Source organism: Varroa destructor, unplaced genomic scaffold (genome assembly GCF_002443255.2).
Source record: "Varroa destructor unplaced genomic scaffold, Vdes_3.0 BEIS01000006.1, whole genome shotgun sequence".
In the NCBI taxonomy this organism is placed as follows: domain Eukaryota; kingdom Metazoa; phylum Arthropoda; class Arachnida; order Mesostigmata; family Varroidae; genus Varroa; species Varroa destructor.
The window spans coordinates 18,674,038-18,806,391 of NW_019211459.1; the positions used below are offsets into that span (position 1 = coordinate 18,674,038).

The 132,354-nt window shown below is 40.3% G+C and overlaps 5 protein-coding genes and 4 long non-coding RNA genes across 49 annotated transcripts; 5 read left to right on the plus strand and 4 right to left on the minus strand.

Moving 5' to 3' along the window:
• Positions 1–8,461: 8,461 nt before the first annotated feature.
• LOC147754947 (uncharacterized) lies at positions 8,462–54,688 on the plus strand. 17 transcript variants are annotated; one of them, XR_015329823.1, is made up of 3 exons: positions 8,462–9,810; positions 45,053–45,382; positions 53,632–54,688. XR_015329823.1 is itself a non-coding variant. In XM_086992353.1 (2 exons), exon 2 carries the CDS (start codon positions 13,616–13,618, stop codon positions 14,036–14,038), a length of 423 nt encoding a protein of 140 aa, XP_086848479.1. In that variant the 5' UTR covers positions 8,462–9,267; positions 13,577–13,615; the 3' UTR covers positions 14,039–14,664. The 17 variants fall into 17 exon arrangements, 2 of the variants coding, with proteins under 2 accessions (XP_086848479.1, XP_086848480.1); XR_015329824.1 differs by having other exon boundaries at positions 8,462–9,487; XR_015329827.1 differs by having other exon boundaries at positions 8,462–9,267.
• LOC147754948 (uncharacterized) lies at positions 49,400–53,100 on the minus strand. Its single transcript, XR_015329838.1, has 2 exons — positions 51,236–53,100; positions 49,400–49,614 (listed from the first exon to the last, which is right to left on the minus strand). It is a non-coding gene; the product is annotated as an uncharacterized LOC147754948 (long non-coding RNA).
• A 13,206-nt stretch (positions 54,689–67,894) lies between the features above and the next one.
• Positions 67,895–69,479, minus strand: LOC147754949 (uncharacterized). The gene is made up of 2 exons (XR_015330596.1): positions 69,234–69,479; positions 67,895–68,475 (listed from the first exon to the last, which is right to left on the minus strand). It is a non-coding gene; the product is annotated as an uncharacterized LOC147754949 (long non-coding RNA).
• A 91-nt stretch (positions 69,480–69,570) lies between these two features.
• On the plus strand, positions 69,571–74,228 carry Fibp (acidic fibroblast growth factor intracellular-binding protein). 3 transcript variants are annotated; one of them, XM_086993567.1, is made up of 8 exons: positions 69,571–69,772; positions 70,497–70,832; positions 70,983–71,258; positions 71,485–71,666; positions 72,093–72,297; positions 72,803–73,065; positions 73,387–73,484; positions 73,657–74,228. In XM_086993567.1, the coding sequence occupies exons 2-8, from the start codon at positions 70,616–70,618 to the stop codon at positions 73,754–73,756; spliced, it is 1,341 nt and encodes a 446-aa protein (XP_086849693.1). In that variant the 5' UTR covers positions 69,571–69,772; positions 70,497–70,615; the 3' UTR covers positions 73,757–74,228. The 3 variants fall into 3 exon arrangements, with proteins under 3 accessions (XP_086849693.1, XP_022668224.1, XP_086849694.1); XM_086993568.1 differs by having other exon boundaries at positions 69,574–69,772; positions 70,497–70,705; XM_022812489.2 differs by lacking the exon at positions 70,497–70,832 and having other exon boundaries at positions 69,573–69,772.
• Positions 74,229–75,624: 1,396 nt separating this feature from the next.
• Positions 75,625–79,969, plus strand: LOC147754950 (uncharacterized). Its single transcript, XR_015330597.1, has 2 exons — positions 75,625–76,104; positions 76,550–79,969. It is a non-coding gene; the product is annotated as an uncharacterized LOC147754950 (long non-coding RNA).
• Positions 79,653–96,362, minus strand: mys (position-specific antigen beta subunit myospheroid). 6 transcript variants are annotated; one of them, XM_086993564.1, is made up of 17 exons: positions 96,134–96,362; positions 88,603–89,092; positions 87,874–87,975; positions 87,517–87,662; positions 86,974–87,232; positions 86,592–86,791; positions 86,051–86,413; positions 85,631–85,744; positions 85,427–85,519; positions 85,146–85,220; positions 84,807–84,927; positions 84,459–84,553; positions 84,199–84,297; positions 83,463–83,637; positions 82,964–83,082; positions 82,539–82,723; positions 79,653–82,379 (listed from the first exon to the last, which is right to left on the minus strand). In XM_086993564.1, exons 3-17 carry the CDS (start codon positions 87,938–87,940, stop codon positions 82,091–82,093), a joined length of 2,400 nt encoding a protein of 799 aa, XP_086849690.1. In that variant the 5' UTR covers positions 87,941–87,975; positions 88,603–89,092; positions 96,134–96,362; the 3' UTR covers positions 79,653–82,090. The 6 variants fall into 6 exon arrangements, with proteins under 6 accessions (XP_086849690.1, XP_086849688.1, XP_022665540.1 ...); XM_086993562.1 differs by having other exon boundaries at positions 95,808–96,362; XM_022809805.2 differs by having other exon boundaries at positions 95,620–96,362.
• Positions 96,363–96,766: 404 nt separating this feature from the next.
• LOC111252261 (uncharacterized) lies at positions 96,767–102,480 on the plus strand. Of its 4 annotated transcripts, none has more exons than XR_015330592.1 (5): positions 96,767–96,781; positions 96,940–97,031; positions 100,741–100,899; positions 101,889–102,018; positions 102,266–102,480. It is a non-coding gene; the product is annotated as an uncharacterized LOC111252261 (long non-coding RNA). The 4 variants fall into 4 exon arrangements; XR_015330594.1 differs by having other exon boundaries at positions 96,948–97,031; XR_002674141.1 differs by lacking the exon at positions 96,940–97,031.
• Positions 101,757–108,865, minus strand: LOC111252259 (phosphatidate cytidylyltransferase, mitochondrial). 12 transcript variants are annotated; one of them, XM_086993571.1, is made up of 10 exons: positions 108,761–108,840; positions 108,080–108,131; positions 107,532–107,732; positions 106,495–106,612; positions 105,977–106,035; positions 105,662–105,844; positions 104,866–104,976; positions 104,028–104,150; positions 103,541–103,636; positions 101,757–103,450 (listed from the first exon to the last, which is right to left on the minus strand). In XM_086993571.1, exons 1-10 carry the CDS (start codon positions 108,823–108,825, stop codon positions 103,286–103,288), a joined length of 1,173 nt encoding a protein of 390 aa, XP_086849697.1. In that variant the 5' UTR covers positions 108,826–108,840; the 3' UTR covers positions 101,757–103,285. The 12 variants fall into 12 exon arrangements, with proteins under 12 accessions (XP_086849697.1, XP_086849696.1, XP_086849695.1 ...); XM_086993570.1 differs by having other exon boundaries at positions 105,677–105,844; positions 105,977–106,107; XM_086993569.1 differs by having other exon boundaries at positions 105,977–106,107.
• A 38-nt stretch (positions 108,866–108,903) lies between these two features.
• LOC111252490 (putative ATP-dependent RNA helicase DDX5) lies at positions 108,904–120,371 on the plus strand. Of its 4 annotated transcripts, none has more exons than XM_086993566.1 (8): positions 108,905–109,078; positions 110,270–110,428; positions 110,683–111,297; positions 111,481–111,691; positions 111,970–112,156; positions 116,859–117,037; positions 117,243–117,517; positions 120,347–120,371. In XM_086993566.1, exons 1-7 carry the CDS (start codon positions 109,056–109,058, stop codon positions 117,390–117,392), a joined length of 1,524 nt encoding a protein of 507 aa, XP_086849692.1. In that variant the 5' UTR covers positions 108,905–109,055; the 3' UTR covers positions 117,393–117,517; positions 120,347–120,371. The 4 variants fall into 4 exon arrangements, with proteins under 4 accessions (XP_022666223.1, XP_086849692.1, XP_022666221.1 ...); XM_022810486.2 differs by lacking the exon at positions 120,347–120,371 and adding an exon at positions 117,754–119,572; XM_022810487.2 differs by lacking the exon at positions 120,347–120,371 and adding an exon at positions 118,310–119,572.
• The last annotated feature ends 11,983 nt before the right edge of the window (positions 120,372–132,354 follow it).

Here is a 132,354-nt window from a genome sequence, read left to right on the forward strand (position 1 = left end):
GCTAGACTAAATGCAGCATTCAAGTTGATGCTGCAAGCTTACAGCGTTACAATATAACTATCAAGTTTTGCCCGCCAGCAGGACTGGCCGATTTCCATCGACCCAGAACTTTCACACGAAAATTTGCAAGCACTTAATAACGTGCAGGAAACATTTTTATTACGAAAGTAGTAAATTTATTTAAGCTTTGGGAGACATTTCGGTGCATATCCCTGATGCTAAACTTGAACTGTATTAAGTATTCCAGCTGAGAGTGGCAGGATAGAAATAGGACGTGGTACTTTGGCATGTTACAAACAGCATGAATCACGTCCTATTGCTAAATTCGTCTACTGCTTGGCACATATATATGGCGCGTGTGCAAGATGAATCAACTAGATTTTTTACCTTTTTCTCGAATCTGCTGAAAACCCTATCATAAAATGAAGATTTCGATTCGAAGCTGTCTGTTTCACAGCTCGGGAAAAGTCGAAACGCACTGCCGGTGCGCCATGCTCCACCTACTTTGATCCTCGGTTCCCTAATGGGACGTTCTTTCCGTCTCTTTCCATCGCGTACTCGGATCCGTGTTTGCGGGCACGCGGGACTCGCCTCCTTGCGACGCGTACAGCAGTAACTTGAACGGCATCGCAGTCGCCGTCATCGACGGTGCCAACGGCGACTGCAACAGCAGTCTCAAGAACCCACAAATGCCAAATTCACCACAGCAACAGTGACAAAACGCGGCACCAGGAACGCTGATCTGTTGTTACATTACTTTGTCGTTACTCGGAGCTCGGAACGACCGGCACTTCCGCGTCTGCCTTCGCCTGCTCTCAAGCGGTGCTCACTGCGTTGCCATATTTTTTGTCGTCTTCATTTTTCTAGAGCCAACCATATCAACGTTGTCGTCTTCGGTTACTCTTTCATTTCCGAAGCATCATCCTCGTCACTTATCGCCCCATTGTGGCTCATCATGGGTCAATTCAGCAAATGGCGTCAGTCTTTCCCGTTCCGTTCTGGAATGACCGAGTGCTCTTCGGCCTTTGATGAGGAAATCACCGTTGCGTCATCATCGCAGTATCTGTTGACTATTTAAAACGATTGTTCATTTCTATTTTCCACCAGTTGTCAACAGCGGTGTTGCGGTTAGCCGATGAATAGACAACGTGTATGGCTAGCGGTCAGCCAACTGGGACTTTACGTTTCGGTGCTGGCATCGGTAATCTTCCTCGTACTCCTCAATCTCCCCGTCGGCAGCAGCTGCACGTTTTGCTTGATCTTCTCGACTGAAGTCACGCCACTCCCAGTTGCCGATGTGGCACCAGCAAACGCTGCTGCTGCTGCTGCGGCGGTAGGGATCGTAGCGGCGACTGATTGTTACCGCGGTCAACAATCTGCTCTTGTCGGCGTTGTTGTGGTAGCAACAATTTTGAGTGGCAGGGCACTTTAGGTGGCATTTTCAGTTTAGCTTTTGGATTTTGCTTCGTTCCTAACTGTGAACTCGCTCGCCCGCTCATGAGCGCGCGAGCTCAATAAATGTGCCTTATTGTATCGGGCTTAGGAGTTTCTCTTGGCTTTTCAGAGAAAAATATAAAGCCGTTTCACTTCGCTTGACAACCCAATATCTCGCGGCATGATGTATGATTTGTCCATTGGCAAGTAAACATATACACACAAATAGAAAAAGTGCGGTCTTTAAAGGATGTTGACTCGGATCAGAGTTTTTGTGCTTTGAGATTTTGCTGGGGGGATGCGTCCCCACCGACTGATTTGAGGACGAACCTGCCGTTGATGGTTTTAGCGGTTAAGTCACACTAAGCCGAAATGGCCATCAATTCGTGGCCGATGTTTGAAAGGAACTTTTAGATGCGTCGCCTGTCGCTAATGTTCATTCTCATTTTTACTTATGATACAATGATGCTAACGCTAATCCTTACAATTGTTGAGTATAATTTTTCGGCAAGCCATGTCCTATGAAGTAACTTACTTGAACGAGTGGCATGACGACCCGTTAAGCTGTTGAATTACCAGAACGCACGTAAAGAATTAGCATGAATTTAATGTCGGTCCTATTTAAAGCGGCTCTTTGTCACCGTTTGAGCACTACTTGGACTATTTGCCCCGACAGAGAAAACCTCTACTGATGTTAGCAGAACTATAAATTAAGTTAGAACATATTAGATCTTACCAGCTGATGAAAAAGGCCTAACGACGGTGCCGGGCGTAAAATTCGAAACTTAAATAATAGAAATAAGAGGCGTATACTATGGGCAATGCGGTATATTGATTATACACAACTAAACGTCTTCCGCAGGAGGAGGTCGTCTAAGTTCAGATAGGAAAGTTTTGAACACTATAAGATACGAAAACATCCTGGATTAATTCTGTCCGTTAATCGGACCTTCCACTCGTGCGCTCTAGCACACGAGGAATGCCGCTGCGAGGAAATCCTTGCTTTGATATGAGCAATATTATTGCACGTACGTACTGTCTAACGAGAAATTCGAAAAGTTTTAACGTTAGAAACGTGATCTAAATGTTCGAAATTGAACGTACTGCCGTTAAGCATTGGCTCATGCGACAGGCCCCTTCGCGCAGAAAATGAAATCTGTTTCGGACCCAGATTGAATTGGCAGGCCCGTTGCCTCTGGGACAACAATTTGGAATAAACATACATTACTCTATCAACTATCCAAATGCTATTAACATTTAAGGAAAGTCTGTTCAGACGACAGCTGTTGGAAGTATTTTTTCCTATAATTTCAGTCATCCGATAAAAACATAAGAGTTATTATTTTTTATTTTTATTATTCTGTCCCCATGTATTCGGTTGAATCCCTTACCTCGTTCGCGGGGCATTCTGATATTTCTTTGACTTTGCAAATTGTCCTTTGTACAAACTTTAATTTGTTCGCTCATAATTATAGCAGGCTATTGCCTGCATGGTGATTTCGGCTGCCCGGACCTTCGCAACTGGGACTGACCTATGACCCTGTATTCTCTAACAATATAATATGCTGCCTTATACTTCTGTTTCCGCTGTCAGTACCGATCGCTTGGCTCGTGGTATACCGAACTGACCCCTTCTTGTTTCCATGCTTTGCGATTAGTTTTCATGTTATAGATAGTAACGGTTATTCAACGGCTACGCTAACCCGCTGTACAAATTTGACGTTGTTCTTATTGATCAAGGTTACGTCCGGGGTGAGCGTACGGACACAGTTGAGTCGCCTTGATTTACGCAGGGCAAAATCACGACCTAAAATACTTAAAGGAAAAAAAGAACGCATTCAAAAAGCGTTTATCCAAGATGGCCCCACCAAAAGCTATGCAGTTCAGCAGGACCAGATCTTTCACTGAAAAACAACGATGTTAAATGTTCGATAACTACATTTGCTTTTTACGTAGTTTAAATACTGATTCGAATAAGCGCATAAAGCGTAACGTTGTATAATTTCACAGTAAAAATGGATCGTTTGATGAAGGTGGAAAACTTCACACTGCGCCAGACCGTTGCAACTTTTTTTTTTTTTCGCTCAAGCATGACGCGTAAAATGCCAAATCGGTACCATGGTAATAGTAGTTTGTATTCAGTCTATCTATGAACACACACAAATGGACCTTTGCAAGACTGATCCCTCGCACGATGACTTCCTGCTTCTCTGAGGACTTTCTTTCTCCATTTCATAGTCGCATATGAATGGCACAAGCCGATATTTGTCTGCTAGTAAACTTATACGCCGATGAGGCTTGTAGTGCTTTTCAATCAGCGTGCAAGCCAACGGATTATACGCGTCTACCGCCATCTTGGAACCAGCGCTCCGAAGGCGCGTCAGCATTGCACGTACGTTTCATAATGATTAGCTGGTCGCTTGCTTTTTTCGATCGTTCTTTATCTCTCGTTTGGGGTTCCATCCCCGAAATTCTACCTACGATCATACTGCATGTGAGCGGTACGGCCCCATACGATGCGAAGCCGTACGTACTACTTTCAATAGTGAACCCAACTCCTACGGTGACCCTGTCACAAGCCTCGGTGGCAACAGGACTGCGGGTCATCCTGTTTTCGTCAGGTGGTTGCGGTCGAATCGATGTTAACCTAGTGCAAGTTCCCCCTGTTGCTGCCGTTATTGTCGGCCCCACTGCCACTGCTATTTCCATTTACCTTCATGTTGAACTGCGGACCCCGATCATGTTCCACTAACGTTACTCGCGTCTTGGACTTGAACAAACTAGCAAGTCATCGTGTGTCGTACCGCGCTTGATGCTGCATAGAAGTACAGCGGCGCCGTCAGGTAATAGCAACGACAACAACAACAACAACATAGGTAGAACCAGCACTACCACCGTCAACAACACCAACAGACTGGCGACTGTTAGCGTTGTAAAAGACGACAACGAAAGCTACTCGACAAAACGAAGTTACCGAAGAGTGGCAGGAGAGGTTGGAGCAGCGCAGTTAAAAAAAAATCAAAAAGGTGCGAGATGACGAGCGATGAGACAAAAAAGAAATAGAAGATGAACAAGCAGGACGACGGAAAATCAAAGCAGAAAAATTCTGCCAATTGATGATGACGGACTTTGACGATAGTGACCGGTCACCGGTCAGAATGAGTGAGCGGGTAAGCAGTACTGCCCTCCGAGCGGAAATCAGAGCAGTCGCAGTAGCCGAACCGTTCGATTCGATCGTCGTCTGATCCGACGCGCTGACGACCAACCTATCGAAGAAAGCGAAGAGCAGAAACGAAATCATTACGTCGTCGTAGTCGCTAGCAGCCGTCGCTGGCCGAGATGCCAACTAAATTCACGAATCCAACAGTCGATTTTGCGCGTCGCGTTTTGTTGTGTTGTTCGAATTAATCGAAATTCAAGTCCAACAGTCATATACAGATAGATACGCACAGAGGAACAGGCACACCTGGTCATGTACACATTCTTCATCCGCATGCACACGGTACAGGAAACGCTTACGCCTTTCCCATCGTCCGTGGTACAAAATCAAATCGGAGATAAATCGCGTACGTCTCTACTGACGTAGTCGCTGCTTTACGCCGTGATTATCGTGATGATGATGACGACGACGAGGCCAATGATTATAGATCGTGCATTTCTGAGCAGTTTGGGGACAATGGTAACTTGTCAAAGCAGAGAAAACTTAAAAACAATTTTTTTTTTTTTTTGCTGAACTAAGCCCAAAAAAGGTAGGGTTTGAACGGAAATGCGTTCAAATCGAGATTTCGTCGTTCGCGTTTAACGCAAGTCGTGTCACTGGTTTTTGCAGCAGCGACCGCAGATGTCGATGATTGTAGCTGTTCGGACTTTTCCCTCTTTATTTACTACAAGAATATGGTGCATCGAAAAAAACTTGAGATCAAAGCTATTAACGATCATACACACGACATATACTATTTAAATTGTTTGCTATTAGGTATATACAGACACCGCCGAATTCTACCTATTCTATTGCGGAAGTTGCTGTGGCGTTTTTAAGGCTCATATTTATTGTTATTTTCAGGCTTGTAGGTGTCAATACAGTTTGGCAAAAGTCCCTTACTTGCTAATTTCTAGGCGTCTTTTCTTTCAACTAGGTCATCTGGAAAATATATTTGGTGAACCCTAGTTCCGTGTTCGGGCTTTTCTAAAAATTCCTCCGGAGGGGCCTCCAGCGTTCTCCTGCAAGGATTTCGGTAGCAACAAGTTGAATAATAGAATTTACTGTTAAACGGTTATCGTTAGACTTGCTGTTTGTCTTCTTCTACTGCACAAGTTATGTGGGCGACCTTTCTACTTAGGTCGTGTCTGTAGGATCATGTCAGGTACCCGCTGCTGTTGCGTCCTTGCTGATAGACCGTGCTCCTTTGCAGGGAACTTTATCTCATATGGCTGAAAAACTTACTTGTATGAGACCCGGTTTTTTCATCTCTGATTTCTCTTGCAGAGTAGAGCACAATCATCAGTTAGTGTGACTTGAACTTATAATACTAATAGGATTTGCAAATCTTTTCTGTCAGCAGTGGAGCTGAGGCAGCGAAAAGCACGTTGCTATCCAGCACCGTCCCCGGATTCATTGACGGCAATATCCGCAGGCATTTTCCACCTATGAAGAGGAGGATTATCTTGCGGCAGCCGAATTTCCTTTAGGTAGAGACTTTGAAAATAAGTCTCTCCTACATGATTATACTTATCTCGTTACAAGGTCGGCAGCTGTACGCCTATAGAGTTCGTCTTCAATAAACACGTGAAGTTCTTCACTGCTATTTCCAGCTCCACCTTTAAGACCTGACGAATCTACGAAATGAAGTTCGTGCAACTAATTGTTCCCCCTATATTATTGAGCCAATGTAGTTTCACGGAATGAGGTTCGCGGTCGGTAAAAGAAACTCCCGGTATTTATAGAAGCTATGAGCAGTCTGTTTTCGGCAAAACTCCGTACTGCGCATTGCTGAAGCCAACAGCAAACATGGCAAAGCGTCCATCTTAACGTATGCGGAGGCTCCGTAGGATGCACGAAAGTCATGGGGTCGACAAACCCGTCCGTAAAGAGGAGGTGTCTTTGTCGAGGATGCCAGCGATCCACTAGCTTTAATTTTACTTGAGGACTTTCAGAGATTTAAAACACTGGATGAGCATATAGCTGGAGGTCGTTCAATGCAAGATGTGTTTTTTACGCTTGGCAAAATTTAGCCGTACTTTGGGGATTCGTATTTTTGTTTCTTAAGCCTTGTAAGGTGCACCTTACAAGGGACTACTTGATAGAATCGCTTACAAATCTATTACGAATTGCTTGTAAACGCTATATTAAAAAAGTACGAATTATTCAAAAAAGAAAAATAATAATTTCTATATAATATTAGCAGAATCCTTGAATCGGGTACAAAACAGGAAGTTTTACAGAAAACAGGCTTTTTTTATCGCGATGTCTGCTATAGTAGAAACACAAAGAGTTTGTACTCGCCGAACACGCCTGATCCGATCCACTCTCGCTGCAATTCATGAATAAAACGTGAAATCTGAAAGCTGACTTTCGTATAGATGATCGAAATAGGAATAATTTCGAAAAAAAAAACGAAAGATAGTTTTCTACACGTGACTGACCCCTGTTCAAGTGTACAAATAGGGCTCAAGTGAGCCTTCAATTATAGCCAAGAAAAATAGAGGTCAACTGGTGAATATGAGATCGCAGCTATCATAAAAGCTGTTCGAAGTAATATTTTTACAGTATTATGTATAATCTAAGCCAGTGTACGTGGCCGTGCGACTCGTAGCAAAACAACTATTGCGTATCTGCATAAAAGCAGAATTGTCACTCACTCTACCTTAAACGAAAAGGCTATTACACGCACGAATGAGTAGCTATTTTTCGACTATGAACCAGGCGGAGCAAACCTGTCGGCGAATTGGGAAGAAGAAGAAACCGGGAAGTATTTGGGAGCAAAATTGTACTTGTCGACTATCGCTGCTGCCTTAATAACCGGTGCGGAACGGCGCTGCGGCGTTTGTTGTTGGGGGAGGACCTGGAGAGGGAAAGGGGCTCTTTCTTGGCGCGTGCCAGCGCTTCCGTATGGCTTTGTTGGTTGGTGGTGACAGCAATAGAGTCGCGAGGGAGGCATGCCGCCAAATATCCAGAGAAAGGGCGTTAAAGTGGGACGGGGAAATCAAGGAACCGCCCCTTACTCGAATGTAGCCACAGACCGGGCGAGAACCTTTGTAGCGTGGCCCCGCTCTGTAGGCGGCTGAGCGACTCTGTTATTGCCTAGCATTTTTAGCTAAGTTAGTGCAATTCGAACACTGATCTAGGTTGTTCTGGGTATCGCTAATTTCAATAGGTTATCTGTGGCAGTGGCCCAACTGTGAGCGTAGATCGAGCCATTATTAGGTCCATTCGCCATTTTCCTGAACTGCTTGATATTGTCCTTTGCAGGTCCCACTAGTTATTGCGTTGGTAAAGCTGAGTGAATAAGGCATGGAGGTAAGGCGACACATTGGACGTTGTATTTGCATGCGTACAGCTAATGCAGAAGTAAGTTCCGAAGATAGAATTTCGTTGACAGAAGGTCCTGATCGTGCACAGTAAACAGAGCCGCGATTGCATAAGATCGATCGAGTGGCTAACCGATATCCGACTGTACAAGTAGAACGTCAACGATTAATAAAAAAAATTCTAATACCTGGGGCGACCCCGCGTTGTTTGATTTGTGTTTCTTAGGCTTGACGTGCCTCCATCACACAAAAGACAACGATGACCCTCAATCATACTAATCTGTGGACAAGTTTCCAAAATGACTATTCGGAATCGCTTCAAAGACTGCCAGGAAGGGTTTTGCTGATACCATCTGGGCTGTGCAAAGAGATCTATTGCAGGATTACGATATCAGCAGCTCCTACTGTTATTCTTTCAGCGTCCTCTCCTGTAATCTTTTATAGCACTCTATCCTTTAGACAGCCAGCGCAACCAGCCAGTATAGAGAATAGATGACCAAGGGTGAATTTTCACTTTGAAACGATGACACAGCATATATCCTGATGTGCTAATTGAGCTTCGTTGTTATAACTGCAGTACGTCTATTGACATGCACTACTGTTGTTTCACAGCTGAAATCTCGATAAGGTAAAGCATTTAGAGCGGTTACCCTACCCAGTCTACGTATGACCTAAAATGAGGCTTACTTCTGAGCAGCGTATCGAGTTGACCCACCTGGGACGGCAATCCCATAGCTCGCATTGACAACTGTCGAGTTTTTCTGGGGCTCAGCCGTCCTCCCTAGCACAATTGCACTCTCATTATGCTCAAGTGCTGGCGTCGTTGCCAATGTAAAGTGACAATCCTGGCTTTCGATCGTCATTATTGAAATGCCTCCAAGCGGAAAAAAGCGGGCGGCAGAACGAAGAAAAACGAATGGCCAAGACCACGATGGCGACAACGGTAGCGCAAAGGCACAGAAGTGAAGAGGTTAAAAGAGAAGATAAAAAGAAACAAGAAGACAAGTACAAGTGACAAATATGTCCCCAGGGTTGCTCGGTCAAAAACAGCCAACCGAGACGACATCTACTCCCGCCGCCGCCTCCGCCTCCGCCGCCGCCGCCGCCGCCGTCGCCGCCCCCGCAAGAGAAACTTGCCGGAGCTATCGAAAAAAAAGACAAACTGGCTGGTTCGTCGGCCATTGGCCTTCGTTCGTGCATTGGCAGCGTGTCTTGATGATTGCCATAATGATAATATTGAAACGACTAACGGCGATGGATAATTCTAGACGTTAGAACAACTGCAAATATATTGTTGCGGTGCCTGTAAGTTCAGTTCTGTTTTGGCCATATTTCGTCGACAACTTATCTGTCATATTGTTGCAATGAGAATTCTAAGTTTACAACAAGGATGTCGTTCCTATTGCTGATAATGAAATGCTGAAAGTGTTTCTGAAGGAAGTTTGTAACGTTTTTGTCAACGTCATTTGTCAATAACTTAATAATCTTGAAGTGAAAGGGAGATCCTCAAAAGCTTCACTCGGTAGTGAGTATTATGCTTTCGTATAACCAAAAAAAGGACAGGGTAACAAATATGTACGAATATATAAGCAGAATAGGGCCTGCCTACTTCGCGTGAGTTCATTGTAATGCCGTACATAGACTGCTAAGCTTTTAGTTCACTTGTTAAAGTTCGGTATTGTCGCACGGAGAAAAGTGCAAAGGAAATGTTGAGAAGGGTGGCTCTTTAACGCAGTGACTTGAACCTCAGTTTTCGCGAGACGAAAAAATCGCAACGGATGCCTATTTTCCTTGTGCGGCCTGAATTATGCATGTTGAAAAAATAATCCTTGCAAAAAGTCGTTTGTTGTAAGTACGAGTTTCACGTTTTACTACAGGTAAAGCTACAGGTAAGCAGAGGTTGTCGCTATTGAGCATTCTAAGCTACCATAGCTAGTGGATATTTTGGACTATGTTCGACGAGTCACTAGCTGACAAACGGACTATGAATAAGGTCAGAACAAGAGTCCTGATGCTAATGAGCTTCATTCTTGCCAAATCGTCGTAAGAAACTCAAAGAGGTTCTACAGTAATTGTATTATTAAAAAAAAATAGTGGTAGAAGTAGACGTGAGAATAAGTCACAGATTTAGCTGTTACAATAGCTAATGATCCAGTAAAGTCGATCTTGTCCAGCGACCCAAGCCCGCTGAAGCGTCGCAGCGAAGACGTCATGGCTTCAGCCGAAGAACCTAATTATAGACGAGACGGGGACGGGGACGGGGGGGGGGGATAGGTTTGTAGTGAAGTCATCAAATGCAGTGGACCGTACCGAGGTGGTGACGAAGGAGGACGCTCTCGATAACGGTGCATGCAGTCGTAAACACAACAGCGGTAGCCGAAGGAAGGCACAATGTTCTCGCCGCCATCGCATCGTTTGATAGACCAGTGCGTGGACAACGACAATGACGCCGACACGCGACCCTGAATGTGAAAGATCCCTGCGAAAAGGTCGGGAATAGATGGCGGCGAAATATTTAAGGGACTGTCGGCATTTTTGTCGGAACGGAAGTCTACAATGTATAGCTGGCGGTACGATATTTGGTAAGCCATCAAGATAGGCAAATATATACAGATGGCACCTCATAATGTGCCCTGCGTTAACATGTCGAGTGGAAGGATCCGGAAGCCGCAGCAACGACTAGAAACCATTAGCCATGTTTGTATATTCCTCGCCGAATTTTGTTCTGTATTTAAACGAATGGCGTGTAGAAAATGTCAGTATTTATTACAGAAGATCTCGGCATGGCCGACACTGGGCATGCATCGGCATAATGGTACTGGGATATTTAGCACATACGTATATATATATATATATGCTATATTGTATAAGATCCGATTGCTGGTAAACGACATCTAAACTTCACCGTAAAATACATCCGAGTTCGTCACGTCAACGTAATCGTGAGCATTTCTTTTGGCGGCTAACGGAATACTTGTGCTGTTAGCAAAGCGACGGCTCAAAAATATTAGTAATAGATAATTCTACAATTATAAATAGAGGGGGTGGCTGCTTGTCTTTGACATGAAAGTCATTTGGGGGTAACTCTGAGCAGTTAAAGGGCGTACTTTTGTGATTGATGAATGAAACTAGCCGTCCGGAGATAAAGTCCAAAGATGACTCAAGAAATTGCATGATTATATACAGTATTGTTACAAAACTTATCGGGATATGTTGCCAGTTATCAAGGTTTCTTGCGAATAATAATTGATGGCGTATTGCTAAAGGCAAGATATATTGGGTGGGTGCGACGACAAACACTTAATTAGTACAAATACGATTATAGCTTTGGAAAAGAAACCTAAACGTCTGCGCCACAGTTTCGACCTTACGAGACCTTCTACGAGAGTATATGCGTCACCGGGACATAACGGGATACAAGTTAAATCTAAGGTAATTAGAATTGATCAAAATGGTCAAAAACCTGTCACGATATCACTGAACTTCGTGCTTGTCTGGTTCTCAGCTGCTATCGAATAGCGTTTCCCATCTATTTGTTTTCAAGATCATCACTTCCCCGCCTATTACCTATTTACTATTATGTGAAGCTGTTTCGGCTCTTGTCAGAGATAACGTAATTACCTACGTATTTTAATGATTCATTGACAGTCTGTTAGCACGGCACCAATTCAGCTTCAAGTTAGGCCTTTTTTTTTTTGAGTCTAGTCTTCCTTCGCCCATCTCCCAGAGCCCAACACAGTCATAGGGCCAGATCATTTTTAACAAGTTATAATAAATTCACTAAAGTGTTTACCTCGGTGGTATGACTTGGACGGTGATAGCCATATTGCTTAATGTGGGCGGCAAATACAGTGGCAGACGTATATTTGAACGTTTACTTTTTAAGGAGACAGCATGTGGTAGAGATACGCAAGAATGGGGACATCGTTGACGCCATTTTATGGAGAAAAAAAATATTTCTGATCTGGAGATCTGTGGTTTTTGACGTAAGTCTGTGACATAAGCCTACACTTATCAGGAATAAACGTTCATGAAATCCATCCACTTGCTATGATTTTGTTCTAGTGCAGTGCTTCGGCACTATTCAAGCCCATTGTTTCGATCGTTTCCCACATCGACTGTGAAGATCGAAGAGAGCCGACAATGGCCACGAAAGCCAATCAGTATCATCTAAATAAAAAGCAACGAACTATGCTAGGTGAAACAGATCAGTGTATCGCTTCGCTCAGCAGCTTATAGATACTTTCCTATACTATCAGGCCCGTATCAAATGGCATTTTGTTAGCTCACTACGAGAAACAGCCGAGAATGTCGATCTTCTTGACACGATATCTTCAAAACATCGATGGCCAACGTAACTAGCATAGGGCCATGTTCGTAACCGCAATATGTTAGTTATGTTAATAATAATAGTTAAGAGGTTTTGTCTTGCCTGTAATAATCGCAGTACTTATCGTCGTAGTAATTATATGAGAAGCAAAAACAATCCCGTTTCAATAATCGAACTAATTAGCTCATCATTGAGACGCCTGCGGTTCTTCGAACGGAAAAGAAGATCCTGTCGTTTGCCTTTGGAAACAAAAACAAACATCTTAGTAACGGAGTTGTAGCAGATCACTCAACAAAGAGGGCAGGATCAGCTAAGGAAAGCATAGTGGCCTGTAACGATGTCAATGAACACGCTAAAATTAACTATATAAACTATGACCTTTGTACTGGCGGCGTGCACCAAGAGCAATGATTATAATAGACAACGTTCTAGATAATCGTCTGCCAAAACTCTGACCCAATCATTGCGTTCTAAAGAAAAACAACGATTAACAAACACTGCGCCATGTGTTATCGCAACTCTGAGGCTCAACTGACGAGGACTAGCATAGAAATGTCCTTATCCTGTAAGCTTTGGGCAAATAATATTCTTATGACAAAAAGGTCCTAGGAGTAACCTAACTGTACTGGTGATCACACACGACATCAATAAAGACGACGTTATTTCGCCTTTTGTCGTCAGGAGATAAATAAATGATAACTTTAAACGTTTCTAATTGATAAAAAGCTATATTGAATCGCGATCGCGTGTCAAACGAATGTCTATAGTAAATCATAACTTGGCTAAGGTAAGTTATAATTGAACTGCATTGTTAACACTAGTTCGTTTAAGCCGGTCCTAGCTTGTTTGTCTATTAAGCATAGGTCATACCTGGTCGTCTTAATTTAAAGCTCAATCCACGTGGTAGTTTTGTCGATAACGTAGGAAACACGTAGAAATCTAGCTTCGAATACGCATCGTTTCGTACTGAGATCTAACCGTCTATTGAAGTGCCATGCCGGAAGTTGTTCTCTCATTTGGTCGATCTAGCAGACACCCTCGTCTGCGAGGAGAACGACGCGTCGCACAGAGAAAAGTTTGCTAATACGGTTTTTCCGGTTTATGCTAGTAAACAGATAGTAGTAGTAAACTTGACCAGTTAGTTATTTCTATTCATAACGCGCGCCGCTAGTGCAGAGTCCACGTGGCCTCGCAGATGTTTCTCAGCTACACAACGTGCGAGAACCATAAAAAAGAACTTACTTTGAAACTCTACTATGTAAGAGTGACGTGTTTGCTTTGTAGAGGACTCATATACTCGACGAAATACCTAAACATTCAGCCATGGATCCTCAGAATGGTCGTTTACGTGTTGCTGTTGTGGAAAAACATTTAGAGGACCTCAAAGCCGCCGGTAACTTCCGTATCAGGCCGGTGCCATACTTCAAGCCGAAGATAAGGACGAAACGTCATAATCCGTACGAAGACGGGATCAGGAAGTACGAACTAAATGGACGAGGAGTTTACCGACGTGACCTGGATGAGTGGTACTATCCCGAGAGCGGTCCCGCACTTAAGGAGCAACCCGAAAAAACACCGCAAATTAAACCCGTTCGTAATGGATTAATCAGCGTTTCCTCACCGGACAAGACCGCCGAAAATATTAACAATAGTAACGGCAGGATAGTGACAATCCCGGACCGTGATCTGTCCTCAGACCTGATTAGTAATCGTGACATCCCACTTGGATTTGTCGATCCGAAATGACAGATGTGAATAGGTCATTCGGACGAAGTCATGGAACTTACACCGAAGCCACCTGAGACATCGATGCCGTGACGGGAACATTTGCAAACGTTCTCGGCGTTCGTCGATGAGTAGAAAAACGTAAACATCACGCTCGCATGTAATGTCGCCGACATAAAAAAATTTACGCTTAAGCTAAATTTTTGCAGCAGATTCCAGTGATACGTACAGCAGCATTGCGAGACAAACGACCATGATTTAAATGGATCGATCACAGGCCTGAGGCGGGTTCGTCGAGTCTAGCAATCGGCGAGCCTCATTCATGCTTCAGTTCTGCGTAGCTGATACTTCCGCGCTGCCAGAAGTAGAGAATGCCAATGATTTCCTGCATTATAATAGTGCTTTTATCTACAGTTCTCAAATCTACAGTTTGAAAAGTTCTCATCAAATTAAGGCAATCATTTTTTTATCATGATCATAAACACCCGGCACCTCACCTAATTAATTCGTCGTTTAATATTTCTCTGTAGAGTCTTTAGATGATAATCAAATTGCGACAAAGTTTAATAACGGTAGAAACATGAGGAAAGTTACGTCAGCCTTCACTGATATAGAAAGCCAATAAAAAGGAGAGACATCGTGCGTAACGCTTGAGTACTCATTAAATCTTGCACAGGTATTGTGTAGCTTTCTTTCGAGTAACTATCGATTGATTGAGAGACAATGTTTGAACTTTGCTCGTGTCTGAGCGAGCTTAGTGATATGAATTTAGAAGTCATGATAATGAAAAACGTTTCCTTTATAGGTCGTCTAGAAGGCAATGGCGGTCTTTGTCAACCGCTTCTGTTCTTTATTTTGTTATTGGCTCTAGCCAGGTGTCACGTGTTCTTGAAAAACTCCTTCTTTGCCCTTCAAATGTTTGCTTAGGTTCAGGATCGGAGTGTATCGGGTGGTAAAAGCAGTGTTTCAGATATCGTCTATGTTTCACGTTTTTTCGAATACCAAAGACTGACGATACACCCTAAGATATGTGTTTCGTGTATGGTATGAACTTTGAAGTAATTATCTCGTCCATCAACTCCGACTCTGTTTCCCCTTGAGCAAGCAGTCGCAGCTGTACTGTCGTTGTCGTACATGTTGACCTGTTTCCGAAGCCCGTTACCCTCTGTGAAAACCTAATCATCAGTGCTCCAAATGCTATTTTTTACCATTGCAGATGCCCGTCTTTGGAAGTCGAAGCACGACTAAAATTTTGTGATCGGAACGAAGGCTGGAACGGAAGAGAAAAAGATCCTTCAGAAATACATGAAGTTATGTGTATATTACCTTACAAACGAAAAGTAAAAACAGCAAAGTTATAGGCAAAAACCAGCCACTAGCATCACCTTTCAAATAGCTTAATGCACGATTTACCGTCTAAAAAAGCCAGGAAGTTATAGGCGACTGGTAGTCGAAGGTTGCCGCCTATTTTCAGCACTGCGATCGAATCACTGCCATCCAAAAACAAGTTACTGACAAAAAATGTCGCAGCCTAAAGTGTTAACGTATACCCGGCTATTGAAGACGACAATGTTGAAAGTCAAAGAAAAAATCATGCGTAGTATTCTATTGGCCTTTATTCCGTCAGGCCCAATGGCCGTTGAGTCGCCTAGGTAGTCTGGTGATGTCCACGTTTCGTCTGTTGAGACTGGGATTGTAAATGGAGTACTCAGCCGTACTTACATAAAACATAATGGCATTGCCGTAGCAGCCAAATTTTTGTCAGAGCAAGGTAAAAAATAGCGAGTTTGTTCCCAGAGCCTGATCCAGCGTTCACCAAACACTTAACCAAACGGACTGATAGCCTCGTTCGTCAACAAGCGCCATAACAGCACCAACGCAAGCAATAGCAACGAGGGAGCCTCAGATATAATAGCATTTTTTATTCAGCACTCGCTAGTGACTGGCCAACGGTTGCTCCGAACAGGTCTGAGCCAAGGACAGTCTAAAGTTAGCCTGTTGTTTTTTAGGACCGATTTTCGGAATGAAGGTTGCAAATATTTAAATTCCCCAGCGACGAGAGAAACGCCAAACGAATGAGTACCAGCGAACTCGCCAACGCGGAAGCTGCTGTAATGTTAGCTGATGCGCGCCCAGTTTTAGCTAGAGCGTAGTAGATTCGATAGACCAAAGAGTGTCAGAATGGTATTGGATGGGACTGGGGAAGTGATGATGTCGGGGAAGAAGGTAGGGTGTATTGGATGGAAACGAAGAGCTTTATTATGGGTTGTAGAGCGCCCAGACTCTATTGGGCCTGCACTGCGAGTCGTCGAAATTGTAGTGTAGACGTCGCTCAACAGTACGCGCGAGAGTGGTAGCGTTGGACGCCCGAAACGGGATAGGATAAGTTCTACCACGAGAGGCTTCAGCGAGCCTCGGACTTCGCGGTCGAATCGCAAAGAACGATTGGCGCTTGCATTTTTTATAGAACTGTAGCCAAATAGCGAAAGAGAAAGGGGACTCAGTCGCTGTTTCAATTTTTTTAGTAATAGCACCAAATACCACCACAGGAGTAAGGCGACGAGCACGGTGGCGACACGAACTAAATACGGAGAGTCTGTGCGCAGCGCGCGGAGTTACCAGTGGTTAATGTAGTCGATATTTCGAGCATAGGCAATGTTAGCATAGTTCTATAAAAGGGGTTCGCTTCGAGTGGATATACAAGAACCATGGTACATGGAACGCATAAGGCTGCTGGCTACTTAGAACGCAAAAGATGTATAGCAGCTTGTAACAAACGTCACAATCATATCAACGATGCAAACCAGGTACGCTAGGAACAGGTGTTGAAGTTTACCTTCATTACGTTGTCGTACTAAATTCTACAAACTCCGGAGATTATAGGAAAGACGTTTACGGTGTAAGGCGTCAAAAATCAATTACGTTAACGCTGCGATTTGATATCCGGCATCATATTTTACCAAAATTATACCGATGCGCGTCGACAAATAAAACAATACTGAATTCCTTTTTCGGCTTCATCCGATGCAGAATGATCAGATCAAGGCGTGAAGGATGTGCTGAGTGATATCGGAAACACTGCGGTGCGAAGCGTCGATTTTGATCGGTTAGTATCGAAAATATAAGGGTACATAACACGTATGGGTCCACATATGGATAATTCATAGACTAGTCGTTGTAACACAGACGTGTAATGACAACAATCAAGAGCAACAAATGCACAATAATAGGAAATACGAGCAGCATTTTAAACTGGCGAAGGCTGGACGGTCGCCGTCGACCTCACCGCTATTGTTGGCTAGCGTTGTTTCTAGCGTGCCGGTTGTAAATTCATTCGATTGCTTCAACAGATGGAGCGATGGGCCATATCATTGCCATCACTATTGGTCCTGCGGTTGTGCCGATTTTTATTGTCATTATTATTGCATGATTTTTCAGAGCGTCTCTTTTGGCGATACTTTTATTTTATCATGAATTTATACCGACCAATCTAAAATGCCTTTCTAACTTTGTTGGATCTGTTGCGGGTGCTACATTTGCCAAAGCTGCCGCCAGAAACTTGGGCCGTCTTGGTCGCTGGTCCTGACGTTGTCAATTGGACGGACGACAAAACCGTAACGATATTCAGTACAACTGTTTCAGCTCTTTCAAGCCGCACTATAACAAGAGTTAATTCATCGATTTGTTGCTCGCGGCCGTTTGAATCGTCGCCGCAAAAAAGGCAAGAAAAAACCACTGAACGAGAGAGAGGGAGAGGGAGGGAGATCGTTTACTTCGTCGATCTGTGCCTCTCGGTGTGCGTCTGAATGTGTCCCGTCGATGTAACTCATTCCAGCAGCTTTATTTCGGATCTAAGTCCGCTATGTTTGGGTTCTATTGCGTACTAGCGGATTTGTACCAACGCGTAAGGCAACTCATCCGACGACCCTACAGTATACACACGCGCTTGTATATATACATGTAACGGGGGTTTATTTATTGACCAATTTTGGGAGAAAGGCACAGATAATGATAGCAATAATGTCGTGAATAACTTCTTCCTGTTCTTTTTATTATTATTTTTGTTATTATTATTCTACAGGCATAGCTGTAGATGTGACTAGGAAATCATATAGATTAGTCATGATAAATGAAAGGTCTTGTAGTAACCACGTTCTGGGTCCAAGGAGTTGCATTATTATCGATTTAGTCTCGTTACAGTTATTTTCTGGGGTGGGGGGGTGGGGGGTAGAGGGGAGGAGGGTAATGAGGGTAGCGACATCGGTTGTTAATACGAACAGCGGTTAAATTGAGCAGTTTATTAGCATCATTTGTTATTCGTCGGGGGGAAGTCGAAAAATTAGTCAATATGACGTGTATTCTTAAAGATGCATAATTTAAACATTCTACCTGAAGCTTTACTAGATGGGTGGGACGTTAGAACGACGATCATGGAGTTTCGGGTCTGTTCTCATTTGCGACTCAGGTATTTTTGGAAATTATTTGAGGTTTTCGAGAGGTTCCTGGCTGTATAAAACACTAACTCTAGACAGGCGCAGTCTAGTCATAAAATCTTTTATAGTCTCTATCCAACTCCAGGACGAACTCTGCAAACATAAATTTGATGCGTGCCAATGCGTGCTTCCCATCTGTGACCACAATGATGGCATAACACTTCCAAGTGAAGAGCAACTGATTTTAATCACTGTTTAAATTTCGATTATGCGACTGCGCTGTATACTTTTTCTCTAATTTTTTTAATGTAAATGTTCAGGTAGTTTTCTGTCCGAAGCGTCTCAGCGAAAAGTGTACTCCAAATAATAGGAAAATGGACGCAACTATAAACGACCGACCATATCACGACGGCATCAATTCAAATTAGCCACAAAATAAAAGACGAAAAAGCTGTTGCAGCGGGTAGTAAATCCCACCAACGCTGTCTTTAGATATAAACAAAGATGTTTGTCTTAAACGACTCTTATGTTATTTTTCTCATCGTAGATTTTTGGCCAAATCTTACGCTTTCAGACTTCTTAAATCGATTATGTTGGAAGCATATTTGAATCAAAAGTTATAGAACACTGATTCGTGGAAATAAATTTCGGTCCTTGAATGGTCAAGGTGCCTGCGAGCTCATCGATAGGATGAAATCATTTCTGTGTATATAATACAAACTTGATCAGGATATTCACAGTAGGCCTGCCTGCATGCCTGACTGATTGAAGCGAATTCTCGTTTGATATGTTTTTTTCGCAGTTGCACACAAAGCATTTACCTCTTCATTTTTACGAGCAGCTCATATTTTATATATTTCAATGGTCATTTTCTCCTATATGAATCTCTCCTCTTTTCTTCCTTCCCAGTTTTCTCGAGGATTCTCTCTATCGTATCTTTTGATTCCTCTATTTTTCTCCGGCCTGATCAGCTAATTGGAGCTCGATTGTGCTTGCTATCTTGCCTTGTTATTGTTGTGCCTGTTGCTGTCGTTGCTGTTACCGCCGATCTAGCGTTGGCAGACCCACCACCTCGTGGCGGAAGGCGAACGGCGGCCGCCGCTCGCCGTCAATACACGGCGTAATACTTCTCGCGTCTTCTCCCTCACTTGATAACGGATGACTTGTATTCTGTGCTAGTACTGTATGGCAGGCGGCAATCAGTAGTGGACGTAATAGTAATGGTCTTACTACCGCGACGACAGCCGGCGATAGTCGCCCCAGCGGCGGCGGCGGCGGCGGCGGCGGCGGCGGCGGCGGCGGCGGCGGCGGCGGCGGCGGCAGAGGCCTGGATACACCCCGGTCGTTCGTTAGCGTTGTAACGGGCCGCCATGAGAGACAATTACCAACAAAAGGCACAGGCGTATAGCTGAAACGCTGAAAAGGACCAACAAAAAAATATGGTCAGAAGGGGCAAATTCTACGAAGCTAGATGATAGAGTGAAATGTAGGAGAAAGACGGACGAACGTACGAGATGAACATCGCCAGCAGCATATCTTGTACCAAAAATTTCCCTGAACGCGAGGGGAAACCGTTTCTGTATTATATCATCGTCGTCATTGTTGCTACTGCTCTCAATGTTATTTTTGTATATTGCCATTATCGTAATGATCTTTTCTGGATCTTTTTTTGTCTTCGTTAACGCCAAATCCAAACAATGGTCTATGCTATGACGGCCGCTGCCCGTTACTATCATCGGCGAGGTAACAGCTGTATTCTCGGCTGTTTATGACGCTCATGCGGCTCGTTATCAATGGAGATGAGCATGGATAGGGACGTAGTAGGGCGGAGGGTATCATTATCAAAATGAATTAATTTTTTTCTATACATTTGTGCGCTATATCGGAGAGGACGCAATCCCATGTCCAACGCTCCTAGCGATGCACTTCGGCGTCGTTGTGTTTATTATCATGTACTACCATATTTGGAACAATTTCAGATAATCTGCATAGGAATGAACAGTGAATTATTGTGGAGCGTAGATCGATGGTCCATACGTGCGGAGAGCAAAGTCAGCTTTTGTCAATGAGACAATAAATGTACGATAAAAGAAACATTTGTCGAACACTCTGTACTGGAAATGAGGATCGAGGGAGATACTTCGTAACAAACGTATAACATCGAGTAGAACGTGCTCGAATTTACTGATCGCATCTATTCGATGGTCTACTTACGTCGCTACCGAAAGAACGTACCGCCATGTTTTCGGTATGAAACTGCAGTGACGAATAGGCTGTTACAAGATGTACGACATGGATATGTGGTCGGTTTTTTACGACGAGCACGCTCATAAAACCTGTTGCCATAGGACCACAATAAACATCGCGGCGTTTATCTTTTTTTTTTCTTTTGTCGTATTTTAGTATAAACTAGCTGAAGAACAGATCTTGCTTCATCGCGAAAGTAATCATCCGTTAACATTGAAAGATATAGGTAAGTACATACGTAACCGATGAGCTACGTGATCAAATCTTAATGAAGCTGCTTAAGTTTCGCCGGATTATACCCAACGGGAAATTAGACCGACTTTGTCTCAGTTGCAGCTCAGAGAGACTTTTGCCTTCATAGCATTATTATCATCCTTTTCAGTAAACAAATCACCGACTCCTAATATAATTCCGAATCCGAAGTTTACCTGTAGAAAAAGGTGGGACTTCATGTAACGTGTTTAAGAAGCGAAAAAATGCGTTACGGAATATTTGGGCCAACCACTCGCAAGATTTTAAACATATACAGACATTTTAATTGATAACACCAAACAGTATCTATTAAGCGAGATATGTAATTGCAGGTTACACTATTAGCGAAGTTTCTCAAGCAGCCCTTTACCCCATTGGTGATTCGCACCCGGAGACTCACCCATATCCTGTGTAGGAGCTGTGCACAAATAAACAAATCTTTACGAAACGATGCGTTCGTTCGTTCACTGTCGCTAGAGACGACTCTGTGAGGCTCATCAAAAAAAGTACAAAAATCGACAGAATTTCTTTAAATCACAAGCCTTGCGTAAATCTATGCGCAGGCCTCATTCTATTGCCTAGCTTTATAGGCAATAGAATGAGGCCTTTCTATTGCCTAGGTTTTGAAGCTGTTTTTGCGATTCTATAATAATTCACGAAGTGGAGTAATCTATAATAATTATCATCATTTCCTCCTCGAGAGGAACGATATTGTTTGGTGGCTAATAATGATCTCCGATTTAGTTCCCTTTGTGGGTGTTCGTGTAGCCTATGACCCCGTGTGTGTATTTGTGTGTGCGATCGTTTGTCTTTGGGTACGAACGTATCTGTAGGCGGTGTATTTTATCTGCATTGTTCTCCTTTCATGAAACATGCCCTATCTATATGCGTGTGTCCTGCGATTAGTAATGGCATTATTTAATATATAGCTGCTCGTTGAACGGCGACCGTTGCGCTGTATTGTTTAAATCTTACGATAATTAGCGCCATTGACGTGATCGTTATCGCCATTATACTAATGTCTTAATCGCGTGGTATTTTTGTTAAATGTTCCACCGATCATTGTGATGTCGCTTGAAGAAGTAACAGCAGTATTTCGAATAGCAAATTATAGTTACGAATCCTGTTACCGCCCGGTGCATCTGATGACGGCCAGTTTCTGCAATCGTTATGTTGCCTTTGCCGGTAACAATATCTGCCATTGTGTCCTATAAACACGTTGGCTATGACCGCAACTATGTCAAATACGCAAAGCGTCATCATTAAATTGTTGTTTTCCACGCTTTTTCCACGGATCATTTTATCGTCATGCGTTGTAGACACTGATTGATTTCCGGAAAGTCTGCGATCATTCATGCAAACAGGCTTTGATCACTCGGAAAATGTCGTTGCCTGGTAGATCCATTATAAAATTAATGCGTTAACTACGTCCAAGAGTATTCCACTGTCAGTTAATTCCGCTGACATTGCAGAGTATTCCGCGCGGCTCCTTTTTAACTCTTCCATAAGTATCACTTGGATCAATCTAAATTCTCAGATATTCGTTGTTCTATGGGTGTACTTCAACAAAAAAATCTCTGTCGGTAAAGCGTATTGGCAAAGCTTTACTCAGTTTTGTAAGAAATGTAGGTAATCTGTTATTTTTGAAAGGTTAGGGGAAACCGTTGCCGTAGATTAGGTGTGGACTGGCGGAAAGGGCAATTTCGCGTCCTAGCAGAAGCAAAGGTAGCCATTGATGGACGCTGTACGCTTTGCTCTAAGCCGACGCTTATGAGGAAGACCATTTCGTCTGATGATTACAGCGGGACGTCAAGTTCTCACCCTAAACAATATAAGGTTGTATTTTTACACGACAATCTATAAAACGTACCTATACATGCGAAATATCACAATTTCAAATAACAAAGTAAATATTTACTTACATTAAGCTATCTATCAGCCGGCTGGCCTGCAATTTTCCCCGTGGCGGCTTACAGGCGCACTATCGCAAAATATATAGGTACAATTAGGGATTAGCTATGTAGCGTTTTACTCTATATACGATATGATGATAGCTATAGATTAAAATAACGTGAGGATTTGTTCTACACAATTCGCTTTAGTCTGTATTGATTGATCATCGCTAATGTTGAGAAGAATTAAGGGCCGATGTCGAACATTTGGTTTTTCCTTACGCTTTGATGAAGGTATTTTTGTACATTGGGTTTTCTCGCCATTGAAATTTATAATCGAGGCTTCTGTAAATAGTGATATTCCCGGCGGCAGCTCTGCCAGTCTGTTCTAAGCACTGATAAGGAGCGCGAACGCGAGCACGGAGCTTATCCTCTATGAGAAATTCTTATAAAATCACCTTTACCTGGCATCGTCTCACGATCAGAGGTAATTCCTGTATGTTTTCAGTTTCTGAACAATGTTTTGCTACATTCGTATAACTAGATTGATCTTAGTGTCTTTACAGTCACTAAGTAAATGTTTTATGTTTGAGTTAAGCATTGGTTCGTGTTTTTCAGCATAAAACAAATCGTGATTATGTTTGATTGAAAACCTCACGTATGCCTACGGGAGTTCTTCACAGATAATAGCAAACCTATATAGATCTTGGGTATTATTACGTGAGTGGTAATTTTATAGGATTTAGCTTGATGACGTCGCTTTGACGAAAGTGAATTTTACAATCTAAATAGACAGAGTTTACCGCGAAATATCCAGCGGAGACCGTCGTTATTAGAACCGAAAAAAGAAAATAGTAGAAGCGAACTCGTCGTTGTTTCTTTGATGCTCAGTTGCAGTCACCGCAATTCTAATGTAAACTCTGCAAATGTTAGCTAAAAAAAATCTGACGCCTTTGTCTTAGCTTTATGCGAGATCATGAAAACTAGAAATGTACCTCGGGGACGATATTTCATTAAAATTAATCCTTGCAGCCTTTAGGTAGAGCGTAGGTCCTTAGAAAAGTGAAGAACAATTCGATCTACTTCACGCCGCAAATCAAAAGCATTGTTGTACAGTATTTACGGCTCCTTTGATCCTCACCTAAAAGAAGCACTTCAGCAGCATCAAATGAAGTCACACATATTACATTTGAGACCCTTGTTCACATTCTGTTTTCGATAAAAGTGATTTTATCCCTTTGCGGATGCACTCTGATCTTTTATTGGAGGACAATAACAACAACGGTCGCAACAATCACCCGCAGTGTGCGTTAACTTATCGTCCCCGCGTGCCGCCGGCTTGAAGATGAAGCGTTTTGGCATTTTCAACTTTTCCCTCGCGGCTCCGCGTTTTATCGCCAGTGCCGACAGAAATACTGGCTCAGCCGCTACCGTGACCGTTATTTCGGGTACTGACATTGTTGTTGATTATTACAACTATAACATGAATATAAGTTGAAAACGAAGAAGAACCATCGGGCGTGATGATGCTAATGCTGGAGATCTTCTCTCGAGACTTTAGTTCTGTGTTACGAATCGAGCGGCTGCCGTACGGCCACGGCCTAACTATCACGCCTTAGCCTATCGTTCGTTCGTTTTGTTGTGACTTTTGTAGGAATAAAGAATAAAAACAAAACCGAATGGGATGATAAAGAATCGAAGGAGAGGTAGATGGAAACGCAACGGGTCAGGTAGAAGGTTAAAGTGGAAAAAAAGAGAAGGATGCCAACAATAACGATGACGACGACGGCGACGACAACGACAACGACAACGACAACGACAATGACAATGAATAAAGAAACGTGTATAGAAGACAAAGAGATTTCTGCGGATGGAAACTGAAAAAAGCAAACCGACGAACGGGACGAAAGGCAAGGAAAAGAGAAACCCTGGGAAATTTCACTTGGCTTCTTACCCTCGCTTTCTTCTGATTCCTTTTCATCTTCGCTCAACCCCACCAACATCGCTGGTGTGGTAGAACACCACAAAGAGGCTGAAAAACGGTTAAGGAAGTATTTACACTTTCTGAGCTGTCCCTCATTGAGATGGCAGCTCCTTTTTAACGGGCATTACACAGTACATCTATAGGCGTCCACCCAACACAGACAAACGGTCCACAATAGTACGCGGCAGACAACAGTTTGGCCGCTATCTCACGTGTAAGGCTATTGCTTAACTTGGTGCCCAGGCTAATAAATATGCCCAGCTAACCACGAGTGGGTTATCTACCTGTTCTGTGCTGCCACTGAAATCAACAGAAATTTTAGCATCGTCACTAAGATCAGTAGCAGTAGCAACGATAAATCTTAACTTGGCTTAATTTGGTATCTTTGTTAGTCTGAATTTTACTTCAACCTGTTGAATTTGCTGTCATATCTATGATTGACGACTGCCCATCTGTAGCGGTTTTCCTCGCGGCCATTTTCCGCTTTAAACTGAGCGCGGTGCACCGATGTGATCCGTGCATAAATGCGTCATGGTAATGAACATGGACGGAATGATGGGGCCACCACAGCCACTAAAACAAACTGATTCGCCAGGTTGGACACGGAAGCATCGAGCCGAATCTCTTTGAAGCTGTGCTGGAGAAAACCTTTTTGTCGTTAGTTGTTGTTTTGTCGTTCTGTCCCCTTCAGCCTGCCATCGATATTCGAGTTTTCCGCTTCTGGACGATACATGCGCATCCGCACGGCTCGAGAACAGCGAAAGGCCAATTCACCCGACAGTCCTTCATGCCCTTGCTGTCGTTTTAAAGAATTCTGAGCTGTGCGCGTGTGTATGTGACATTACAAACCTGTTTGTTGGTGTCTAAGCTTAATAATGTTCATTCCTTGTCGAGGTATTTCCTTATTAAATGAATAGACAAAGGACTGTAGTGACAAACAAAAGACTACAGCTTACGATTTTGTTGTCGAGGTAGGTTATTGTTTTCACTTAAGAACATCAAATATACCTACATATGTTGCCAAATGTAAAAGTGAATCTTCTTTCCTATATTGGTGTTCTGAATTAGGTACGGGGATATGGTCAAGCTTAGTCAACTCGACAGCAATGATAGCCACGATCGGGTAATAACAATCATTGTAAAACTGTGGTTTTTACATGGTATAACAAACAGATAAATCAGCACTAAATAAGGTTGAACCAGGAGAACGACGACCAGGACAACGCCAATTCAGTGCCAACTTAATAACGTATAATATGTTTTTTTTTTTCACAAAATAGCGTAGCAGTTCCCATTGCAGTGCCGGTAACAACAGGCAGTGCTCTGTTCTCAGTCTGAGAATCCTAATCTGAACGGTGCCGAACCCGTTGTCGAAGACACCAGAAGGTCAATGGATCTATCAAATCAAGCTCGTTGAAATCTTGCTTAGCTGTCTCTGGTACGTGCAAGGCAATCTTCGTCGGCGTCTGCCTCTCGTCATAGGTGCTCCGAAAGAGGTGGCGCTCTAGGTCTCGAAGACACGACCACCACGCCCTCTACTGCCTTTTACCGCTGTAGTCACAGCATTTTGTTGACATGAGGAAGAAAAATGATCATATTCGGTTCCTGCTTTGTGAAAGCTCGTTGATGTCTCACTATTCGTCCCACTGTGTATGTTGTATGTGTCAGTATATCTGACCCTCTGATCCGCTACAATGATTTTTCAATCTTTAGGTACAGCGTCATGTTCTGCCTGGATTCGCCAACGCCCATTCGACTTGTTCTTGTTTGAAAGGCGAGTTCTTCGAGAGTAAGTCGTAGAACACCGATGAAGTCATGTCGAACACGCAACTCGAGGTCAGATTGTCGTGTAGGCTGTGGCACTGCATAACGGTACATCTGTGTGTACCATTGAAGGCGTTAAGGGACCAAGCTTGTTACATCGGAGGAGTTTCTCCAGTAGCTACGCTGCTAACGGGATGTTTGAGCCCTTACTGATAGCTTTAGTGATCCGCTTTCTAACAGATAGCCTCATCAATATCGTGAAGGCCGATTTTCGTTTGGTGTTCGGCCCTCGTCGTTCACGTCTGTCCCAGTTTCGATTCGTATTCAGTCAATTTTCTAACGATTCCGTGTCCCGTTCTCGATAGAGTCTGTGAAGGTGAAGAGGAACTTCCTGCGCTAAGATTCCTCTACGCTTCCCATTTCTATGTCGAAAATTGCCGTTCGATTATTTCAGTAACGACGCTACCGAAGTATGAATTCTGCACTTCTGCTTTATGCACAGTTTGTACGCGGAGTAGATGCAAGCCCAAACAATAGCTTCTAAGGCCTGACCTGGATAACTTCGGCTGAGATTTTGAACGTAGAGCGCTATTAAGTGTTGGCACGTTTGAGCAAGGTGGGATACCGGTATAGTAGTCGATAAAGGGAGCTGCCTGGTCGATAATGACAAATGTTTTATTTGGATACAGGACCGACGAAAACGAAGAAGTGATTGAACCAGCTGGAATTGAAGTTGAAAAGTCATTGAAATGGTAGCCATGTTGATCTAATGATCTGAGACAAACACACTCTATCAGCTACGTGCCATCTTTTGATCCTAGGAGCTACACCGCCGAACGACATAAACAACATGCACAATGAAATGTCACGATTCTGACTATATTTAGTAAGATCACATAACTTAATTAAAAAGTATGCGCACAAATGCAATTTTCATCTGTTCTGTTTGTCAATCCTATATCTATTTTGCGATCTAACAAAATCTATGAATGCTTCAAAAACGGCTTGCCATATCCGCCAATTTCGTGTTTATTCTTATAGCTATTTATTAGTATTATTAATCTTTTTTTGTAGAACTGAAAACATGAAATATGTTTTCTCTCAGTTCGCTTTGCTCGATAGGTAGCTAGTTGCTGGCCATCGAATAGGCTATGGCTAGCGTCGATCGGGTACGCCATTTCGTATTTGATTGGTCACGTTTCATCAAAAATACACGAAAACGTATTATTTATATATAATTCTATGTGTATTAAATTTATTTTCGTTCATTTGGCATGGATCGTTATAAGGGCGGCTGTTATCGCTGAAACGTTTCATTCCTATTTAGTTTGGGATGAATGTGTGCGCCCTTCGTGTCTCACCTATCAAATGCCGTTTTTAGGACAAAAACATTTTGCGTGGATTTTCTACTTTAAGTTTTTTTTTTTCTCTCAGATTGGGGATCTTGCCGATCTCGTCCCGTAGTTTCCCAGTCTCAACATTGCCACCCTGCGCGAACTGGGTCGGGCACACCTTCGCTGCTTCTACGCCGATGTTCCTAAGAGATTTCGCTTTCGGGCTACTGTCGCCGCTAGTGGTGTACTCAGTGATCGCATCGTCAGCACGAGATGATGGGGAAGTAAGACGACTGCGTCAGGGATCTCGTGGGTATTCGGAGGCCGCTGTCAGCGAACCCGGCCAGCCGACCTGGCGGGCAGCCGATCGGGTGACCGGAGACAAGCAATAGAAGGTTGCGCAATGCTGCATGGGCCATTTTTAACCCCTTACTCTCGCTAGTGACAGTATCGCCATCGAATAAAAAGAAAAAGGGGTTGTCGTATGGTCGGAATATATCTCTCGCTGTCTCGGAACCTAGGCATCTGTGGTAGGTAGGCAAGTGCGCCTGCTCGTTCGATGTGTCGGTTAGAATGATGCTGGACTTCCTCAGTTCGAAGGTCGAAGAACAGCGAGCTCGAGTGCACGCTGCTACGAGAGCTGACTGGAGAACGGCTAGGGGGCACCACCCCACACAGCTTCGTTTGTTGTTCATACCGAGCCTGTATGTCGCTATTGGCGATGGCACCGCGGCGAGACGACGAGATCAAGAGCACGGAGAGTAGTAACAATATAACTGCCGGTCGACGGGATGTTACATACTCTTATGTAACACTTCCTTCGGAACCTACTTTGTAGTTTGTATGCCTTACACGTTGCGCACGTTATGTTTAAGCAATAAACAACTTATTGAAATTTTTAGAATCTCGATTGACTTTTTAAAAAAAAATTATTATTAACTTCTTACAGCCATCATTTTCGGGTCCACATATTCAAGCTACTCGTAAATGAGCTCGAATTATAAACCTCTACCATGTTTTTCTAATTCCATTTCTACATTTTAGCTACATTTTTTCTTTTTATTTTATCCTATAGTTTTGGAAATTAAGTGTGCAATGAAATGTCTGATATCTGACAAATTTTATGAAAATTTTGTCAAAGGTAAAGGAAAAGCCCCAGCCGCTCCGCTATGATTCTATATATCATATAGTGCGTCGATGAACACACGTCGCATAAAGAACCTCAGTTCATGGGAAAAAAACGCCAGTTGTATCACATAGCAAGTAATGAGTTCATGCTGTTTTTGAATTTGCGTAGGTCAGTCAATGAGCTTTAAAGGTATATGCGCTCAAGCGAGGTACTGCGGCGAACACAAATAGAAGAAACAAAATACAGTGGTTCCCAGCTTGGCTTGCCAGCAGCTAGCTAGCTAGCTAGCTGTTCGACGGATCCGACAGAAGTTTAACCCTATCGATAGTTAAACTAGTGACACGACCTTAGAGGCCTCTGTGATTCTCGATCCGAGCTCCAATAATTTGGCTAAATCGGTGGCCTCAGTTTAAAACGCTGTACCATCCTTTGGGCAGGCCCATCTTTCAAACGCGATGGCTGCGCATTAAACTAAGACCAGAATTGCTCAATGCGGAAAGGTACAATCACCACATTGACATCCGCGCAAGTGGAGGCTCATTTCTTGTTTCCATCCTTTGAGTGCACTATATGATTATACGATGTATATTCGGTTTTCAGTTCCTCGACCTCATCAAGATCGCAATTGCTGCTTCACGCCGTTGTTCACTGGTGCGATCGAACCTTGGCTTCGATCAGTTTGGCCTTGGCCGCTGTTTTGGCGCTTAGCTGTCCTGTTTCGCCTTCTGCCTGTGGCCTCTGCGCCTTCGAGAGGAGAGAACTTGCTGGAGAATTCTCCTGATTGTTAGTTCCCAAAATCGAACAGGTTGTTTCGTCAAATACCTCTTTCGCTTATTGTTGCTTCTGCCACTGCCGCGACTGTTGCCGGACGCGGCTGCCACAGCTACAAAGAAAAACGCGATTATCCACCTTGCACAAAAAATACAATAAGTGGGCAGGTAGCCAGACAGAGGGTGATCAGTGGTGTCCTTGAATATTCCTTTGGACCCTGTGATTGCGGCCAACAAGTGATGCTTGCCGTAAAAGGTTCAAATAGGTAGAGAAATGAATCTTCGAAAAGGTTGCCCGGATCAAGGTGGTCACTGTTTATTACTACAACATAACGCAAGAAAATACACACATATTGCCGCCAGTTAATGCAGGTGTACAAAATAATAGTTGGCTTTATGATTCAGTTTCACACAGTCGACTGAACCTAAGGACAAAATAGAACGGTACGTTATACTCCACGCCACAGTTTCAATTTGATATCGAATCCCAGACTCATTCTGAGAGCAAACCAGTATCGTTAATTATCTACTAGACTTAATAACCCCCAAGCCTCAAAAGAAATATCTTCCACGTCTGTAAAATAACAAGTTACGCAAACTAAGCTCACCGTTAGGTTATAAGAAATAGAGTTTTATGATTAATGCTGTGGGATTTTTTTTTTAGTTTCTCTGCTTACGGTAATCGAACTTGTTTGTTTCATCGTCTTTCATTATTGACGGCAGCTTCACAAACGTTCCATGACTAAATAACTTCTTATACTTAAATTTCACTATTGACATTATGGTCTGTGTGTTTGTTTCGTTAAAAGAACAAGAAGTTTTACTTGAAATTGAAGTGTGACGAATCTTATTTATATTCTCGATAGCCATGTCTAAAATCGAGCAACCTTGAATCTTTGTTTTGGACCATTCAAAAACAGGCCCGTTTCCGCCATGCAGATCTCGGCAGTTATGAACTTGGTTCGAAATGAAAGCCAACGGTTATGGAGATCCGGTGGAGTTCAGGTCGGTCTTCGGGCCATCCAGAGGTCAATCTGGCCATTTACAAGGTATTTGGTGGCGTGTCTCAAATTCTTCACATTCCTGCAATAAACCAAGGGCGAAGTAACCTGAGTTCAGCCCCGCTGTCCCTCGAGGCCCGATGATATACTGGTTGCGTCAGATTGGAAACGCATTGGCTATAATTTCATCAATAAATATGGGTTCGACCCCAAGCTATTTTCGTTGCAACGAAAACAGTCTGAGCCTATATTTCTGTGCGATATGCCTGCATTTGTCCAAGTCTAAACTGTACCTGGGCTTTCGAAGTTTTTGCAAATAACGTACAGCCACACCGTGACTCATGGTCTGACCTAGATGAATTCCAAGGTCTAGTCAATCATATGTAGTCTTGCATACGAATCTGCAAAGTACAAAATAACAAACATGAACGAATCTTAAAGAGCGGGGAAAAGGAATTGCTGAATCTAAGTGGATTATCGTATCGGTATACCACGATTAGCCAAGTGCAATCACATCGTTTCTTCAAACTTTCACATCAAATTTAACCGCCAGGTACAACTCTATTGCAAGGAAGTAATAGCACAAAATCGAAGGACACGCATAGAGGTCGCGTGGCCAGAGCTGAGCATTGCTTGTCCCACGGCTTCCGCAGTCCCGTACTAAAAGTCTCCGTATCCCGTCAAAAGTTCTCCAGCCGGGGGTCAGTCAAAAATAAAATAATTTGCTGTGAATATTTCTCTAATGCTATGTATTCTTTCCATACCCCGTTGTTTTGGATTTTTGGGGGCCACTTGTATGTTTTAAGCAAAAGCAAGGAAGGCAAGGAAGTTTGACTTTATGTTTCGCAAGCAAAAACAAGTTTCTGGAGTTGGCGTTAAATATAAAATGGACCTACCAACTGTCAAAAAAACCAACCAAAACAAGCCCAATTTACTCCTTATGGCAAATCTTTGCTGATCAACGTTTTTTCTCTTTTCGGAGACCACATCAACAGTAATCGTAACACAATCTGATGCTAAAGTAAATACTAACAAAGTGTCGTAAGTAATGCGTTTTACTGATTCATCCAGACTCTTCCAACGCAAAAATATGCCTGTATCGTTTGGCCTCAGTCTTGCTAATCACTATATCTAACAATGGTCCGTATTAAGAGAATGTTAGAGTTGTTATCCTATATTTTTAGATACACAATCTATGTACTCCGCGCTACATCGCGATAGATACTTTTCCTTTTCTATTGTCTTACATGTAGTGCTGGCTGTGTATTACATGTTTTTGTTTGTCAACCAGGTTCCCAGAATCAAGGAAAATTTCTAGTTGTTGTTTGGACTGCTAGGACCTGATCACTCCCTTACGCACTTTCACCCTTAATGAGTTGACTCTCACCACCGCCATATCCGATTCTGTTACGGATCATTGACTTCTTTCTTCATTATTTCTGTTGTCTTTCGTTCTTATTTTGCTTTTTCTTTTCAACCACTCGTTTTCTGTTGGCCGAAATGCTTTCTCTACCACTTTCGTTCCCAACTACTCACCAAACGCCATTTTCAACCTCTCTGAATCGTATTTTGCTTCGCTGCGCGGCCTTTGCCTAGGAGTGGCGCTTCCATGCCGTGGCCACTCGTAACAAAGCCTGCTCGCTGACAACTATCCCGATTTAGGATTTTCTCAGGTAATAAAAATTATGTAAGACAGGCAATAGTCCCGAACCAGCCCTTCTGTTCCCTTCATTTTTTTGGGGTTTCTCTGCCTAGCATTTTTCGCTAATGCCACGAAACGGCAGTGGGACGCAGTGCGACTAGCTGGAGAAATCGACGCGTTGGCAATTCAGCCCTTCATTTCTCAAGGCTGTTGATCTGCTGCTTGAAGCATCGAGCTGCTAGTGCAACGAGTAAGACCCAGACCGCTAGCTAACGTCCTTTAAGGTTGTTCTGTGAGCCTGCGAATAACCGGAGCTTCTGAAGACGCGACTGGTTCACCTTCGTTGAACCTGCGGGCTAAAGGCTTGGCTCGTCGAGGAGCATTCGCAGTCACAGGAATACTCACCACGAGAGATAGTCTCCTCAGATCGTTTCCTCGATTCTTTACCTGCTTGTTTTTATCTGGTGCCAAAACACTGGCTTTACCTGAGTTTGAACTTTGCGGCTTAGAGTGACTAGTACAGGGTCTAGGTTCGAGCATATTTCGAGAAAGCTTGAAGAAGACTGACAGAGTGTAACAATAAAGCTGAAGACACGGCAAAATAATGTTAAAAAAAATAGAAAGATACTGTTTAGATACAAATGCGACTGGCATTGCTAAGGCATAGCAAGTGATGCAAATAAAATCCACATCGAGAAATGTAACAAATGTTCATTATTATTGTATATGATAGGTATCTTATTGACCCATGAGAAGGGCAGTTTCTCATTTTCAAACAAATGCATGCTATGGTAAACAGCCGAATACCTTAGACATCGTAAAACAAAAAACTTAGATTTATGTCTATTTTTACTTTTCTAAAGTTCGAATACAAGATCGTTTTCTGAGTTGTTGTGTTTTCAGAAAGCGCATCACCAGCAAGCGTTCTTTGGGCTTTTCGCATCATTTCCTGCAGCCCAACGACGAAAAACATTTTTTTGTCTACCTAATGAAACCGTTGGGGCTCGTTTAACAACATCTCGCCAGGCGGAGTCACGATATAGCACATTTGATAACCTATTAATTAGTGAGACGTTAGTTAGCCACGAGAGCCATGACTAAAGCCTTGTACAAACCATGTCTTGCACAGACTTACCATCCGGCAAGTTTGAGTTGGCTTTAATTAGCAAACAAAAAATACTACAAATGCTGCAAGTACGATTGGTACAGGCATCTGTGTCCAGATGTCGCTGCTACACATGACTCCCGCTTGTGTTGTTGTCTCAGGCTGCAACAAGGTTTTCCTGCAGGCTGGCTACCTGGAGACATAGTTACTGCGCTATTTTTTCTTCGCGACATTTTATCAGGGACGCAACGTAGGCATAACGCGCAGTCGATACTGGCGAAAGACAAAAACAGTTACTGAAGTGAAATAGAGTGCACACTCTTCCTCCTCCAGTCCACAGATGTATTTTTCAAGCTGGCATTCGAGCAGTAATTGTCTCCGTTGAAAGAACTAGATAGCAAATTGAGGGACAGCTTTGAAATGAGTGGCAGTTTTCATGTTTGTTGTGCACAAAGTACATTTGCTTGCCTTATCTCCCTAGGTCTGTCTTTATGCCAGAAGTGTTCTATTTTCTATACGGCCAATAACGACAGCATCGGCCCATTTGTAGATCATTAATGTGCCAAATTGTGACCGCTGGGTCCGCTAAAGGCTGTTGCAGTGACGCTTATTTTACACAGCGTATTTTCTATAGTAGATTGCTGGGTTATCGACGAATGCCGGCTCAACGGTGCTACCAGATGCTGTCGAGAAAAGACAAATTCTTGTCGTTTGCACTGTAGAAAGGATAGAACAGGATCTGTGAAGTCCAACTAAGCTTCCTGCCGCATCGGTCGCGCGTGGCAGTGAGCTATTTCATGGTAATAACCTCATATAAATTAATTGGTACCATTCGATGCTGCAAGCAAACAGCAGCGATAAATCAAACCCTTTATCGACCCCAGTGCGGTGACATTTCGGTGAGACCTTATACCACGGATCCACTATATATGTCATGTTGTTCGATCTGGAATCGACTGGAAAACAGCAATAATAATAAAAAAAAATTAGGGGAGAACAAAAAAAAAAGACCATTAATTAAAATACCTGAAATAGCTTATTTTAGTGCTCCGACAATTTCCTTAAGTTATTCACCTATGAAATTATTTAATAAGTATACATTATAGTTCTATGCCATTCTACGGGAATGAACGTACCGTCTTTCCTTAGCCCAAACGGTATCTGCAAACGTAAGTGTACTTAATTTATATGCTGCTTCCTGCATCTGTATAGATTGGAAAATTTCGCAGTATGACAGATTCCCACCAGTGCTTTAGTACTGTTCACGTGAATGTCCTATGAAATGAACCTATTTGCAACATCCTAGGCCAGTTTTCTCACTTGACTGCTAGATAGAACTCAGTTTCTGCACGAACAAATACCCAGTTACGTACTCACCGCCCAGTCTCTTCTAAGGAGCGTTTGGATCATCTCATGGAGCGGTTGACAACGACGACCATGGTACTAATATCGCGCTGATACCCTCCCTTTTTGTTTCTTACACACAAAAATAGCATAAACACATAGACACGCACTGCCACCAACTAAACAGACACATTAATAGCACACATCGCGCGTTGATAGGATCGCAACATGGCTTCGAAGCAGTAGCGCTTGCGATCACATTCGCAATGTTATATGGGCCTCCACGCGTTGGTTGTCTTTGATATTTTTTAACTGGCTAACCCCCTACTCCTAGCCTTTTTCAACGAAGGCACCCTGATATTTGCCCGACTTCGGCCTAGCGATTGTTGATCGCTTCAGGCAACATCGTACACAGACGCCGCTGCCCGTGATCGCCTTGCGAGCATCATGTCCTGCCAGTCCTTCCGTCAACAGCTGTTCATAAGTGCTCCACCCTCAATAGCGTCAGAAGCAAAATACAGTAACAAGCATTGTCCATGTAAAAATATTGTAGCATAATGCCTTCTAGTAGAATAGGGACCCTTTTTCACTATACATCCATGTATATGTACACACACAATAGTCATGCAATTTTAACATTGACGAAGCATTCTATGTATGTATGTATGTATGTATGTATGTATGTAGCCAGCGAGTTATTAGTATATAATTGACGCCCTTTTTACGCAGAATTTTTCACCTTGGATTTCATTCAAGGACGTAATTTTATTTAACTAAATGATGACACACAAATTTTCATTTCTACTGACATGATGTTGACAGAGATGCCGATTGGATTTTTCTCAAGTTAATTTTTAGTGTTTCAGCTGTCTTTCACTCCGTTCAAGTTAGTTTGATAGCTAACTGAAGTGGTTTCAGCGTACTTTAGAATAAGAAAGTCATTCAGCCACAGTGGGAACAAAACCCACCACCACTTTTCGAAAGTTAAGCAATAAACTTTTTTAAGAACAGCCGCTTGATATTACGGTAAAATACCTTTTGACTTATGGGGAACTTGCATAAAAGCAGGTAATAATAGCCCACTAGAACAGTTAAGTTATTTTGGCAAGACAGCAGATCAATGGCCATCTGCTACACGGACACGTAAATCCACGCACAGAGTCGAGTTGGCAACGCTTTCAACAACTGGAAGATGACTGAAGAAAAGAAGACAAACATTATTATATATTAGAATATTGTAATAGAACAACGTAACCACTCTATAAAATAGCTAGTTTTATATCATTCCGTAAAAAAGTGTGTGTGCTTTTTGAACTCAAACTGGGTCTATTTGATCGAGCCAGCTTATGAAAGACGCTTTGATCTGGTGCATGTAGAATATTGCTCCATGTCAACAGAAGATTAAAAGATAACGCGCGCGAAAAGAAGGGCATTCTGTGAAAGGATTAGCCTTATGGCTAATGCTGCAATCATGAGGCATGCTGATTATAAAGCCTACGATATACTGCTATGATACATGCGTAAGAGTCATTCACACTCGAGTATAGAATCGCGTTGGGCATGCGCGGACAGAAGCCCGCTTGTCATATAAATTGTTCAGGACATTTAAACACGTCGTCGACAGTGATGGTACCTCTATCATCGCGAAGGGAACGGCAGGCATCACGACTATAACAGTCCGACATGACAAGTAAACGGCCAACATAATGAATTTGTGCGTTGTCGGGGTCATCTTTACTGGGTGTTCTCGAGTCTTTTGCTGTCGTCTCATTGCTCATCGTTTAAGTGTCATGAGGCCGCGGTGGTCGGCTCAGGTTCGCCTGAAGACGAATGGAAAATCAGTTGAAATGAAGAAGGGCAACAATTATGGCGAGGACTTGACATGTGGAAGCGAAGATAGTATAGCATGTACGCGTTACTGGAACCGATCATACGATTGTGGCTGTACCCTTATACACATAGATTCTTTGTTAAGAACAGCTTATAAGCCTGAGCTCTTCCTCCTTGTTGGGCTTTGTTGGGCCCAACAAGGTGGCCCTTGTTGGGCTAGTTTAAGTCAATTATCATAGTTTAAATAATTATAGTATACTCATCAAATGATATCGATGCATGACTTGTACCAGATAAAAACACACCTATTCACTTACATATATTTGACCCATAAAAAACACACATACGTCTGACTACACAGGCGCATAAGCTCTTGAGAACATAAACAAAATACTTATTATTACGTCACATACTTTTCCACAATCCACCGAAATAACCTTTCGTGTATCTATTAGCGAGAAGCTTACCCCAGTCCTCTTAGGCCAACCGCGCTTAGATCTGGCATTGGCAAAAGGCAACGATTTAAGAGTTATACAAAACATTACGTTCACAATGGCACAAGTGATTCTTTCAAACGTTCGTGTCCTAGCGCCGCTTAGAAGGGAGTCGGCAAAAAGTTCTGAAAGTCGAAAACAGTCGTTCAGGATCGAAGCGCATTTACGTTGATGTAATCGACAGATTCTCTATCCCCCCCCCCCCCCCCCCCCCCCCCCTGTTTTCCACCCCACCCTGCCACACTTCTATTTCTCTTGCTGTCTCTCTTTCGAGAAAGAAAAGGAGGAGACGAGAGAGACCGGCCAAAGTGGGCTAGTCAACAATTTCAAACCCGAAGCGCTGCTAATGGCACGGCATTCTTGAGAATTGTCACAATGAATTTCTTATTCCAGCGTAAACGAAAGCATAGCGTGACATTTCGCGGTAGATGTACAATGCTATAGCTGATTCGCGCATCCTTTAATTAGAATTGTTGATACTGGTGCTGTTTCGTCGTCGTGCCGCCGCCGCTGCTGCCAGCAGTCGAGGACAGGGGAAGAAGTAGCAGTTGTGATAAAATGACCTTCCTGCTACGCAACTTTTTACCGCCATTGATGCCACTGTTGTTATCGTTGTTGCTGTTGTTTTCTGATCGTCGGGATGCTCAGCAGGCACAATGCGGGCGTTGTTGTTCTTTTCGCCGGCTATTTTTTGTCTGAACGTTTAGAAGTTGTTTTAAGATGGCTCGTCGCTGTCGGCGACGCTGACGGCTGAGCGGACTACAACGATTAAGAAGGACGTCGAAAAAGGCCACTATGTGCATATTCGATAACGAAAACAGGCGTGTGCTCCATAGAATTACGCGCAGGATTCTCGTCTCACTTTACCGCGAGCCAGCTAACTGGTTCGAGAGCAGGACCCAGATTGGCACACTGTAGCCGCGCGCGGCTCGTGCGTTTGGAACCCGACAGGACGCTGGCATCCGTCTGTGATGGCCATGCGCGTCCGACCGCTGCCGATGGACTACTACGATCACGCTGTGCTACTAAGATTGATAAAAGAACCGGTAACCGGATAGGTAATGGCTATACTATTGCCGCTTACAGATTTTCGTTGCGTGTCTGTGAAATACGATGGTATAATTATATTTATTTCGAATCAAGCCAACATCCGAATGAGAAGAAAGAATGTCGTGGACGCTCTCAAAGTTGCTCCGATAGCTTCTAGTTGTAGCTCGTTCCTTGGTTCGCTTGTCGAGCATTGTTAGCTAGTCCCGAGGACCAACGGAGATTATCGCTACATTCCTCCGTTTAAAAACATCGCCACAAGAAACGAACGCGTTTATTTGGTTCTGCATCTACAGCTTCAGGCAGTATTGTACAATGCTATAATGGACTCGCGCATAGAACTGTTTGCGACCCAGCAACTTACGCGCGTATTAATAACTTGAAAGATGGCTTTGTTTGGCTGGCTCAGTATTCTAATGAACAATGAACAGAAAGAGAAAATTGGCTTGTAATCGAAATGAACGAAAGTTAAAGCAAGTGATCTAGTTTGATTTTGACGTCAACGAAATCGAAAGCTCACAGATAACGCTAGAGCTTAGCGGTAAGGCTGGAGGACGGTCTTTTGAACAGCCGTCAATAACACCATCTAGTCGTGCACATGCCGCACGTAACGAGCAGAGCGCGGGCTGTTTTCGTGTTTAGTCAACGAAAACCTTGTCATATAAATTTTGTTCACCAACTCTGTTATAAAATTGATCCTCTCGTTTCTAAGGCTCGATTAATTTCAAGGACACTCTACATGCATAAAGATCAAAACAGCAGTTAATTCATGCTATAAAGGGCTCCCTTCGAAGAGCGGTATTGACGAAAAGTCTCGTTTATAATGTCCACCAAGCCATGTTTGCATTAATAGGATCATAAAATCCGCCAACATTTTTCTCTCTATTATACGGGATACATCCTATCGAAACGCAGCCCGCAAAATTATCATATCTTTGTAATAATAAGAGTCAGAAAAATTCCAGTAAAGAGCATTAGTTACGGTAACGAATGCTATTACAGATTCGTCAGAAATTCATTATCTTCCGAGAAATTGAGCACATGCGACTTTAATAAATTTCTCTAATCAGAAAAAGTGTATTTCTTGGTAACATGTTACACGTAAAAACGTCCGTAATTGACGTACGTTTGCTACAAGACATGCGACACGTTATTTATCGTACCCTTATTCTGTTGAAACTAGATGGAACGAACTATATATCCATCGAACAATTATTCAAATAAATCTTGGAGAAGGCCCTGTACTATATTTACATTTTTTATTTATAGGCGGGCTTTTCCACTGCTATGAAGCATATTTTTCCACACCTTGCCAAAAGTACTCACCTCATGTTAACGGTCTTTTTATTATTATTTTTTTTTTAGTATTGAGAAACCTATTAAACTCAAACGGATGACAATAAGGAGACAATTTTAAGTACCTTAACTTTTAGGAATTATGTTTTATAAATCTAAATATGTATTTGAATCATGAGACTGGTCTGCAGTAGATGAATCCTTTTCATCAAACCGAGCGTAATTCCCACCTAACGCTGCCTATTGCATATACATATTTAGGCCAAAAATATATTAGTATCTCTCGCGCAAAGTTCTCATCTAGCTCGCTAAGCTCTATGCTATAAAGCTGTTACCTGTATCTGTTCCGTGAAAACGATTTATTTTGATTGAGTGTACCTAGGTAATAACTAGCAAGACAAGATAACACATATTGTCGAACTATTGAATCCCTTAACGTCCGAAATATGGTGCAACTCTCAGTTTGCCTTGAGAGCTCGACCTTTATGACGAGGGCGGCCTCAACCCTGGGGAGTTTTCGCCTCTGTATGGCACCCAGCTCTGGTTATGCCTACAGTACGACACCGCTAGTTGAGTCCGACTCTTCACAACTTCCCACATCTTCCTAATGACGACAATGAGCTTTACAGCTCAATGCATTGTCAATTAAACCTTTCAGTCGTCAGTGACGGCGAAACAGTGCCTCAATTTCGCCCTTTGCCTGCTACTACCGCTGCCGCCGCTGTGTCACAGATTCATTCCACCATATGTACACACATTCGCATATCGTAGCCTATGCAATGCATGCGTACCAGCGATCTCGTTGGCTGATCGGTTGGTCGGTCGGTTGCCAATAATCTCGACCAATACCCTGCTGCTCGCCGGTGGTGAACAGCACCCGAAAAGGGAATTAATTTTTTTATAAGAAAAAATTTCTCGCCTTGCATCCGCTTTTGGACTTACCCCCTCTCCTTTGCTTTTTCTTTCATGTTCCTCACTGACTTTCCCTGTTTTTTGCGTTGCGCTGGTTGAGACTTAGCTACCCCCTATAAAAAGTGCCATACATACGCAATGGGAAGGGTTAATGCAAATGAACATGATGATACTCTGGGGGTCGCCACAGTCATTGCCTTGCTCAAATAATACAGCCACGCCTCGAACTCGTCGCTCGTCTGTTCGCCCCAAAATCCATCATTTCGCGCTTTAGATCTTCGGATTTTTTCGGCAGAAATTCTCGATTAATCATTTTTGCGATCGACCGATCAGTCGACTGACTGCCGCCGCTTCTATCGTCACGATGACTTTGCTAGTAGTCTGCGGGCAGTATAATCGTTTGGACCGAGTACAGTATCGTGATATAAAAGTGCTACGAACGAAGAGCTAACAAAAAAAAAATAATAGTAGAGAACTGAGCCTAACAGCCTTTGGGACAGGGTGAGGAGACTAATAGAAGCGAGCGAAGAGCATCAAGAGCAAAGAGTACATGGAAAGTCTTAAAGATCCGCTGGAACAGCACAACAAAGTAGAATCAATTTTATTGTAACCACGTTGATTAGTATCTCTCCGTATACGAAACAGCCGAAATAGTCCTGATAAACATCAAGAATAAACGCTTGTGTCCTATGAAAATTTTTTGTTTTTCTTTTTCAAACACCATGTCAGTCGTTACTACATTACTGATGAAAAAAAGCTCTCATGGACAGTTTACACGCCGAGGAAAACTAACGCCCAAAACAACAGTCTTTGCAACAAAACGTGATCATAATCTGGGTAAAATTAACTCTTTTGTGCTTTTTTTTTTGAGGCAAAACATCTGTAGTTTTGTCCATAGCAGTATTATCATGTTCTTTTAAACGTCACGAAATCGCGAGCACGCATTAGGCGAAATGCCTTTTGAAGAGTTGACATAAATAGAGTGTAACCCCGCAAAGATCTCCGATAAAAGTCAAATAGACTTTGATTAATGGTACGTACATACCTTTAAAGTTCAAATAAGTACCATAAGCAAATATCTTACCAAATCTCTTCGATAAGATAATTCCGTAATTGAAGCTCGTTTAGCTTCTTACAATCTGATCGATTTCCGGGAAGCGGCACAAATTTTTATGCGTTGTCAGCTAACAATAAGAAAAATGGAAAATGATAAACAAAACATAAACATTACCTTGAACAATTGACCTTACGTGTTTCTACGATTAAGTTTCTATAATGTTCGTATGTAAACTGATTGGTAACTAATACCGAATCGATGTCAATGATTATTCGTGAACATATCGGTCTATTTCAATCGAACCGAACGGCACGAGGAACGCCGATTGCTTGCCAGGCCTATTAGAGCCCCATGACAATCTGACGCACGGCAAAGGAACAAAGTTGAACGTCTGTGACGTTATCGCCGTTATATCGTCGTCATAGAAGAACCGGAACCAATCAGCCAACCTCATTAGCTACGTGCGGTAGTGACCGTTAAAAGTGTGGAAAGTAATCTGTAATTGATAATAATCTTTGCAAGCGTACGTGTTTCTTCCAAAAATGTCAAATTGTATGAAATTATAATCAAGCTAGCCTTGGTGATTATTATTCCGGGTACTTATATTAGTTGATTTAAAAATAACTAGCGAAACTAGTCTTCAATACGATCCTCGCAACGTCATATTCCTGCCGGCACCAGATAGCATCATTGATCCGCTTTCGTGGGCCATTTGTGCCGATCAGATAAACGGCATTTATATTTGAAAAAAAAAAAAAAAAAAAAAAAAACACGTTTGCGCCCAATAGATCGGAAGTAGTTAAGCATGAAGGTATTGCAGCTAATGCTGACGCGAAGCAGGTGTGGTTCATCACTTGCGATTCGTACGCAATAGCTTCCGTTACGCATATGTTCATCAGAAGACTTCGAGTGAATATTTCTATCATTGAATAGCTATTTCTTTCCATACTAAAAAACAAAAACTAACTAAACTTACCTAAACAACTTGTAACCCGTTCTCGTATGGAAATGCTCCAGGTGTTAACTTCTACTTCGTGAATAGATACCAGTTCGTGTATAGAAATGTAAGGCCTTATTTTTTTTTTTTTGCTTTTTATCATTACTATAACATTATACACTTGTGATAAATTAAAGATAGTATCAACAATTACTTTTAGGCTTTGAGTAGGCATACCTAACGCATTGCAATAGAAGGATGGGCTCGGTCTTTAAATCTGAGGGTAAAGACCAGTGTCCTGACGGACCTAATTATTTATCGTTATTATTTAATTCTTAATTAATAAGTTGTATTTTGTTCCATGGCTTTTTTAAAGCTTTTAAAAACCTTCTTAAAAATAAAGACTTTAAGCGCCGTTATTATAATTTTCCCCCTGTTGCCGCAAAATGCGAAACAGCAGTTTGGAGCACCCACCCCTTTCCCAGGCCAAAAGCGACTGTTCAGGACTTAGCAGAGAACTCGTCAATCAATTTGGTGGTAACCCCTGCAGAGCTATGCCAGTCCGTGACCTCAGTTGATTGAGCGCTTCTGTAGCCCTAGAAATCAGAGCCCTACCGTAATAAGAAATCTCACTCCTTGCCATGGCTCAACTGGAGAAAAGGACCAGTGAAGCAAAATACTATTCCATTTCATATACATTTCTTGTCGACAAGCCCCTCGTTTAGGTACTAGGATGTTTAGTGATCGGTTTTCTGATGAGCTCTATTTATTCTCTCAGGATACTAATAGCAGTGTACTTCAGAATTATCCGATCTACTAGCTTTTAAGATGGTATCTATTCTTGACGTTTTTACCGCTGACTATGTCACCTGTTGACATGTCAGAAAACCATATCATCAGTTTATTGCTAACCATAACAATTCAGCTCTAAGTAGAAACTGATTTGGGTAGATGTTAGAAAAGTCTGATAAAATGATTGAAGACACCACTTTTTATTCTTGAATTACGGCTGTCTTTCGTGAAGCCGGGAAAGCCTCACACATACGTCGATCGAACTTCATTGCCGTATCGGTAGTATTGTTCCTGTCCTATGTAAGCGCATTCAAACTTAATTTGGCTCCTGTGTCTGTAAATCCATTGCCGTCAGTAAATACGTCATATTTACGCGATTTTCTAACATGTTTCAATTATAGATAACAAACTCGATTGTTGTGTATTTAGAGATAAAAGTAATATAAGACAATTATTACTTTATCATTTTATCACATCATTGTTAAAAAAAATTAGTGGCAAAGACTCGACAAATAACCATATACTGACTCGTTTCTATATCCAGCATCGTTTTGCGAAAAACCGCCTTTATAAAGTTTGAAATCACAGATTAAACGGAACCTATCCAATTTTGGCCAACTTAACCAAAGTTCATCGTAGTATTATGCGGCCCAATTTCCTATCAACGTAGTTTAGCCATTGAAATCAATGGGATTTATTACAAAAAGCAGACGAGTTTTGTCTCGTCGACCCATTGCTGACTCACTCTTATCATATATAAAATCCCAAGTACTAATTAGTATCTCTCGTTGAAAATGTACAATTATTATCACGATCATTTTCTTTCACCCCCCTACGTTAGATACCTTGCATATTCAAGGGGAGCTATATGCTATTAAGCAAACATGAATGAACACAGAATGGAGAAAATAACGTACAGAACGTAAATATATATATGACTTTTGCTGTACTCTGATATTGTCACGCCTAGGCCACCGGAAATGCAGGACATCATCGTGTGGTCAATTCTCTTACATACGAAATCGTAATTCGCTCTAAAGTTCTAACTTTAGGTACGTTCTATTCGAGGTCATCCTTAAAGCGCACAATTACCCTAAGGTGATTCTTTTCTGAAGTGCTATTACGTAGGAGTTTCTAGAACAGCGTAGGCAGTGTGTAGGTGCTACGTGTTGCTCAGACTGCAGAATCGTTCCGTTGAAAAAAGCCAGCAGGAAAATTATGTTTGTTATTGTTTTTGATTACTAGCAGGGGTGTTACGTCACATCGTTAGTATGCACGTAATTCCACGGTCCTTTCCTGAGTTTTTTTTTTTTGTCAATCAGGCGATGTTAATGATCCGCATGACAATGGCGGCTCGAATTCGATTGTGGGTAACGTATCGGTGACTCCTGTATTAAAGCTATGTTTCTTAGAAAAAGAAATCTAAATCGATCACATCTACAGTAAATCGATATGGTGCGCGAAACTGATATACCAAACTATTGCCGAATTCTGTCGACCATGCAGGAAGTCCGTATCTGCTTAAATGTCTACAGTGGTTATTCAACGGACTTGATATAATTGTAAACTCCACCAGAGCCTGTCTATATAATTTATTTCATTAGCAAACTTTGCCCTTAAGGATCATTTCGTGGAAATTTTGACCGTACCTGTCAATGTTATAATTCCCCAGAGACATTAGAAGGCGTTAACTTATTTTTGGTTCATCCCAACTAAGAACCAGCCCACTTTGTTCTCTTTTTTCAACCCCATGTTATGCATTATCGATTTCAGGCCATCTCGACTGGCAGAAACCCGAAGGCAAGCTACAAAGGCACCATTTCACAGCAAAAAGATGCAATCATGCCTAATAAAAAAAACACCATCTCAAAAGAGACGTTTTTCGAAGAAAAAATATGAAACTAAAAAGGGCTCCACGAGGAAGCCGCAACCTGACAACTCATAGCGACTCGTAGGAGCATCGTAGTGCCGTAGAGGTCCGTTTGCCTTGACATCGACAAAATCAGTAGCGGATTATTAAAGGACGATCAGGATCAGAGATAACCAACTGAACGATGGCAGATGCGAGAGACAGAGCTAACACAGGCGACGATGGATAGAAAGGTCGGAGCCTCCCGCCGAAATCTTGTCAGAGCACTCCAGCTTTATTCAATCGATTTTGCTTCAGTCTCACTTATATATATATTATCTTTCTAATCTGTCAGGTAGCTAGTAGAAGCCACTCTGCTTTAAGAGTTGAAACGGGAACGCCCTGTCCTTACTACATTTTTCAAACGGAGTTATCGTCAGGTAACTTGAATTGGCAAATTAGAGATGACATTATTGAAAAATAGACTCTATGTTTCGAGTTTTACGGCCGGTATCGCGGTGGGGCATTCCATCACACGGGTGGCTACGTTTGCCTGGTTTCGAGCTTAGATCACAACGGCTCCCAAAGATTAGCATGCAGATACGTTACCCAGAATGCTACCACAACGAAGTAACTAAATAGCCCAAAGTATTGATACTTTCGAAAATTTGTATTTATTTTTTGTGTTTTAGAAAAAAAAAATTAGGCAGCCGTTGTGTTTAATTTCTCTCATGGTTTTTTGGTATTTGTCTTCACAGTCTCTAAATCTATTTTGACAGAAGTACTGGTTTGCTGGTATAATACTGTTTTTTTTTCTTCTTTCTAAATAACGCTCTAAAATTAACATTTGATAAATAAGGCAGACTTAAATTTCCCTGTGCAGGGAATCAAGGTGGAAAACTTATTGTCTCAGTGGGCCGTGTTTTCTTGATAAAAGTGGCACATCAATGTTTTAAACCATTTTGATAGGTAAATTTTCCGAAACTCTTAATGTAGTAACAGTTATAATGCTCAGAAGAATTTTTGAGGTTGTGCTACTAATAGCCCAAATCATTGGAGATGAAGTCAGAAAAAAAGCTGATCATTTGCACATCATTAGTAAAAAAAAGCACTTCGACAATGGTCTCGTAAACTATGATTCAGATAAGAGCTGCTTTTTTTTTACAGTAGTTTAAGAAAAAAAATCACCTGTTGTCCGTGAGCCACAAAATTTGTTATAATTTTCTGCTTTGAGGTATTGTATAAAGGAAATCGGCACCTCTGAATACGAATAATTTTATTGACTAAATTAGATCCCTATGCTTTTCAACGTATTACACTGGTTAACGCACAAGTGACTTCAAGGGATTCGGAAGGTTTCCTTCCCGAAGGATAAATATTCTGTACATCGTGCCAACCCCATACCGTTCAATTATACTTAGCGTATTGGCTTTTTCCCCATATTACAGGAAACGATCTTCATCTGGTCTACATTTTAGTCTTATTTTATCGAAAATCGTATAATATTAGTCTCAGATTCTTTTTATAGCCATTAACAAGATTATCGTTTGACGCTGCGTCTACGATGCCTAGACAATCTGGATGAAAAAAAGTAATAGAATAATAGAAATACATAAAAAAAAAAAAAAATATATATATATATATATATATATGTATGAAATATGATGAAATAGAAGATCAACTTGCGTATTGGTTAACAATGGTTTCTCGGGAAGAAGTTCGTCGCGTAGAATCATCGGTTGATAATCACAGTATATAAGCTGACCTTGTCGATGTATCAGTTGATGACTAGTTTCCCTTACATAATATGATTTTGATTATTTGATCCTCAGCCTTTAATGTGAGCACTATAGCGGTGTCCATCTTGTTCTTATGGAAATAGTAACTTATTTCGTAGCAGCATTTAACGTGGACTTTTCCTCGCTTTTATGTAGCGTCTATTATAGATAGCTATTGTGGTTATCCTCATCTGAGTGCGCTTCGTGCCAGATTAGATGGAAAAACATTAACCGAGACAGTGTAGGAACTGGACACGGGGCAATATGTTATGTAATAAAATAAAGCAATTTCAACAATAAAAACAAGTTCTGAAAATGGTATGACACGTTCTGACCATTGCCAACGACTGGCATTGCAACAAGCAAATCGAAAAACGTGACTCAAATAGTATTCTCGTTCTGTAACAGTTCCGGCTTGACGAGATCGTATCTGAACGTATTTCTACTTTTTTCGCACCCTTACTTAGAAATGTTTTTTTTATTTTCGCTTGTCTATGGGGCTTGCGATAGCCCTGAAGCTGAAGTGTCTCCTCGATCTTCGCCATATTTGAGAACAACGATCGAATGAAGAAATGATGTTACGCATTATGCTTCACCGCTAGTCCACGGAGTTATTGGACTCAATTATGGTCAGTTGGAAAAAAAAAAGCAAAAAAAAATGCGGAACCCTGGAGGAACAGCTCCACTTTGACATACGGACGTTTTCGTTTCCATCGCATAATTCGATGCTGAGCTTCGAAGATGTGCATTGGCAAAAAACATTGGCAAAGCCTATAAATAATTTGTTTTTTGTTTACTACTAATTTTTAATGAGGTACTCTTCGTATCACTTACGCGCTGATTGCACGTCAGTTCACCGTGCGGTTCTCATCGTTACGTTTTAATGTTTTTCTCAATCTATTCTATTTTTGTTTCACTAGCTGCCTGTATTGAACGTGTGATGTCGCGTAAGGTTTTCCCATCGTTAATATACATCGACCCATCTCAACCCAAAGCGAACTAAAGGGTTAATTTTATTTGCTGACATGATGTATCTTCGCAATGCTAGTATAGCTTTACCACTTTTTTTTTTTTTTTTTTTATCTTATAGTCGGATTAACGACTAACGTTTGTAGTTAAAGAGTTCCAAGCCCCAGCGTCAAGGTTGATGGGACCCATTCCTAGTTCGAGCAAGTCTGGTCTGCTTGTCAAGACCGACGCTCTATCCGCTTGTTGGCCACGCGCCCCGAACTTGTCAAAAATCGAAGAAAACGGATGAAGTTGAGGCGTCGTCTTTCTTCTCTGCATCAACTTAATGCATAATCTTACGATTGCTTTTTCATTCTCGATTGATTCTTTGTTATTTTTTTAGAGTATGTTGTTGTTGTTGCTGCTACTGTTCTAGAACACCGTACGTACGACTGTTGAAGCCCTAAACACGTGCCACTTCTAGTTATGGCGGCCACTATTGCCGCTGCTGCTGCTACTACTAACAATAACACAATAGCAATGGGCCTTCAAAGGAAAACTTTGATTAGAGCGTGGTCAACATTTCTAAACATACGAGGTCTGTCGATAGAACGGCGTCACTACAACATCTAGAGGCGTTCCTGGCGGTCAACAGAGCAGAAGCAACTCTTCGTAAAGCGTTATGTTTGCTGGACGAATCTAACCCTAAAATAAGTACATTATATGAAATACATATTGTTTCTAGTCGTCGAGTTTAAGTAACTCTTTGTGAACTCACTTGTACCAATATCCGACAGCCTTATAACCACATCGATCACTTCCCTTGTATATCTGATTCGCGACCCAGAATAGTTGAAAACAATTGCTATAGTGTTCATCGATAAGAAGCTGCTTTGTTTTTTAAACTGGCCCTTGTGTTTACCCATTTCTCTTAGCAGATCGACTCCAATTGGTGTGATCATACACGTGGAGTATTTTTTTCGATATGATACATTTTCCTGTCGTGTTCCCTTTCGCTAGGACGCATCTTTCTGTCGCCGCCAGCCTGTCTGGAGCCTTTCAAGGTTTCCTAGTAAGGCTAAAAAAAAACTCCGAAGGAGATTTAATAGAAAGTGGTCAGAATGTTTATTGTACTTACGTCATTATATGCTGGGCGGTGTTCAAGAAATGCGGCAGAAAAAGCGGCTAGTGCCGTGCTAGGCTATTCATTTGTCAGTCTCTTGAGAATGACCGAATATAGAAGGCTTCCGAATTTTGCAAGTTTTTATCAGGTTCATTTATCGGATCTAGAAAACTTCAGAGTGGAGCTGGGCATGCTTATACTCTTACATTTGGGCAGATCTGCATTTCTGTAGATACTGAAAAAGCGGGGCAGAGGGTTGGAACAACTTCCGCGCAGGTTTTGCCGTCCAGTATAACAGCTTAGACTGGAACGGTGTGAAGCAGCCTTTGAAATGTCTTTGCTATTAATTTTTTTTCAGTTCCTTTGTTGGTATAATCCGAATAATCGTTTTACGGGAGTTGATTTAAAAGAAAACACCAAGGTTTATTAACGGATATTTATTAATACATTGTTTCCAAATATAAAGCTTTCCGTAAAAATAGGACAAGAGCTTGAGTTGCGATTAATTCATCAGTCGAGAATCTTTCCCGTCGCCACGGTTTGCCTGCCATCACCCGAGGGCCATCTTCGTGACGATCCTCACCTCCTTGATGGCCTTGGAAATCGGCACATAAGCGTAACTCTGTAAGATGATGTGCTGAACCGTATAGAAGTAGCGTTAGCCCCGAACGAACTCAACTTAGCCTTTTTTCTATTTAGCTAGCTACATTTCTCCCTACAGCTGACTTTCTCCTCCCATATCTGTGATGCCTTCGTATCTGTAACTTCACCCTCTAGCATCATCACTACCGCTATCAGTATAGCCTAAATCTTCTGAATTTCATTCTTTTTTCTACCTCATCATTCTCAGCCTTCGCCTCTGTGATCTTCGTCATCCTTTCTTCTTCACCTTATTTCGTTCTACCTATCTATTGATTGCTGCTGGTGATTCCTGTGTTGATCCTGCTGATGCCATCGAGACCGCTCATCCATCAAATCACCTCCTTCGCTCACAATCATCGTCGTGGTTGCCTTCAATCGATATCCGTTAGGAGGCCACACCGTTGCCGATGTGGCTATACCAGTTCATCGAACTAGCACTGGCCGAGCCAGCGGCGGCTTTAGCGGAACCACAACTGAAGTACTGCTGTTGCCGTAGTACTGATAGCAGTAGCAAAAAATAACAACGCTATACACTGTCTCGTAAATGGGACTGATGTTTCTGACTATAGCTGCTATTACTACAGCCATTAAACGGAAGATTGTTCGCTGCAAACATATTTGTACATTCGCGGGCTGTAGAGCTTCATCTCGTTAGGGCGGTCGAGAGAGTCAGGAGCAGCAAGACAATGCTTTATTCTAGTTTAACTACTCGTGATCAGAAACACGGCGTAGGGTAAGATAGCTTACAGTAACAACGGCAGCGGTGTCAGGAGTTGGAAAGGCGGCGGCGCGTTTTCAATGCTGTGTCCTCTACAATCCGGCTATAGCCGATACAGAAGCAACAGGATAACCTCCCCCTAAGCCCCTTGCTTCATATTTTAGCCTTTGGAAATATTGCCTGCTTCTAGATTCAAACAGAGCCAAAAAGGCAAATGCAACAGTAGCGTTTATAGAAATAGCACAGTATGTACAGACACGTTCGTCGATCAGTTGCTTATAGATGCTTAATCCTAATACGCACCGTGATCTTCTTCCTATCTGTGTTTTTCTTGTCGCCATTGTTGTAATAGTGACGGCGCATGTTGACAACTGTGCGATCTGTGCTAGCTCCTCATTATTTGAAAAAAAGAAAGGATGCAACGAGAGACCGTACCTTGCCAACAGTATGAAGTAACTATGTAACGCACCTAATCGCGCGAAAATGCTGTTAAAGGTACTACCTAAGAGAGAAAGGACAGGAAAGGGAGCGTGCGAAACCGAAATCGAGTGGACCCGATCAGGCTGAGAAAGTTACTCGTTGGCTATCATATCTGGCACAAATAATGTGATAATTAATTACTTCCGCTTAAGTTATTGATGACCAAAGAAGACAGCAAGCAAAAGCTAAATGAGCGGGTAAACTTGATCAGCTCGGACGTTGATCGAAATCTAATTTAACGAATAATCTAGGTTGGCAAATGGACGGCTCGGTGCTTCTTAGCCGAACGTAAACTAAAAGATTCTATTGTCTGTTCGGGTCCGAGGGAAGAAAAACGACTAAATACACAGGAATGCATATTACATTAGGGAAATATATTAACAGTGAAATCAGGGTTAGGTACCCTGCCGATTCTAACCTGCTGAATAAGTCCTCATCGTTTGTTTAATATTCTGTCGTCCAATAGATGCATAGCTATGCGTTAGTTACGAGTTGAATCACAACGTCTCACAGTGCGTCGACGTCAATCTTCGGTATAATTTTTGATTTAGCACATTCAAGTTGATCTTAGTAAATCAACATTTACGAAATAGGTACTTGACATTGTGATGCGCATGTTTCCGGCTGAACCTTTCATCTGATAACAGATTCTCCCATTCGCACACTTAGCCATCTTCAGCCCATGTAGTCTTCTTATCAGTGACACACATGACGGGAAGAACTCACGGACTGTTGTCGCATGACACCTCAAGGCTGTCCGGAGCGTCTTGAGCAGGCATGGATCAAAATTCTTCGCTTACTTATAGTCAATAGGAAACACAATGAAGAGATGGCAGAGGCTGAAACGGGAAAGAGAGCGCCTAACGATTTGATGCGCCTACAATCAACCCAACAAGAATGGGCGCTAGTAGTAGGTTCCGCTCGACGTTAGGGTGACAGGTTGTTCCTGTGTGCAACAGCCATATTCACCAGGAACGCTACGCGACTGAGCTGCATGGGATAACCTTCTGATTGAACAGGTCTTTTTAGGCTTCTGCTTAGGTCGCTAAAAGCTGTCCTTGGTTGCCCGTCAGACATTCACTGAGATCAATTAAGTAACTATGCGTGACTGCAATGCTAAACCTTTGCTGGCTTCATGCTGTGTTTAAATCGCTTATTATGGTATTTCTATAAATAACATTTTCAGAGAATTGCTATAGATATCTTGCTATGTAAGCGTTATATACTTAAACTTGTAACATGAAACAATTTATATTTGTTAATTAACTCGCCGCAACATCTATACCCAGTCTGGAAATTCGTAATATTTGGGGCAACCTTTCCTATAGGTCTATAGGTCAATTATGTTACACCCATACATCTCTTGTTTATCTCAATAGTGTAAAATGTCTTTATCAACATTGTGCTTTTGGGACGTAATTTGCAAGTAATGCAAGGAATTCAAATTGCGTTGAAAAGGTGTTGAACCTTTGAAAAGTAGTAGAAAGAACTTAGCCCAGCTAACTATTGGCCCTATCATCAACAGCTGTAGCCAACAGTCGATCTAATAGGTTTCACAGTGATCCATGTTTAGGCTTACCAACTCATGAAGCCCAAAAAGCTCCGATGACAAGTCTCTGTCATTTTCAATAGAGGGAGTACGTCACACCGCTCTTTCTTGGGAGAGCGTCTATTACAATACAATAGCTACTGCTGCGTTCGACAGTATTCGTAAAATGTCAAAGGGCAGACTCATCGTTGTGGAACTATTATTATTATTGTCCTTATTACTATCGTAGTTTTGTCCCGATGTGGACGGAAAAAAAACCATCACCATGTTAGCGCAGGCATCAACACGCATCTGATACAACTGCGGGAGTTTCTTTCGTTTGCGCTGACTGGTCGGACGGGCAGATCGCTGTCGTACACGCTGACCAACTTTCGAGGCAATTAACGTCATGTATGAGTTTTAATTAGCCTGTTTTCTTTCCAATTACGGCATTAACGATAACAGTGATATCGATTAGCCGGCTGCCAATCGATGGAAGCCGGGACGCTTTCGAGCAATCAAGCTCGTTATTCATCGTATCCATATTGTTCAAAGTTAATTGCCAACGTGTGTTGTATTTGAGCTTGCTTTTCTGACAATATTGTACATGTCACAGCGTACACACAGTAATCTTCGATGCTAATAGAAAATAGTCGATTTCAGTTATCCACTACTTTCTTGCGTAGATGCGTGTAGACGGACAGAGTTGACGTCGACTACATATGTTAGCAAAAGGAAAATTCGAAAAAGTGACATGTTATTACCTAAGCAATGATGACAGCAGAGTTTAGAAATGGAAGTGCGGGGCGAGAGCAGACGAAACGTCTGCTCTTTTTCTAAATTAGCCACGGTTTCCAGCTAGCAGAATCAAAGGTTTCTTACAAGATGTCTTCCTGGTCATGGTTAGGACAAAAGAGGATTGCAGAACTTAAGGCTAGCGTTGACCGCCGATTTTTTTTTTTGGGCAAATTTGACTTTTCAATAATAATTTAAAAAAAAAAAAAAAAATACTTGTTGGGTCATCGAAGCAAGATCACTTTTTCTACCTGTAGATGTGTGGTTTACGTGTGAAATCGCTGGAAATGTTCACCGATGAACAGCGTTTCCAATATATTGTGGCATAATTGTTATCGATATCAATAACGGCAAATTTGCTAATGCCTATTGATAACATCCTAATCCTCGTGTACACGCGTCGTCGTATTATGGCCGTAGTGCGATTACTGCAGTACACATTCTTATGTATGTAATATATTATAACGGCAAATCGGTATTTCGTTTTTCAGTTTGACTTGCGCGCGATACAATACAGCGAAACGACACTGGCAAGCCACGAACGATCGCCAGTGCACGCGTTTGGGATTAGCAGATTCGGTAGCTTCTGATGCTACGAACTGTTAACGAGCCGATGGCAGCAACAGTAAAACTAAGAAGAAGTAATGGCGCAGAGAACAGTGGCTGACGGCAACGAAAATAAAGGCCAATTGAAATTAATGCAGAAAAACCGCTGACGTATCGCACTCGACACTACACAAACAAGAACGGGTCTCGCAAAAAAGAAAGCTACTGCCATATTTGATTTTGTTACCATGTATGCTTCTAAGTGATTCTATACGGCCAACGTCTAGCTGCTGAACTGTCTGCTTGAAATGGATCTATAACGCGACGCGGCCCCAGGGGCATGCTAAAGTAAAAGTGTAATGTGATTTTTGTGTCACCTTCTGTGTCACCACGGACAGAGAGCGGACTAAAACAAGAAATAAGATAGAAATTATTGAATAAAAATTCACCACAGGATCAAATGGCAATGGGATGGGGCGAGGGGGGCACGATAAAAGGAGGCCGTTGGCAAGCCCCACTAAGAAAAGCCCGACAAAAGCCCCACTAAGAAATGATTTTCTATTAATAAGAACTAATTTTGGCGAGTTGAAAGGAAGGTGCGCACCGCCATAGCTTGTTCCTTAGAAGTGAGCTTTCTGTCGTACAGATTCATTTCGATTTATCTGAGTGATTCAATGCGACAATAAAATGGCGGATCTTCTCACCGGAAAAACTCGCGAGTAAAGGTAGCTTTGATTGTAGAATTAATGCTAAAGCTAAAGGGGCCAGTTTCGAGAGGGACGGTCTTCGTCGACAGCTGAAGATGTTCGGAAGTGTCCAAAGAGAATTTTTCAGTTTTTCAGTTAAAAAGCACCTTTATCAACGAATCAGGTAATTCATTGTATCAACTTTCCGGCATACTTCTAGGGAATTCACTTACCCCTCGCAAGTATTAGCCGGTGGTAGCATAGACAATGGTAATTATAATGCAATGCCGAATAAACCCTTTTTGTCATTATTTAACTAACGTGTAATCTTAGCGTATTACAAAATCCCTCTAATAATTTCTGTTCGTTTTTACAGTAGTAGTGCGTTGTGTTCAGCTCGATACGATTATTTACGGAGTGTCTGATCTTTAATATACGTATTTGGTAGCCTATTGTCCTTTCATTTCGTTGAACACGGCTGAGCGGGCCATCTTACAGGTTCGAGGAGTAAATACCGACCAATCTGTGCATATCGACGACATTATCGCTTGCAATTGACGACAATTAACAATGAATTTTTGACGGCGTCGTACGCTTCTCGTTACATTACCAACGACGGACGTACCGACGCCGTTTGAAACGACAGTAACACCGCGTACTGCTCTAATACTACTGCTCGCATTATTATCATCTTATTATGGTCCGATAGAAGAAAGAAGCACACGATCATTATTATATATCTTGTAGTTGTTATTCAAGTAATGATACTGCTATTATTAGATATTATATAATTGATACTTTCCGTTTCGGTAAAACGTTCTTCGAGCGTTAATATCGCCTTGCTGAACGCACGTGTTTTGTGCAGCGATTGTTCAAAAAAGATCGGGATCACAGTGGAACAATTAAAGCCCATGTTCCTGGGTCAGTACGCGCTTGTGCAGACATTTTCTGCTGCCGCTACGAAACATCTATTGACGTGCGTTTCTTATGGTCGGGCTAATTCGATGGAAATTGGCCTGTTGGAGATGAATAACCCGAAAATGGTTAAAATGTGACAGTAACAATAGTACATTGGCACACGACAATTGTGGAAGCGATAAACCAAGTTACCGAGAGAGTCATAGAGAGGGCTGGGGGAGAAGGGGAGGCAGACGTATTCCAATGGACCGAACGAGGGCCATACGAGTCTCACTAGAAAATTGAATGAGGCAAAATATGGAGCATTATAATGACAACAATAACCGACGACAGACGGCGATGGGGCGAGCAACGAGTCCGGTGTTTCGGACGGTCACCGAACAGAAGAAAACATCGCAGTGGAAGAAGAATTGACAATTAAGAAAAGTCAGGTTACTTCGGACACACTAACTTGCCTTTGGGACAGCAAGACGCCCGCCAGCAAGCAGGATTTCGGGTCGATGGAGGCAAATAACGGCTGAAACAACCGTGGCAACGACCAGGTTAGCGTTAGGTACGTAGGCAGGTAGTTTTACTGAGAACTGTGAATTGCTTGGGAAGAATCTCAAAGGATAAAGAAATGTTCTGCGATGAAGAGTGAAGCGGGTGGGAAGCTGCCGGTATAGATCCATTGATATGAAGCACGATCCGTGTTAATCAGCGGCAACAACGGCAACGGTAACAGTAATGGAAATAGCAGAAGCAACCGTGCGATCGGTTCGTGAGTGATCTCGACAATTTACGCAGTGACCCCCCCCCCCCCCACCGCCCCGTCTGAACGTCTGATCTGCATTGTTGTTCTAATCGTTCGTCAGAATTAGCCGCACAGTATTGTATGAAGACACAGCGCTTCTAAATCTGCCGCTGTTGCTTGGCAAAACACGACTATATTGCACCTATTATTACCGTTGTTATCATTACGAATTTCTTTGAAGTTTCATATCGTGCCGAGTTGGAATTATATAGTTGAAAAATTACTACCCATTATAGGTAATTGTAACAATTAGAATTGGGTCGCCGTCGCAGTAACTACTGTTATTGTCGCTGGCATTTAATATGTATTATTTCTTTCGTAGAAGATAACCCCACATGTGGAATAGCCGAACTTGGACAGATTGTTCGAAAATATCAGGTAATAGATATGTATCGAATATGCATAAAGAGAAGGAACGACACAATCGAACCTTAAAGTTCCACATATTATGCTTATTTGACCCTTCTAGCAAATGTACTGAACGTATGTAAAGAAAGCATCGACGGCTTTCAATATGAGCTTGTTGAAAAGTCGATACCGAGTGAGAAATAGCTTTTTTAAACGTTGTTGTTGTTAAGTTCAATTGACGATATCGTTGGCACTTTTTGATTTAGTGAATCTGAAAAAACAAAAAATATTGAAGGGCTCATCTTTATATACATTTAGCAGTGCATATAGCATTTTTAGGGGGTATGAACTTCACAAAGTCCTGCAAAGCTAAAGCAATCGGATGGAATTTACCAAGTACATGATCAGAGAAAATTCAAGGGGAATTTATATGTATACCAAACTTAACCAAAAAAGACGGCAGATCCACTTAAGATCGGATTTACTTCCGGGATTGTTTTCCCAGTTTTTTCTCCAATAGAGAAACTCAACGGGGCGTATAACAGACGCTGGGCTTCCAATGAGAACGCGTTATTTTGTTTTGGAATTCCAACCCGCAAATAGCATGCAGTCAATAGCGTACCCATACGCAAATGTCCACGCACTGACACTCGATTCGTAGTGACTACGTGATTACGTTCACTGGATTTTACAACAGAGGTAACTTCTTCTACCAGGGGGCTTTGTTTCGACAGAACCGATTCAATTGGGCAAAATTCCCCTTATGGCTAAAATTACTAGCTAATGCCACCTTGTCGAGAACTACTCTCAGTCAGAATTTGTTTCTTTGCTCAATTCTCCGCCAATGTATCGCAAATGGACATATTTTTCAGTCTGGGTCAGGTTCGTCATGATTTGAACGGCTGGGATGCTGTACTTGACGGCAAATTTCGCTTCAATAAATCACGGCCATCTGTCAAATATACATGAAAGTTAAAAAAAAAGTCATCGATTATGACCAAGTCTTTGCTTATCGTGATCGTAAGCTCTGCTTTGCCAGAACACACCAAACTTTCGGATAGCGAAAGCCTGTTTGTGTAGAAAGGGATACGCTAAAAATTATGTCGAACAATGATAGCATTCCGCTTAAGCGGGTCTTTTATTACTAAGACCCGGGGCGCAAGAAAGAGAAATATTTCTACTTGATATTAATCACTGGTAAAAAAAAATAAACTCTTCACCTATGGTCACTTTGTTTTCGACGAAAAACAGTGGATAGCCTGTGTAGTCCTGTCTCGTACTTGTTTTTTTGTCCGCTTTTCCGCCGTGCAGTCAATAGCCTCCGCTTAACGTTGAACCACGCTGATGTTTATGGCCGTGAGCGCACAGGCTTACCGAAAAAAAAAGTTGTACCTGCAGTGATATAGGGTACGTTATTTTTGGAGAAATGCCCTATTATTAAAAAATATATGTATATTTTTTACAATGGTAACTAGTTCGAAAAAGCCAGGAAAAAAGCTGATGAAGTGTCCCTGTATTTCCTGCTTCGAGAACAACTCACTAACGAAGGTAAATAATATAGTCTACATTGGAGCCGTACGTTGAAAATATGCATAAGATAATATTTCTAATGGTCAGGGCTATTACCACAAGCTATCTGGAACCCACATTCGTAACCCACATTTTCGCATTTAAAACTTGGCCAATCTTCAGCGTAATATAATTCAGCCTTCGGATATCGAAGGTGAAGAAGATATATCGATAACATTTTGCAGAATAGATGTACATCTAATACGATTTAGCTTGCGTGTTATGAAAGCACTTCGGCAAGCAGACGTACAAATCACCAATTACCCAATATACTAATTGTCAATTTATTGTAGGTAAACGTGTTAAATTATGTGAATTAAACTGGAAACGCTTTTAAATGAATTTGAATTACGCGCCACGTTTAATTTTCCAACTGTTCGTGTTGTTTCTTGCGTTTAATGATTATTATCTCTTTGAATTTCTGATTTAGCTAAAACTAGTGTTTTATTACCACTATCTTTATGGACAATTCTGTACCTGTCATAGCGTAGATGCCCTGGCCATTAAAAGCATTTCTATGAAATCTATTTGCAATAAGAAATCGCCGCACTCACTCCCGCAAATAGATTCTCTCTTTGATCGTCACCACTGAAAGGCCGCGATAACATTATCGTGAACTATCAGCAAGATCGGAGTTAAACGGCAGCAGTGCCATACTTCTTTCGAATTATTGTTTATGCTTACATTGTGATTAGTAGGCGAAGACGTTTACAGACAGTTCAGAATTTTGTCCAAAATAAAAACCAGTTCACATACATTTTTAAACGCGCGCGTTCAACTGTGACAAAAATTGTACTGATCATTTTGGGCTATTTTATATGTAGACGTAGGACTTCTGAAGCTGGCAAGGGGAGGTAATGTACACAACGAACAAATCATTCATACAAGCTTCTTCCTTTAGCTATTCTTGGAGCCTCAAGTCCTATTCGGCGAAAACAAGGAAAGTCTGTGTTTCCACCTACATATTCTGCGACATATACAAGAAAAAGTTGCTTAACTGTAAATAATTCGTATTCAAAAATTAACAAACGGGGGTTTTAAAAAAAAAAAAAAACTACACAATATTTTAGGTACTGTAATATTTCTCTTCTAATTTAGGACCTTCAGAGCCACCGCGAACCGTAGCTTTCTATGTATACTGCAGCCCCTCTTAGTCGTCGCTGCTCTAACCAATCGTGCTATAACACGTCCTTTACACAAAACAAAACACTGAATTGCCAGATACCACAAGTCATTTGTCAAAACGAACATGGATAAATCTCGAAATGATGAATAAAATCAATACATTAACAAGTTCTATGTGCGTACTAGGATGTATTCTAAGCGTGACTATTACTAGATAATCGATTAATCATTAAGACCTATTACAAGCTAAGTTAATTTAAAGTGTTCGGTAGATTAAAAAGGTGACGGTACAAGTTTCCACGGTGGTCCGCTATGAGTTGCCACATTGGGAATGTAGTTTTGAGCTGTAAAAGGAGTGAATCGACACATGGAACACGGAGCTTGATCGTACGAACGGAGGCCGCGTCTACCGTGGCTGCTAGGGCATTTATCAGTCAAGGATGGACCAAACCCAGCAAATAAGAAAAGGCGCAAAGAGTTGATCAGGAAGCAGGAGAGCTCGTTCAACTGATGACTCGCTACCGGTCTGAGTTTGCCTGCTTTATGGCAGTTTCCTTATGTTGGATTTCTCGTTCGGCGAGTGCGGGAAAAGGCAACGACAGCCCGAGAAAGACATGGAGTACAACTACGCAGAGCCTGCAGACGGCTCGCACAAGCAGGGTACATTGCTAGAGGCACCGAGCGATTCGGGCTAGGCAGTTCGAATAAAAAATATCAAATTTTTAACAATAAAAATCGAAATAAGAGCTCGTCGACAATGATCGGTTCGTACTGCAGCGGGTGTCGATCGCGAAGACCACCCGTCGTTTTGCCTATTTGAGTCGGTCCACTAGGCTCAACCGATAGTGGACCAGAATGGCTGCTGGCAGTCTGACAGACTAGCAATTGTGGGCAGTGTAAAAAATGCAAAACTTTTCTCGATTACAAGTATTGCATTAAAGGAGTGACAAAAAAATAACTGCCCGCTCGCCGCTTGGTGACAACAAAGGCTCTAGCAGGCCAATGCAGTAGTGGACAGCGAGGTGGAGATCCGAAAGCATAAAGAAGTCGAGTTTTCGACCGGTTCATAATCCGAGCAGCGTCTACGCTGGCATTTTTTGTTTAGCAACCCTTGAACGAGTTTGCATCAATCAAGCCCTCCAACTGAAAAATCTTTTTGAGGTTTTTAGATCAAACGAACAAATATACTGTCGAACGTTGGTGTTACTTTGTTAGCTCGACGTTAGGCTTCTCCTGGATCGCTACGGAGCCCAACGACTGTTTGAACGTACCATTTTTAACTAATATAGATAATCATCTGGCCAAACTGTCGATTGGAAAAACGGGCATCCTTTAAACATATTGGGTTAGGACCCACCTAGCAGCTTGTCCGCTTCCCAGTTTCACTATGAACACTTCATAAAATTTATGAGAAAGGTACACTTTTGCTTATCGAGCGTTCTCGCCATTAAACGTCGGAGTTAGGGGATGCATGCATCTATGGAGTTCAGTAGCAGTACCATTCGGTCGAGTACCATTAGATGAGATAGGTAAGCCACCGTTTCCGTGCTGGGAGCTAGTCAACAATGTTTTTGATCAAATCTCGAAAGGGCTTAATTTATTTCAGAAATATTTATTCAAACAGTCCATTTAACAGCGCGATAGAGTATTGAAAGACTTGAATGTCCGCTATAACAATTTCCGCTAATATCAGCTTCTTAACATATTTGCTATTGTCGGATACGGTCTTCGCAAGAAGAGCTGAAGATCTCGAAAAGTCGAAAAATGCTTATACTTACCGTTAGATAACGATGCTCTTTCAAGTTAAACTGAATATAAAAATAGACACCTTTTTTATAGAATAATTTTTGAACATCTATTGGAATTACGAGAGAAAAACTTATCAGACTTCTCACAAAAGCTGCATGATTCGATCCCTATCATAGCTATGCGTGTTGCTAATAATGCGCTACCGAAAGCGAAAGAAAATTGTACTTTATTGACGCGTGATTATTTTGTGCCTGCTAACTAACTAGTAATGCGCCTCGATCCTTAATATAATTCGTCATAGTTTTTTAATGGACGCTGGATAAAACTCAAAATTAGCCATGTATAATATTAAATACGCGGTGATGATCGACGTATACAGACAAGTACTGCCCCTTATCCTTCATAGTGGCCCACTCCATTGTATGTAATTTGAACGTTCTATTCAACAACACATATGTTTCAACATTGGAAATTGACCAAATTTATAAACTTGTTTTTGTGTAAGTGTTCTGTAGCTACATTCAGATCGGAATGACCATGTCAATGACCCTATGTCAGGCACCAAATGGTTTTCTATTCATAATAGCGACTTTCACTCGATGTGGCCAGAGCTGCACCGTTCGTACCACAGAAGTTACTACAAGGATTTCGTCGAACTGGGGTGAGGCCGGCTTGATGACGATATTGTTATTGTCTGCATCAAGTTTGGTATACGGACACGCGGCGTACGTTGGGATTAGGCGGTAAATTTGCACTCTTCTATAATGAAAGTAGCCATTAGATTGCAATCAAGCATCTCCGTCGATGTTTCGCATAACGCTGTAGAAATTGGTGAAGTTACTGAGCATAATTTGTCATGCAATCTAAGTGAACTTTTTCGTGAGTCAGCCAAAATTTTTGCCAGCCCGATTTACTTAGCCTATGTCGAATCTAAGTAGTAGAGACACGTTTGAAATAAAATGCTATCGGCTTCATACAATCTATAGTTGCTAAGTATATTTGAAGTCTAACGTGATTTCCGCTCTTCTAGCGTTGCCGGTTTCTCGGAGTTAGCACCACGTGTAATGGCCAAAGTTGTTAGCTTTCAATCAGTTGACGAAGTTGTTGCTTGCCAGATTCAATTTGTTACTGGCTATAGCAGAGAAGAGATGTAGAACGTTCCGTGAAGGAGGAAAAGACCCCGTTTCACGCCTCACCCTCGAAAAAAAAAAAGCATACATTTGACTTTCGATGTTTGATACCCTTTTCCGAACATATTAGAAGATTATTCTGCTTCTATTTAGTTTGAAAGCGTGATTTGGAAAGGAGCAGACATTCTAAATAGGCACAATTTATCCTATTTGTAAGCTAACATTAATGATTTGTCTCGAACAAGTACTCACGTAGTCATTCACCTTGTCATCGCTACATAGTTACTGTCATAGATTTACACTGTCAAAGGCGTACTACAATGCTAGTCCTGTGGCTGTGTCCTATCGAAGTTGAGTCTCGTTTTCAGCGCACGATTTTCGATCTTAACATAAATAATTGTGCTAATTTCCATATTTTTTACTAATTAGATAAGTGCTTGTCTATGAGCTGCTAATGCTTTAAAATTATGATATTATGATATGAAGCGATCAAAATACTTAACCACATATATATCTGACTACGTTTGTTCGTGTTCACGAACCGATTAAGCTTACTGAAATGGCAAGACGCTGGCTCTCAAAAAAAGCTCGGAAACTTTTTAGTTTTCTATGCTTTCAGTCGATCGGTCCACTAGTGAGCTGATCCGGGGATCGGCAGCTGGACTCCATCGATCACCTTCACCTTGAATTCGGTCCTGGAGCAGCTCGGACCAGCGACGCATCACTCATGGCTTCATTCATTTCTCCATTGACAACTGAACCCATATAACCGGTCCTAGGCGGACACGTGCTATCTTGTCGTGGTCGCTTATCATACCATTGTGCAGTAACGCCAATGTAATGGTGTAAAGACAGCACACCGGAGCAAACTAGTGGAGCTCTAGGAGTTGATCAAGCAAACGATTCCTACATGATCGAGAGCACAAAACGGCTCAACCCGCTCATTTGGACGACCTTGAACTTGAAGCCGCTACTGTATGCGTTCGTGGACGCCCTGCTACATCGAACTTCCTGTAACAAGGCCAACAGCGAAACGGGCAGGGTGCTAGTGAAACGGTTCCGGCTTTCGTGCGAAGATTTAAATTTTACGCTAAGCTCCACCTCTTTTTCGCTTTATGGCGGTTTGTCTGTCGTCTTAAAAGTACTAGCCTATCCATTATCTTTCAAGAAGAAGAGCTAATATGGTTGTCCTTTGGTTTTTACGGACGACCATTTCGGCAACTGGTTTCACTAGTCCTTGATACAAATGTGGCTTGTGAGTTACGGAACTGAAATAGACGGCCAAAAATGTATTACATAAGCGGTTAGCTCGTCTGACGAATCAACAGCTTCAAAACGACCTTACTTGCAACGAACGTTGAAAATATCTACCGCTGCATACTATGCAGTGATTTAAGGAAGGACGGTACTTAAAAAAACCCAGGTATTTAAATGAACTTATTTGCGGGGGTATGTTGCTTATTTAAAGTAACCAACTAACACATTTAAAGCACTTCTTCGTGCCCATGTCAAATGTCTACAAGGACTTTCTTGTAGGCTGCCTTCTAGAAGTTAATCTTGTTGATTATTTTAGATATTCGGAACTATCAAATAAGCTCAAATAGCCCGTTATTACAAAATCCAAAACATTGAAGAAACTTTCACATCTAACGTGCGTGTCGTAGGCATGTTCATTCAGTTAGCAGAGCAACATCTCATTGTAGGAAGAATTCAACATCTAAGGGCGCATCGAGCCGCTAATTTTACATAACGGAAGGATGCGGAAGACGATGGAGCTGTGGTTCAAGCGGCACCTTCCCAGTGCAAATAGACGCATACCTCTCACTCATGCCTGAAGCTCCAGGCCCAACCGCCACTAGAGCCAAGGAGCACCGATGGCTCACAGGTCCGTTTACAGCGGGAGTTAGTTAAGGCCAAAGACTTCACCCTCTCGTATCTTGTCTTCCTTTACTCCTTCCCCTGCCCTTTCAATATTTCCTCAATCCAACACTCCGGGTGGTTCCCAGCAACCCCGGATATTATATGAGAGAAATAGCAGAATCTACACAGCCTGCAATGAAAGCTCTGACTCCCGTTTTGCTGCTTATTCAGAGGGTATATAGCGCCTATTGCCTAACACACGACGCAATGCAGCGTTAGCAAAATTACAGAAATCTCAAAGGAACTTTTTTTTATAAACAATTTAGGTCTACGCTGTTCAATAACCAGTTTTTTTGTTATCTGAGAGAATCGTATATTAGCTATGATTGTTATAACTATTATTATTGTTAATATTATCTAAGAAGCACCAAACATTAACGGAACATGCGTTCTAGCTTACGGTCGGTCAAATCGGGTCAGCTTGGACGACCCTTGTATTGCTCCTGATCAGAATATAGCATTTAAGAGGCTATGTGGATATAAGCAAGTTCGTACTACTACAATATATTAGGATCATTTGACTCGAAACATTTTTCAGTAATGAACACGAGGGCGAGATCAAAAAAGTACTAACAAAAAGGAAGACCTACTTGACTATTTGATAACTGAAGTATCGACGCACAATTGTTTCGTATAATTCTGGTCAGGCAAAATTAAGACTGATAAGTTCAGAACTTTGATAAATTAAAGCAATGGGCTAAACTTAAAACAATAAAGTTTTTGATTAATAAGTAATAAGTTTTTTTGAGTTATGTAATTGTGGCTAAAAGAGCTTTGAACGTGTAACGTCTATTCCAAAAATAAGTTCTACAATAATAATAATAATAATATTTTCCATGTTTATAGCAGCGGTGAAAGATTGCCAGGGTCGAGGTAACATTATTCGTATCCGAAATACCCTCGATTCACACCTCCTGCCAGATCCTCAGATACGTTAACGTAACTATCGTGTTAAACGACAATCCTAAAAAGTAGCGGTAAAATATACGTACTAATTCTAGTAGGCTACATGGACCGCCCTCACCTCAATTTAAACCGCCTCGAAGACTTTTCGCTGTATACGACAACGTCTAAATAGTACTTTCTTATTGCAAGTGCTCTGTAATAATATTATCAATTTTTTTTTTATTATTTATAGGCAATAATTAGGATAGGTAGAAAATGTCACGTTAATATGTTCTTGATTGAGGAAACTTCACGACAAATTGCTTCGGCATTACATCGACTATTTTTTGCATCATTGCTATAATACTATGAAGGAATTAACCATTTCCAGACCAAACGAAAAAGAAGCTATCTAACATATAGTCTGTCTTTTTTTGGTAATCTGGTTTCTTAAAGCGATGATTCGTTGACAATGAGGCATTGCCAACAACGAAGTCGTAATATTCTACGACTTAATGTCAAGGTTGACTAGCTGGCTGAAACGAAACAACAGTTGGAATGTTTTGTTGGAATTGAATGAATTATCTTTTCGCCCTTATATCTTCTTTACCTAACCTTCGTCCGTTCCCATTTTTCTCACATCCTTCAGCAGGCTGACCGCTACTGCTGATGATGCTAAAACAGCGAGTATCAGTGAATTTTCGTAGAGAGTAGTTTTATTCAAGAAACAGACCCAAGCAAATGAGCGAGAAAGTGTTGCGCCCGCCAGAGTGGTATGGCCATTCGGTAAAGAACCTGATGATCTCGGTGCATAGAAGGGCAAATTAGAGATCGTTCTTTTACTTTCAGGTGTTGTTACATGTGGGTCCTTATTAGGCCAACCCGATAATGCGTTGGACATGTTGAATTTTCCAGAAAAATTACCTCTCTTATTCGATTTCTGCGACTGAGCTGCATTGACAAAAGGTCTGCATTTACGAAAAATGCGGATCGCGCCATTGTTTAGAAATAAACAGGTTTAAACTACCTTAATACTGAATTTTAATACATATTGAATGAACACTTTTCCTATTTGAGTCTTACATCCCATGTATTTGAATCCGATCAGACCTTTGCAGATAGCTCTGTGAGCGTATCATCTATCTATCTTTGGTACCGATAATGCACTAAAACATATCGCTTTGTATGTTTTTGTAGCGAAAAAAAAAGCTGAGCAAGCAGTCACAATAAAATTGCTAACGCTAATGCTGCTGAGAATCAACGATACTGATATTATTGCTTAGTTCAATTATTAGAGAGCCTGGCTTATATATGACTAGAGTTGTCTGTGATTGATTGTTTGTAGCACCTATCATATCTATTATGCATAGCACAAACAGGATCTCGGTCAGATCTCACCGACTGCAATTGCTCGCAGAATAACATTGCTAGATCACGGACAACAACGTCATGTTTCCTAGGGATAATTAGAACTTAGCATTTCATTGCATGATGCTCATAGTAGTTGTTGTATTCGAAGCCTATTAGAACAAGCATGATGAAGGTGGATGCATTTTTCGCTTTGTCAGTTTAATCGAGTGATGGATGAAGTGTTACCTGTCTGAAGTTAGGCGCTTCTTAGCGACTAACAAAAAAAAACAAATGGCACCACCCGCATTCGGCCATCAGTCCTCCTCCGGATCTTCGATATCATTTTGCGACGCACGACACTCTACGAGAAACGATTGCAGCAGGAATGCTGTACATAGAGGCTTTGCCCCTATCTTTCTTCATCTTTAAGAGTCATTATTATGGTATAGAAGGAACAAGTTTTTTTCCTGTTAGAAATGCATTGGCCGTTTTTTAACACCGCTCTTAACAATGTATTGTTCGAGAGCTCTATTTGGATACGTCTATTAGCCTTCGTTTAATCACAGATGGTCAGGCGAAACGCACGAAAGTTTAGTTGAAATGTTTTTTTTTATTCGAACGTACGTGCATTTGATTCGATTAGTCTACAAAAGGTGTTGAATCGTCGAGAGTGTTGATCTATGTTGATTCTATAAAAAAAAAAAGACATGATTTTAATACGAAATCCACATTACGATTTATTTCCGCCGCCGATAAAAATTTACGCTTGCAGATCAATGGGGATTTCATAAGCTAATTTTTATCTGGTAATTTTGCTCTTTCAATAGGGCTCATACACGCAGCTGATTACCATTGCACCTTGCAAGACGCTGCCTTTTTTAACGTCCCTATCAGGAACTTTATCGTTAGGTGTCATATACAACCGTGATGGGTACATGCCTACCAAGACTTAAGTGATAAATAAAGTTTTTAGTAAAGTGAAAATTTTATGGAATTGGTGTAGAATCGAAGCTATATAAACAATAAGATTTTAAATACGATTAAATGTTTCTGGTAGCACTTTTGTGCACAACTTATAAACTTGTTCTAAGCTTACTAGTAACGTATTTGAGCATTTAAACAGCCACGATAGACAGTCGATTTGCACTAGATCAAAGGACCACCAACAAATTTGTTTAGTCATCGTCGGACAGCGCAATAATGTATTTAATATTTCTCTACGCTATATTGAGCTCACTCTTCACTCAAAATGTCGTAATGACAAATAGATCTTTATATTGTATTTGTGTAATCTAACGACGTAGACTGCTTTCAAGAATATTTCTATTGTCACCTATATAATGCCAGCAGATTTATAAAGAGTATTAGCAGGCGATCAAATACTCGAAGTCCATTGTCTTGTGTTCTCACAGATTTCGGATGAAGACGAGGATTAGAATGCTATAGCGTGCGGTTGTTCCGGAGCTCGTTACTTTCTCTGTGTGATTACACTGTGAAAGACATCTAATATAACCCGCCACGAAAACGAATGCACCGCTAAATTGGTGGCCTTCGTGGAACCTCTCAAATAGCAAAGAGAATAATATATAAGCATCAGCATATTGCAGCTAGTAAGAACGTGAAAACTCTGATTCTGGATGGAAACAATTTTTACTTATATACTATTCAGTTTAGCTTCACACGCGTATGACACTATTCGATTAGTAGGTTCATAAACAAAAACTAACTAGAAGACTTCACGGTGAAACCGGGAAGTTTATTGCACCTTCCTATTAGTTCTATATAAATAGGCAAAATAATATTTTGTTGTTATTTTAAATATTATTATTTTTATACCTTATTTATGTTTAGAACCACAGTGGATAACAGACATTTCACTCACATCCTAAAGCCCATCCTTATAAGGGCTGCGTTTTATATTTTAAACAAGAAGAAATCCAATTTCTTTTAAAAATATTTTTTTGAGCGAGTCATTGGATGTTTGTCAACATTTGTAACCTCAACTCAGAATTTTTTTTCAGAAAATAAAGAAACATAATCAGAGCAAATGCGGCTGTGTTTAAATTAATATCGCAATAAGTAAAGAAGCTATGGGTTTTTTTCTGCTATTTTTTTGTATTCGTCTTAGCTTTCAAAGATAGAAACCGGATACAGATAAACGTGCGAGGCTAGATAAGTTGGTGATATTAATGCGCGCTTTGATACGACATCTTAGAAATATTCGGTTTTGTTGACGCCGAGGCTTGGATAAGTGAACACTTGTTTGAGGAAGCTGGGGGCTGCAGGTCCAAGCTGAGCTAGTGACATACAGTACACCTGCAATTAAATAAATGTACCGTATACAGCATTCACTTATGTTTTTCTGTGCCGATAAAAATCATATACATAAAGCCATGGCGGTTTAGTTATAACTCTAATTCTGAGGCTAAAAATCAATAGGAATGTGTAGAGTTATCCATGCTGGCCATTGACGTCTTAACTAGATAGTAATTTTTACTAGATTAACTTCACGGAAATCGTTTTGAGGAAATCGTAAAAATGCTTTTGAAGAATAGAGTTTATTTGGGAAAAGAGGAACATCTGTGAACCATAGAAGAGTAATTCCGGTTGAAAAGCCAGTACGTATTACCTCTTGTCCTGCACTAGAAGTGCGTCTACTATTGTGGTGAAAAAGTTAACCCTGGGTCGTACACAACAGAACACATTGACATTGGTTGTTACGAAACCAAAAAGCAGAGCTTTAACTTGATACGAATACTAACAGGTCTCAAAGGATGATAAATAGTTTGTCAATAATCCAGATTTGAAGCTGAAATATCAAGGTCGATAAATTTACAGCCTTTCTTTTTTTACTACTTTCATTTTACTACTAATTTTTTAGAATTCGTTACATGAAATTAATTGAAATAGCGAAATGTCGTTTATACAGATATGTTTTTACTTTCAAATCCACAGAACAACTTATATGTCAGAGAAATATTTTTCATATGTTTTATAAATCCATTTTGAAGGTTAGCAGTAAAATGATGGATTGGCATCTCATTGGAAAAAACGGACGGATCTCCTTCTCTCACCTGAAGTGCGGCTCTAACGATTGACTTTGAACAAAGAAAACTTAGCTGAAGATTCGATCCTCTTTGTCGACAACGATTCAATAACTTTCCCAATCCATTGAGTTCTCGTAATTCTCACTCGTTACTTTAATACCATCCTTTATTTAGCATTGTTTTAAAAAGCGGCAGTTATCGTACAGAATCAAAATGGCAATCCCACGCAAAATCCTACATTTCTCCGAAGAAGGTAACAGGTCACAGCAATACTAGTTGGTGGCGCGAATTTTTGCAATTCGACGGATGCGGCGTCGCCTCCTCGGCTCTAATGGACGGAACGACATCTTCACTATCATCTGGAGCTAATCATCAACCGGAGCAATGCTTACTCAAATGTTTTGAGCCAAATACAAAAATTAAGTCGTTCGATGTGACCGTCCGTGCAAGCGTCAATCATACTGGTCAAGTGTATGACAGTTAATATCTTAAGTATTGTTCCTGAGAGGCTTTGTTAGTAGACAGGAAGTTTCGTACCTTGAATCCAATTCGGAGGCTGTAATTGGGTGAGTCTTCATCGAACGTATGATGCACCGTTAAAGCACGAACATATATAGTTGTATATTTTGCGTATTGTTATCCATATATATTAGAAACATATACATATATATATATATATATATATATATATATATATATATATATATATATAAAACTACTCGTTATATGGTATTCAATACTGTCTTGATTTAGTATTTTGTTAGGTGGCTCTATCAAAGTTTGCAGTTATCAATATTTTTCTTTGGCGGATCTTCTTTTACTGACTACTAAGACAATATTATATCAGTTGCAATATCATTCCACTGTACATTATTTGTCTGCAATATATGTGAAGCTTTCGTGTCCAGTTGGTTCCTTTCGAAATCCGCACATGAGATTGTTAATCGGAGGAGGTTTCTAAATTAAAAACAACAGTCGGTTACAAGAATTTTAATAATATGCGTCTTACGGATAATTACGCTTCAACAGTAACGTGTTTCGGTAACCGTTGATTCCGTTAATATCGGAATTATTGGTTAGTGAAGCCTTGTGTGTTTGTATTGTTTTATATCTCCGCTTTAGTCTGGTTCAATAGAATGTGTTCTCCATCAAGGCTTTTAAACAAAGTCTCTTACAAATGTAAGAATAAACGGGCGTTGAATCCGTAGGAGTAGAGCCCCCGCCTCACGCTAATCCTATCGGCCTGCACTCTGTTCTTATTTACTTTGCGAAAATTTTGGAAATATCTAGAGATTGCAGGTTCACTAGCTAACATCGACTAACGGTGCGTGTCGGGCTGACTCCGCTGTGGTTAGTCTGCGCAAAAAGAGCAAATTGAGTTGGCAAGATTCCTCACACCGCGTTAAAAGATGAAACGGAGCCGGAAGTTGACGTGGCCGTGTACAATCACGCGCTCGTTGATCGCGAACTGCTCCGCCTTTGGCTTGACGGACATACGGGTATCCATCTCGCTCTGCTGTTTACTTTTTTTAGTATCGATGTGTCAAATATTGGCAGCAACAAAGAAAATGCAACCAAAGCTGTATTTGAAGCAGACGATTCGAGCTGACACACTGTTATATTTTAGTAAGCTCCTGTATTCATGATTCTATCTCTCCAGGAATGCAATCGACTGAATTACGTCTAGCAATTAAACGAATATCGTCAAAAAATATGATTTTTAGGTAATACAACCCTAGCTGCTATCACAATCATTGTGTTTGTTCGTTGTTTAAGTGGGTCAAGCGGCGCAGGTTCTGTATCAACGAGAGCTAGCGGCCGCGGCGGCGTTCACCTCGCAGCAGCAGCAGCAATCTTCGACAAATAATGATCAGCAGAAGGGCTGCACTGGAGGGATGGCTTCCTCAGCTTCACCTTCGCTGTCCTCAGTCTACCCAGTCGAATTGCTGGTTGCCGACGTCGAAGACCACTACAGAGAGTTCCATCAGCTGGAAAAATACCTTCATGCCCCACGAAGACTCGAAGATCAGTTTCTCGTGCAGATCAACAAGGGTGTGTACAATTATTCACAATTGCGTTATAAATAAATTGCACACTTACGGGCTCGATAATGAAAACACGTGAAGTGTTTCGTTTGAATTTGAAAAATTTTTAATATTACATATTATCAACGACAACGAAATACATAAGGAAACCCAAGCGCCACTTAAGTGGACTTTCTTAGCTGCTCGCTTGTTACTTACTTATTTTTTCCATTTGTTTTACCCTACTTTTTTAGACGACCAGCGCGTATTGATAGAATCATACTATGAAATGAACTCAGCAGTTGTACGAGAATTTTTAGGTAAAAAGCTTTCTTCAAGAAATCGCAAGGATCTGGACGAGGTTACTGAAAAGACTCAAGTTGACCTTAAGTCTTGTCGAAGACAATTCGACAATATCAAGCGCGTCTATAAGGCGGTAAGTATGGGATCACAGAAACTACGATTTACAGGAACTAGCAACAATGCACTATACCTTTTAGATGGGTAAAAATAACGAAGCTATGTATTTTTTGGGTAGATAGATTGTGTTAATACGCCATGTAATCAATATTGGTGATGTGGGCGCAGCGTTTAACATAATAACGGCAGAAAGCTAGCAAAGAGACGTTTCTGAGGAACTCGCGAGCTAATTGATAAATATACCGGTCAGTCAAACTATACATGCTGATTCCCATCGAAAGCTCTATTATAGCTACTAAGACTTACTTAGCTAGTAATTGTGTCTATTCAGCTCTTGATTCGTCTTCTATTTCTTGAATCGGGTAACTAGTTCTACTACCTATATTCTGTAATTGAACTGGCCTTTTACGAAGACTAATTACGTTTGCTTTGTTTGTTACAGGTGGAGGAAAGTCAGGGCAATGCGGTCTCTATAATTGCCCATCGATTTCTGCTACCAACTGCGCTGTGTCGCGACTATGCCGCTATCGCCTTCATGACGCACCATCGGATGGAAACAGCCAAGAAACGACTTGCTTTCCTTTCACTGAAGGATTTCCTCAGTTGCGCCTTAAACATGCTAGACAGTTGGACTTGTCGAAACACTGGTGAATATTTGATACCGTTACAATTGACATATTATTGGTAATAAGAACTGTAGCACATGATACCTCTCGAAGAACTAAGCTCTTCAATTTGATCTAATATGCGAAGTCCTAAATAACTAACACAAACCATGTTAAATCAAAGCAAGCAAATATTATAGAGCTAAGCTCCAACTTGGCATAGTGGTAGAAACCGTGTCTAAGGTCTAATTGCGTTTTTCTTTACACGACAACTAATTATACCAACCTTCATTTGCACGGTAGGAATGAAATAGACCTTTAGTAAAAATTATACGCTATTGTTTAGCGATAATGAATATCGTGTAATTAAAAAAACGGACTGCTTCCGGACCGGAAAAAACGGACTGAAAAACTTTAGTAAAAGCGAGAATAATATCCTTTTTAATGATATATCCGCCTTGTTTTTATATAATAAGGGCAAACTTATAAAGTTCGTAAGGATATAAAATTTTTAAAAAGTGACCTATGTTTCTACATAAATTTACAGCGTGTCCGTATGAAGAATGCTGCTTGGATCTCGATCGTGAGTTCTTGGTGTTTTTGCGCGATTGTAAAATTCTAACGGAGAGGGATTTTATCGAGCGGATACGAGATCATGGAGTGGCGCTTGTTCGCAGCAGTCTGGGGAAACACGCGCTTATTGATTTGGAAACAAATTTTAAGAATTATTTACGTGTTCTTGTCAATATGGCGTATAACTTGAATCACAGTAAGGAATTCAAGGACTTCTTTTTAGATTGTGTAGAAAAGGTTAGTTCTGAGTTTGCGTTTTAGTAAATGAGAAAATTTTATTATAGTAAAAATCTGATCTTGCGGCTTCTAGGTCAGCTTTTGTAGCGATCATGAGTATGGTTCAGGAGCTTGAGTCCGCCTATAAAATCGTTTTTCTTGAGGAAATGATTCTGCTGTTATTGAAGCCAAATAAAATGTACATATCCGCAGATTTGAGTTAGTGTAAGTGATAATAATTATTTTAATCTGAAGCAGCTGGTGCAGATTTATGCGTTTCGATAATCTATAAATGGGGTTTCAGTTATATTTGTTTTATCTGTGCGACCTGTTTTCTTCCAGATCGTTGAACCAATGAAGAACGCCCATTGGAGCTTAGTTGATGTTATGTCGTTCCTGAAAGCGCTAGCCAAAGCACCAAAACAAAGCGCCTTCCTTACGTGAGTTAGACCTTTATAGAGATCATTATATATGTGTATAATATATTGGTATGCTGAGTATGATCAAGTCTGATTCGCGTAATGGTATACGTTATTCAAAATTTGGGAGCAGATCATGGTAATTATGATTTGCCTGTTAGTAAAGAGTAACCGGTTACCTCGTTTTTTTCAGGGAGCACAAACATCATGAGAACTGGATTCGCTTTATGGCGACGGTGTCAGCCTGTGTAGCACATTTATTTTCTGCATACACCGATAGCGATGGACGATAATAAATGGAAGGACTGACTAATAGAAGTCGCCAATACAATCTGATAACTAAGTGAATAATTAGTATATGGGGATCATTGCGCTGATGTGACTGCCCGCTGGTGAGAAACGGATAATTTTGCACCATTATATATATATATATATTTATATATATATATATATAAATTATTGTTTCGTTTATAATTAAAGTACTGATTATAATTTTTCGATGTGTAATTACTTACATTGTAAACGTATAATAAGGTTTTTAGTATTAGTCTTCTGATCTCGATTTCAACATCGTTATTAGAGACGAAGAACGTAGAAAAAGAGTAGATTCTAGATTAGCGAAAGTGTAGGATGCCTTATGGGAAACCACGAAAGGGATATACTGTAGTCACATTACACTTATAACGTTTTCATTTTTTTTAGATGAATATAACATTTTTAAAATGAATATAAATAAAAAAATAAAGCATTACCTATATGCGATTATGCGATTGTTATTTTTATTGCTGTCGTATTGTACAATAGAATATACACGAATCTGTATTTGCATAAACAGGCGTGCTTCCATTTGTTGTTGGCCGAATTTCACTCAGTGTAATTGTTGTAGTTTGTCTTATTTTAGATATTTTTCACACTTGTGAACCGGAAGATAGTAAATTGTATCTTTGTTGCTTCGTCCTGAAATAGTTTTATTCAGAGAAAAGCTTGGCTGTTGACTTAGAGCGCCCAGGCTCAAATAGAGATAGATCGATATCGATTGTGTTTTGACCCATTTATAGAAGTAGATACGGCGTGATTTGTCAGTTAGTAGAATTTACGTGCTATGCATTTGTTACATTTACTCGCAGTGAAATAGACACTTTTTTAAGAATTGATGCTCCTCTTTCCGAACGTTCCCAAAATAAGTAACTGGGGAAATAAGTGCTCCGTGGCACGGAGAGTATTGTGCATTGCAATGTATCGCCGGTGGGGAAAATCCGTGAAATCTGATCATATACCAGAAAACCGTGATTCGAGACGTCAAAACCGTAACATTTTATAAATCTTGCCAGTTTTTACTACAATCGTCATACAAAGATTACCATAAAAATGTAATGCTTCTATTATTGTTCGTTTTTCTTTCTCATTCTGTTTTTATGTCGATTTTCAACCCGTGATGCCCCTTCCTTGTTCAAAATTCCATGATACAGTCTCGCCTAAATGTATTTCATCGGCGACACAAACTGAGATTTCGAAAAGCAGTCGCTTTGTCAGAAAGAAGCTCAGCGTTTTCTAAACACACACACATACCTATCACCTGTTTATATTATCCAGGCCCAAACTAAAGAAAGTTGAAACCACAAACAGAGTAGATATGTTCTCTGTCCCGTTCAGTCCTGAATATTGGTCCGTTAAATAAATGCCCTCCTTCTGTATGAATACATGTGCCATTAATATACACACACTCATTTGGAGTTATGTCTCATGTTAGTCATCTATGCGACTAGCACCGATTTTCTTTCTGGTTATGGGCTCATATGTGATATTAGTTAGGCAATATATGTGAACATCGAGGTACTGTGTTTTTTATGCTAATTAAAGTTTAGAACATCTTTCGAAGGTCGCTTTTCTTTACCACTGTCCATTCTGCAATGAAAAATAGATTTCGATAGTTTGTCTTTTTCTACACTCAAAGCCCGCTCCAAAAACGATGGGCATGGATTGATTGGATATGTTTATATCAAATGTGTCTTTTCGGAGTTTAAAGAAAATAATCCTTCCTAGGAGAGGTTACGTTTTTTTTAGATTAGCTCATAACAATATATACCTCCGTCATCTAGTAAAAGTTTTATCATCATTCGGTAATTTTCAATTAAATTCAATCATTCAGAAATAGGAAGTTGATAACAAGCAATTACTTTTTGCGCAAACCACGTGTTTTGTGATTAATTAATTAATTCAATTGTGATAAAAAGCGGAAATGCCAAAACGTTGGCTGTATTACAAGTATGACATGATGGAATAACTCGCACACTCTACCCAACAGTTACCATTAAAATTCGGTAAAGGATACATTAAAAAAAACTCTGCTGCGCGTGTCTGATAAGCAAAGTGCTAAGGGTGTGTTGAACCGAGTCGAAATGCTCATGTGTATTTCTGTTATGGCACGGTGACAACGTGTGTACCTATTAAACTAATAGACAAGTGAGGTTTTTTGTTCCAGTATACACTTCGTTTCGACTCGGAAGTGCTATTTGTATGAAACAATGCTTAACGCAGAGCAAAACATAAAAGTTCGAAGCAAGTGGTGAACTAGCATGTTTCACTATAGATCTACCTCGAAAAAATCCCGGTGGAGAAATTACCTATGGGAATGCGAATGGTAAGTATATGATTGTCCAAAGATTGCAAGAACACTGGGGCAAGTGTGTAGAAAATAAAAAAGAGTATTTATACTACATATAAAAATAAGCATATGTTAACCGGTTCCAAAATTGTTAACTTTCAAGGTCCGCGGGATCCGCTTGTCACAGTATAATGTATAGTGTCGAAAGGGTTACACTTCGTCTGTACAGGGGGTCCTAACCGTCGATTACTTCCCTTATGTGGGCATCTTTGGGGTGATGTGCAGAGATAGATAATTGCGGACAAATCCTCATGGCGTTCATGGATATGAAAAAAACATCTTCGTGTATTTCGAACGGACTGTATCAATTTAAGCGAACGCTCGGCTACCTTCCGACTAATAAACAGCGTTCTGCACAAAGAAAAGTAATAGTGTAAGTAATAATGCTTGTATATTTATGTCGTGTAACGGTGTTTTTCAGAGGATCCAAAGAGCACCTATAATACCTCAGTCTGCATGCTGTTTGTTTGCTATCCAAGTTGTTCACTTTCGCTGTACGATATCGGCGTAGGGCATTTCCGCCGGTCTTGGGAAAGCAGCTGCTGCTGACGCCCTCGTGCCGCCCGTGACTGTTCACTGCAAACCTGATTTCAAACTTTTAGCTTGGCTTAAAGCTGTGCTTCAAACTGCAGTTTGTGTGAGGTTTTACCTGTGTCGCCAAAGGCTGTATGTAAGCTGACTGTACGGCAGGAGTGGATAGGACGTGCTCATGACCAGTTTTCTACCAGAAGACTTTGCCAAATGATGTCGAGCTGGTTTAATGAGCAACATACCTTATGAGCCAACGGAAAGGCTAAGAGCTGGATTAGTAATAATAGCAATGTGTTGAAATAAGGAACCATAGAGATCCTTGACCTCCATTCGTCTAACAAAAGTTAATCTTCTATTTTCTGCAATTGACGACCTTGATGTACGCAACCGTAGATTTCGAGACTTTTTGGATCATCTCATGAGAGAAAATTTTCGTTGAAAGTCTATGCGTTTCTACTATTTGTAGACACGCAGAGACAAAAATCTGCACTTATTATTCTTACTGAACAATCCGCTAATTTTGATCGCGGATTGAAAGCCCGGTACCTTTATTATTATATTATGCACCAGATTTGCCAACCAGGCGGTTTTGCTCACCGTCATTGGTATCAAATTGGTGGTTGGCCGTGAGCGTAGGAGTGTAAATTCTAGGTAATGTTGTATTCGAGACCTCACCTTGAGGAGAGAGGCAGTATCAGAGGGAGTGCAAAGCATACAAACTGTTGCCCGTGGCTAAAGGTCAGCCGGTCAACGTTTTGTTGCTATAGTAAAGTGGAGGTCGTAAACGAGAGTTGCTAGCTACTGGCCGCTCGACGAGTAAATGACGTTGCAGTATTACGAACAATCGTACATATTTTTCAATAACGTGCTCTAGAAAACTACTGCATTGATTTTGCCTAAATAAGCTTGTAGACATGGTACAATACAACTTGATTAGGATATACAAAAATCGAAATAGAAAAACAATATGTATTTTAGTGGGTAAGCTTCCTTTAAATGAAATCTTGTTTTGCTGGAAACAGCTGGAGAATTATTTTCAGTGTTTTCTAGATAATTTAGTGCCAGTGTAAGCAATTCGAATATGCAAAACATCAAACGACAAAAACAACAACTGAGTCCTAGCATCGTGTACAAAAAAGTACGGGAAATGGTTTGTCGTCGCGCGCGTGAAATATTGTGCCATGGAGATATGCGTCGTCAAAATAGGCGAAATATTTTCACTGAATTTGCGAAGCAATTATTTTTCATTATACAGGATCGACTACCATGAAGGCACATAAAAAAATTCAGGAGTGCGAGATAGCGTGCGCACGTTTCATGTGTAGTAATAAAATGCGGCAGTGTCTTTTCTGTTAGGTCTAGTGTTTATGTTGAAATATTCAATATTACGCGCATCTGCGGACTGAGTCCCGATAGTCTACAAAAGAAAAAGGCCGAAAAATATATTCTATAAACCTTTTAAGTTCTTATTATGATCAATCGTCAATATTTTAGAAACATTAGTAATATTCACTCTTCCTTTCTACTAGTTGCCTTTGATATTTTTATTCTGTATTTCTATAAGTATTTTTTTCGTCGTTGTTGTTCACTATTAGTTTGTTCTTCACTTTTTTAGATTTCAAAATCTATTCTATTACACATTCGATCCAAATCCTTTATATAAGCAAACTCTTCAAAAAGGGTTATTATGTTTCAATCAATGTTTGTCACCCATTGGATCCAGCCCGCATTAATATAAATACCTATAAAAATAAATAGTTACAATGCAATAAGGAAGTTAAGCGGAGAAATGTTCAGTGTTGATTTACATATAAATATTAATTATCTGAAATGAGTCTCCATCTTTGCTGAACTTTATAATTCAGATGCATATGTTCGATAAAGGTGCGTGGCTATATATTTTAGATAAAATATACAATTCCGCTGAAGTTCTTTTATTTCTTTTTAGAATTATTTCTCTAGCTTCTATTACATTCTTGTCTGCCACTTCTGTTATATGTTGCTAGTTTCCAACTTGACTTTACTTCTCACAAGTCAAGGTATTCACAACGCGAGTCGGCCGGATAACCGACGCCGTTCGGACGCAAAATACCTTTTAAGCATCATACCGGTACCTACATTTGCCGTCAGTCTACTCAGCTTTAAGTTTGATTTTCTTTTAACATTTTAATAACCATGCGTCGAAATCAATTGTAGTTGTTCCTCAATAACTTGATTATCGATACGTCGACATGGTGGCTTAAACGGCCAAACCTTTGGTTAGAAGAAACCAGGGGGTCGCTGTCTAAAATCCTGCCAACAACACATACTACACAACCTGTGTGTTAAAGTTATTCAAAATATTACTATTGACACTGCTATTAATTAGATCACAATTGGTCTTACAACTTGATACCTTTTCAAGCTCTTCGTTTATATATAAAAATTTACAAGTAGACTGTCAGTTATACGTCAATATAAATAGTTTAGATAAATTTTGTAGCTGGATCAATAGGCATAAAGAGGCCGCGACTCACAAATTCGCATCATCAGCGTTATCGAAATACATTTAACACGTTTATCTAGCTCTGTCCATAGATAGATAAGGCACACCGTAAAAAGTGCACATATTCAATTTTAAATTATTATTAATAGCTTATTACAAATGCGACCGCTCGAGAGAAATCTTTGGAACATTATCACCATTTAACCAATTATTTTCTCGTTGTATCAAAATGAAGAACATCAGTTTTTAATATGATATTGTGCAGTGTATAATAAGAGCAATTCTGTTTGATCACATTTCATTTAATTCTTTTGTGTTAATTAAAACATACTGCTCCTTAATTTGATATACCAACATACAGACGGTAAGTACAAAGTAGTCATGCATTCGATTTAAATATACTCCTAGTTGGCCCTTTCAGTCCAGTAGTAGAAAACATGTCAGCATACTATTGGCAGTAAAGTTAAGAGACGACGATTATCTACTACCAATACACTCTTGGAATATCTCCTTGTGGTCGAGGCTTCATTAAAGTAAGCCTTTATTATCATTATTGTGACAATATTACAATAATTAGTAGAATTTTACATGAATCAGTGGTAGCAATCATCAAGTAATCGTCAAAATGTTTTTTTAAGTTTTTAAATGATGAGCGAGTTAATTATCGTGTGATACACGGGTCGCGTAGATAGCCCTTCTCCATGTCATTTCGTATTGCTCTCGAAAAAGATCAATAGCTGAAGAACATGACGAGCTGGTCGCGCGTGTCGCACGATATATATATATATATATATATATATATGTATATAGTTTGCTTTGCTCTATTCATAGTTATGCTGTCTACAACAAACGGGCTTCCAGCAGAGAACAAGCGATCACATGTTTCCCTGTTTTAAATGCATAACATACAGAAAAATTAAAGGTGGATTTTTAAGACGTCAGGGAAGCTTTTTTCGATTATCGTTGGCGCTCTCTACGTTCGATAGGCGCCGTCAGACAGGCACTGTGTTAGACAATTGAATAAATCATATTATATATTTTTATATGTATATGTATATAGTATATACACAGCTACAGAAAATAGTTACCTTGTTGTTGTTGTTGTTGTTATTATTATTATTATTATTATTATTATTGGGTGAATGAAACGTAAGGAAAATACATACGGCAGCGCTATGGCCGTTATGGTTTATGAATGGTTAGCGAGAGAACTACAACACTGTAGGAACAACTTATCCAGTTAACAAAAAGTATTGAATCACAAAACCTGCTTGCGTCAAACCCGTAATTGTTGTGATTTTTCCCATTAATATTATGCTTTAATTATCATTGTGACTAATTAACTCATTGGCAGTAAACAAAAGCAAAAAAGAATGCTTACACAATAATTATTAGGTTCTTGAGTTTGAGGATCTGTTTTGAAAATCAGATTAGTGCTCGAAATGGACCAGTCTATTGAAACATTGCTATTGGCCACGAAATTACGCGTTGAAAACAAGGCGTTATAATTTCACCTGATGACAATAATGACGTTGTTAGTTTAGTTGCCTAGAGAACAACAAGAATGTTAAATGTGAAAAAAAGTTTTCTCTATAAGGAAAATCCGTATTTGCTATTTTTACTCTAGGTTCTGCCAACTCCTATCTTCTAATCCTAATTATTACAAAGGTACGTCGCTGATTATAAGTAGATCCATCAACTGCAATCCAGCGTTATTTTGAACTCATAAGATTTGGCAAGCATCGTTCGGTTTGTTATGTTAGTATGTCATTTTACTTTCATTTTGTGTGCGTACTCTCCCGGCCCGCGCAGTTGTTTCAGTTTTACACCCTCGCTCATTACAGCGAAATTTGCATCCTTCGCTGTCTATTTCTTGGATTTTCACTGTCAACGCACGGCTATTGCATTTACATTGAACTTCTATCGTTGTGTTAAATTAGTTCTTCTTGCGCCAGTTTACCCATACGTGTCGGATAACACTAGCCTAATTTTAGCTTTCATTTAATGGTGGAAGTACTTAACATTCACGCAGACCAAAAGGGAAGCACGTTAATCAGGATACAGAATGTCGTAAGTGAATTTTTGAAGAGACCTACTCTTTTGTCAATCACGCCACGACAATTTTGACTCTTTCCATAAATATTAAGATACTTACTCTCACTGCAGTTGTTATTATTAACACTTATGTAAGGTTAATAATATTTAGCCTATACCAGTGAATATATCTACAGTAACACTGACAACATAGTTTTCATACATAATCTAGTGGCGTTCGCCTGTGGCACCCAAATAAATAATTTTCCACAGACAACTGCTGGAGAGAGTGTTTTTGCCGGTGGCGTGTCGAATGCTTTTGCTCTAACTCCTATACTTTCTCTTTCTTAAGTCTGTTTCGATTAACTTATCAGTTGGCGCTAGAAAAAAAGTATGATGTAGTGTAATCAAAAATACAGGTGTTTTCATCGTCGGCAATTGTCATGACATTATCAAGGGGTACGCCACTGTTCTATTACCGAAAATTACTTAGGACCTGTTTTTTTCTTTCGATATAACTTAGCTTCGATGGATACATCCGCGAATAAACGCAGTATTTCCTTTTTGTACTCTTTAATATATTTTTGATGTCTTGCCTTGAAAACCTGGCGCACAAGAGCACAAAAGGTCCATGTGCTCTGTACATGGGCAATCGGTCGGCTAACGACTGGAGTATGGCTTTCGTTGTCGACCTACACAAAATCGCTTTGCATGATCTGCTACCGCTGTTGTCATACTGTTAAACTGGCCATCGGCTGCCACCAATTCTTATCTCCTAGAGTATCTTTAAGTTGTTTTTAAGGCTCTAAAATCTCTTCCATTGGTTCGCAACGGGCACTTATTCAAAATGGTGTATTTCGCTCTGTCTACTGTTTCTTGACTTTAATGTAATCTTTCGAATTTTGCGTTTATTTATTTGCCACCCCCATAGGTTGGGTTGCGGAAAGTGGTCACTGCGCCTTTGTAGATGGGGTTCTCTCCCGTGTCCCATTTGGCGCGCGTGCGTTCCTTCTCAAATTTGGCAAACTCTCGGCGGTCATGAATTGTAGTTAGCAATTTCCATATAAGTAGAAGCGCCAGACCGATGAGGACAATGCCAAGGATCACGCCTAAAATAATCGCGAGGATATTTACAGGTTCAGCACACTCTTTTTCTTTAGCACGAACCCTATAACCGCGTACGCCGCCATCGCTTGTTTCCCTGTGAAAATCACCGAAATAATAAAATAATGAAATAATATTAATAAACTTACCCTGACGATTTTTCCGGCCTCGCTAAACCAGCAAAATATACCAAAATATTTTCGAAATATGTTGGATATATACTGTTCAGTTTATAATCATTCGCTTTATCACTCACCTATAAACAAAGCTAATTTTGCAATCTTGGGCGTCCCGAAAGACACACAACTTGTCGCCCAAATTCTCGTCGAAATCTAACTGAGGACTCTTGAAGGTTATAAAGGTTGTGCATACATCCTGGCATTCTTTTCCCTCGTAGCGTTTACCCGGATTTTCAGGGAAGACCTGGCATTCAACGCAATCCTGTGGAAACGAATTATCTCAAGATCGTTAAATACTTTCCTTTTTTTATTGAAATATTGCCTTCTGTGTTGCTTCAGCAGGTTTGGCCACAGCTTAATATGGTGTTGAAAGAAAATTTTGGCCTCTATAAGCTAGTTCGTTAATTTATGATGCTATACATAAGTGGTAGACATGTTAAAAATTCATGTTTTTGTTTTGTGTGTGTGTGTATATTAAATGAGAAATTTAAAATCTCGTTACCTTAAATTCGTCGCATTTTCCGGGACAAGTGGGGCAGTCCTGGCATTTATCTCCAGTGTATTCGGGCTCGCAGATACATTTGCCACAATGACATTTACCGTGACCATTGCATTCCTCCCCTATGGTGCGCACAAAGGCAACAGATGTTAATGGTTGCATATGATTAGTATAATTCCCAGCATTCATTTTCACATTTACTTTAGAACAGTGAAATTTCTGTGAGCTCTATAAAACGTCATTGGAGAACTGTAAATATACATCCGTACAAAGTACGCAGCTAAAAACTTTATCTCGTAACCCTCATACATGGTCTAATTATAATACTATAATGTACGTATGGTATAATACGAGTATATTGCGTAAGTGGCTTTTCTTCGCCAGACTTTGCACATTTTAAAGCGGGCTAGTCAATGGTCGTTAGGTGTCAAAGTTTTCTCTCACCTTATGCAATATTTGAAACCTGAGTTACGATCTTTGGAAATGAATCAGAACACCTCACCTGCTGAATTCAAACAGCCTTCGTCTGAAGCAGCGCAACTACAGTCAGCTCCGTCCCAGCCAGGGTGACATTGACATACTCCACACACACACTGGCCTCGATCTTCACCTCCACAAAGTTTACCGTTATGACGATCGCAGGAGAAGTTGTCACACTGACAATATTTGCCCGTCACCTAGCAAGATATTACGGTCAACCATTATATAAACATACGGTTTCTAAATTAGAATAGATTACGTATTAGGATTGAACAGCACTATAATTTGTCATTAGGTATACTATATTACACCATCCTGGTCTCTTAATGAGGCTAATATTTTACAAATGCATATACCCCGCCTGCATCAACTAGGATTTAAACGATATTATAAAACGATGAATACTGCCAGAGAGTATTATATATTCGTGAGGGCCTATAAAGCACACCCTTCGTAAGTCGTTTGCCTATCAACGCTAGTCGAATGACATAAACTGATAATTTTTTTCTAGCTGAGTATCTTAAACAATAGAAGTTACTGTCGTTAAGAAACTGCTATACATCTAACAATATTTATGTGATGTCCAATATAGCTATTATATACTGAACATATCACATGATGTGCACTCCGGTAACGAAGTACGAGAAAATCTGCATTACTGAAATCATCGTTATCGCAAGCAAGCGAAAAAATCAATATACTCTGCACTAACCTTATTCCTGGTGATTATCTATAAAAGATACTTATAATCGAATTACCAGTTCAGTTTTTGACTCTCTCTCGTTGCATATGCACTGTCCACATTGGCATTCACCTCGGCCTGAGCAAATCCTGGTTTCATTAGCAGCTCTGCATGTCTGTAACAACAAAAACAGGTATTCGATAATACTAATAATAATAAATAGATCGTTGAATTGGCTAAATATAAATACACAGGCACATCCTTGAGCAGTCTACACTTTATCACAGCTTATACTGTTGCATGCTTTTTGTTAAGAAACAAAAAAAAAGCCCTTACCTCGTCTCCAACCCTTGGATGTTCGGAGTCTTTACATTCGCAATTTTTTCCACTGTAGCTGTCATTGCAATTGCAAACGCCACATACATACGTGCCTGAAATAAATAAAATTAAGCGTTAGTCACGAAGTCCTAGAAATTAGGGGACGAGTGCAAAAAAAATGAAGGGAATTAAATATTTGATTGCTGAAAAAAATCAAAATAACAATGATACATTTAACGTCCAAAAAGTTTATTTGCGCTGGGCTATGCTTAGAGTAATCTAGCGAGGGAATTCTGTGGAAATGACTATGTTCAATTTTCCTACAGTGCATTTGAAGGAGCTCTAAAGCTCACAGATTATACGCACCGACATAGTTACATTCTTCCGCATTCACTTTTCCTTGCTGAGCCTCACAGGCGCACTGACAGATCATTTGGAGGTCAATCTCTAGTCGCTCGTTGATACCCACTGGAGAAATACGAATCGTCTGCAAGATGAGACAATAAGAGCTATTACTTTTACCGCTTGACTCATTTGTTGCTATAGACAGACACTAAAGGCAAAAGATAAAACAAATTGGTTCTTTTATACATCTTTGTAGATCTGTCATAATTCCATGCTTAGAGTAATTGATATAGAACTCACGACTGTTTAAATGGCATACTCTTTAACGATTCCTTGGAAAAATCATTGAAAGTCACTTACTCGTTTCCATTCATTCGGATTCTTCGGGCACTTCTTTAAATAAATAAGAGCATCAAATTGCACCTGATCACCGACCTACAAATAATAGCAACGTTGTAAAAGGTCTCCACGTATGCATGTGTACATAAGTTGAAAGTAGTAATATATACTAGCAAATTAATCTTACTCAAATTATGATTATACAGAATATTTTGACTATGTCTCATATACATGTTTTGATACCGTAGGGTTAACTAGATGGAGACAAAGTTTATGCTTAGTATTTTAATTGAAGTTCATACCTTAATACCAGCACACTTGTTTGTTTCATGAGGCACGGCTTCGGGTTCCTTGTTCAAGCATTTCGATTCAAATGTCACAGACAGATACTCGTCCTAAAAATTAATGATAAAGGTAAGCTAATTTATTTTTCAGTACCATGAACAATAATAACATATAAGACGAGAGTTTAATAATAACGCTTTAATGCTCGCCTAGCAACCTACCTTCTCGGAGACATCGGAGGTGAGCTCTATATGGGAACTAATCTTATGGTATTGATCTTTTACGAGGTCCACCACATTCGACGAATCGTTCGCGAGTTTTCCATGGCTGCAACCCTATTCGCATAAAAGTAAGTTGTCCATAAAAAAAAACTTACTAACCACATCTAATCATATCTAACAAAAAAATAATAAGCCTCTAGATGAAAATACTTAAATAACGCTAACCTTTTAGATTCTGCCTTTGATAAGAATAAACTGATTTTACAGTTGTGCATCTCCGATAGGTATCGCGAAGGATGCTCTTACTCTAGTTTGTATCTTATATAAATGTATGTAATAGTTTACTACTCCTAGTACAAATACACTGGCACAAAAACCAATCTGAAGACGGATCTATAAAGTCCGAGTCCCCCTACGAACCTCAAGCATGTTGGCCAGTTTGGCATAGATCGACTCCTGGTCCTCAGTGACCGCGAAGATGATATTCACCTTGTGCTCCTGAATCTTGGAGTTGATCTGGCTTAGTGAGGGATAATCGAGAAGTGCACTGTGAGTATACTCACGCGAGGCTGAATCAAGATGGCATTGACCATCATTTGGAGTCACAATTCCTCCCAGTTTTCCGTCACCTGCATAGTGGAAGCCGGCATCGGTCGAAAACAGCAAGATTCGGCGGGCCTTTTCGCGCCACTGAATCTCGTTGGTGCACACGACTGCCTGCATGATAGCGTCAAAGCCGCCTTCAGGTGCGTCCAAGTTTCCAGAAACATTTGCGGCTTGCACCTAGTCATATACGAATATATGCGAAGGAATCGATTATGCATATATTTGTATCTACCCCGAAGAACACTATTCATTGTATATGTATAGGAGCTTTATCTTGCAAAGATAAATCAAAAGTTGGTTAAAATAACGTAAGTAACATCAGAGTGACTCTTAGGCGAGATTCTTCATAACTCACCTCTGTTACGAAGCGATTTGTGTCAGTTGTGAGGGGAAGGTGATTACGGAATCCGTAGGGTGCAACGCATTGAGGGCAAGGCCTTTGTAGCTTCTCCGGTACAGTACTTACAAACGGCATGACAACCTTGTCGACAAAGGAACCGAAACCAAGTCGAAAATTACGAGTAATTTTGTTCATCTCATAACCAAGCGAGTTTCCTGAAAAAAAAATATAACACCAATATGAGCAAACAGAAATAGATATACCAAAGAAAAAAAGAAATAGTTTTTACCGACTTTACGTGAACGATATATAGTGGCGCACTGAAATAACCATTCGTTGATTCTCCATCGTCATATCGTCATTCCGCTTATGCGCTATCATTCCAATCGACACTTACCCAGCAAAGCAAGTTTGTCTTTATCATCGCTCATCGAATTTGATAAATCCATAAGATAGTAAAGATCGACAGGATAGTCCTCAGCCTGACGATACTGAACCTCAACACGATGGGTGACCCCTGGCCTTAATCGAACAAAAATTTTTTGAGGTTTGAGCTGAATAATTTTATCTGTCGAGCCGACAGCAACGTGTGGCTCAGTGAGCGGGAAGTCGTCAATGATTGTTCGCTCATCCTGTTTTTGGTTGTCATGCTCGTCCTAAGAAATAAATAAAATAAGTAAAATACGCTACGTTTAGCGAAGTGGACGTTGATGTTTGGACACTTATTTTCAATGTGATTATTGAGAGGTATCAGCATTTTTTTGTTGATAGCAGTCCTTCCGTAATTCCATATACTCATTTAAATGAATATTATTATAATTAAATCAACTTTATTTACATTTATTTTTAATATTTCCGGCAAAATGTAAACAATTCTCTATTCTGACTAGAATCTCAAACGTACATGAATGACAAATCGATGAACACTTTCATTCATTACCTGACATTGCTCGTTGTGGATAAAGAGGAGATCACAACGTGCTCCTTTGTAGTCTTTTTTGTAACACCATGAACAGAGTGGACCCGCGTTTAAACAATCCCGACAGGTTTGCTGATGATGACACCGGACGTAGGCTTCATCAACCCCTATAAACTCGATCATAAAAAGCATATTATTGCTAATTCGGTCAAACGTGTCACGGAAACTGGTTGTTCTGAGCATTAGCTGTAAACCATCTCATATGAGATAGTTTGCACAACGGACGGTAATGTACCTAAAGATAAAATATGGCAAGAACAAAAACTAAGTGCTAAAAAGATTTGACGGTAGAGGTATTTCGGGTAAGTATATACTTACGGGGGTCGGTGTAAGCTGTTAGCGGCAATAGAATGCCGATGAGCGCTATTATTTGTAGAGGCGTCATTTTTAAAATAGAAGATCATGCAGGACGGTAATGATCTGTAATAAAAGGAGCGATTTTATTAAATACAATGCTACACGAATCGACAATATCTACAACTCTATGCGTCTTTAAACACTGAGAAACATAAAAAATAAGTCTTAATTGTTATGATAGGCGAAAGCTATTAATATCCTGCGCCAGTCAATTATTTGCTTTATCTAAAAACAATATTCGATCAACACCGACATTCTCGTAACTGAAACGGATTTCGATCGGAAAGAGGGGGGTAACTGCTACGAGAGGCAAGCAAATTCCAATCGAAAAAGACGTATCTAAACAGTCGATGCAATAATATGCGCATATTCATCACATGTCTGCCATGACATATACTTTAAATAAACAGTGCCTTAGGCTATCGTTATATTTACATCTCTTGACTTAGCGCTCTAATAAGTATAACAGACACATATTCGTGAACAGAGGTACCTATGTCCGCCGCCTCGCAATTCAATGGGCAAACAAAATAAGTAACTTGAACCGACCATAAACACTGACCGTAAAAATTGAAGAACTAAAAGCGAGTAAAGAGGATATGTTTCGTGTCTATAATCATACCCGCGCCTCCTCCGAATATCGTAATTGTCCTTTTTTGATACTCCGGCCACCTAACCTTTGGCACTAACCTGTCTTCGTGCTTGCCTTAGACTTCTCCATTCGACATCTTCAATGGACTTTTTTTTTCTTGTACGAAGCCTGTTTCCAGTGCCGTCTCCCTATTTGCTATACTAGGTACACTCTGATCCGGCTGTTTACTCAAGAAGCATAAGAACCCGTCAGACACATCACACCACAAAGTACCAAGTACCAGACTAATCGGTGGCGCTAGTGTACCATAGTAACTCACATCAGTTGAATACAACCAGCTGATGGCACCCACGCTGACGTCTGCCTCCAGCATACGGCTGTAGTCACAAAACCACAACAATCGCTCTTTTTTGTGGGTGCAGGCGGCTATACAAAGGTCTGTTCTACAGAGTAAGGTTAGAGACCATCAGAGGCGACCCAGTCACTTCCTACCCAGTCGGACGGCTGCACGCCCGTTGCAGACAGCCCACGGCGTTGATGAGATGACAGTAGACCAGAGGCGTGAGTTAGTCATCACCACTATTGGCCCTGCAGAACAAGTTGTCAGGTAAAAGCAGTCCACTAATGGAACACTACAATAATATAACACTAATATGGTAATAATAGGATATCATATAGCGGCCGCTATGACCGCCACTGTTCCCATCGTGAAAGCACCGCCGCGTTCTGGCACGAATGGGTCATTTCCTAATTTTTCCAACGGCAGCTATTGAGAAACATGAGGAAAGCAATTTATGGCAGTATCGAAATTATAACGAAATGTAGAGAAGAACGGAGACATCCAACTAATTATGTTGGGTTTGCTTTGAAAAGGCCGACCTAATTTGAAACGCTGACCTTGTGCGGAGGCGGCATAGTTAACGACATGCTTTGACAGCCGAAACGTTCAACAAATTATTGAGTCAAATAGATGAAAAATTGCAGAGCTCAAACCCAGCCAATGCCTAGTCGAGCTGGGGTGTTAGAACCACGCTATAACTAGATACAAGGTCTGTTATACCAATTTGTTATGTTACAAATGCCACTAACACTCCGGGCATTGCTTCATCGTCTCAATATAATCGACAAATCAGCATGCAGATAGTGTTCTCTCACTTGTTAAGACGTAATGATCGATGTGTGGATAGCTCAAACGTCCTATGCCGACAACGCTATATTGTTGATACCTTTTTAAACTAATGCACTTCTAAGACTATTCGCTAAGAAAATAATATGCCTATGGCCTTATTCAATGGTAAGTCTTCTAAGCTGCAAAAGTTACGCAAGACAAATTAAATTGTATAGCGATGCTAGAAAGCTAGTGCTGTCTTGTCCACAGTTTCATTGGCTTTTTTCATGGTTTCATTCAAAAGTGAAGCCACGAAGCGCAATGTCAAAGTCGCTTATCGCCGAAGGAACACATAGCCCTTTGAAACGTTTACAACATTTTGTAATATAATAATATTTTGAGTACATTAAATAATATTTTTAGCTCTGCAACAAAGAGTGCGAAAACATTTGCAGCAGGAGCAAAACAAATGTACTATGTACATCTCACCGCACTACTCCACACAGACGATGTAAGGACAGATATTAGCAGGTAAGAAAAATGAATCTACAGATGTCAAAATGCGAAGTCTTCGCTCATCTGACAGCAAGGAAACGAAAGGTAGGAAAGAACGTGTAGGATAAAGTAGAAATTACGCGGATACCGGCACAGGGATTAGCTCGATCCTGCTAATACATCTTTACATGTCGGAAAACGGACAAACCGTAGCGGGAAATTTCACAGTTTCATGTTTCAAATATTGTGTGATAAGCTCCTAAAGGTTTCACAGACTACAGACACCTTTGGCGCAGCCCAGATTATACTATTGCAGGTCTAGAGAGCCCTAAAAATGGTCAAATTAATAGAATTAGTTACCAATACCACGGCAATGTCATTTAACCTATGAGTCTGTCCACATATACTCGCTTCTTTGAGAAGCAACATTCGAGAGGCAATTACTCTAAACGGCCATTCTTTGGCAGATCTGTGCTAAATCTCGTAACTCAATACATAAGCATTACATCATTCGAAAACTAGTTAAATTGATTCTACCATCCTTTAAATGTCGCAATATAGATGTTCAATATCTTTCCACGTCTGTTATAATATGCTAAGGTGCACTTTTCGTCGCCACGACTTGCTTGAACCTAGAATTTGGTTCTGTCTTTAAGCTGCTATCCAAATAAGCAGGCATCGTAAGTGTTATTAACAAACGTAAATGGCGTGACACTTCACATGTAAGGACATTGTTTATGGTAAAGAGATAAAAAATACCTGTTTTCTGGCAATTACAGAATGATTTCAGAGGATACTGCATCATCCACGGAATTTTAGCCGGCACAGGAAACTCATCGAAAAGAGGTTAAAAAAGAACCGGTTAAGTATTAACCTAAAAAATATATGCAATTTTAATTAAAAACAATACGTTAGTGTCGTACTTTCGAACGTGTAGGTATCTGGATGTTTCAATTTCTGATTATTGAGCCCTATAACGTTCGCTTAATCTTCACCATACAATAAACTGGTTATAAAGAAGTAACCATAGAAATAAATCTGTGGCCCCTGATACTTTACCATTGTCAGTCGAATGAATATTTAACAATCTTTGAATAGTGATTATTTTAATACAGAACGCTATTGTAGTCACCAGATAGGAAAATAACTATTATGCGTTCTAGTATCCATCGATTCACATATTGCGTCGATCGCCTACCGTCGTCACCGAATACCCACTGCGGCAAATTTTACTACATCCATCATACCAACACTTAGACGCATACCTATGACTAACTTATAATATTTATATTATAAATTTACGGCGGTCCTTTGAATCAACAGCGTAGCCTTTAGACAGTTTGCTTTAGTCTCATTTGTTTAACCAATCATTCATGAATAAAACACTAAATTGATTGAGATCAGACTCCGATGCACTTATTCCACTCTTACAGATAGCACCCGATCGAGCAACTACAGTAAACGCCTTCGAACAGTCTGATTTGACAACCGCTTAACGTAGCAGTAATTCTCTAAAGCTATGGAGAAACAAGGTTCCATGCATTGCTTCTACTATGGTCATTGAGTTGGTAGTCGCATGTATTATGAGTCATTGGCAAAGACGTTCCTTGTTTACGTCGATGATGTCAATGTAAATTTACACATTTTCACAGCGAATTCATTGAATAACGTACACGTAACGTTCAGACAGCCCACGTAGGACTTTAAAATGTCAAAAGGTATTTGACTAGCTAACTTCAGATTACTTACAATCCCTTTCGACCCTGTTAGTCCCTTTTTCCAATGCCCGTTAACGAATACTTATGAACCATAAACAGTTTCCGATTTCCTATAGCTTGCTTCATCGGTAGTCTATGGTTAGCATCTCACCGTCTCAGGAGAGATCAGTACCCTACATTGGCAGTGTTTTCACAACACTGAGCGACTCATGGGACGATATTCAGTCACAGGTTCACTTCACCGATTCTGAATCAGTTAATGCACATGCACAATAGCTACAATTATTGCTCTGTTTGTAGATTCATTTATTATAGACAGCATAGGAAAATGCATACGTAGTAAAAACAGTGAGAAAACATGTATATATTGGAGTCGAGGAGATGCCTAATTGTAGATGGTTTGGCACTTAAAATGGAACGAACCTCAGCCGGACGTTTGTTATACCGGGCATGTATTCACCCGCCATTTTTCGTAGAACCGGAAGAAAACCTGTTCTTTCTCGAATAAAACAACAAACCGATCACGGCAAAAACAATGCGCCGTTTTCGCAATTTCGGAACCAATTTTTTTCGCAAAATGAATCTCACCAAAATTAAAACTAACAACTTGCTATTTAACTTTTGAAAACTTTTTGACGCCCAAAATCTGCATTATTAATTGGTTACATGCGGCTTCGAAAGGTCCGAGAGAAATTTCCACAAGGTAAACTGAAAAATCGTAAATAGGTTCGGAATTTCGAGGGCTCAAAAAGTTATTAAATGACCGAAAAAATATGTTTGATATGCCTGTACCTGTAGATTTTAAAAATAATATATCAGTTGTCAATTAGATCAGCTAGATAGATTGTAACGGTCAGTCATTTTAAAGCTTTTTGGGCCCTTTTGCGGCTTTTGAACTTACTGGTTGTTTTGAGGCTGCTTGACTGGCTGCTATCAGGCAAAAATTTAATGCTGCTAACCTTTTTTGTACATGGCGCATCTGGGCGACACTTTAACGAGTTTATACCTACCAATATTGCTTAACGCCCAACTATTATTGGAAACTTGCTTGTTAATTGAGGAAAGAATATTTTGAAAATGACTAGTGAATCGTTTAGGTCTCGAACTGTGGTGGACCATGTTGATTATGAATGAATATAACCGCTCAGTATGATAAAGTGCAACTATCTGTTTTTATTGAGATACAGTGTTAGAAAAATATCCCAATAGAAGATCCTAGGTTGGCTGTCTATACTGGTAAACGAAAATGGACAGCAAAATTTCCAGAACCCAATGAGCTGGAAACACCGTACGCTTAATGTGGCTTTGTTTATGTTCGTAAGCCAATGTCCCGTTACTAGTCATATTTATAGACGGTCGCACAAATAGTTATGCGCACACCGCCCACATTGCTTGTGCTCACTGAAACCAGCAGCCGGGTCCATTCAGTAGAACTTGCTCGGTGCGTTCAGTCCCAGAAAGCCGTTGTTTGTCAGGCGGCAACAATTGTTAACTACAGCAGCACGCTGATCATCGCACAATTTCCAATCTTGCATCGTGTAGCACACGATTCGTATGAAGCGACAGCAAATGAAAGGTTAGCTAAGCCAATACGAGACAAGCGACCCCAGCTGCTTCCGATTCTTCTGCTATCGCTGTTGCAAGATGCCACAGCTGTAGTGGCTGTTGCGGCTATGGCAAAGAGCGCTATATTGCTTTCTTAAGATGGTAAACCGGGAGATTTGCTGCGGTGGTACACGGATGAGGCATCGGTTTTCCCAGACGGGCAGGGTGTACATACGCCACACGGGGAGAGAGAGCCCCACCAACGCGTTCTCAACATGGCCGAACCACTCGGATCAACGCGATATCGAAAGCGCATTGGAATGAATAGGCGACAATAGCGGTGTACAAAGATTAGGCACAAGCAGTTCAGCAGCGACACACAATAGGATTGTACGACAGTTGGTTAAACCAGGAAAAAATAACCATAGAATCAAGCATTAAGTACCGAACTAGACTTCGACAGGGTTCGGCAGCAGGGTTAACCTTTTGGCATTGCCGCTATAGTTGCTGTCATTGTTCGACCTGCCTATATAGTTCACTGCATATGCAGACCTTTTTTGATGAGTTAAAAAGTTAATAACTAAACTCGTTCATTTGAATAAAATATTCATTTGATTATTTCAAATAAAACTGGCAAAGTGACGTCTAATCGATTAAAGTCATTAATACATCTATACTACACGCTTTTACTAAATAAAAACGGAATAAATGTTGTATATAGATATATACTTTGGGTGTTTCGATCGTCAACTCGCTGTTGTCCATTATCGTCCACGAAGTAGAGGGTCACTACATTTTCAATGGTGATGGCGGCTGAAGCGGCTCTCATTTAGCTGGCAGATTCACTCGCACTGAAATCTAATCCCGGGGCCTCCCGAAACCACGTCACTGACTGGTTGTCAAAGCCAAACAGAACGCATGCTCATATTTGCGAATGGACCCATGACGGATAAAAAAATTCCGCACATTTAAGAACTAAGGTAACAAATTGTCATTTTTGAATGGGGCTTGTTTAAAAATGTGACGACGTCGACACTGCGCCTAAATAATGGAGCCTTGCTACTTAGCCGTAATTCTCTACATAAACAACTGGAACACAAGTAGTTTTTGGTTGGTGTCACACGTTTGGTCAAGATATATATATATATATATATATATATATATATATATATATATATATATATATATATATATATATCTTGATTATTTGTGCACCTTTTGAAAGTTATGGGAAGCAAATTTGTCCATCTGAAAACACCCTTTGAGGGGCATTTCTCGGACTGATTTTTTGTGGCCACCTATAGGTGGGTCGTCGGAATTGCAGTGTGGAACCTAGACCGCATTGGGTCACGATATTTATCCATAGAACGACACGTTGGTCTTTCTCTACAGAGCGCTATGTTGATTTCGTTGATCGTAAATCGATGTAAACAACTTGTTTTCCATAATTGGCGTTTGAAGACAACGCCGTACAACCGTTTATAAGTCACAATCAGGCCACAGGCATCATCCCCCCTGATATATTATCAAATGTACATCTTCGTAAAAAACTGTGTTGTGCACACAAGTGCACTCATATGAAAAACTGTTTTAACTATGTTGGACAAAATCTATTAAGTCATAGCTATTAGTGAATAGCTGACCGCTGTTCGACGTTGTCTTTATTACATCTTAATTCTAAACAGGTAAAATGTTTTTGCTAGCAAGACATTTTTCACTCTATTTTCCACTATTTTCAATCCTAACGGCTACAGTATGTGCTGTCTGGTCACTGTGCGAAAGTTTTGCTGGCGACACCATGTCTCACTTAATACGCGGACTGATCATCTTCGCTAATTCCCGACCTTCACATTTTTCTCATATAGCCATCTGTTATACTTATTCTCAATAGTAGCTACATTAGTAAACAGACACACACGCAGTAAGTATAGCTGACTCGAACGAGATGGCAAAAATGCAGCCGAAGGCTCTATTGCAGTGATGTGATGATTAATGATTTCCCAAAATAGCAAGTTATATTCATACTAGTAGCAACAACCAACAAATTGATTGACGTACTCTTATCATTAACGGCAAAGCGAAAGAGTGTAAATTTTACCAAACGAGACACTACAGTTAAGCGTTTGATGGTCACAGCACAGTTGCTGAACACATGTCGTAAATCTTATAAATATTTGTCACTGCTCTAACTCCTACATAGCCCGTGTAGCCCATTCGATCGATATCGACGTGCGCTATCGCTAACTTACCTTGCCGCAATTTCTCGCTTGTTGTCTGAACAACGTTTTCAAAAAGACGAAATAGTTCCAAAAAAAGATTCAAATGTTTGCTCACCGCACAACCACTAATAAATGACGAAAAAGGAGAAATGGCAAGCACACGGTGCTATCAGAATAAGTGGAAAGATTTTCTATGGCGATCAAAAAGACCAGCTTACTCGTAATCGTGAACCCACAGTAGGACAGCGTCAATAAATAGCGTGTTTGCACAATTGCGCTAAACGGCTCTCGCTATTGTAGGAGTGATTTCCACGAAGTATTACTACTGCTACCACGATCCGATCGTAGTGAGAATGGAACATCAGGTCTCTCTGTTCGAGTAGGTTCAAATCCGCGTGAGGTGGGAAACGGAAAATTAAACAATGGAGCAGAACGGCAGAGTGAAAAGGATTCGTTTTGTTGTATCGGAACAACTTTTTCGTTAGTTGTTTCGATTTGATTATAGAGACCAGAAGCGGAAAAGTCTTTGTTGTCGTTGACTCACAAATTCCTACTTCACGGCGATGACACCGTAGAAGGCACCCAACAGTGAGTGTGGCACACCGGTCAACTTGTCGAGACTGTGGCCATTAACGCAAATCAGGTGCTTTATCTACTCGATAGTGTCTCCTTGCGTTGCGTTTTTCGGAGCTTAGTGTACTGGTAGCACTCGGTACTAGCGCGTGAAACACAGTGGAGCGACCGGTATGAGTCGCTGCTCTACCAAAACGGGCGCAGCTTCTCGATATGGAAGTGAATCGCCGCTAAATTTAGCGGCCTGGTGACGTAAGCGGCGGGTTGACGCTGCATGGCGCACTGAGGAGTGTAGCTATATGCGTATCTCGAGTTACGGTGAAATGAAGGATGGCTTCATGAACGGTACCTACAGAAGCCAAGATATCAACGGCTAATGTCTGCTTTACATGGATAAATAACGGGAAACACATATATGTATATATATCTATTGCTGAAGAAGGAACAACTGGATCGGTTTATTTGAAATTTGAAGAAATATATTAAAATTAACATCGCTCAAACAAATTCATGGCGAGGCTATCGGCGTAAAAATCACTTACAAAAAAATGTACCGTCTCCTTTCTGCGTTTGATTGACTTAAGTAGCAAAAGTGCTAAAAATTATCTTCTACGATCAAGTAAGCAATGAGCAAGTATTATCTATGTTTTTGTTTACTAACTTGCTTAACTAATATTTATGTGCTAATTTGACGCGTCCAAGAAGTTAGGTTTGATTTAAAAGATACAAGCACTCAGTATGGAGTATTTTCAAAATGTAAATTTAATTTGTCATAAGCATTTCAGGATATAATATGCGACAAGCGAATAAGTAAACGACGTTTGTACCTGGACTAATAATCCACGTCGTCCTGTATTTACTTCTTAGTAGTAAGTGGATGTGTACAGAATCCTTTTTATCTTAACTATGTAATTTCAATTATTAAAACAGTTGGTTCTTTCCTGAATCACTCATTGGAATTAACATTTGTCTAACTCATCTTACATCCCCCGTTTTATAGATATATAAGCATTTATGAATGTAAAATGTAACACTTTCTAGGAATACCAAGGAGGCATCGTTTATCTACTAGGTTCGAATTTTTTTACTCACCCTATAGGCCTAAAGTAAACGAAGTAAAGAAAAAAAGAAGGACACAAATAGTCGCGAAAAGGATAATGCATCAATAAAGTATTAATAATCAATAAAATATAGTTTATATTAATTTCGTTGTTCGAATTCGGTGGTAAATTGTGCATCTTTACTTTGGAAAGGTACGCTGTTGCTTTATCGCAGCTGTTGAGATAATCAAATGAGGTGCCCTTTGAGTGCAGCAGTCCGTAGCAGGTATCACTTGGCTGCAAAGTGCCAGCTTGAAAGTGCCGAATGCAGCAGCAAAGAGTACTGAGTCTTGTAGCATCATTATGACGAAACGCCCAAGGCCCATACCATTGAGCCCATGTAAAGCCCCATTTGCAGATTACAGCTGTCTATATGAATGGTCTATGTGAATTTTTAACTGTAACTATGGATGCAGTCAAATTTCCAGCTATCGGATTTTGATATTATAGAAATTAAACGATCTCTTACATGGCACCCGACTGGCACGGTCAAAAGATGTTCTGTGCCTTAACAGTATATGGGTAATTAATTAGGACCATGATTCAGTAAAGGGTAAATTTGTGTTGATTGTGTGAGCTCTCTTTTTGATAAATATGAAGACAGATAATGTTAGGGGAGAACATGTACTGCAAGTGGTGCGATGCTTTTTTTTCAATTCTTCTGATCCTAGCACTTTCCCAATTACACATAATAATTACAGATAATGTCTCTTGACCGTAAATATTAATGATCATCACTGTATTTATGTTTTTATTTCGATCCTATTCTGTTATACATGTATATTATACATAAGCAAACGCAATATTGTCTCGATCAGTAAGTCAATGCTACTGGCCAACGTAGGCCTCTTCGAGTGGGTGGATAATGTATGGTGCTCAAGCTGCCGGGGGCTTGCTCTGCTTATAATGACGGAGTTGGTACGTCACCGTTACGGCGGATTTTGGTTGGCGACTTTTGTCTGCGCCTGGCCCCGGTAAAAGATGCGGCATGGGAGAGTGTACGGGGAGAGGCAGTCGCAATTAAGATAAAGAGTTCTTATAGCGATTACCTCACGCAGCACTGTCCTGGTTAGTTGTACTACTACCCATACTGGGTAGCATTAGTAAGAGCAAAATTAATAGTTCGAAGTATGAGTGGTAAGTATGAACGCTGACGCTTTTACCACAAACGGACAGATACACTGCGTTATCAAGGGGCAAAACTGTTGTCTCCATCTGCTCTTTGACAGCATCTGCGCTGGTTATGATATTGCTGCGGGTGCCATTGAGGTTAACAGACATGTAAACGATGTCTGCCAGATCGATTAACATCTTACGAGTATTGATGGACAGGAGTTTTTCGTTAATGTATTGAGAAGCAATGCTTAGTTTTTCGTGGTATGATTTATGGGAGCGGTGCTAGAGTACAATGAACGTAACCTAACCGTCGGTGGAAGAGACTTATTAAAAAGCTAATGTTGTGGAATAGAGGGTATGATTATAGCTTGACGTAAGCGAAATTTTATAGATGGTTGAACAAATAAAATTATAGTAATTGTTTGTGGTAAAATAATGGGAAGAGTAGGTACAGAATTCGTTGTATTATTGCAATGAAAGCAAAAATGTTATCCAGGCTCGTAAAAAAAGATGGTGCTATTTGTACTCAAAGTCCATTATTGGAAAAATGGTCCAAAGGTGGGTTAATCGTTTTCTTCCTGAATATTTCAAGTGAATGATGCTCCTCGTAGTAGTCGATCAATTACGAAAAAAGCTGACACGCGAAGAGCCATAAAATCGGCAAAAAAAAATTAAAAATCCACAACTAAACAATTTTAAACCATTTGAAGAAGAAATTTGACTAGAAATGGAACCCAGGCGTTTGAGTGTTACCCGAACTGACGCAAAAGAGATTCACTTGGTCGCATTTCCATCGACGAAACTTTGTACACGGAATTGAGCTATTTCTAAAGCGGTTAATTACGGGTCACGACGAGTAGATCACATATGACAAATGAAAAAAAAAAAAAGCACACTCTACACTCTGTAGGAAAGTCTAAACTGACGCCAAAAAAGCTGCACTATGTGTATGGCAGGGTTGGGAAGGAATCGTGCATTATAAGTTGCTGCCGCCTGACAAAACTATTAATTTGGGTTTCTGCTGTAAACAGCTAATAGGCCATTGAAAAAATGGACCGCATTAATGAATAGAATAAGCGTCGCCCATTACGTTGGCAATGCTAACATACGTGTTTAGTTATCCGGTAGAAACTAAGGGCTAAGTTGAAAACTCTTAACGTATCTGCCATATAGCCCAGATCATGCACCACCAGACTATTATGCATTTCGCTCTTTGTAGAAGTCCTCTAATGATATTAATTTAGTTTCCATAGAACGATGCAAGAATCATTTGTCGTGGTTTTTCGCCTAGAAACCACAGAAAGTTCACAGTGATGGGATTATCGGGTCACAAAAAAAATCGCAAAAGACCATCGATTAGAATGGCGCATATTCAGCTTAATAATATTACTTTCGAAAATGAAAAAATATTTGCTCTAATTTTGGCTTGAAAATGATCAATATTTGTTCGACGAGTGAATACGACATACAAAGTCGCTTGTATGTGTTTCTAAGCATATTCAAACTAGTTAGATACAGCGCATAGGCTTAGCTGACCAGGAAGCTTGGTCATAAAGGAAATGCCACACTCTCGTATGAAATAGTACTAATTATTCAATAAGTTAACCAACTGACATAAAGTCCGGGTAAGCATTATGTATTTCTTCCAGGACACAAAGTAACTCCTTAAAAATACATAAATGTTGAGTTTAGTGCTCTAAAACGAGGGTATTTTAAGTTTCTTCACAGTCGCACACGTCGTAACCATTCAAATTATATTCAAGCTATGCAAAGTCAGGCATGTTCTAACTCGTGGATACATATAGGATAACAAGCATAGTAGAAAAAAGCATCAGTACAAGGTTTAGCCAAGAGATGCTTCTGACTTCTTACCTCGCAAGGCTCGTGCCCTTTGAAAATCTTCTATTCAACTGCGTGTGGCTAAGAACTGATGTAAATGATTATTAACACCCAAAGATATTATTTCCTAAACGCTAAGTCGAAGGGAATAGAAGCTGCATTTATCAAATCAGCTTGAAATCAGAAAAACACCTGCAAAAAAGGCATCTAGTGCTAAATGTTCTTCTTCTACTTCGCCATCAAGGTAGAGCCTCTTGATTCAGTTTGACAATTTTAAAGTTATGAAATAATCATAAGGTATTCACAGCTAAAAAAATAAATACTTTGTGTTACGTATAGGGCAGGAAAACGCATTGGGCAAAATTTTGCAGATCATTAGAAGGGGCAATTGGCTCCTTTTATAACTTGTGAGATTATCTGAGCAGATCGCGTACTATTAGTGACTCGGTTTTAAATATGTGATAAAAACGTCTCTAAATTTTAGAATATTTTAGATAATGACTTCAGCGCATTTTATTTTCAGGGTTCTGGAAATCTTTGCGTTCGTTTCAAAAGGATGACGTGATGATTTAGCCGCCAGTGCTTATCCGTAGCAGACGAATATCCGCCTGTCTGCTTTTTTATTTACAAAGCATCCAACGACTACCAATTGATCATCAGGGGACACCTTAGAGCTAATCTCGTAAGTTTCCATATATTTATACAATTTTTAAATTCGAAGTTGTATCTATATTTTATAAAAAGGCAGGAGTAATACACTTTTTACTTGCGTAAAGTATATGATGTAAAAGAATCGGTTACAGTTCTATTTCTTCCAAGGGTATAATCACAGTACCCTAGATCATGCGCCTGTGCGCTGGTGCCAGGTATTTGTGAGAATCTGCTGCACAATAAGCATATATTAATTTAATAATGATAAATATAAAACTAATTCTGATAAAGCTAAGGCTCATTACCTAGTGTGAAGACGAGAGAGTTAAGCCTCTACTCGACTTGTATAACGGAATCATCCATTAGTACCCCTACACAATTGCAGAGTGCAAGTGGCTATCAATGGAGAGCAACAACCGCAACAAGCACTTCTTCACTGACAGTATCTAAAAAGTTACGGGATTTCTACCGTTCAACTTATTTAGCTATCAAGATTTATTCCTCCAATTATTAAACTTCAGCTTAACTTCAAGTTCAATTACATAAACGCCAAAAAGAACGTTTATAACACTTTATGGTGAATACAGCAGACTCATGTAATTGTGTATGGTAGAAATGTGTGACACTTTGTGAAAAACTATAACATTGATAAGAAATCTGCATCAATAGGAATTTATTAAATTATTAAATTATTTATTAGAAGGGGTTAAGCAGAATAATTTGCTCGTTTCATAGCTTGAAAACGAGTAGATTCTATATATGAAAAAATTGAGTTTAATTTACCGTGGTTTAATTCAGTGTTTTGTCTATAAGTGGCGTTGTTAATAAACAAATGAGCACTGTTCTAGTTCCAACTACACACTTTTAAGTAATTTATGAATTGCAACCTGTGATTTGATCATAATTTTTATTACTATACACTTCAATTAACATATTTCATCTCGTTGATGTTTGGCGTCTACGGAACTTTGTTGATCAACCCAACACCATCATATTGTCGTGACGTGAACACACTAATAGCAACTATGGATGTTTCTCCAAGTATTTTTAGAATTCTTAGAAAAATCAAATTCACGCCGCTAATCTTCGTCGCTTTAGGACTTGGAGAGTGGTATGACAAACAGGCCAACGATAATATGTCTCGCTACAGGTAAGTTCTTCCCTATTTCAGTTCAATTACAACGGCACTTACCCTGTCACAACAAATAACAAAGGACCAAATAAATCTAGCAAACTTGTTCAGATCTAGCGTATGCTCGCATTGTCAGCGTTAACTCAATATTGTTGCAACATTTAGATGTCGCATTCCAAATTGTAATCTAATAATAACCTAGATTCTTGTTATTTTTTTACTATTTGTTATTTATAAAGTGTCAACATAATCTGCTTTACTACAGGGGTAAGAGTAAGCTGTACGGCAGACCTGAACACGAAGCACGTCCTCCATGGTGACGGAAAAATGATAGCGTCTGCGGAGCATAGTTATGCGCGATTTTTTTCATTAGTGTGTACGGAAACTAAAATAATTAATTGAATTTAGAGTTGAAATGGACTGAACAGGATGATATTTTCTTCGTTCGGATTATTTGGAAAATAAAAGTTTCAATTTCAACGATTTGTGTAGTAACTTGTTTTTATATGTAGGAGCACAACCACCGTGAGTTAAAATAAAGCGTAGTTTTACAATATTAAGCACTAGGTGCTTTTGAAAATTAATCAGAAAGCAGAATCGGTTTCACAAAAGAAATTTTCCTTGATTTGTTCATTCCTACAAAAGATATCGAAAAAAAATATATTTATTAATGAATTATTACATGCATTCATTGCATGAATAGATATATCTTCAACAATTAAATACAAAATGCCGCTAGACTCACTGGTTGCTATGGCAACTAACAAATATAATCAAAAGCAAAAGTAAGTTCGTGTAACATGCTAATTTTGACGGCCAACCTATCTTAAAAAATCGCAATCGTAATCCCAACAAAGAAAATATGTATGTTTTACATGCAAAAAATTGACTTTACTTAATTCTTTTCTAGAATTCATGTTTAAAAAACATTCAATGCCAATTAACAGTTATCATTTCATACATCATATTTAAATAACATTCAATACCAATTAACAATTATCATTCTATACATCATATTTAAATAACATTCAATGCCAATTAACAATTCTCATTTCATACATCACAAACTATCTTACACTACTCTTCTACTACGACTGTACTTTAAATTCATTCCGTTCTATATTGGAGAATGTAGAAACACTATATAAACCATGTAACTTCAGAAAATTAGATCGTACAGCAATAATCTTTAGCTATAAGGCGCAAGCTCCTGGCACTGTTCCTTGAATCAATTGGCATCAAATAACAACAACAGCTTTTTATTAATGAAGTGTATTGGCTACGTTCACGGCAATTGTGAAGTCCCACGCCGTTTTGATTCCTGCGTCATTTTTGGTTTTATATGTTTGACCGGCTCCTTAGTTGGCCAGATTCCTATACTCATCATCATTTTCGATATTTTGGATGCAGAGTAGCTTAAAGCCTTTAAAGGGCCAGACGTCACCAAACCCTGTAGACGATGGTGCGACATATGTTACTCTTTGTATGTATAGTACTAGCCAATAATTAAATGCCACTAGCACAAGAGTAAATTTTTTACCTTAATGCTTTGTTTGAGGGCGGAGCTCCACACTATTGCTCGAACACTTTCTTGTACAACTTCAGCACACAATGATGCCGGGTTGCGCGCGATCGACTGGGGCACCGAGAGGATTCGTGTAAGTGTAAATATAACATTAAAATGTATAGAGCAAAAAAAAAAAAGCAATTTATGAATCTGTTACAGGACCTTTAAAAGAATGCGCAGTCCAATGGGATACCGAGCTGCAGAGTTTCCAGCTTTTCACGCAAATCATTTCCATTAGTTATTCTATAAAGCATCTTCAGGTGTGTACAGATGTATACTTTGAACCAAAAAAAATTACCTCAAAAGACAGCAAACTCCGACGAAATCTTCAATGACCTATGCGATTTAAAAAAAAATTTGTCTTCTGAGATAACTTCTTATTATACAGTATATCGGCCTCGAACAATAGGAGAGACATCTATGTGTTCCCTATATTAATTTTTGCTTGACATTGGTATACCTTGAGAATATCTTCGACATCTTTGTGACGATTCTCGCCGGGCCTCCATTTCGTCATCAGCTGATGCTGTACAGCCTTCGGTAACAACTCTAAATGATGAAGTCTCGCTTGTTCCGAAAGGTCCTGTTGTTCACAAGATAATGGCATTAACTTTATTAGCTCGTAACGATATGACTTAAAAACACTATTCCTATATCTACAACTCACACCTATATAATCTCAGCAAAAACTACTCGTTGTAATAAGAAAAATCCCGAATAACTCTAGTTCCAGCAAACTGATCTGTTAATTTTTCATAAGATCTATATAGCACGTCACCTTGGCTTTTCTAAATTTGGGGTCTCTATGCAACTGCCAGGTCTTACTGTGTCTTATGTTTAAGAAATAAATCACGAAAGAGATAGTTTTGATTTAGAATGTTGCTTTGCTTAACGACCGATACTCCTTTTTTTATTTGCACACGCCTCATTTGTGCTTTTTGATCTTGTTAGTCACCAATATTTGAACCCAGTTGCAGCAACAGTTCGTTCTTCTTTCGAGTTTCATTTCGAAATTCATAACCTATTTGTAAAAGCCAACCTCTGCAGTCAGTAACCTGCAGAGATTGGCTTTTACTAGGTTACTAAGGTTACGAATGCCAGGTGATCCCCTCAAAAATGTTAGGCAAAAATTCAGGTGGTACAATTTGAATGCTATTAAATTCACGACGTACTACAATCTACTCTAATCGTTAAATACTTATACTGTTCAGTTTCTGTACGTATAGATTATTAACATTAGTTTGTTATTTCCTTCGATGATATAAGTGACGTAGAATTCATTTAGGCATGCGGTTTACCTGTTGAACCTTATTCGCTCCATTTGTCCACTCTATGGTGCTCATCGCTTGAAGTACGGGCGCGTAAAGTTTAGTGAAATCCCCAACTGCTGGTTTAACAATATTTGAAATCTGCCAGCGAAACAAGATAACGTAACAAAATGTTGTTATTGACAAAAATTGCGTTCCTTTCACTGGCTGAGTCTGTCACATTGTTCATAATGTAAATCCTCCTAGCAGGCAAAGAATAATATTTTTTCTAGCACGTTATTTACAGAAAAGGTAGATAAGTCTATCTCTACAAGATCAATGCAGTTACTTCCTTCTTCAGTGAATATCCACATATACTAACAACAATCCGAACAAAAATGAGCGTTTCTGTTCGGATTTTACCAGTCAAACAAATAGAACAGCCCTTATATGTAACATCGCAAAACAGTGCTTAAGGATAACCAGAGGCTCAAAAGCTTCCAAATTGCTTTAGATATCATCATAAGCTTGCATGACTCAACGCATTCCCGTAGCAGAGAAAACTATTTCTGTGCTACTACTAAAGCCACAACTATTATGCTCGACTTGATCAATAGCACGTTTGAAGAAGTCGACAATTTGTTTCACTTACACGGTATTGTAGCCATCCTCGTGTACTCATCAGTTTCAACAGAAAATGCGTGAAACCTCGAAACCACCCGTAACACAAACGCAGCAAAAACTAATCTAACTATATTTGAGTACATAAAACTGTTATTCAGTGTGAACATTTAGAAGTTCACTGTTATGCTTAAGCGAACTATTAGACAAGCAGGGGATACCATACCATCTCTTCATCTACCTTGTTCCTATCTTCGCCGAAGATCATACGGAAGTCTCCATCGTACGAGAGGCGAGTTACTCGCAGAAAGAGATCCTCAAGTGTGAACGTCTCGGGTAACGTGAGTAAGGCCGCATGTACCGCACTGTTCAGATTTATCTGTTGCGCCTTCAACACTTCAGCATCGACCTGTATTGAAATCAACTGTGGGTCAAACGATATTTTCGATACTGAATGCGTACCTTTAACTTTTTCACGATCATTTCTGTTAGCGTTAAGAGAGCAAATACGTACGCATGATCAAACTGTAAATTTACTTACAGGCGTAATATATTTAACAGGCTTCTGCATCCTGCCGGCAACGTATAGCACATCCCAATCTAGCAGATCAGAAATGAGGCGGTCCTTAGAAATGACGCCGTATTTTATCAATTGATCTTCAATTCGAACAGCTAAAAGTCATCAAAAAATAATTTTAATTGAGCATAACGTATTCAGTAGTACTGCAGTACTGCATCGTAACTGAAAGAGACATTAATAAGCCATCTTATATCAGATGGACAGCATGACATCTTGACAAAAAAAGTACAAAACGTTTTTTTTCTTAAATTAAGGTAAAGAAAGGAAGTCATCTCTACAAGGGAACACGAATCGATAAGATTATTTTTAAGCGGCAATTATAATGACATGAATTAGAGCACCTTACAAGCTTTAATCGTCCAAACGCCCTAAGTCCACTCTATTAATTCTAGCACGCATGTGTTACATTAATTTAGCATACCGTTTGTTTAAAAGGTGGTAGAATTAACTAATACCCACAAACTACAACATTTCGCTACCTGTATTGTAGTACACGTATGCAGGCATTTCAGTAAGTTTCGCGATAAAGCGAGGCCCGAGATACCTTGCCAAGGAGTAGTGACTCTTGTTCCGTTTCAGATTCTCAATGTGGAAGGTCTATAGAAAGAGGACAAATCTAGTACCGTTAGAAACTGATTGAGCTGGACAACAAGTTTGCTCTGGCAGCATCTGTAAGAGTCTCTGCTCCGACTCTTTTTCTAATCTGCTCTAATACTCTGCAGAAGACTATACATAGAAACGTGAGCTTCTAAGCTTTGAAATGGTTTCTGGAAGATTAATTGATCATGACGATTATTGGCTGAACGTCATTTCATCTGAATGCACCAGAATGTGCTGGCTCCTATTGGAACCGCAAGGTTTGATGATAGCTTACTAAGAGAAACCTACAACGGCATATTTAGCCTGGGATTTGACAGTGTTTGGAACATACACCTTCGGTTATTATAGCCTAGCATTAGATGGCGTTGACAACGTCGACCAAATAAAGGGGCTACATCTATTTTATGGACTGAAGCCCAACTTTATACTTCTCGAAATGGCATCAAGTTTGGGCAGAGAAGCTGTTCCACTCAAGAAGACAACCATGAAAGTTTTTAAGATTATAGCAAAACCTTATTATAGAAGTTTTCTTAGACAAAGAAGTATCAGAAAAGTGGGAAACTCCTAAGTTCATGAGGACGACCCAACATAATAATTTTATTAATGATGAAAAACGATTTAGCCGGCGTCGACGTTTATAATAACAGAATCAATTAATCGCTTAGGCTAAGCTTAAGTATAACCCATAGAACAATGGCAAATGCCACATTTGCTTTGTTCTTCTAACCTTATTTAATGCCATCATCTTAGCAAAGCTTAGGCTAATCAATTTCACCTGCACTATCAATTGTAGTCTGTTGCTCTAGGTGAAATGTAAATCCAGTATTTTACATATCAATGGATAACTGATAATGTAATTTTGCTCACTTTTAATGAGTCTAAAGTGGACATAATTCATTGTGAGTGTCTATTGTACCTTCGGATTGTCAACGACAAGTATGACATCTAGCATATTGTCTGGAGATTCATTATTAGCCTGTCGGAATACGGCACTTCCGTAGGCCAAGGCCATATTTGTTGGCGGAAAGTTGGTCAGTAACTGGCGGGTCCAGTGAGAAGAGACTACTGCGGCCTTTGGAAGTGCTGCAGTTGTGCCTGCCATTTCTATAGTGTTTAACTGAAATTTAACAACAAACCAAGAGCAAATATATTTCATAATAAATAAAAATCACTCTTACTTTTGTTCATTATGTGTCTTCACGCAAGCAACACGGATCTCACTTTAAAACTATAATGTACAATGTAAATAATGAGATAGTAGCTTAAAATTAAATCACTGCATTTTTATAACCAATATTCACTTCAAGTACACTCATGTTCCAGTTTTGTCATTCGTCTCCATCGTTATTCCTAGGGGAATGCACCAAATTTTAATTTCGAAAGCACAAATAGTCCGACATAAGATACAATCTCATCGTTGTTATAAAGGTGACATTTACATCATAATAAATTTTATTGATACACCTGTGCATAAGAATAGTAGTATGTGAGAGGACGTAAAATCTCTTCTTGTGACCTGCAAAGTGTTTTTTAGTTAAATATAAATCAAAGAACTGGCTGATCACTTACATGTATATATAAATTTTGAACGTTTCATTTTTTTTGTATGATATTGACTACATAACTTAAGGCATTATTACTATTCAGTTTTAATTAAAATTAGTAAGTGACAGAATTGGAGGATAAACACTAAAGCTGTGCGGTCTGCTCATGCAGTGCACTGCGTGATCCTAAGTGGTAAACAATATATTCCGAATAAGATGTCGTTAACCATCTCATCCATGCATTTCCCAAAGTTTGCTGTTCTCCCTCAGGGAATTTCTTAAGATGGTACACGATAGATTTTAAATTAACAAGGTACAAATAATACGTAACTAGTATATTAAAGCTATAGTTAGGCCAAATTCTTTTTCAGCTAAGCACCATTCGAACTTTATCACGTTCACAGGTCAAACATGGCACTGATTCTCTTTTTTTACATCAATTTGAACAGACTACTAATTTATAAATAGGAAGCCGCTTTTGTGTTTTTGATCAAACACGTTTTGAGCCCTTCGAATCGTATTCTCCATTTACGAAAATGGAACGGAGCTAAACACATTTAATACAACTATCTCGTATGTAAAAACCTATCGTTCGATATACATATGCACTCGTGTTTTCGTCCCGGCTGTTTGTTCGAAACGCGTTGTTTCTGCCGATCCACTCATTCAAAATTTAGCGCGCCACGGGTTCTCCGCAGCGAACGCGCCGCCTAGCGGCGGCTGGGTCTTTCCTTTGTGGTTTTGTTATTGATCCGTAGTGGCTTTGCTGCTGACTGTGAAGGAACATCGTCTATAAAGGTGTTTCTGTTCTGTTCATTCGTGTTCGCTGCTTTGCGTTTCTGTGTTGTGTGTTTTTCGAAAATACAGCAGGCGTCCAGCTCGTCAACTCGTACAGTATGTCGTACAGAAGCTCAAGCAGGTACGTGTTGTCTTTAATAATAGGTTGACTGCAACAGCGAACATGTTGATCATTATGCTGCTGCGATCGATCAACTAACGCCGGCTAAGCTTTAGAGCTTAGGCCTAGCTAGCCCTCTCGAGTGTCACGTCTGAGCTTCCTTTCTTTTCATTCCTTTTAAGCGGGGTTGGTGGCCACAAATTTTAGTTACATAAGAATGAGGATTTTAATTGTTTGGGTATGTACCGCACCGTGACATTTGGTTGTCTTGTACGATGCCAAGATTGTGTGGGAGGAAGCTATCATTTTAACTAAATTTAATATGTCCAAATTAATGAGTTGAATATATACGTGGAATAGTTAAGATAAGGCTGGGTTCTTCCCAAAATTGTCTCTGTGGGCATTCGATCGCTTTTTAACATCGCTGCTAATACCGTTGCCGGTTGTAATTGTACAAGACGAATAATAACTAGGACTTTTGCTCGTCGTTATGGAGTGGTGGGTGGAACGACGACGTCTTCGGCCGAGCTGCTGCGGCGCTGCTACTGTTGCAGTCTATAGCAAGCGGTCCTGTAAAACAGGTCTATATATATATATATATATATATAGTCTATATATATATATATTATATTTACTTGCACTATTTTTCACCTTTGCTAGCTTTCCAAGCAGAAGTATTGATTGGCAATCCTGTTATGCTGTTTTTCTCATTTCCTGGTTGAGCTCCTGGTTATAGTATTACATTGTCTGGGCATATCACCAAATTAATCTTTACATTGTATTTCTATTTATTATAAATAACCCTTTATATTTTATAACGAATGTGGTCACATCTAGTGTCACTAATGTGGCAATTATTATGCTAATACTTTTCATTAAGGAAACTATTGAAATTTTAGACAACTACGCTGTTAATCAGGTTATATCAAGTTATATTTAGGACTAGACATCATTCATATTGTAATAATACAGTGACATATTTAATTGTGACATACGGTGCTCCGATTTTGTGATTCAACTGGTTTATTTTCGACCAGTTATCAATTATAAAATTTGACTCTTTGACATTCCATTAGTACAATAAATTGTAATATGAGGGAGAAAACGAGTCGCAAACATAATGTTTGCTTTGTTATATACTCAACACAATTATCGCAATGAATGTGGCATTATTTACGCAATATTCATTTGGTGACATTTGAACCATTTCAGCCGAGGTTACAGCAGCTCGGGTCGGGATAACTACCGCAGCAGCGGATCCTCGCGTGGGGGTCAACCTGGTGGTTCCCTCCGAAAACCGCGATGGGACATGGACAGACTTCCCCCATTCCAGAAGGACTTCTATCGCGAGAACGAAATCACTCGCAATAGGTGAGATTAACTGAACTAAGAAATTCTATTTTGGTGTTGATGTTTAATAGACATTAGCGTTATGCTCTTGTGAAACAGCTAAATAAGTATTAGTCGTATGATACCAAAATCGACAATGCTGCGAACATCTAATCATTTTATTCGGACAACAGTGGAACATCAGGTAAGAAGTGCTATAGACTGTTCAATAGGAACAAGGTTTTAATAGTAATGTTATGCCACATTTTAACGTTGTTACTTATTTTTGTTTGCAGATCATCTGGTGATATCGATAATTTCTTACAAATGAACGAGATTACCCTGTCCGGGCGCCAGTGTCCTAAACCGATTTTAACGTTTGATGAAATTGCTCTGCCACATGATGTGTGTCGTGTTATTCAGGAGCAGAAGTATCAGGCTCCAACATGCATTCAGGCTCAAGGCTGGCCGATTGCGCTGTCAGGACGCGACCTCGTGGGCATTGCACAAACTGGCTCCGGAAAAACTCTGGCTTTTATTCTACCGGCAATCATTCACATCCAGAACCAGCCAAAGTTACAACGTGGGGATGGTCCTATCGCACTAGTGTTGGCTCCAACACGAGAGCTTGCCCAGCAGATTCAGACGGTTGCTGACACGTTTGGACGCCCAGCGGGTGTTCGTAATACGTGCGTGTTTGGAGGTGCGCCAAAAGGGCCCCAAATTCGCGACCTTGAACGGGGTGTCGAGATTTGTATTGCTACGCCTGGCCGACTTATTGACTTCCTTGAGGCAGGAAAGACGGATTTGCGCAGATGCACTTATCTGGTGCTCGACGAGGCCGATCGTATGCTTGACATGGGTTTCGAACCACAAATTCGTAAAATCATTGAGCAGATTCGTCCCGATCGGTAAGCACAGTCTTTTAGATTGTACATACTTTTATAATTACGTGTACTGGTTTGTGATATCGGTTTCTCTACTAGCTAACCTTTAACTTTTGTTATTCAGCTCCTCAATCATTATTTAGTACTATATTGACGAAGTTCACAACGTCTCTATAATTCAATTCCTCGTTTCTGGTTATTCTGCAGTCAAGTGCTTATGTGGTCAGCAACGTGGCCAAAAGAAGTAAAGGGTCTGGCAGAAGACTTCTTGAAAGACTATATTCAGGTGAACATAGGAGCCCTTCAACTTTCAGCCAACCACCGCATTCTGCAGATCATAGATGTATGCTCTGAATCAGAAAAGGACAATAAACTGATTAAGCTACTCGAGGAGATCATGCAAGAGAAAGAGAATAAGGTAACGGATAATAAGAAATATTACTCAATAACAAATCTCGCTACCAATTTGTAGATTTGGGAAGAATTCATGTAAAATGTCTCATTTAATCTGTTCGCTCCCCCCAGAGTGTGAATAGCCTAGCTTTGAATAGCTTCAAAGAATGCTGGATTTGATGGTCATACGAGCACAACGGCATTTTCTAATCCCAATAGAAAGCTTTATATCTACATAAAAGCGTATATATTACGAACAAACTTCACCGATTCCTTATTGTTTGTGATTTTTCTCGTTGGCAGACAATCGTTTTCGCCGAGACGAAACGAAAAGTGGATGAGATCACTCGACGAATGCGTCGAGATGGCTGGCCTGCCATGTGTATCCATGGTGATAAAGCCCAGCAGGAACGTGACTGGGTGCTTCACGAGTTTCGAAGTGGCAAAAGCCCGATTCTGGTAGCAACCGATGTCGCGGCCAGAGGACTCGGTTAGTAATAATTTGATACCAGCATAAAAACACGACAGTCGGACATAACATGCCCTACATAGCCAAAAAAAACACTCAGTCATTTACAATAATCACAGCTGGCTGTCCGTATTGTTTCATGCATCTGTAGCCACTTTAGACGCTTAAACGGGTGAACACTGTTTCCATAGTGGTCCGGAATGTTAATCACAAGATTTTCTACCGAGTACCACCTAACTACCTAGAAACACTTCTCTACAATATGCACTCTCTGAGATTTGACTTCCGCAATTTTCACATTTCGCGGCGGATTTAGATTGATTTATATGGTCTTAAGAGCGCCAGTAGGTCAAACCTGATCAAGGCTCATTAACCTGTTCATAAAATCCTTTGAGGCAGATCTGTTTAGCAAGCTAGCTACTCAATGGTTTGAAAATAAAGATTATCGTTTGCTGATAACGTCATCCTATCGATCTCCGTATCACCAGGTTTTCTGAACTTTCAGCGCAGAAATAAACCGCAACCATTTTTTCTTCAGATGGAGCGATCTTAAAAAAATTAGGCGCTGAAAGGTTATTCATGGATTGCTGCTTGACCGTTGCTTCGCTTACTCTAATTTACCTAGACTTTAGCATAATTAGTATATTTCTTGGAATGCAACAAAGTAATCACAGGCATATAAAATGCAAATGTAGGCAACATTTTTCCTTACGGTGTGGTAGCCACCTTCCTGGATTTGTGCTGCAAGCTGTCATTGATAAAACTGCTGATTTCTGTGAAGGCAGTGGGAGCATCTGCTACTTTCATCTAGCAAGCTATAATGTTATTTTCAACACTTCCTACTCAGGATATATAGTTAATGTAGAGTCCGCAACTTGTACATAAGATTACTTTTTTTAGCGTGCTGACTGTTTTGGAGACGAGTATGCGTATTTTCGAGATTGTGAATGTGGGTGTGTAGATGCGTTCGTGTATTGTCTATATATGAATAGAAATTACGGATGTTTTCGTCTAGACCTAGATACTCTGTCGATCACTGACGATTTAGCGGTAGCGAAATCCTTTGAGGACCGACTTGCAGACGAGGGCAGACTCACAGGCTCGTAGCTAATCGTGTCAGCTCCTACTACGCGTGGGAGCCTACGAACTAAGATACTTTGAGGATACTCTAAAGGCAGCGAAGTCTTCGGCGGTTTCGAGTGAAACCGCAATATCAGTTGCGTTGGTATCGACGCCACGGTTGGACGGCAAGAACAACAAAGCGATACAGCAGACGCCGATAGAGCGATGTTGATGGCAGAGAACGAGTTACTTATTATTAGACGCAACGCGCAGGACTTAGGTCTAACCCAAAAAATGGCAGTAGAAAATATCTTTCGTCTAACAGGAAGTGTGGAGTGTGATGTATTCACAGCAGTACCATGAAGCAGTAGACGAGTCATAGAATATTTCTGTTACTTTGACATTACAGTAGTACGTAAGTCTTTAGGTATATCAATATTGGTTGTTTCTGTTACTGCTGTTTTATCTTATTAATTTTAATCCTTCGTATCTAATCTCATTTAACCCAGAAGCGCACTCTTCTCACTAGGTTATAGAATGCACTGCCAAACATGGGTGAAGTTGACGCCACCAACTAGGTGTTGTTGTTGTCTAAGCAAATGTTGTGACCTGTTAATTACTTTTTACTGCCAATAGTACTCTCTGTCGCTCTGTTGTTAAGAGGTGATTTGTTGCTCTGTCGTGTGTGCTACTGGCCGTGTCTTGTCTTTAGGTGCAGCCGACGTGAGCGGTTGTGCTAGCCCTTACGTCTACGACCCCCGTCGACCACGTGGGGTTAGCTGCCTCTTCGCCCACGGGGTACCCACTTACCTGAGGGGCCTGGCAGGAGACTGAGAGCTAGTTTACTAATTGATTGTGATGACCTTTTTCTGACATTTAACGCTTAGGCCAAAAATTCTTCACTCTTGACATTGGCGAATCCTTTTACCCTATTGTATTGAAACATCAGATCCCATTCTCTGGAACATGTTAAAGTGAAATAGAAATAGTCAAGTTCATTTGCTATAAAAGTACTACGAGGATCTTTAATTAAAACAGGTGTGTCTAGACACATGCTCTATCCTCATCCCTTACCACCCCCAGGGTCTAGTTGGGTACCCGGGCGCGTCGGAGTTGTGCCTCAGCAAGAGCCTGCGCGACAGTCAGAGATACGGCAGACGGTCCCGGGCCCTTTTCGCTATCCGGAGCTACAGGAGGGCGTTCCTGATGGCTTCCACGGCGTTCCATCTCGATGGCCCTTGTGTCTATGCCTTGCGCCTCCCATCGTTCTCGGCGAGTGATGCCTGATGCTGATCGGTGTTTGCGAGACTGAGCGTGTGACTGCGTGTGTGTGGCTCGTTTGGATGGCCGTCATCTGGCCAGGCCTGACCCGAGGCCGCACCGGATCGCGCCGGATCTTATCGATCAGATAGTGGAGAAAGGCGGAGGAATCAGGCCTATGGCTAATATAAATGGGGCCCTGCTTTGATATTGCGAACAGAAGGCTCGAGCCCTCAACCAGCTCAACCATCTCTAAACGACCTGCCTGATCTATTTTTGACGCGTGTGTGTGACTGTGGACATCTCGTTACCTCGTCGTGCGGAAACGCGTGCTGACCTTACCTCACTCAGATCGGCTTAGGACAGGCAGCCTAGGCAGCGGTCATTGGTTTTTCCTGTCGAGGGAGAGGATTGTTGTCAGCGGCGAGCAGCAGGCGAGAACCGAACAGTTCTGTTGCTAAGTTTTGCTTACGACGGCTCTTGAGAAGAGAGCTACCCCTATTCCACAACAGAGAGAGATGTGCAACCAAGTAATAGTGGTGGTAATAAACGAAGAGAATAACCTATCGGTGGTGGCTGTTCTGCGGCCGCTGGCCGTAGTCGGTGACACCGGTGAAATATCTCCGGCCCCTGTGGCGCCCCGGGACGCGGCGGCCAAGCGGTCGGACTGCGAGGGGCGGCGGTGGGGGTCATCGTTGTGATGAGTGAGCGAATGGAATCGGACGAACGAAGCTAGCGGTAGCTGGCGCAGCGGCCGTGAGGCGGCAGCAGACGCCAGAAGGCGTTAGGCGTTAGGGCGAAGGCCATCCGGTGATGCTCCTCCCTGATCACGGTTGGGCGGAGCCTCGCGGGACAACGTCGTCGACGAACGTCTGGCTCTGCCAATCTGCCCATGGCCGCAGCAGCAGCAGCGGCAGCAGGTACGTCCTCTATCTCTGGTTCACTCTTCCCCCTCTCTCCCCTCTGTATCTCTTTTTATAATATTCATATTCATCATCATTTTTGACACATAAACTGGCAGACCATCCTCTTCCCATGGAGACCAATGTCGACACTACTCTTCCTTTGGTTTATTGGCTTTCTCTCTCTCTTTCTCTCACTAGTTTCCATTTGTTTTTCTCTCCGAAGATACTGAGGTTAGTCATTTCTCAGCGCCGCGGCATTTGAAGGCGCTTGGTAGAAGCTTCTGGTAAGCCCGTTAGACACCTAATAACAATAGTAGATGCAGATTCTAAAAGCGCGAATACAATAGAAACTTTGAGGTATAAAAATTCTTCTTACTGACAATTTATTCCAATAACAGCACTTTACAGCGTAACTCTTGGTAAATTATACTAAATAGAGAGAGAGAAAGCAAACGGAAGATGATGACAGAGGAAAAACAGGCCACATATGGAACAGTGTCTATTCCACGCCAGTCTTTCCTCTCCGGCCAAATATATTGAGAAGATCAAATAACTTCGCAAAGCTAATAACTAAATGTATTACCTCTTATGATCTGATGATAGTTTAATAAACTTCAGCAGGACACTGATAAGTGTCTCTTATAACCCTCATGATTTCGTTAACGGTTGCTGGAAAAGAGAACGTCGTGCATATTCGAACACCAAAAAAAAACAATGTTACCATTTGAATTGGTTTTACCGAAGCAACGTATTAGTTATATTTTGCTAACGATTTCTAAGCACCGATGAAAATTCAACGCAATTTGCTAATTAAAAGCGAAGAAAATAAGTTACACTTTGATTGTCTAAACTCTAAATAATTTTAGAAAATTGAAATATTTAAAATATATATGCCCTTGAGGGGTATACTAATAATTCTTCGTAGGGTGACTCGTTAACAGCTGTATTGCATGCCGATCAGATTGAACCATATATTATCAAAGATTGAATACTGTGTCTCTAAAAATATATAAATAGTAATTTAGTTGCTTTTTTGGATGCTACAGGCCGTACTTTAGATAACCCAGTTCGTTAAGAATCTTTCAGTGTTTTTGGTCAACTTCGACGTTTTCGTTTAAGCAGGTGGTTTCCTGTTTGAAGGTTCTCAATGATTTGTAGGATTTCGTTGCAAATTGGAGTTATCAACCCGCATGTTGATTTTCGCCACATACCGTTGATATAACGTTGCGTTCGGGTATTAATGTTCGTTGTTTTCAACCTAGCTCCGACTCAGGCTGTTGGTGTGAAGCGTTCTTGTTCGATTCTATGTTCTAGTGCAACTTAATTACTAACATGCTGAGCCGTTTTGTCATTGTGTCTTTGTACAACCCTCCGTTTGGTGGGATGTTAAACTCACATTGTGGCTGGCGGTCGATGGGGCCTTGGTTGGCTGGTATTTGGTACTTGGCCGAAATTTCTGCCTTCATTGGCGTGGGCTGCGTTATGGGAAATTCTAGATGTCGACGACGTGAAGTTTGTGATCAATTACGATTACCCTAACTGCTCGGAGGACTACGTGCATCGTATTGGCCGAACAGCACGTTCTAATAAAACTGGAACCGCCTATACATTCTTTACATCAAACAACGCCAAACAGGCGCAGGAGCTGATCGATGTTCTTCAGGAAGCAAAACAGGTAAACACCAAGAGCTTACCAATATTTACATGTATAGAATTTTAACACCTATTTTTCCATACTTAAAATCACTTGTCGGTTGAATATGATTCAACCGATGCTTTGAATCCCGTCATTTGTTGGATAAGGATTAGGAGATTGATGAAAGCAGGTTGTTGCCTGATTTATTTAAATGCTAATTTATTTGGTAATCATTTCTGTTTAGGTGATAAACCCGAAGCTCTTTGAGCTGGCGGACTCTGCCAAGGGATATGGTGGGGCAAAACGCCGTTGGGGAGGTCCTCCGTCGCGCAATGGTGGAGGTGGATACCGTAATGGCAGCAGTAGCTACTCGAACGGGCGCCCCAGGTGGTAGACCTACTCATGAGTGTGAAGTTGGACGATCATCGTATGAAGTGCAGATGCACGGACCATGATGCGACCAGCAAACGAGTGAGAAGAGTAGATGTCTGACGCTGCGAACACGTTCAAGCGGCAAAGGTGCGAAATGTTTTTTGCCTTTAACTAAGCCAGAGTATGATATAGAGAAGGGGCTTAGCTGTAACGGAAGCACTTGCCATGTTTCCGATCGAATTTAAATAACCGAATTTCAAATAATTTAATAACCTTGCCGCAAGATTTATAAGCATGTCTCGAACAGTGATTTTTAAAAAAAATGTAAGAGTGAACCTTATTTCGGTATCTTCAACGATAATTGCATCTCACCGATATTTCAGGTTAAGGGGAACAATATAACAGCAAAGACATAACAGCCCTTGGATCATGATGTCCTGAGGAAATCGAACGAATGGAGAAAATATCTAGTTATTATTATTATTGTTATATAGTTACTTTACTAATAATCAAGGTAACCAGCATAGGCCTATAACAAGTTTAGTCGAAGAATTTTAAGACACACAAACAGCAAAAAGCGAAAAAAGAACAGCACACGTAGCGTCAATCGGCAGCGATGAGTAATTGAAAATATAAATAATTATAACCACTTGAAGGCAATACAATAACCTAATATATATATATATATATATATATATATATATATATATGAGAGAGAGAGATTAGAGAGAGAGAGAGAGGGAAAACAAACTTTAACGGTATGTTATGCGGCATAATATGAATTGCTCGCTACTGCAGACCTTGGACATCAGTGTCGTTGTTTTCGAGATTTGCTCTGTCTAATTGAAGTGACAAATAGAATACAAGTTTAATTACCCCTTTACTTTCTTCCAAATCCTCGTTTTGTTCGCTGCTGCGGCTACGTTTTGCACAAACCAGGGCGAATAAGTAGCTCCGCTTCCTTGGACGTTCAATTTGCACGGAGCGTACGCGATCCGCCTGGCTACAATCGGCGCTTTGCACTGTGTACAACCAATCATCCCATCACATTATGTACAACAGTATCATTCTAAGTTCATTATAAACGATTTAAATATACATTAAAGATATATATATATATATATATACATAGGCATAATTATGCTACTCGAAAATAGACTATTGACAACCACCATAAAAGCGCGCTCATCAATTATTACGGATATTAGCCTATTCGTCAGTTCAGTCAAACATGTGCGTAAACAGGTAAATCATCACCTGTGCTTTATTCGATAGGTAATTAAAAAAGGAGGTAACAAATGAAAAAAAAGTTTTTCATAGTGGCAAACGCGAAATCACGCGCCGATTATTTTCAATTTACATGAATAAGTAACAAATTGATTGTTGAATCGTAGTCTTCCTTGCAACACTTTGTAGGCAAACCTGAACTGACAACAACAACAACAACAGGGGCCGGGGGTGTTGTTTGGGATGATTAGTCAACGTATTGGCTTTTCGTATTGTTGCCGGTTATTACTTTGTAGAAACACTGCAGTTTATGAATTGTGAATTCATTTAATTATTATCATGATTATTATTTCATTGCATTAAAAGGCGTACGATATATATTATACTGGAAACGCTTGAGTATAATCTAAATATCATAACTACTGTTGTACTGATTATCGTCAAGCGACGCAACATTGTATGCAGTTGACAGACTGTGCATTTTTTTGACATCAGAATAAGAATGGAGATGGCTAAACTGGGAGTAATTGAAACGGTTAAACTGGTTTGTCTTTTGCTCTGAGTTCTCACTCAGTGAGCTTGTATTGCAAACGGACAAAAGCAGGCAGACCTTTCAGAATCATCATGAATCCGCAAACAAAGCATGGGTTGTGGGTATTTACTGCTTAAAGGCAACTTCATAACGTGTGGTCTGTGTTATTTGGTTCTGTGTTCGTATACACGAATTCCAATGGGCCACCTCACCGTAGTGGTTGAGGTAAATTCATATTAGTAGCAAGATAGTGAATATATTGCTATGAAGGAGCAGGGGATAAATATCCATAAGGAACGAAAAAGTAACGTATTCAAAAAATTTGATGAAAAAAGCTAACATGAAAAGAGTAAAAAAGCACGTAAATTTGAATGGAAACGGTAATAATGTAATACGAACATCGACAAATAAAAATTATATTCGGAAAATTCTGTTTTTTAATACTTCGCATTGGTATTGCTATTATTGTTTCTCTTGGTACTAGAAAGAATCGAACATAATGCAGGAATGGATCGTATGACTGTCTTCCAGCGTGTAGATAGTTGTGGCTAAGCGTCTTGGCATCACAGTGGTTAACGGTTACTTAAGTGAGGATTTAAAGCAGGATTTGCCTACCATAATTCACCAGCCTCTTCTATTGAAAATTATTAATAAGAGCAATAGGAATATTTTACAACATATCTGAAACAGACTACGGAAATGAGCTTTGATTTATTTACCTTCACTAAACAGGAATCGAGCAAAGTCAGACTTACAAGTGCCTTTAGGTGTGCATAACAAAACTTATCTGCATCTTAGTTGACTACACACTTGGATTTGAATTCAATAGTGGATTTCCATCAGACTTGGGTCGCTTTAAGCGATCTTTATTTCTTAATATCCAATTATAGTTGCACTTCGGAAATGACACAGAGGCTGAAGACTTGTTTAGTTACAGTCCTGGCCCTTGCCCATAAAAGTCAGTATTTTATTAATGATTGATATAACCAAAGGTATTAGAACGTACCGGATTGGCTCCAAAGTCTCTGATTTTCAGTCAACACATTACAGGGACATCCGTTAGTATTAAAAAATGTTCATTATGTATTCGATTAGTATAATGTTTATGTTTAACATTGGCTTTGTAGCAGCAGTATCTACTGACAAAAAATTACTTTTTGCATCCTATTGATAGCAAGTGTTAGAGTGTAAATTCACACAAATATATCTATTTTCAGGGTAAAACAAGTGTTGTTATAAACACTAGGAGCTCAATTAAATGGAATAATATGAGAATTTACTTGTGGTGCGAAGTGCATTAGATGCGGAATAATCAGCAGACGATATTCAGACAGTCAATCATAGCGTCTTCACGTGCTTGGACTGAGATGTCGACTTCGCATTTGGGACTGCGTGGTTCGGACTCATTTGGCGGTTTCTGTTAAATTTAGATAATACATGGAAAAGAATTGGTGCTCAACGCAAGTGTTAACAGAATCGTTTCGACCTTGTGGAATTTGTCTCAAACGGAACAGAATCGCTTCGACCTTGGGGAACTTGTTTTAAACGGATGAAGTCGTTAACACGAGAATTGATCGCGTAAAACATGGTAGTCACTCTTCAAGCTCAGCATTCTTTAGATAATACGTATATTTCACAACCACCTTAGAAAACTCCGAAAATAGAGGACTTGGTCTGCAAAGACCTTGTGTAATCTTTCGTTTATAGTATAGGGTGGCAAGTAGTCTTTTGCGTTATCACGTCAAAGGCTGAAGTAGACGGAATGGTCTGTGATATAAGTAATGTCACTTTCGATTAGTGGTGGATTCAACGCTTAGTGCGATATACAACAGGCAATTTTGTTTGGAAGGATAGAGGAAAGAAAAAGTTAAACGCATAGCTAGGTTAAATATATAACTAACAGTTGCTATGCTGAACTCATATGTATGATAAATCGCCTCCAGGCAGCCTAGTCTTTCCAGGCAGCCTGCTACTTGCTCACCTAAGAAAATGCTGGAAATTTTTGAAAATGAAGAATACATCCTTTACCGACGTAGTGGGTAGTGCGATAAGCATATAAACATTAAATTTTACGTTTGTTATGCTTGACAGAAGGCACATAGCTAGAAAGAAAGCCGTTGATTATTACGTCAGACAACTATTTCCCAGCACGAAACGGTGTGTCTCCGCCACGATTCGAACCCAGATCATCATGTGCTTCAATTTTAAACACTCCACCCAGCGACACGTTGCACGTTATTCACACAGATACAACAAAGACCTATAAATATCGATATACCTCTCTGTTTCCGATATAAATCTATTGCTATCAACTTGTACGCGCGATATTCTCCTGCTGAGGTGGTATTAACGAAATATGGCTATCGAAGCCTTAGGAGCTTCCAGGAAAAAAAATACTGTTTTGGTATTGTGTACTTTTTGTGGCGTTTTCTTTGCCAGTCCTATCTTCCAATTAATTGGTAACCTTTTTTTTTGATTTTCTATTCTATATTAGTTTTTGATCCATTTGTTGAAAAAAACTAATATAGAATAGAAAAAAAATATAAAAAAGTGCTATGGACATGCTTTTGGCCATTAAACAGACCAAGCGTTCATGTGCGCTGCAGAAGACACAAAAACCTTCCAAGGCTGAGGTACGCCCAGGGAGCCGCAGAAAAGAGCTTAAACGTGATTGGTTAAACATAAATCAAGATAGGAAGTCAGATAAAAAGAGCAAGACAATTTATAGAGACTAAGTAATTAACAATTAGTTTTTGGCTAGATAGACTAAACACAAGTTGTGCCTCTAGTGCGTGTGCCGCGGCATTCCCTAATATGACAACCTTGTGATTAGCGCCTGTCGTAGCATTATTTTTTTAAATAGGTTTTTGTGCAAAATTTCTTACGAAGGTATTTGCCTTTTAAAAAATTATATATAACGTTTACACTAAGATTGTTCAGGGTCAGTGTATATTCTCAGGAATCTTTTGACCTGCAAAGATGAGAGAGCAGTAAGTTTTTCCCATATGGAAACCATTAGGACTATTTGCTTTTAAGAGAAAATAAAGCATGCTGATTCTACGAAATTACACGATGCTAGCTCACTGAATGAACAGTTGGAAGAATTTCATTTCATTTTTGGGCTACATACGCTGATGGTTTCGATGATAGCATTTTCTGCGGAAGTGTTGACTGTCTGCGTCCTTGGTTTTTAAATATAAGGAGATGGAAATGGCACCTGGATAGAGCATGTCTCATTTAGACGAAATTGTACAACTCCTACACTCAGTAGATAAGCTCAAAAAGAATTTCGTGACAGATAATTATTTTTAATTGAACGAACTCTTAACGTCCTTGTCGAATTAGCTACGATCATCATAGGAGCGAAATCGCCATGGGAGGGAAGTTTGAACCGCATAAAAAATAATGAAACCAAGGCCTAAGGACGTGCTCGATGGTTCGCAGTTAGCTATCTTTTTACCAAAATTGTAGTAAAAATAATTGGGTAGTACATGAAGTAATACCACAGTACCACCAAGCCAGTGCCCAAATTTGTATTAATGTTTAACCTATTTATTCTAGATGTGTGATCTCTGCACTATTCTCGAACCAAGACGAGCATTCATATTTACAGTGCGGATTCAGTAATTTGTCACTTTTCTGCTAAATATAATATTTTAGCCTCTTTAGTAACTAAAACATCGTCCTCAGGTAAGGCTGATATTGCAGAAATAGAAATGCGTTGAAAATGTAATCGCTTTCTATTTTAATTTAATGGTTCGGGAGGTTTTAATTAATATAATAAACATATGTAGTGACTCACCTATAGATTTACACAACGAGATCAGTGCCCATCAAACTCGAAGAAAATTGAAAAGTTATCTTGCATCAAATCTAGCTTAAAATTAATGAAGTAGAATTATATAAGTTAACGCGTAGCATGAAATAACACGACGTGTGCGTTATCTACTGTTTTCCCAAAGCCATAAATTGATATGACGGGTTCAAGATTCACCAAGAATTGGATCTTGTGATTTTCAACAGGAACAAATTTAATGTCTGTTCCCTGATCGATAGTTAACAGGGACAGATGTAGTAGTGCTGATACTAAAACGTAAACGGGTGATTTTACCAAAGTATACCTTAATGATATACAATGATCAGTTGCACGTGATTGCATTACTACATATTAGCATGCTTTGCCGCCATCGTCACATAATTTTGAAAGTCTGTATTGCAACACATCAGTGATGTCGCAACTTTGTATTAGCGGTAAAATTCATAATACTAACAATTAACTAACTGACTTATCAACAGCCAGAAGAACATTTGTATTATTTATCAGTGCTCTTCTCATAGCATTTGCGATATTTATAGCGAAATAGCTATTTATTAATTTTCTAATTGTGAACTTACACGCCAGAGAACAATTGATTTACTATCAATAGTCTCGTTTCTCGTGAGAAACTGACCCCATATGACAGTTTATGCAATAGATCGTGATAGTCATCAGAGATTAGGGCTAAAACAGCATGATACGCCACCAGGCTTTGCTGGTTTATTGATTTGTCCGGGTAGATTGGATCCACCAATTGTTGCGGTTGTTCAGAACAGTAACATTTCTAAACGATATTGACTATTAGGCTGAATATTGAACCAGTAACTGAGGTGAGGCAATTACATGCTGCATGAAACGATAACGGGCCGAAGACAAGGAAATTGTATTTTCTTAGAGTTCATGGGTAACCGCTGGCTTTCCATGTGTGGTAAACCGATCTTTTCTAGAAGCCATAAATAAATACTGTATGCCATTAACGTAAAAGACATCTGCAGAGATCTGAACACGAAGTAGACCATATGCAGTGATCATATATTTCATTTATTATTATTTGTATATAACTTGAATGAATAAAGGAATTTATCTAATTTGACGAAGGAATTTACGGTTTGATATTTCTAAAAGTAAAACAGCGATCACGTAAAGCAGAACTTTGTAGTAGCCATGGGCAACCGTCAAGAGATTTGAATATAAAACAGTGCAGCTCGTAATGATAGGAAGCAACTTTGAACTCCAAAATTGTTATTTCTATATTACCTGTTGAAAACAAAGGTGACTTTTTGAGAGCAGATATTCTCACAAGGTTTATTCCAGCTGTTAGTTGATTTACTCTAAGCTTAAGTCTATACATTTCAAACGCTTTTTAAAAACATTTAAAAAAGAAGAATAAAGCAATCTTATCTGACGATATCCACCTTGAGCTGGTTTACGAAAAATACTATTCAGCTCGACCTGAATATCTAAAACAAGAAATGCGCGACAATTTTGCTTAGGGCTCAAAAGACAGGACCGATGTCAGTACAAGGTTCTAGTCTAATCTTATTATTATTTCGTACTTATGATGTAGGACGTTTCAAATAACGATGACCTATATCGATAATTTTGGAGGTTCTGCTAATTATCGAATTCGACAACAACATGGCATAAAAAAAACGCACGAATAACTTCTGACGAGCAAAACTGTTGCTCATCAATGCGCTGATGATTTTTTCGAAATTGTGTCACAGAAGAATGAAGGCAGAATGCTGATAGTTTTGAACTGACCCTAATATGTTAATGTGACCGTAATGTATTATTTAATACGAGACGTACCCTATTATATTTGAACTGGATCTCTGGCTGCGGAAAATTAGCTTGGGCCACAAATACCTATGCCAGGTGGTAAGTGTTATTCGTTTCTGCAAACATCTTACCTGGTTTTAATGCTGTTGCGTTCTAATGTCAAATTCGTTGTATCACGTTTTTGTTCCGTGTAAACGTATTTTTATGGCTAATCAAATACAAAGCTTTCGTTTTTCCCAAAACCAGGTTTTTACAGGTACGGCTTTTACAAGGGTACCGCTTAACCTTTCTATGGCACGGACTCTCGGAACTAAAAATAACACGAGCTGTCATTGTTTTTCTCAATGCAGCGGCTTGCTCTGTTGCTTAGTGATCAACATTGAACCTCTCTAATTAAATTCTGCTGATTGAATTTTGTCTGGTATCTCAAAAAAGTTTCTTTGAGAGCTCACATAACTTCAATGTTATTTAACAAGTTAGGTCTGAAAATTTTTTTACCAGTAAAACCTCTGAGAATAAAATAATACCTGAACAAGCCCACGCAGATGATTCTGACAACGAAAACCATTACGCATACATAAAGTTACACTGTTTCATCATTCGATTTTAGATTTTAGAACATATGGGATTCATGGCGAACTTACAAAAAGTCAACGATCAGTCTAAGATCGGGGAACAGAAGTACATTATGGATATTATTGAGTACATACGTTCATGTTATATTTAAAAAAAATAATCTTCTTTGTGTTTTCGTAGGATTCGTCTTTTAGAGTAAAACGATCCATAAAAGCTCTGACTCTCTGCGCAGTGTCGAGTACAGGTCAAGAATAAGAATTCACGCACGTGATATCAGATGTCAATGAAGGTTGTCGTATTTACACAAACACGGGGAAATAGGCAGTGTGACAAAGCATCTTACCGTATTTACTGATGAAATGTCAATACAAACGACATAGGTTGCAGCCCTTGCAATAGAATTCGGTCTGCTGTAGTCTGTGAATTGCACAGAGAGAGAAAATATTGTAATCTTATCTGTGTTCATGTTTATACAATATGACCCACGTATTTCAGTTGTAAATAAAAGATAACAGTGAATCGATCTGTATATTCCGGTTAAATGGGTACGACGTTATACAGTAGGCACGGTCTACTGGAAAAAAAACCAGGCGCGACCTATAGGTGTCAACTAGTATAGGCTCTATAGGATTTAACAGCTTTAGAAGAGCAACGTGTATTCATGAGTTCTGTATTTCTTTTTAATCTCGTTTCGATACTTATCGGTTCTTTTTAGCGGGTTGACACTGAAATTCTAAGGTGTCCTTCGATCCGAACTTTTAGCTATAAAGTGTTCAGAATTTGGCTTGACTAACAAGACCGAGCATGAAACTGATTTACAGGTGGATTATTTGCGTAAAAGACGGTTCAGTCCCATGTTACCTAATATCTGCTTCTAGAAAAAAAATATTAGCTGCAGTTAGTTTTCTTAGTGATGGAACTAGTGTTTGGCTCTATTAGACCGAGTTTGTACAGCTTCGACGTCGAAAATTGTGCGATAACAGCATCCACTCAAGTGAGCTATATCGCTCTGGCAGTGCTCGCTTCGGAGTTATTCCACTTCGTTTTTCGACAAGCCTAATGTTTAAACTCGATTCCCGCGTGGCCGGAGCCGGTTACTTCACTTAAAGGAGAATGAGTTTGTCAGGCGTAGGCGTCGCTCACGTGTATTCAGGCGTTGAATCCACATCTAGAGTGAGCTACCTGCGACTCTGTATTAGAGTAAATGTTAGAGCTACTTTCGTAGCAAGGTCACAAGAGAACGTTCTAGGTCCTCGTATGTTCTATTGGACTACGCTGTATCCAAGTGATATGACAATCCATCAGTTACGAGGCTTTTGGCATCACATCGCCTACGTGAACGGTACAAGTATGTCGTCAGCGTGGAACGGTTAACCGATACACCCGTGGAATCAACGTCGCTGTTCGACAAAGCACGATGAAAACGATTTTTTTTGCTTAGTTATGCAATGGCGAGAAATTTTCACAGCTGCTTAAGCGTAAGACCGCTAAACAAAGGCTGAGCTCATTCCTTCGTATTCGTAGGACGTAGGGAGCTTGTTGAGCAGGCACTCCGTAAATAAATGCTTCGAGCTCTATATCCGAAACCATCGTTAGGCCACGTTATATCAGACAGTACACTCCAGAACATATCTACCCTTTGTATCTAACATGAACGTTACACGTGTGTCTTTAAGGCTTGTAGGAAAACGCATTACAACTTACACATCCTATTAATGACAATATAGAAGCTAAATTTATTACTTCCGACATCCGTGACCTCTTCTGCTAAGAGAGACAGCAGACTCTTTTACTGAGCGTTGACGTAATGAAGCACAATGCAGTTCTATTTGACGTTTTGAGAAATTCGATTTCGCGCAAAGGGGTTTCCTTTTGGATTGAAGACAACTGCGCTACCCTATCGTTTATCATAGCATTAGACATGTCGCAATGTGAGTGAATCTTTTAGTAATGTTTTCCTTTTTCCGATTCTCACCTAATGTTGTGATTTGGTGGGAGGCGTGGTAGCGCACGCTTCTGGTTACTTTAAAACATTCTAACACTGTTTCTATAATCGGTGTTGCCGATTACGAATTTCTTAACAAAGCTTATTAACAGAACTGCGAAGAAGGGACCTAACATTAGTGCTTGGCATGTAGTTGGATTCTTGGACGAAAGGCTTAATGCTGACTATATGCGTGCTGTTTACGACCCGGAAGGGCTGGTAGCTTTTTGGGGAACGCCTAATGTGCAACGTCGGGTTAACAACCCGAATAAATGAAACATATGGAGTCGAAAGATGGACGACGATGTGTTCAACACAACCGCGACTGTCTGCAAGAAGAATACTAAGTATTGCCCAGAGCAACGCCATAGCGAATCAGGGTAGCCTTAGCGATCAAAGTTTATTTGGCGGGAGACATAACGGAGGGGAGCGATGACAGAACGATCAGCACCGCTTTTATCAACGCGTCAAAGGGAAGCTGTTAGAATGCTCAAAACGCTCAGTGGAGCCAATATGTTATTTCTTAAAGAAGCTTGGATATTAGCTTGTTTAAGCTAAGTAAGTTTTATAGCCCAGCGCGCCGCTAAGCCAGACTAGGCTGGATTATCTGAGGTGTGAGATCTTCTATTTTTTCTTAACGTAAGCAAAGGCAAGAGAGAATTTCCGTTTCAGAAACGACTCAGATATGCTTACAACTGCTGTTGGGCAACCTCTTCGCTTGTCGGTTTGGCTGTACCGCGCGAGAACCCCTCGACAATGACGGAAAGGATTAACAGATACTTACTTCTATATAATCCGATGAGGTACGGTTTGCCGATGGCACTAACTGGTTCGACTTCATTTGCCTAGCAGACAGAGAACGCGAACATTAATCTTTATCATTCATTGTTTCGGCTGCACAGCTGTAGCTGACTGGAGATCTCGACATTTAAAAACCATTGGGGCAAATAATTTATCGACACATTTCGCGGTTAAGGCAAGTTTCATTTTGGGCCGGTGAGAACCCATTGTGAGAAAGAGGTAAATTTAAAGAACCCATTTCGATAAGAGTTTAGTTCACTTTAGAAGTCATTTACGATCTTAGATGTTGCAGAGCAGTGTTACAAAATAGTACGGGGATTTAAACCAGTGTAATCTGATATATTACGGGACGTTTTCACCTGTTTATAGATTCAGGTTCTCGCTATGTTCTGTTTTCAGAGTACGGGCACCTCCACCTTCGTTTTTCGAAGCACATCTTATTATCCATTGAGACTGTTCTCATGGTTAGCTGCCTAGATGGAGCCAGCAGAGGACAATAGATACGCTAATTGGTTTCTCATTCGCTAGCGTAGCTTAGTACGCAGCTGCAACGTCCAAAACTTTGTATAACAATGCAATACCGTACCAATAGCCTTTGTAAAGAATGAGTTAAGCTACAAAAAGATAATGATCGCCATCGTAAACCTGGAAACCAAAGGCCTCGTTATATCATTGTGAACTGTTTGTGACAGTTCAACGCATCTTACAATGCAATTCCTACTCCAAAAGCTGCTAGGTCGCATGAGTGAACAGTCAGTGGTTCTGCTATCGTAAATAAATCACTCACTAAATTTTCAAGACCAGGCTTTCTTTGCAATTGCGCTTTACTAATTATGCGATATTAATCAGCGGAACGCCTCATTTAAATTCTAATTCATTCTTCTCTTCAGATCTATATTGGGCACGTCGTGAGACAACTAAGTTTCATTGAAAAGAGGAAGCCGGAACTTGTAAGCATGCCCATACAGGTGCCACGCGAGTTTCGTAGAACCTGACGAATATCCTTACATCCTGTCTTATATGAGTCGTCAGAATCAAACGACGTACCGGATGTTGGCCTGACCGGTTCCGAAATGTGCACTAGGAATTTCATAGAGCGGTTGGACGTAATTTGAAAATTCCTGTCTTTTCACCCCTCAAGTGCTCAGTAATCGTTCAGGAATTAAGTCGTTGTTTCATCTACGGTGAACTACCCGTGGAACCGGTATATTGATTTTGTCAATGCTGCATTATTCGTTCAGAAGACAAATAGCTTTTTGCAACTTCATCTCGTCATCTTCATTCTGTAGAAATATGCGAATTTTCAAATCCTTTACGGCTGACATAAATCGTAGATCTTGATCATGACTTCGTGCTAAAATCGTGGAATGCAATGGAACGCAGTCTAAGGTACCTTAGCGTATGCCTGAAACCTTTAGAGAGCGCATCCTTAAATTTGACAACAACGGTTCCTTCGGTCACGTAGGTATTGTATTCGTAGACCCTCCTGATGCGGCAAAATTAATCGATAAATTGCTAATAATTTGAAAATGACATCGACAACTGTACTGGGTTGAAATGTATATGTTATTGAAGTACAAAAAATTGCAGTTTCTTCGTTCGTCGTCATAGATACTTCGGAGTAAAGGAGCGTTTACATTCCTCAGCAAAATCCTTCAGATCCTCGATTTCGAATCACCTGATTTCAATACGACGACATCAAATAGTCCACTTTATCAATGTTGTATACGCACTATCAGATCTGTTCAAGCAGTCAAGGTAAACGGTTGTGAAACTAACGTAACCCTGTTACGTCTTTGCTCTGGAAAAATGTCAGGGCATGTATAGTAAAATGGGGCTAGCATCTGTTGCTTCTATGCATTCTGCTATGATTAATTCTTCTCGATGTTATAATTAAGATCATGCAATTAGAATTTCTTTGCAAAGGCAAATGCGACCCATTGGGATGTTAAGTGTAGAGTAGACACCCTGGGTGGTGGGTGGGTTGGCCATCGTAGACTGCGTCATCGATGTGTCGCAGGAATCGCGGAGAGGTCGACGCGACGAGTTCCAACGTCGTTCAGCAGAGTTTTTGTGCTTGCTTCGTTAATTGAAAGACTTACTGTTTTAGTTGTATACATTTCATGTAAATATTAGAGTGTCGGCCAAGGACTCTTCTACTTCGCTAAATGGGGAACAATAGATCATTCGTTTTTGAGAAATATTCTATTAAAGACATCTACGTCGTTGGCCCGTATAACCAATCTCGAAGGATCTGTATGAGTCACTAATGGTTCTATCCGAAGAAGCCAATTAGATTGATGGAGCATATTCTAATTGTTTTAACCGTTTTTGTAGAGAAGACACGTATTCATATACAAATGAGCAGTAAATCTATTTAGATAACATAGTTGATTCATACAGAAACGAGGTTATGTACTAAAGTTGTTTTGTAAAAATTATGGGATGGATTGGCGATCGATAAACGGTGTCGCTCGTAATAGAGCCTCCATTTCCGAGGATCACCGGCTATTTTGCCGAAATAACGTGTTGAGTAATAAAGGCCTGCGAACCTGGCTAATTATGAGCCTCCGCCGCCGAAGAAAAAAGACCTTTTCTATAAATATTCTTGTTTGAAAGATGACAGATATCTGCGTTCTGAGACGCTCAAATGATATTTGCCGTTGTAAATAATTGTTTTTCGCACGTTTTGTCGGATCAACCTTCGTTGCGTTGTATGAATTCGAGATTTTAATGGCCCCAAAAACTCCACCTTCAGGGACTATAGCTTGCATAAACAGTGTAGAGCACGTGGTTCCCCAAAGCCACGTTAATCGCACTTGGGTCTGTGCACGATTCTCTAGGAGGCAGCTTAAAAAAATACTTAAGACAGTTTTCGAACAACTGTTTTTGTGATCTATTAACCGAGTTCATAATGAGTGCACCTATTACCATACTCTCCTTGCAATGCATCCTAGAAAATCCGTTTGCGGATATGAAAGCAATCCTTGTAGCAAGTTTTCGGCGCTTTTGCCAGTTGACGTGAGTAACTAGGTTGTCTCTTTGGGCGCAATTACTTTGGATAAGCTATTATCTTGTAAGGAGGGACGTCTCGTTTGAATTAAAGATGTTTGAAAAATAACAATGTAAGACTCCGCCAAGACCTTGAGAGCCTTGAACACTATTAACCGCTTCTTAATTTAAGCTCATCGCGCGTGCAAAGGACATTCTGCCGGAATACTGCAAAGAAAATTAATTATGCCGTGCTTAAAAAGCCATCGTCAAGCTTTGTCCTGCATTGTAGTCGCAATGGTAACTGTTTGCCGAGTCGTTTAGTACTTGTCCGCGATTGCTCCCGCTTTGAGTGTAGTGCAAGGTTGGATGATGTTTGCGCGTCAGGCCAAACGTACTGCTAATGCGGCCTCTCAATATACATCAAACGCATGAAGCGCATGTTCGTCTGTTGAAGCAATCTTGTTTGAAGCGCCAGCAGCTTTCACAGACTCAGGTTGACGTTGTAACGTAATTTCGCTTATCCTAAATTCGCTAGATGCCTTTTTAGCGGAAAAGTGTCTATCCGCAGTGGCCCTAGCTGCTTCTTGCACAGTCTCGGGTTTCGCTCCGTCTTTAATCATTTTTTGAATGTACGCGCCATTTAAACATTTTGAATCCATTAGCAGCTAACCGCCATAGTACCGGCTACAAAACAAGGCAAGGGAGTGTTACGTTGGCCGCCTCTATACGAGCAACGAGGTAGCAAAGAGTACCAGGATGGGTTGTTTTAAATGATTATCTGGTGCAAAGCACCTGCTGCTGATCAACAGGATCATACGGCGTTAAAGCCATTCAGGTACAATATACGCTTAAACATATGGTATATTTAGGAATTCGATACATATGACGGACGTCGGCGATACGCTATGATAACACGGTTGTGCTATTTCATTGTTCTCTTAATTTGTCAACTCAAAGCAACAAGCATATCTATAAAAACATAAGAAGGCTGATGTCAAAAGAACTTTATTATATATTCATCGAACCTCAAGCCTCGCTCTTCGTAAAAACAGGCACAAAATGTTGATGGTAGCATCATGCCGGTGTTGTTGAGAAGGAGATAGTCCACTTAATATTTCAAATGTAATACGTCTATAAAATCTGAGGGATGAATGTGTTGGGCACAGAAAGCAGGGGCAATGCTTAAGCTGGGGAATCAGTATAATAGCGGTTCCAGACTCGGTGAAACACAAAGCCTAAAAGGACAAATATACGTATAGTAGTACGGTCAT

Excerpts from the sequence above, each read along its gene's own strand:
- LOC147754947 (XM_086992353.1), top strand. The coding sequence starts at position 13,616 with ATGGATCCTCAGAATGGTCGTTTACGTGTTGCTGTTGTGGAAAAACAT.
- Fibp (XM_086993567.1), top strand. The coding sequence starts at position 70,616 with ATGAAACGGAGCCGGAAGTTGACGTGGCCGTGTACAATCACGCGCTCG. Across the intron at positions 70,833-70,982 it reads TGACACACTGTTATATTTTA|TGGGTCAAGCGGCGCAGGTT; the intron begins GTAAGCTCCTGT and ends TCGTTGTTTAAG. Across the intron at positions 72,298-72,802 it reads TTGGACTTGTCGAAACACTG|CGTGTCCGTATGAAGAATGC; the intron begins GTGAATATTTGA and ends ATAAATTTACAG.
- mys (XM_086993565.1), bottom strand. The coding sequence starts at position 87,940 with ATGACGCCTCTACAAATAATAGCGCTCATCGGCATTCTATTGCCGCTA. Across the intron at positions 83,638-84,198 it reads GAGAGTCAAAAACTGAACTG|GTGACGGGCAAATATTGTCA; the intron begins GTAATTCGATTA and ends ATATCTTGCTAG. Across the intron at positions 82,724-82,963 it reads GAAAATGCGACGAATTTAAG|GATTGCGTTGAATGCCAGGT; the intron begins GTAACGAGATTT and ends TCGTTTCCACAG.
- LOC111252259 (XM_086993569.1), bottom strand. The coding sequence starts at position 108,825 with ATGAGTGGATCGGCAGAAACAACGCGTTTCGAACAAACAGCCGGGACG. Across the intron at positions 106,613-107,531 it reads TTGTCGTTGACAATCCGAAG|ACCTTCCACATTGAGAATCT; the intron begins GTACAATAGACA and ends CTCTTTCTATAG. Across the intron at positions 104,977-105,661 it reads ACAAGGTAGATGAAGAGATG|ATTTCAAATATTGTTAAACC; the intron begins GTATGGTATCCC and ends TTTCGCTGGCAG.
- LOC111252490 (XM_086993566.1), top strand. The coding sequence starts at position 109,056 with ATGTCGTACAGAAGCTCAAGCAG. Across the intron at positions 109,079-110,269 it reads TCGTACAGAAGCTCAAGCAG|CCGAGGTTACAGCAGCTCGG; the intron begins GTACGTGTTGTC and ends GAACCATTTCAG. Across the intron at positions 111,692-111,969 it reads TGCAAGAGAAAGAGAATAAG|ACAATCGTTTTCGCCGAGAC; the intron begins GTAACGGATAAT and ends TCTCGTTGGCAG.